Source organism: Panulirus ornatus, chromosome 29 (assembly GCF_036320965.1).
Source record: "Panulirus ornatus isolate Po-2019 chromosome 29, ASM3632096v1, whole genome shotgun sequence".
Lineage (NCBI taxonomy): Eukaryota > Metazoa > Arthropoda > Malacostraca > Decapoda > Palinuridae > Panulirus > Panulirus ornatus.
This window is the reverse complement of record NC_092252.1, coordinates 8,646,489-8,768,384: the sequence shown is the minus strand read 5'-3', so window position 1 is coordinate 8,768,384 and position 121,896 is coordinate 8,646,489. Positions and strand designations below refer to the sequence as shown.

The 121,896-nt window shown below is 37.3% G+C and overlaps 4 protein-coding genes across 12 annotated transcripts in view; 2 read left to right on the top strand and 2 right to left on the bottom strand.

Annotated features, from left to right (window-relative positions):
* The first annotated feature begins 207 nt into the window (after window positions 1-207).
* On the top strand, window positions 208-69,967 carry ema (C-type lectin domain containing ema). Of its 7 annotated transcripts, none has more exons than XM_071679135.1 (20): window positions 208-381; window positions 1,715-1,843; window positions 3,528-3,661; window positions 6,564-6,712; window positions 9,799-10,028; window positions 11,914-12,091; window positions 14,706-14,858; window positions 16,595-16,820; window positions 19,294-19,417; window positions 20,383-20,528; window positions 31,217-31,339; window positions 34,616-34,788; window positions 36,468-36,629; window positions 37,275-37,413; window positions 40,518-40,669; window positions 43,152-43,312; window positions 45,282-45,418; window positions 54,664-54,804; window positions 58,219-58,421; window positions 69,743-69,967. In XM_071679135.1, the coding sequence occupies exons 1-20, from the start codon at window positions 308-310 to the stop codon at window positions 69,824-69,826; spliced, it is 3,018 nt and encodes a 1,005-aa protein (XP_071535236.1). In that variant the 5' UTR covers window positions 208-307; the 3' UTR covers window positions 69,827-69,967. The 7 variants fall into 7 exon arrangements, 6 of the variants coding, with proteins under 6 accessions (XP_071535236.1, XP_071535235.1, XP_071535234.1 ...); XM_071679134.1 differs by lacking the exon at window positions 69,743-69,967 and adding an exon at window positions 63,440-64,153 and having other exon boundaries at window positions 58,243-58,421; XM_071679133.1 differs by lacking the exon at window positions 69,743-69,967 and adding an exon at window positions 63,440-64,153 and having other exon boundaries at window positions 58,222-58,421.
* Window positions 69,968-79,804: 9,837 nt separating this feature from the next.
* Window positions 79,805-94,250, top strand: LOC139758063 (uncharacterized). Its single transcript, XM_071679129.1, has 6 exons — window positions 79,805-80,095; window positions 87,208-87,589; window positions 87,830-88,003; window positions 88,723-88,933; window positions 91,055-91,173; window positions 94,036-94,250. The coding sequence occupies exons 1-6, from the start codon at window positions 79,978-79,980 to the stop codon at window positions 94,220-94,222; spliced, it is 1,191 nt and encodes a 396-aa protein (XP_071535230.1). The 5' UTR covers window positions 79,805-79,977; the 3' UTR covers window positions 94,223-94,250.
* Window positions 94,251-99,170: 4,920 nt separating this feature from the next.
* On the bottom strand, window positions 99,171-118,731 carry P32 (complement C1q binding protein P32). Its single transcript, XM_071679130.1, has 5 exons — window positions 118,381-118,731; window positions 108,533-108,680; window positions 106,785-106,984; window positions 101,846-101,931; window positions 99,171-99,696 (listed from the first exon to the last, which is right to left on the bottom strand). Exons 1-5 carry the CDS (start codon window positions 118,580-118,582, stop codon window positions 99,547-99,549), a joined length of 786 nt encoding a protein of 261 aa, XP_071535231.1. The 5' UTR covers window positions 118,583-118,731; the 3' UTR covers window positions 99,171-99,546.
* Window positions 118,732-119,574: 843 nt separating this feature from the next.
* The window catches only part of LOC139758061 (protein O-linked-mannose beta-1,2-N-acetylglucosaminyltransferase 1-like), a 72,421-nt gene continuing 70,099 nt past the window's right edge, over window positions 119,575-121,896 (bottom strand). For 2 of the 3 annotated variants that reach the window (XM_071679127.1, XM_071679128.1), the window contains exon 17: window positions 119,575-121,896. This exon is cut by the window's right edge and continues 545 nt beyond it. The gene's annotated coding sequence lies outside the window, so the exon portion shown is untranslated. The other variant, XR_011714757.1, reaches the window with a different exon arrangement.

Genomic DNA, 121,896 nt, shown 5'->3' with positions numbered 1-121,896 from the left:
TACTCATCCCAAAGAACAGTAAGTCTCATTATCCAATTGATTAATAAATTCTCCATCAATTGCATGATTGAGGAGACTTGCTCTTATATGTGAAAATGAGTATAGTCATCTCCAGGTGTATGACCACATTTCTCTTTTGAAAGTCGCGCCATAAGTCAGCCAATCAGCTGCCAGCTACTTCGTCTCAATCAGCTGATATCATTGGTGTTCTTGTGTGTATTGTTGTTGACAATGGTCTGAGTGGTCGACCCACTCCACACTATTCCTTTTCTCTCGTCGAGGTATGGCTGTTCTGTGAGCGAGAAAGATGCTGAAGGGAAGAGGATGGTTTGGAGGAGGGCTATGGAAGAATAAGAACCCTCATTCTTTGGAACATCTCAGGTAGGAGGTCGGCTATTGATGTGCATGTCTACCTTCCCTAGGTATATTTTGGCATGGCTTCACCTGCTTGGTGATATAATTGCTTATAGCTGGGGAAGGTGTCGTTATTAAATGATTTTGCATTAGAAGCGTTTGATGACCGCAAATTTTGATGATTCTGTTTTAAGGTAGTTCAATTGTCACCGATAAGTTGTGGTCAAAGTCCGTCGAAAAAGTGAAAACCAACTTCGTTTTGCTGCTATATGTAGATAAATCTTTCACTACCTACACTCAGAATGTCTTCATATCAATACCGAAATCATTTTCATGATCTCATCTCGACTTTGTAATCCTTATATGCTTACCAGTCAGTTTGATGTGTGTTTAGCATATTGATGAGGGGGTGCAGCAGTGAGTGGCAAGATGAATTGCAGGCTTGAAAAAAAAATCTGTCATGTATGGTTAAAAAAACTTAAGTTTCCAACTAATAGGTACAAATGAGTATGTGTTGATATGGTGGAGATATACAAGATATTAACAGGAAATATGCAGTATCTCTGAACTCTAAATATCACTAAAAATCAAGAAAATTGCTATATATTCAACGAAATGCACCTCTGATACTGTAAAAACTAATCAACATAAGAAATTTATGTGTTGATTTTCTATATGTACTTTTATGAATATATTTTGTTTTCTCCATAATGCGATGGAGTGCTGCCTGGTCTCAGAAAAGTGGCTTTATTTTTTAGTAACGTAGGAAACATTTTCTCTTGTGGAATTCAAGAACTTTATTTAAGAAATATAAAACAGCCAGGAAACAAGTTCTTGACTTGGGGAGAATTAACAAACTTCAAGTGAGACCACATTACAGTACTTTATAAAATGTTGTTATTTGGGACTTCGATGTATTCAGGTTCAGAGGAAAAGTTTAAGATTAGAGTTATTGGAATGTGTTCTTTGAATTGTATGATTTGCGTTAGGCAAGATATAATTGGTAGGACAGAATTTTGATTTATGTTTGTTTGCTTGCTTCTAGTCATTAGTTTTGAGATTTTGCAACATGGGGAATTATCAATATAAGTGTGTGAAAATGAACTGAAAGGCTCGCAAGGTAGCAAAGGAATTAGGCATGCGTACCTTTTGCGAACCCATTGAGTAAGGTTTGATACCCCAAGATTGCAAATTTAATGGTTCTTTCAGGAGGCACATGCCTATTCTCTTGTAATTCATCCCATATAAATGGGTTTGAAAATAGTTATAATAATTCTGTAAGTGATTACAATTTAAGTTGTATTTCATCATATAGGTCATGGAATAGAAATATTAATCTCATCAAGATTTGTTGTCTTAGGTACCTGTACAATGTGCTCAGTAAAAACCAGGTTGTGCAGGAGAGTAACCGTGGCCTTCTGGTGGAAACCCTCCGCTCCATTGCAGAAATACTCATCTGGGGTGACCAGAATGATTCCTCTGTCTTTGAGTAAGTAGGGTCATGTTTTCTCTTCAATTGAATTGCCCCAGATTTTTTCAGGTGATATTTTCTTTTTGATTTTTAGATATTTGAAAATTTTTAAAAGTAGTGTAGTATTTCAGTAAGTATTTCATTTTGAGGTGACTTGCAGCTGAGAGTAGGGAAGTCATTATAAATTAATACTATACTTTTACTCCTTCACTAGGGAGTGTTGCATATGCTTGTATTCCCTTTGATGAAAATTTAATGAAAACTACATTGTGATTTACATAGTAATTTGAATCAACTGAACAATAAAGGTAATAGTTTTAAAAACTGTGTGTCTATAGGAAAATATTTTAGCTATGTGAATGTGAAGATAGTGATGATTAACTGGGAATGTATGGAAATGTATTTTGTGGTTCTGATCAGGATTTGAACCCAGAGTGTGAGCTATATAACTCCAGTGACTATGTAATTAAGAAAGACTTCATGGCCTTACTGACTAAGGCTGCAGATAGCCATATGATTACCATTGTCTGTTGGTGCAATTGCACTATACAGATTGGGTCTGAGTGCTGCTTAGAAAGTTGTATGGTCATTAGAATTCCAGTTGATGATTGATTTGTATTTAAAAAGCTGACAGGAGTGTTGCATTTGCTGACAGATTTTAATTGCCAAAACATATCATGCATAACAACCATTTATTGGAAATTCAATACTACTTTATAAAAGAAAATGTCATTTTGACATGCCACTATACTGAATTTGGAAAACCATCTTGAACTTAGATCAAGCTGTCTTTATTTAGAAATTTAGTTATTGGCTTCTTTATTCAAAACTCAGAAGTATCTCATAGTTAATATGAGATAAGTGTCTTGGGATAATTTTGTCTTTAATGATAAACAGTAACTTATGACAGTACCATAACAGATAGTAATGATAGACAGTAATTTATCATGTCTGTAACAAATGATGATGATAAGTAATAACTTTTTATGATAGAAACATGATGTTTAACAATAAATTGATAGGAACGGATGATTATAGTATGTAACAAATGATGATGATAGGTAATAACTTTTCATGATAGAAACAGATGATTTTTAACAATAACTTGATAGGAACGGATGATTATAGTAAGTGATAATTTTATGTATTGATATTAGTGCTAATGGTAGATGTAAAACTGACTTTAGTTTTTCTGTTTTATGCCTGATTGCCTTTTCTTCCTTGGAGGGTAGTGTCGGACATGGATGAATGGACTTGTTTGCCTCCATCCGTTTTCTATTTGTCATGTACAGTATGATTTACTGAAACTGGAGTCTACTATCCACAGCCAAGCCCCACAGACCACTTCATAGATTAATTTGACTGCATCATATGCCCTGATTCGGCCCATTAATGTCACTTCCCCTCCTCCCATATACCTCATCACTCCATTTCTTTGAATTCAGAATGCTTCTCATCCTACCTTGTACATTACAGCTGGAGACTGGATATATGTGAATGAGGTCATTATTCATTTGTTCCTTATGACATCTTGCAAAAGCAGGAAAGAGACAAGATATAAAGTAAAAAAGTGCTGAATTTCAGGAATTATCTGATTTACCATTTTAGAAGTTTTCTTGCTGGACTTTTTTAATTTGGATATGAAAGAAGGTTTCACAGTATTAGTTCTTAACCATTTACTTGCAAATTTTCTTCTTAACAGCTTCTTCTTGGAGAAGAACATGCTTTCTTTCTTTCTTCGTATTATGAAGCAAAAATGTGGAAGCTATGTGTGTGTTCAGCTTCTTCAGACACTGAATATCCTCTTTGAAAACATAAAAAATGAAACTTCGCTGTGTAAGTAGAATTCAGTTTTATGGTTAGAATGCACCTGTTCACTGTGTATATATATATATATATATATATATATATATATATATATATATATATATATATATATATTTTCCCTGGGGATAGGGGAGAAAGAATACTTCCCACGTATATCCTGCGTGTCGTATAAGGCGACTAAAAGGGGAGGGAGCGGGGGGGCTGGAAATATATATATATACATATATATATATATATATATATATATATATATATATATATATATATATATATATATATATATATATATCTTTTTCTTTCTTTTAAACTGTTCGCCATTTCCCGCATTAGCGAGGTAGCGTTAAGAACAGAGGACTGGGCCTTTTTTGGAATATCCTCACCTGGCCCCCCTCTGCTCCTTCTTTTGGAAAATTAAAAAAAAAAAAACGAGAGGGAAGTAATTCCAGCCCCCCGCTCCCTCCCCTTTTAGTCGCCTTCTACGACACGCAGGGAATACGTGGGAAGTATTCTTAATCCCCTATCCCCTATCCTTGCGCTACCTCGCAAACGTGGGAGACAGCGACAAAGCAAAAAAAAAATATATATATATATATATATATATATATATATATATATATATATATATATATATATATATTTTTTTTTTTTTTTTTTTTTTTTGCTTTGTCGCTGTCTCCCGCGTTTGCGAGGTAGCGCAAGGAAACAGACGAAAGAAATGGCCCAACCCACCCCCATACACATGTATATACATACGTCCACACACGCAAATATACATACCTACACAGCTTTCCATGGTTTACCCCAGACGCTTCACATGCCCCGATTCAATCCACTGACAGCACGTCAACCCCGGTATACCACATCACTCCAATTCACTCTATTCCTTGCCCTCCTTTCACCCTCCTGCATGTTCAGGCCCCGATCACAAAATCTTTTTCACTCCATCTTTCCACCTCCAATTTGGTCTCCCTCTTCTCCTCGTTCCCTCCACCTCCGACACATATATCCTCTTGGTCAATCTTTCCTCACTCATTCTCTCCATGTGCCCGAACCATTTCAAAACACCCTCTTCTGCTCTCTCAACCACGCTCTTTTTATTTCCACACATCTCTCTTACCCTTACGTTACTTACTCGATCAAACCACCTCACACCACACATTGTCCTCAACCAATATATATGTATATATATATATATATATATATATATATATATATATATATATATATATATATAGTGTCTGTCATTTCTGATATTTATTAATCATTTGTAAACTCATGTTTTTAAATTTAACTGTTTTCATCAGACTTTGATATTAGATTTTATAGATTAATATGATTATATACCAGTGATCGAGCCATATATAAGATTCTCCATAGGACTGATCAGGCACAATCAATATTAATGTGTCATCAGTTACATGTGCTTTAACCCATAAATTACACAGTCCATGAGATTACTTTCCTTTATTGCAGAAAAAAATTAGCTTTTTTTTTCTTACAAAATGTAAGTACATTATCCTTAAGTAAAGAGAAGCCCAGAAGAAGTAGTATACTTTCTTTTACATTAGTCTCATAGGGTGTTAGATAGACTGTATTAACATAGGCAGCCAGTTTATGATGACATTTTTTCCTGGAGTGATTTCTTAGTGAATGCCAGAGCACATTGTGGTATATACTTTATAGTTTCTTTCCAGTTGTGATTTCACACCATACATTAAGCATGCTACATGTATGTTATTAACAATATATGAACACAGGCAGAACTTTATTTACATGAGTGAATGAGCAAATTATTTTCTTATTACCAAAATATGTAAGGATGATTATTACAGCAATTGCTGATCTATTATAAATCTGTTTCAGTTTTCATTTCTTTGCATTTTACTTGGTGGTGGGAATGGGCACTTGAAAGTATCGCATTGTGAAATGTCATTTTGTGATTCCTTCATGATAACTTCAGAGCATGGAATGATTGCTGTCAAATTGGGTTCACAATTACATGCTTTATTTGACTGTAATGGAATCTTTGAAGGCCAGTGTAAAGCTATAAACATCAACAATACTTGTAATATATCTGTTCTCATTTTCTATTGCAAAAAAAAATGCTCAGAAATGTTCTAGTTCTTCTCTAGTTGTGGCTCTGTTGTACAAACACACATAACTCTTACCATTCCACTTGATTGAAAAAGTATAGTGTACCTAGGTCTTCTTGTTTGCTTATTATCATTTGCAGTGTATAGTTTTGGTTTTACAATCATAGGTGCTTATATGTGGCAATGCAATGAGTCAAAGTAGTTGCTCCTTTCAGGATGATCCAGGAGCAATTATGGTGAGTGATATTTTTCGTGATACGGTGGACAAATGCTAGTGATATGTATGGATGATCAGTGGAATTGAACATCATTTAGGGAATTCAGCTGTTGGCAGTAACCATCAGTAACACATTTGATGCTTAAAACAGTTTTGATTCCTCACATGAGTACTGGAGTAGTGAAAGACTTTATAGGCAGTGGAGTATCAGTACATTTAGGAAAACTTACTTTGTGGAATACTTGAACATCAAATAGCAGGTTATGTATTTTGTCATTTCCATTGATAGAAGTAAAGGAGCTATCTTTTTTCTAATTCATGTTTTTAATAGAAGGTTAATGATAAATATAATGAAATTGAATTAAGAAATAAAAGGATAAGGGGAAGTAGTTGTGTTAGTTATGGGGAGGGAAGAAATAAACGTTGAAAGAGTAGTTTGGTGAAAGTTTACCAAAGGTAAAGAAGGACAGAGTTCTAACTGGAAATGGTATAATATGAAATATAAGCCTGAAAGGAGCTTTATATGCCATTTAAATAGGTGCTTACTGCCTTTTCTGAGCATTCATGTACTTTATATTGCAACTGTATGTACTCTGAACAGATTACCTGCTTTCCAATAACCACGTCAACTCAATTATCGTCCACAAGTTTGACTTCAGTGATGAAGAGGTCATGGCATACTACATATCCTTCCTGAAGACCCTGTCTTTCAAGCTCAATGTCCATACAATTCACTTCTTTTATAATGAGGTAGAGTCATATGTGTAGCATAGTGTTCTTTGTAGTAATGATTAGTCATCTTTTATAATGAAGTACTCTATTGTCAAAGTGAACAGTATACCTGCAATGAACTATAATATTCTTTGAATAGGATTGGTGATAGACAGGTTGGTAATTATTCTCCAGGGTTTAATGGTAGACAGATAGTTGGATAGTTGGTGAAAATTATTTTGTGAAATCAAGAATTTTTTTTTGATATTACAGTGAAGGTTAAAGAATCTGATAAGTAATGATGCATGATGAGTGATTCATGATGAATAAATTACAATTTTTGATAAAGTCAGTTTAAAGTGAAGCATGTACTTTCAAGCTACTTTCAGATTCAGATTGTGATATATGGTATTTAAGATTAGGTGACTCCTGTTATTTTTTTAAAATTATAATAAGCTTGCTCCTCATTATGAGCTTTAGTTTTTTCTGATAATCTAGTGTAAGCATCCTTTAGCTTGTTTCTCATTTTGGATTAATATTAATATTCCATTATGAAAATTAGAGTTTTCCCATGCTTTTAAGAATGAGTTCAAGGGTACTTAATGAATTTTTCACCACTGAACTGAAGTTCACTGTGATGCTACCACTGTCTCTTCATGGGTTAATAATACAATATTTGTTACTTTCATCCAGCTTTTATGGTCTTTTTGATGTTATGATATAGTTTCATTGTAGCATTTCATTCTTACTCATGAGAAACCATTGTAGTCAGACCTAAGTGTGTGTAGAAAACATAGGAGGCGCTTCATGAGAGGACTAGACAATTGACAAAGTGGCCGGAATGTATTTATGATACCATTATAACCATCTGTTTCTTTAATAGAATACAAGGACATCTAGTTATGGCTTAAACAATATGGCTGATTTTTCCAACAAGGGAGGTCACTTTAGTTCTGGATGAGATGTAGACACCTTCAATCCCCACACACAGACAGGTTTCCCGATCACGGCATGCAGCGCAACACACAAAACACTTCTTGGCTATTCATTTCCCGTGAGACATTCGTAGACAACCAGTCACATTGGGGCATTCCATCTCACTCATTCCTTGCAATATTCCTTGAGGCACAGGCTTCCAATATTGGTGGCCTTGGTGGTGTAGCCAAACATCAGTTCTCATTTCCCCTGATATCTCAACCATTTTTGTTAACACAACAGTACAGTGCTTTTGGGTTCTTGAGTTAGGTTAGATGTTTCTAAAGAAGACTTTACAAAAATTAATGCTAGATAAAAAAATATTACATTATATAATTTGACAAGAACAAGATAATGATTGATGAACTCACATGTTAACAGTTTATATAGATGTTTAAATATAAGCAATGATTTTGTTTTTTCAATGTGATTATTGCCCACATTATTAGATTTTGAGTATGGCAAGATGTTTTTTAAGGGGACTTTATAAGAATTAGGGTATTTCATATGTTGACAAGTATAAGATAATGAATGGTAAAGGCACAGGTTAAACAGCATTTATATGGTGTCATCATAAGCACTAATTACATATTTTTTGTGGTCATTTCTCACATTATTTGTTAGTGAGTTAGATAAAACATTTCAGAAAGAAACTGTTGAAAAATTAGTGTAAAATGACGAGTTTTCTACATTTTGATGAGTATAAGTGTTTATCCATAGGGATATGGGAGAAAGAATACTTCCCACGTATTTCTTGCATGTCATAGAATGTGACTTGGGGGGGACTGGAAATCCTCCCCTCCAATTTTTACTTTTCCGAAAGAAGAAACAGAGAAGTTGGCCAAGTTAGGATTTTCCCTCTAAAGCTCAGTCCTCTGTTCTTGATGCTACCTCACTAATGCAGAAAATGGCAGATATGTTTAATTAAACATTTTTAAGTGGGTAGATTGAACAGTATTTATACAGTGTGGTTACAAGTGATGATTACATATTTGTGTTTATTTCCCACATTTAGTTAATGAGGTAGGTTATGAAGGGAACAATATAAAGTTCATTGTGTTGTAAAATTAAAAAGTGCTCAGTACTTCAATGAGTTTTAAGATAATGAGTGGTTTTCCAAAAGAAGAAACAGAGAAGGTGGCTAAGAGGATTTTCCTTCTTAAGGTCAGTCCACTGTTATTGACGCTTCCTTGGTAATAATGGGAAATGGCAAATATGTGTGGAGAAAAATTTTTAATGCATAGGTTGAACAGTACTTATACAGAGTGTGGTTATAAGTGATGATTATATTTTTGTGTTTATTTCCCATGTTTAGTTAATGAGGTAGGTTATGAAGGGAACAATATAGGATTCATTGTATTGTAAAACTAAAAAGTGCTCAGTACTTTGATGAGTTTAAGATAATGAGTGGTAAGCATTTAAATGAAAAAAACGTTTATATTCTATGCGGTTAGTAACAGCAATTATACATTTTGATTTTTTCGCACATTGTTGTGTGAATTAGACGTGATGTTTCTGAAGAGAACTGTATAAAATGACAGTAATAACCTGATAAACCACCTTTTGGCCACCTATTTTCCACTTGACACCTCTGGTGTATTTAGTTCCCAAAAGTGTTGTTTTTTATTCAAAATTTATGAATACATATCATTTTCTAGTTTGTATGATTATAACTGTTATGTCCTTTTAGCACATTTTCTCCTGCATACTTTATGCAGTAAAAGATAATAGTTATTGAATTTATATTTTTTTTTTGCCATAGTTTAGAGGCCATAAGCTAAGATTAAGAATATTTAAGTAAATGCTATTAGTAGCTCAAGAGATGTACTTATTTCAAAATTGGTAAACTGCTACATTGTTTTCTGATGTTTCATACTTCTGTCACTTTGTAGTTCTCACTTGGAGTGCCTCAAATCATCAGGTCACAGTGGTGTGTGGTGAATCATGGCATGTCTAAATCTAATTTTTACAGTAGGGTATTCTAATTCTCTATTTTAAATTTTATTGTTTGTCTTGGTGTTTATCACATGATTTTGTGATACTGTCAATAGTCTTTATGAATTTATTTTATCTTATGAAGTAGGTCTTGTGGGGCATCCATTATGTGCTCCTTATCATTAGAAGATTTTGAGGAATTTATCTCATTGCAGCACACAAATGACTTCCCATTGTATACGGAGGCTATCAAGTTTTTTAATCATCCAGAGAGTATGGTGCGGATAGCTGTCCGGACACTGACTCTTAATGTGTATCGGGTCAATGACCAGTCAATGCTTCAGTTTATACGTGATCGGACTGCTGCCCCATATTTCTCCAACCTTGTTTGGTTCATAGGCAACCACATACTAGAACTGGAAAACTGTGTACGGAGTGATGTTGAGTAAGTAGAATCTTTTTGTATTTAACTGTGTATTTTCTCGTTTAACATTTCTATACCTATTTGCTTCTCATGTCTAAGTAAGGTAGCATTAGAATCAAAGAAAGAGTGGTCTCATTTGCATACATCCACTCCCTGAGTGTCATGCGTAATGCGCTGAAGCCAAACTTATCATCCTCAGCCAAGACCCACTCTGACTGCTTTTTGTGCTCTGGATCAGTGTATAGAACATCAACCCCCTCTCATACTATATATGTCACTTAAATTTTGCCATTTTTTTGTCTTCTCATTGCTCTTGGCCATGATTGTGATGCCGCATTGAAGAGTGCTGCTCTAAGTTACAATTGTGGTTTTTGTAAATTGCAACTCATTTAGAATTCCAGGCTGTTGTAGGATTCCATAACTTATCGATACATTGCACTTTCACCTAACAACACATATCACAGTCACTCATAAATTGTGAAAGAATGTGGAACCATGTCATCATTGCATGAGGGCAAATTTATGATGCGACAGATGTAAGTAATTCTACATTAAGATAAACAAAATTTTGGGGGGGGTTTTGTTGGTATTTTTTATAAAATTAAGGTTAATTTTCATTGCTTCATATAAATGATGTTTTGCGTGTGTAAATGATATGTAGATATGTAAACAGTGCATTTAGAATATAAAGAATATGTAAAATATATGCAATAATTTGTAAGTGATATGCATGGAATGTGTGAAATCATTCCTGGTCAGTAACTATTTAGTGTGTAAAGTGTTAGGCAAATGAGGAACAGAATCACACATAGGAGAAACATACCTACCTTATACTTATGTGAATAGAGAGGATCTGTAATGCCATCCAGGGTTCCCACACTCATGATCCTCCCACACCAACATAGAGGAAATGTGTTGCTTTTTTGTGTACTTTCTTTAGTAATGTATGATACAAGGTTAATCTTGCGCTAGTGCATCTAAATTCAGAAAAGACTTTCTTTTACATATAAGTTTGTTTGCATGTTTGTACTTTTGAAAGGATATAAGGGTTAAGAACAGGATAATTTAGGAGGTTATTGCATGAACACAGTATTCATGTTTGATATTTTAATGATTATGAAGAATTTTTATCGACATGTATTTTGCATCTATGGTATGTTTCAAGAGCTAGAACATGAGTGCAAGTGGTTCTGTATGGAACAGTTTGCTTTAACCCTTTCAGTCCTAAGTCTTGTCAATTTTTGCATTCCCCAGCCTAAGATTTTCTAAATAATTTGAAAAACTAAAAAAAGGGATTGGTTTGTAGATTTTTCTCATTGTGTTAAAAATCACAAAACACCAAAAAAGAGAAGAGAGACCTGTGTTAGTGGCTGTAATCCCTTAAGTTGCCTTATCAGTACAATACCATTGATTGTGATTCTGTTTCTGCACTTAATCCCATCATGGGGCTCAGATGAAACATCATAGCAATCGTCATTATCACATTCCTCAAATTTACTATTTTCCATCAAAATTTCTCTGTAATTTTTCACTTGATGCTGCATGTTTATATTTGTGGTAGCCAAATGCATGGGTTTCACTCTTTCAGCAGCCAAATACATGCTTCAATAAGAGTCCTTCCACTATGATGTTTGTAGGATATCTAACTGCTATGAAAGTTCTATGGGTTAATTATTTCTGCTAGTGATATATGGTAAGTATATGTGACACATGGTTGCTCCAGAAGATTTTGAATAGTATGGAAAACATGTGTAGGACTGAAAGTGTTATGTTTAGGAGTTGTCTTTTGATATAGATCATTTGGACTTAGATTTTATTTTAAGTGTAACAGTTAACAGTTTTATCACCATTGTGGAAAATAAGTAGTTAAGAACTCAGCTGATTAATCATTCCATTTTTGTTGCAGTCACAACAGTCGGGGTCGTCTGTCCCATTTAGTGGCGGAACACTTGGACCATCTTCACTATCTGAATGACATCCTGAAATTAGAAATAACAACTCTTAATGCTGTGTTAGCTGACCATTTGTTGAATCGCTTGCTGGTTCCTCTGCTTGTTTATTCTCTAAGCCCTCATCAAGATAAGGTGAGTTTTACATACAGTATATAATATTTGGATAGTCGAAGATTTTGTTCAAATATAAAAGCTGCTCTTCAGGCTGTTTACTAAAACTGGTAATGGGAGTCTTTCAATAGACAAGTATTAGAACCTTTTTATTTTGTTTTTACAAGTTAGAGGAACATCACCTGTGTCCATACCTTGGTTATATTTTAGGTCCAAGCATATCTCAACCACTATTTGATGTACAGTTTAGTAACTTTATATGCTGATACACATTGATGATTGCTTCAGCATCCTATCAAGAGTAGGTTTTCTTGACATACATTTCTTGCATCAGTGACTTCGATTAAGTTTTATGTCTGATTTAAGCCATAGTTTAGATAGATTTTAGATACAATTCTACATCAGGCACTAATTGATGTATGAGCATGCTGCCTCAGAGTTGCATGCTAACCCTTTCCATAAATATAACAAGCATCCTAACAATGCAGGTGGTAATAAATCTCATGCATCACAGTTACTCAGAAATTGTCAAAGAAATGTAACTGTGTCATATTTGTCAGAAACCACAATTATCGTGAGACCGTCATAGTTGATTCTCTTTCAATATTGTTCATACTTTGTGTGAAAACAAGGTTATTTATCTTTTAGTTTCATAATGCTTATTTTGTAAATGAAATGTAAACATCTAAATAATGCTAATGATATATAGGAGATATATACGATATGTAAGAATGATTAAATGACATGCATGGGATGTGTGAAATCAATATCACAATAAAAACCTTTTGTGTAAACTAATTAGGTACATGCAGAATCAAATCACATTAAGAAAAATATGCATAAGCATCATATACTTAAATAGATTATGAGCCAGCTATGGTTCACCACCACCTTAGATCTAAGGGTGGATGAATAGCTGGGTTGACTGTGGACCAACTGCCACTACCGGGATTTGAACCTGTGGGCTCCCCTCCCCCTGTGTGTGCGTTAGGTAGTGCTAGGAAAGGACAACAAAGGCCACATTCGTCCACACTCAGACTTTAGCTGTCATGTGCAATGCACCAAAAGCACAGCTCCCTTTCCACATTCAGGCCCCACAAAACTTTCCATGGTTTACCCCAGACACTTCACATGCCCTGGTTCAATCCATTGACAGCATGCTGACCCCAGTATACCACATCGTTCCAGTTCACTCTATTCCTTGCATGCCTTTCACCCTCCTTTATGTTCAGGCCCTGATCACTCAAAATCTTTTTCACTCCATCCTTCCACCTCCAGTTTGGTCTCCCACTTCCCCTCGTTCCCTCCACCTCTTGACACATATATCTCTCAACCACACTCTTTTTATTACCACACATCTCTCTTACCCTTTCATTACTTATTTGATCAAACACCTCACACCACATATTGTCCTCAAACATCTCATTTCCAACACATCCACCCTCCTCTGCACAACCCTATCTATCGCCCATGCCTCACAATCATATAACATTGTTGGAACCACTATTCTTTCAAACATGCCCATTTTTGCTTTCTGAGATAATGTTCTTGCTTTCCACACATTCTTCAATGCTCCCAGGACTTTTGCCCCCTCCCCCACCTTGTAACTCACTTCTGCTTCCATGGTTCCATCCGCTGCCAAATCCACTCCCAGATATTTAAAACATTCCTCTTCCTCCATTTTTTTCCATTCAAACTTACCTCCCAATTTATTTGTCCCTCAACCCTACTGTACATAATAACCTTGCTCTTATTCACATATACTCTCAGCTTTCTTCTTTCTCACACTTTACCACACTTAGTCACCAGCTTCTGCAGTTTCTCACCCGAATCAGCCACCAGCGTTGTATCATCAGCGAACAACAACTAACTCGCTTCCCAAGCCCTCTCATCCCCAACAGACTGAATACTTGCCCCTCTCTCCAAAACTCTTGCATTCACCTCCCTAACAGCCTTGATATATAACCATAATATATAACCATATATTATATTTCTTGTTTCAAGCTAGCAAGGGAATATTCCCCCAAAAGCAAAACGTTCTGAAATTTGGGAACCTGGACTTGATGGGATCATATACCTCTATCACTACTTTTTTGCTTGCCTCTGGCACAACTGTAGCCATCCCTTTTGCCACTGTCTCTGTCATTTTCTCTGCCATCACTGCAACCACCACCTTCTCCACCATCTATGCCTCTCCCTTTGCTACCACCCAAGTTCAGTCCTTGCATACTATGTGGTGCATGTTGATGTTAGTATATGTGTTGATGGACAGTGATGAGCAGTTTAGCATCCCATCTGAAATAGGTGATTCTGACTTGCATTTCTTGCCATATGGGTGAATTTGTAATTAAAGATTACCTGTGTATTTGAATTAGTAACAAACTTTGGCTTGATGAGACACCTATGAACTCTGCCTGGCCTTTAAGCTTAAATGTGGTGGCATTATGACAGGGTATATGCTTTTATTATAATTTGATAGTTTTATGTATGTGTCAGTCAGTTTTTGTCACTATAGATAAGCTAATGAGAACAGGATTCTTGAATCTGATGAAAATTATATGAAAATGTTAGGGCTTGAAAAACAGTTTCATGTATTTTGTAGTATGTATGTTTTCAATGCTTTTTCTTTAATCAGGATGACAGACCAAGAATAAGCAGTGTAGTATCACTGTTCTTGTTGGCACAAGTATTTCTCATAGTGTCACATGCCCCACTGGTGAGAGCGCTTGCAAAAATTATCTTCCATGGTGACAACTCTATATTTTCTGAGGATACTGTGATACTGCAGGTAATTTTCTTATTGGTTAATCTAGTAAAAAGATGTGAATGATTTAGGTCTCCCTTAACATTTGTGGTAAATGGATTATGTAACTTGAGTAGGGAATACAGGGGTAGCTGAGTATGGAAGACAGTAATAAAGCAGATTAAGAACAGTACAGATGATTACATGATCAGATTAAACTGTAAGCAAGTACAAAAAAAAATATTCCTGAAGTAGAAGAGAATTCTGCTTCTGAAATATGGAACAGGAGCCATGAGGGAGTGCTCATCCTCCTCGAAGGCTTAGGCTGGGGTGTCCAAATGTATGTGGATGTAATCAAGATGAGAAAGGAGGGATAGGTAGTTTTTATGGAAAGAAACTTGGATGTTTTGGCTCTGAGTGAAACAAAGGTCAAGGCTAAAGGGTAAGATTGGTTTGGAAATGTCTTATGAGTAAAGTCAGGGGTTGGTGAGAGGACAAGAGCCGAGGATGGAGTAGCACTACTGGTGAAGCAGGGGTTATGAGAGTGTTTGAAAGAGTATAAAGTAGTGAGCTCAAAACTGATGTGGGTAAGAATGAAAGTGGATTGCTTATGCACATGACTATTAGAAGAAAGATCATGAGAGGCAAGTGTTTTGGGAATAGCTGAGTGAGTGTGTCAGCAATTTTGATGCAAGAGACCGGGCATTACTGATGGGTGATATAAATACAAAGGTGAGTAATGTAGCAGGTGTGGGTATAATTAAAGGGCATGGGGTATTCAGTAATGTGAATAGAAATGGTAAACAGCTTGTGGAGTTGTATGTTGAAAAAGGACGGGTGATTGGGAATACCTTGTTTAAAAAGAGGGATTCTATCTGTCTGTCTATCTATATCTCTGACACCTGTTCCCTTCTGAAACTCTTTTTAAGGGAATGGCCGCAGCAGTAGAGTCTCCAAAGATAGTAACTTCAGTGCTGCTTCATAACCTTTAATGCTTCGCCCTTAACAGGACACCAGCAGAGGGCCAGTCTAGTGCTGTGTTTGCAGAGGCTCCTGCCTAATGTTCCTTCTGACTACTTCTACCTAATAGTCCTACCTAAATGTACTTCTCTCTATTGGTCCTACCATTTTGCCAAAAGGCAGGGCCAACACATAGTGCTCACCACTATAGTTACAAAGAATGAGCTGTGTGAGTTAAGTTTTGTGGTGGTGTGTATGACAGGAAGAGGGATTTTATGTTTGTGGACAGAATGCCAGCAGTCCGCATGTAGGTGAGGCAGAAAGAAAAGACAGCTACCCAGGTCAGAGGAGTGCAACTTGACAGCCAATGAAGTGCTGGCTCAGTATGCAACTATCATTAACCCTCCGTATCCCCAGGTGGATAGTATTGGTAATATACCTCCCTGGTTGTTGGCTACATACACAGTTATGTATATGTGAGTAGGATATTTGTCATTGAGCATTACTGGATTACACATTGATTGATAGGTGTGTAAAAGAGACTTTTGGATGTGCATGAGAGGAACAGCAGATGTGATTTCTGATCGCTGCCGTGTGGAGGCAAGGATGAAGATTTGTAGAGGTTTTCAGAAGAGGGGAAACATTATCTTTGAAAGTAAGTGAGCTTGGAAGAGACTTGTGTGAAGAAGAGCTAGAAGATATTGAGTTTATAATGTATATGTTTGTGTGTGTGTGTGTGTGTGTGTGTGTGTGTGTGTGTTTATTAGCATGAGTATTAAAAGTTTAAGGATTAAATCAACAAAAATCCTTATATCAACCAGGGACAACGCTTGGTACGGAGAGGATTTGTTGCTCCAGAGGAACCTTTAGAGAAGTCTCTTCAAGCAAAGACATCAAGTGGGTCAGGCAGTAATTCCTCGCACAGTCCAGGGGGTAGTTTACCAAGAGAGGGGGCTGGTGGTAGTGAGGGAGCCATAGCTGAAAGCACCCAGGCTTCTGGTGGATTGTCCATAGACCAGGAGGCTGAGGAGGCTGCTCTCTGTAGAGGTAAGTTAGGGAATCAGTATTATGTGATGAAAAAAAAGTATTTTTAAAGTGCTAACATTCTAGATATGATTGTAAAAACTATTATTACACCTTTGTATTGTCCTTTTGTATGCCAGACAGCTCATTTTTGGTTAGGTACGATGATAGGGATGTCAAGGAATTTGGATAATCTACTTTGTGAAAAATTACACTTGCCAAATAGTGTCATTGACAATTATTTATGAAATATATATTGGAGCGTAAGAAGTTTGAAGTGTGTGTTTGTATACATCATTATTTCTATTCTTATTATTATCATTATTATTAATATTATTATGTCGCCTCAGAGCCTCTTTTTATGTGTCTGTTGTACCTTCAAGGCTACAGGGAACTGATGGATTTCATTAGAGCAAAAGGGTGAAAATGAGATTCTACCCCTTTCCTTCCATCTGTTGGTGATACAGCCTTGAGAATTCCCTTGCTGCTGCACAGTTGTTAGTCTGTTCTGCATATTCAGTTACTCAGAGCTTGAACTTTGCTCTGAACTTGTTTCTTCTTGAATCCGTGCTGAAGAGAATATGGGTCAAGCATGTCACTATAACAAGACATAATTTGAAATAGTCATTACATATAGGTCACTAGTGATGATGTGAGTCAGGTCATCTACATAGTTGCCAGTTTCTAGATTTTCCATTTAAGATTTTAAGTTACAGAGTATTTTTTCCCAAATTGTTTTACAGTGCTCAGTGTAAAACAATTTACTATAGCAGGAAATATTATGCAAACCCCACAGAAAAATATGAGGCACAAGAACGTAAAAAAGAAGGCTTTAAACACTGTTGGTAGGGAAAGTTGGTTCTGATGGCATCCTGCCAGTAATCAGATTTATAACTGTCTCTAACCTCAGTTACTGTAGTTTATCTGATGTAGGCAATACGAAGTAGAAAATACCAGTAGATGTGAGAAATTGGAAGAGAATAAACAAGAAAGATGCTATTGGGTGTTTGTTTGGTGTCTTGTGTATTATTAAAAACGAATACTTGTAAATTAAAAGTACCATAACATTGTATTATATACAAACTTGTCACATTTCTATTATATACAAACTTGTCACATTTCTGGAAAACACAAAGCAAGACAGTAAGAGTTTAAACAGTTTCATCATATAGTAATATTTAAAGCTGCTTAGGAAAAGCCAATGCAAAGGCAAAGCCTCTGCGACCAGGGCTCTGCTGTATCAGCTTGACAGTACTCGTTTTTCAAATCATTGTCAGTTAAAAAACTTTTACATCACAAGTATATTTTGCCCTAACTGTACCTGAATGAATATATTCTCAAAAATGAATAGTAGTTTTGCTGAAATGTGATGTATTATAATGTAGAATAGGATGATATACATGACGAAAACGGAAGACTGTACCTAACTTTCTGATGTGTTACTCGTTTTCTAATAGTTGAACATTTTTTCAAGAGGTCTATGTAGTATATCTGCACACAATGAAAGCTCAAATTGTGAAATTTCATGAGGACCATGAACCTGTATGGACCAAGGATACTTAAGTATCCTGTTTTTTGTTTTTTTACTTCATTGTTTTCTAAAAACGTGTGTGTAATTACCTTTCTGAAATTACAGATTTATAAAGTATGGTGATGGAATTTTATGCATGTGGAGCCCCATCTGTTGAGTATTCTCTGCTAACACATCTTCTTAGATTTATGTATGTTTTGTTCATTAACCATGTCCTCAGTTGTTGTATTTCATTCATCCATTACTCGTTTACTGTAAAAGTACATCTTTACATCATTTTTACGAGATTCTTTCTTAAGTTCATGCTTTCCCTTGGTTGTTCTATCCCTACATCTTTCGAAAAACTGTTCACTCTTTGTCATCAGTCTGTTTGGAAAATTTAAGGTTGACATCAGGCCACCCTTCACTCTTTTCTCGCCCAAGGTGAGCAAATTTAAGGCTTCAAGCCTTTTTCTGTAACTTGGCTCTTGATTCTGGTTCATCTTTGTTGCCTTTTTCTGGACCTTCTCTATTAGTAACTCTATGTTTTTTAAGTGTGGTGACCATACTTGAGAAGCATGTTTCTGGTAATTTATGTAGGATGTAGGATGAACAGCTTGGTAATATGTCCATATCCATGTACTTGAAAAGTATTCTTCTATTTGACAGCAGACAGTTGTCTTCCTTACTGTTCTTCTGATTTGGGACTCCAGAATGTGTGTTTGTGTTTGCGTGCATCTTTTATATGTACATGAAACTTTGTTTATTAATGTTAGTCTGGAACAAGGGATGAAAATCATTTGTTGTAATTATAGTATATGAATGATTGTTTATTTGCTTTTATGTAACAGAATGGAACTTTTTCCTTTTTTTTTTTTTTTCTTTTAGCCTGATAACCTCTTAAAATTTTGAGTTATACAGACATATAGTTTGGATAGATTACTTGAAAGGAATAGCTCTTATAGTACATGTTTTGTTGTGTCACAGAATTACGGATATCAACTCCTGCTGCAGATATAATGGCTAGCATTGGTATTTCTGATTTGGAAGCCACACATGTCAATATCACAGATGAGGAGAAGGAGCAGCTCAGAGCTTCAGATCAGGCAGGGTAAGATATGTTTTGGGTTTTAATATGTTTGGAGCAGGAGTGATTTTGGGATAAGCAGAATATGAAGAAAGAAATATAGTGTGTGTATGTTGGATCAAGAATGTGCAAAACGTTATGCACCAAGAGAGCAGTTGAAGATGTATGGATATAGATTATATATCATTAACTAAGAAGAGGAAGAGTGAGCAGCATGAAAGTAGATTTGTAACTTGTCAAAAGTAAATCAACAGGATGGTCAACAATAGTAAAAGCAAGGAGTATTATAAACCTGAGAAAAAATGGATGCTTTAACATAGGAGAAAGGAGTTGAGGATGAGAACCAGTGTGTCTCCAGAAAAAGATATTATCTGTATCAGTAGTAAATAGTATATGATGGTGATTTTTCATTAACAATGAAAGTAAGAACATTCTAGTTTGTCGTACTTGCAGGTAAAGATGTATGTTGCTTGAAAGTGCTATCTTATCAGTATGTTCATAAATTCAAATTTTCACTTATAATTCTAGAATCTTTGCTGTTTACTTTTCATTGCTATTTCTTTTCTTGTAGGGTTTTTGTATGTAGGTGTTGAAATATTGTTAGTTACCCATTGACTTGTTCAAATTTCTCTTCATGAAATTCCATAAAGTTTTCATTTGTCTGTTTTTGAAAATTAGCATTGAGAGTAATTGCTAGCTATTGCATACAGTTTTTGGAACTATTTTTTCATAAATTTCTTTATTGTGATATGTTTTTCATGGAATACTTACATACAGAATATCCTATATTGTTAAAATGTAAATTGGGGATTAGCTGTAATTGTATGATCACAATATTTCTGTAAGTTATTCTTTTGTCTGTAAGTTTATTATGGAAGAGGCATAATATGACCTAATATTATATTTTATCAGATGTCAAATTGTGACCTTGTATAGCACTTATAGCATGCATGCTTTCATCAGCGATAAGAAATGTTCATTTTTTGCAGAGGTATTGTGGATGTTGGGTTAACAGAACGATCACTTACCTTTCGGCCATTTCTTCAGTCTACAATTGTCTCTTTGGAATGCTCAGATGATGATTATGCATCACTCTTTGCACTCTGCCTCCTGTATGCACTTGGTCATAATCCAGGTAAGTAGATTATTTTAATTTATCATACCTGGATATATGAAAGTTTTGACTAAGGTAACATTATTATTTGTTGACTGAACACTGTTATATAGTCTTGCTGTTTCAGGTTAGTTTATTTTTCTTTTCTTCATTCCATACATATGTTTTCCTCTGTAGGAAGGAACCAGTTTTGCTTTGTTTCATTTTATTACTTTTCCTCTCCCTGCTTCTCTTTCCTCCCTTAACCCTGGATTAGTGAAAATGACTTTTGACTTGACCCATAAGACTGTAGTTAAAATGAAGAAAGTGGACTTCAATCTGACCCATGAGGGTCAGGTCAAAAAGCTTTGAGGTGAATTTAGGTTTATCAGGTGAGTATGAAAATGATTTTTCTGGTGTCATCTTCAGATGTCTGACAAACTTACTGAATAATGTATACCTGGAGTTGATTTTTGTATAGATTAATTTTTTGATGTCGATACTGTTTATTTAGTTGCTGTTTTACCAGAGCTAATGTTGAACTAATCAGTTTATCATGAATAATATGAAACTTTAATTTCAAAGAATTAATAAACTTACATCATAGTGAAAATTGAATCATCCTTGTGAGATTAGCAACAAGATTGAAAGGTTTAGGTTTATCAAAGGGGCCATCATATTGTAGACATCCTTCCCTCCAAGATCCTTGCATATACTTCTCTCACCACCCCATCTGTAAATAGATTACAGTGTTATAGCAACATCACGTGCCATCGACACAGACCCACCACCACCTGCAACCTTTTAAGCTCCTCCCTTCTTACTAGCACCCATGCCTAACTCTCCCAATGAAAACTTTTTACTGCATTTAGTAGCTTTCATACCACACCATATAGTAATAGCGCATTCTGCATGGCCTTTCCCATCAATCTTGTCATACTTTCTTCACATGCATAAGTTCTACATACAAAGCCATCTCTTTCTCCTGCTTATTTGTAACACATGCTCACCATGACAGACACCTTTTCCACACTTTGTCTACCTCTCCTAAAGCCAAGCTGCTCCTCCCCATTCAGATTTTATGTGCCTGCCAGCACCCTTGCTGCCACCCATCTCCCATCAACCTTTTCAGGTATACTCAACAGACATACCTCTTTAACGTGAGCATTCATTTTTGTTCCCTTGCCATTATATAGAGGCACTATATACACAATATGATAACTGCTTTCTGACGATCCATAGGGATCTTTCCTCGGATTATACATTGAATATTAATATCATGTTTGTATTTGGCTGACCAGTCAACAACATTGTCACCTCCCCTCCTGAAAAAGTCAACTGAAGTCCTATCCACTTTTGTTGCTTTGCCAAACCTCATGTAGGGCATTCAGTAATTCCTCTGCTTTCACCAAATTAGTTGCTAGGTCTGTGTCACTCTCCGTCCCTGATATACCTCAGCTATCACCATACCATCTAGCATATGTATATATCAGCTTGCTGTTTCCTAGAGTGGCAAGGTAGCACCTGCGCCAGAAAAATGAGCCTTGGATAAGAAAATCCTCCCTTAACTCCTTCTTTTCCTCCTTTTAAAGAGTAATGATAAATAAAGTGAGCATTACCGATCCCCTGCTTCTACATGTCTTAGTTGCCTTCTACTATGTGGAGAAATTCAAGGGTATTATTCTATGTTCCCTGTCCCCAGGGAGAAGCGCTTAGGTATGTATAAGAAATAGTTATTGTTAGGTGTACCTTGCTGTTGTTACTGGTATTACTTCATGTATCTATTTTGTATTCATATTGATTTATTATTTAATTGATTATTAGCTTTTCTAACTGTTATTTGATTTCAACTAATTTATTTTATCAAATGTTCTTTCTGCTAGAGTGATGAGGGACATATTGTGTGCATAAGCAGTTTCTGGGATTTGATCTGTTTGGCTCAGCTTTAGGATGAATTACATTTTCATTGACATGGTGTAGAATGAAACCTTTCAAGCTCATCTAGTCAGTAATCTGTCAGCTACTATGTTGTCACAATGGAGATATATTTTTTGTTCCAGTTTTTCCATTCTTTGAGTGGGTGTTATGTCTGGTGTTCAGTACCTTTTGGCTGAAGGATGCTGCATAAGAGTTCATGCTGATTCTACTTTAGTTTACATCCTTACTGTTTCCTTGGTAACCTTTGGTTTTCATGAGTACATGATAAGGTACTGATGGCTGAGCTATTAAGACTAGAATCTTGAACTAATAACATATGGCTTGTATTAATGATATTTAAGGAACAGGATTGCTCTGTATTTTGTGCATTCATCTGCAGTGCAAAAGACTATTGTGATTAAATGATATGATTTTGCAGGATGGAATTTTCACACTACAGAAACTCATTCAAAGAACTTTAGTAATCGCATGGTAGGGATATGAATGAATTTTGTAACATGGATTATATTTTTACTAATATTTTGATTAATAAGTGAATTTACATATGAATTGGAAATGTGTTCTGTATATATTTAAGATTTGGGGTTATACTAATCCTGGTGCTTCCCCTCATGCCACTGCTTTACCATGTGATCTCCAAAGATGGTAGGGAGATATTTGGCTTTATTTGTATTTTCTGATTGTCATATTTTAGTTAATTTATTTCTGCTTTTTCTCTTGTATTTGTTCACGGATAAGGGAAATAGTAGTATACCAATATTAATGTTTTGGTTGACTACTCTGCTTTTCTCTGTATTATTTGTTTACTTGTAAGAGGAATAGTAGCACAAAGTTTTTTAAGCAGCACTTAGTGTCATATATATTGCTTATGACAAAAACTGTTGACAGTGAATGCTCTCATTTGCAGTGATTAAATGCCCTTATGTTTGTCTGGTTAGTAATTACCCGTCTTAATCAAGTTTGACAGGAAACGTGGGCATATGTTATGAACAAATACCCTCTAGATTTTTACTGTTTATTATGCACATTAATGAGGATTGTATATAATATACAATAGGAAGTAATGTTTTATCTGTCCATCTTATCAGTTGTTCATATATTCATAATAGTATCCTTTCAGTATCTTTTTCCTGCTATGCAGGTATATTTGAATGAATATGGTTTTATCATCAAGTAAGTGAAGCAGTAGCCAGTTGATTGTTGTAAAGGAAGGTAGGTGCATGGAAATGAAATGAATAAGAAATGGAAAACTGCAGATTAGGAAGACCATTGTAATATTTAGTAATTATATCCATGTTGTTCATTGATTTTTTATCATTGCGGTCAGAGGATATTTTGGGATAATTCAACTCTTTCCTTCAGACTAGCAGTATTTGGAATACATTATTGAATATATATATTCAGTTGTGGCTTGAGAATTAGGTTTGACACTTAACCCTTTCATTGGTTGATAATTCAGGGTGTGCCACACTTCTCAGACTACCTTGTAATGACAGCTCATCCACACAGATAGAACCCCTTGTGCAATGCACAGCCAGAAATGTTTACATAACTTGTTTTCTTTTTCCTACAACACTCATAAGATTATTTTGTATATGTACACCTTGTCAAATAGTGAGCACTATGTGCTAACCGTGCCTTTTGGCAAAATGGTAGGAGCAGTGGATAGAAGTAGTTGGTAGGAACATTAAGGCAGGAGCATTAGGTAGAAGTAGTAGCTAGGAGCATTAGATAGAAGTAGTCATTTGGAACATTAGGTAGGAGCCTCTGCAAACACTGCACTAGACTTTTTCTCTGCACCAAAGGTTAAGAACCAGCACTGGAGTTCTTTATTTATGGAGTCTGTTGCCCTGACCACCCGTTTCAAGGAGTTCCAATAGGAACAGGTGTCACAGGTAGATAGATAGATAGATTGTCAAATAGTTTATCAACTTTCCTTAAAGAATGAACCCATGAAATTATAATTTTCTATCAGTGGATGAAAAGTAAAGGAAATTTTACCTCACTTTGTATGGAATGTTTTTCCATCATTATTGTAGATATCTTAATTCCTGATGCTACCTCACTGATGCGGGAATGGCGAACGTTTGAAAATTATTAAATATAAAACATAGCAATTGCAGCCTTTATGGATTTCGAAAGGTTGTATGATAGGATGAAAGAAAGGAATGAAGGTGATTCTCTTTTGTTGTCACACATGTAAGACAATGTAGGTTTGCTAACAGTTTTTCAATTGTAATTAGTTCTTCTATGAGAGTGAGTAATGGTATAACTTAGTGGTTTGAAATAAATGTAGAGTATGTCAAGGTTTATTGATAACTTTATTCTTCATTCTTTGTATGGACTGAGTACATCATGAAATGAAAGACTAACTGAATAAGGGTTGTAGCTCAGCCATGGTCAAACAGATTGGATGAGAATTACAAAGATTATCAAGGTAAGCATATGTTCATGGATAAAATGGACTGGTATATAATATGACCCATAGTTTTTTTCATTTAACTGAGATCATGGGAAAAGTTTAATGGCTGGTATTATCAGACTCATCCTGCCTAAAGTTATACAGTGAGAGAAAAGTCACTTCGGTGAGACTGTATCATTGTCTGTTGATGAAAGAGACTAGTCTTGTCAAAGAACTATTCACTTTAGAGTGGTCCATCATATTCCTGCTACTGGAAGTAGTGCAGCATTGGAGCTGCAGGAGATCCTGGAAAACAATTCCTAGGGCAAATATGAACAAATGGATCACTATCTGTTGACTTGTATTGTGAATGTGGTGATGCTTGAAACATTTTTGGTAATACTGTAATTTGGTTCATCAGTGAAAGTAACTTCTCAGTCTGAACCATACTAGTGAGCAGTGTGAGTTTATGAAAAAGATGAGTATTTTCTATTTATTTCTCTTTCAATATTTATCATCTAGACTATGTTAGCCTTGACTTTGTAGAATTAAGAGGGTGATTGCTAACTAATCCCTTTTAGATATAGTTTGTACTATTCTTTATTTATTCTTTATTTATTTATTATTTGTTGCCTATGAGATACCAGCAGTTTAGATGTTTTTGGATTATATATGGTGACATTAAGCAGCTGTGAAAATACTTTGCGCATGTTCACATAGCATTGTGGGATGACACTGATAGCATTAGCTTCAGCCAGATGTGTGTTATTGTGATTGTATAATTTCAAACGTTGAATGAATTTAGAAAAACATTCAAGTTGTGCCTCCTAACTATTATTTAAGGTTGAGTTCGTGTAATTGTCAAAACCAGCTGTCATTTATGGAAATTTACTATTTTTTTTTTTCATAGAATGATTAATGTGTTTTGAACTTTGAATTTAGAGAAAGAATTCTCTGGTCACTTTTGCTAGGCAGATATTGGTACAGCTTTTATGTTCATATATATACATTTTGATTAGGTGATTGTTAAAAACTAGTAATGAATTGAATTCTGCTTGAAAACTCATGTTCCAGGTTGTTGTAAAAGAAGGAATATTAGGTGAATTACTGGAGTTAGATTGGTTATATGGATAATGCCTTATCCTTTGTGTTGTCATTTTGCATGGCATTTAGCTTGGAATTTAAAGCATAGGCATGTCCCAAAAGCTTATTTCTACTGCAGTAGTGAAACAACTATCATTTTCTTGTATGATGATGCAATGTATATATATCGCGTATTAAAAAGATATATAGGCTTTGAAAACAGAAAAAACTTTTCTCTCTGAGGCGGTGTTCCTTGGAAGCCTTCAATCTAAGACCTAAAATTGGCTCATCTATACCATTTAGGGCTGCCCAGCTTTATGCTTTTTGGATAGCTGTATGTCTAAGGAGGTAAGATAGCACAGGCAGACTGTTCAGTGTAGTAACTTAGTGCTAGATTCTGCATTTCTGCTTGGGTACCCTAAAAGATGCAAATACATCAAGAAAAATTGAATAATACTGCCTAACTTAAAATAAGTTTCACCTGCTTCAAACCACAGAAACAAGGTAATTGTACACTCAGATATATTTTTATGGTAGAAATAAACTTTTAATAGTATGATAACAAATAATATCATCGGGGAGAAATAATACTTCCCACATATTCCCTGCGAACCGTAGAAGGTGACTAAAAGGGGTAGGAGTGGTGCTGGAAATCCTTCTCTCCATTTTTTACTCTCCCAAAAGAAGGAACAGAGTAGTGGGCCAAATGAGGATATTTTTCTTCTAAGACTTAGTGCTATGTTCTTGACAAAACCCCACTTACACAGGAAATGGCGAATAAGTATATAAAAAAATCAGTAACGTAATGGTTTGTCTTCACCCTCATTTGTTTGTTGTGTTAGACATATCACACGTCCATTATAACTGCTGGTTGCAAGTCACTTAGTTATATGAAATGCTGTGAGAACTTTAGCTGTAATTAAGTAATACCATCATCATCAAAAAGTTAGCCACACACTAACCATTATACAACTTGGGAGCATCTTCATTTTTCATCTGAGCTGTCTTTGACTTGAGGGTTGTTTTCATCATCCTTTCTCCACTAGTCACATGCTTGAAGTTTGCACTTTACTGTGCAGCTGAGTTCATTTGTACACTAACATTCAGGCACCTGGCATACTCTGGTGCATTTCCATGGCATAAATTTAAGAACAAAATCTCTAGCTAAAGATCTTTTGATCCACTTGATGACAAATTGCCAGTTCTCATCCAGTTTCTAGTAATGGTTCTGGGGGATGGGAATGACTGGGTATTGATGGAGACGGCCTAGGCAAGGTGGAAGCTGTTCTGATTCCATGTCACCTGACTTAGCATGGAAGAGTTACTACCACATCTCATTCAATTGAATGACTGGTGATTTGGTAGCATGCATATGGCAAGCGAACTCCTCCAGTATCTGGAACATGCCTGCTGGCAACATCCATTGGACTCTGAGATCTGCCAATTATTTATAGTATTTGACTTCACTGTGACATTTTCAGTGCTCATGGCTTCCCACATCCCCGAGATGCACTCACCAAGTCACAGACCTTGAAAGCACCTAAACCTAAAAAAGCAACACATACATCATGACCCAGTGTTGTGGATAACTTCCTTACATCAGTGTATATGAGTCAGATCTTTGTGCCACACCATATGTAAACTTATCCCTCATTTTTGTGCTGAATGCGAAATTTTAAATCAGAACATATATATCTTCTAACTTGGTGGCTTCTGATTTTGCTGAAATATGATTGGCATGGAGAAGCATGTGTGTATCAGCCTCTTCCAGTGAAGTCTGTTGGTCTGCTACTTAACGAGTGCCATCATAGGTAAGCTGGAAGCATTTATTTTTGCATGTAGCATACAGCTACCTATCTGCACACTTTTCAGGGGAGTATAGCTATGTCCAATTCTCCAAAAGGAGCTTAACAAGTGCTACCTTACTTACAGAGCGGATCAGCAGATGCCTCAATGCTGGATCTTGTGACTAGGTGAAATATTGGTTATTATAACCTTAGTATTTGACCCTCTATTGTGCTTATCAGTTGTGATTGACATGTCAGTATATCTATCAAACACCGCCTCTATGTAATTTCATCCTGCTTGGGGCTAGTGAGCTGACATCATTAATGATAATTTTTTAGTCATATTGGTCTACTTTCTGCTGTATATTACATTAAAATATCGTAAAGCAGGCAAGGAATAGAAGCAACTGGTAATTGAACCTTAATACAATGCTAATACATTGATTGTCAACAATTTAGTTTCACACACATCTTATGGTTCATGTACTGAGTTTAGAGGAAATGCACGTTTCAGATATAAAATACTCATATACCCTTGAATTATATCTTAATGTGGTTAATTTTCATGATAAAAACATTATAAAAAAAAATTATATTATTTCATCTATGTGAATTTCTTCTTGCTGTTGCCACACATTCTAGATTTGGTTCAAATGCAGTTCATCTATATTGACTACTACTGTTAAAAGCCTAAATTAGTAGTATTTGATATTGGAAGAATTGGAAAATATCTAATGAATAACTTCAGCTGCTACTTTGGAAAGTCTTCCCATCACTTTCATTTATTGATGAGGTATGCAAACAAAGAGGTGATAGCAGACTTTGGTGCCCCTGAACAGTACTAACCACCTATCTGGCTCCTGGACTTCAAGCATGCTTGAAGTATGTTCCCTAAGAATATTGTATGAAGGAAAAAACCCTTGCAGCCCCCATGATTGTGGTTAGGAGGCACCAACGTTTGTTCATGCCAAGCAAGCCACCCCTAGGGTGATTGCAGCCGCTTACTTGTTATTTAGGCCCACCCTCAGCCAGTAAGTGACCATCACTGGGCTGAGTTCTTCAGCTCTCATCAGCCATTCAGAGCTCATGATTCACAAATCACAGATACAATTCCAAAGTGATCATGCAAGGCATAGAGAAATGTTTTTGTGAAGAAATGAGAAGGAAAGGGAAGGTAAGAAAACCAGTAAAAATTCCTCAGAGGACACTGTCTTAGAGAAAAATGTTTTTTCAGTTATCAAAATGTACATTTTTCTTTTCTGTAGTCTGTCTTGCGAACATTAAAGCATATCCCGTAATCATAATGAAAGAAGCACAAAGAGCTAGAGGAAGGCAGTAAAGATGGTAACAGAATTGATAGAGCTGAGTTTCTGGGAAAGCCTAGAAGCCTTTAGCTTGCACACCATGGAAAGAGAAGAGTTAGGAATGACCTGATCACATCCTTTAAGATTAAAACCAGAATGATGATGTATGTAGTAAATAGTTCTTCAAAAGATGTAAGGGCAAGATGACCAGAGGAATTAACATGAAATTAAGCAAGGAGCTAGTTAAACTAGAAGTAAATAAGTACATTTGTAGTACAAAAGTAATGGATGGATGGAGTAAATTGAAAGAGGATATGGTAGGTATGAAAGGCATACAAGAGTTTAAAAGTTTGTATAATAGCAGAGAATGTTTAAGAAAAGGGGCTTCATGAGTGTAAAACTCTCTTCCTGTACAAATAGGAAATTACATGAAGGACAAGAATTAAGAGAAAAGTCACATAAAACTAAACCTCAGGTAAAAATCAATACTTTCAGTGGTGAATCAGAGGAATATTGGAGTCAGACAATCCTGAGTCAAATCCCCAGAGTCAAAGAAGGTAGATCCACAGTGTGTAAAGTAAGGTACTTTCTGATGAAGGTGTAATAAGAGTGCCAAAAACCCTTCTTTTACTTTCCTCCAGCAAATGGTTTCTGGGGAAAGCCATGTTGAGGCTGTTTGACTCGCATCACATGTTTATTGTAAAGATTAGGTTGACCAATAAAATGTTTCTTTATCCTTGAGATATTTCTCACTGAGAGGGGTTTCAAGAACTACATTGAATGAATAAAGGGGCCTCCAGTAATATCTAGCTCAGTCCAAAAGGTCTCAAAGAGCTTTAGCTGGGCATGAAGCATGACAATCTTCCAGGAGTGGATGACAACAGGGATACAGCTGAATTTGATGATTTCCTTCTTAGCCAAAAATCTGGGGTATGTTTTTGATTGTGTCTGGACATAGCATATAATTCACTAACTCATTACCCAGAGCCCAAGGCTATAAGGACTAAGTTTTCATAATAACAGGACCTTGTGAGTTAAACTGCCTAAAAAACTTTGAGATTTTAAGAGGTCCATGACTTTCAAAACCCTCCATTTGTGTTATGCAAGAGTGGCAACTGGTTTCAAAAGAAAGGCTAGAGAAGTATATTTTGAATTGAGCTGGTCAAAATCCTGTAATATCAAAAACCAGAGACATTGGTTCCTGAAGAGCAGTCTTGTAAAAGGCAAATTATCTTATTGTAAGTACTCACTTACATGGTATGATGAAATGGAATGAAGAAAGTAAGGAGGGGGTGTATGAGAGATTTAGGAATACAAAGGGAATTAATTGTGGAGTTGTAAAGAGGGTAAAACAATACTTTGAGGTGGTTTGGACATGTGGAAATAATGCAAGATGAGGAGCTTACAAGGAGAGTGTACGATAATACGATTAAAGGGATTATTGCTGGAAGAAGACCCCCTTTGACTTTGGGAAAGGAGTGGAAATGTACTGAAAGGAGATTAATGAGGGGAAGAATGCATGGAATAGTGTGTGTGAAGAAGGCTTGGAAGGACGGAAAAGTGGAGACTTTTGCTATAGCTACCCCTTTGTTAGGAGTTCCTTGAGGGAATGGGCATCAGAGACGGGGGCTTACTGTCATGGGGTCCCATCACTTGAAGATTCTTTACTATCCCACAGCTTCTTAAATTTTTTTGTATACTTTCTGCATTAACCATGTCCTCAGTCATTTTATTTAATTTACCCACTAATATTATAAAGTACTTCTTTTCTTATTTTTTGAATGTGCTTCTTGCTTAATTTCATTTTATGTCTTCTGGTTGCTTTAGCCCTAAATCTCTAAGGAACTGCTCACTGTCTAGGTCACAGATTTGTTTTGGAAAATTAAAGGTAGTGATCAGGTCCCCACTGACTCTTCTTGCTTCCAAGGTGGGCAAATTTAAAGTATCATTTGAACTATTAGGATTAGAAGGATTCTGATCCATATTTTGTAGTAGCAGGGAATGTATCTCATGTTCACATGACGTACTGCAGAGGTTGAAAACTTTTTTGGAATAAAAAATAAAAAAGATTTTTTGTTTGATCTATAAGAATATTAACAAACAAACTTAGGAGACAGGATTGAAACCCAAAAGCACATTTGATCTTGTATTTTATTAATGTACGTTTCTTAAATATTTATTGATGATTCAGTAAGTTTTTATCTTTACTTTATGTAGGTATCAACCAGGATCTCTTGGATATGGCAGTAGCAGGTGGTAGCACAATGGATACCCGGTCACTGTACAACACACTTCTTGTGGATAAGATGCTGGAAATCATCACTCTGAGTTGCCAGTATAGTAAGTCGCTGGTTTATCACTTGCATATTACTGATTAGATTTATGATTTTTTTTCAGATTCCTCCTTGGATTATTTGGAAGATAAGGGCAGAAATCATTTGTTTATATGAGTTATTTGATTTCTAGTTATTTATTGATTATCCTCCCATCCAGTTCTTGGTTCATTTTCATAAGTTCCATAATTCAAGTTTGAAAATCAGGCTAAACTGCACATCTGTATGGATAGTCGACAACGTGAAGGATTGCTACACTTGCCGTGCCATACATTTTGAATGCAGGATGAAGAATTTTGATGCATTTTCGTGGGAGTTATCATTATTGGTAGCCTGGTATTTTTTCTTTCTTTTTAACACTAGAAATATAGGAAACATTTGATGGGTGAAGGAATTTCCCTGAATGGTATTACCGGATACTTGTATATTTCTATTGTCTTTTGTCTTTAATTGAAAACTTTCTTGTTTCCTTGTAAAATATACTTACTAACAAAATAATAGATTTTCTAACAATGTTAGTCAGTGCTTCAATTTTCTTATTTTCCTTTATGACAATAAAATATTGGCAAATTGCAACTCACCCCTTTGTCTTTCTAAAATGCAGTCCTATTTAAGATGTATCGCAAAATTTGTTCTTATTTTATTTTGCTTTGTCACTGTCTCCCGCGTTAGCGAGGTAACACAAGGAAACAGACGAAAGAATGGCCCAACCCACCCACATACACATGTATATACAAACACGTCCACACACGCAAATAATCATACCTATACATCTCAACGTATACATATATATACACACACAAAATAATGTCATGAATAATGCTTATATCAGTAAACAAATATTTTTTTGATGTTATATCAGAGATGTAAGTCAAAAAATATGTTGAGACATTTTACAAATTATAAGAGTTTGGTAAAGTGTGTGAAAGAAGAAAGTTAAGAGTAAATGTGAATAAGAGCAAGGTTATTAGGTACAGTAGGGTTGAGGGTCAAGTCATTTGGGAGGTAAGTTTGAATGGAGCAAAACTGGAGGAAGTAAAGTGTTGTAGATATCTGGGAGTGGATCTGGCAGTGGATGGAACCATGGAAGCGGAAGTGGATCATAGGGTGGGGGAGGGGGCGAAAATCCTGGGAGCCTTGAAGAATGTGTGGAAGTCGAGAACATTATCTCGGAAAGCAAAAATGGGTATGTTTGAAGGAATAGTGGTTCCAACAATGTTGTATGGTTGCGAGGCGTGGGCTGTGGATAGAGTTGTGCGCAGGAGGATGGATGTGCTGGAAATGAGATGTTTGAGGGCAATGTGTGGTGTGAGGTGGTTTGATCGAGTGAGTAACGTAAGGGTAAGAGAGATGTGTGGAAATAAAAAGAGCGTGGTTGAGAGAGCAGAAGAGGGTGTTTTGAATTGGTTTGGGCACATGGAGAGAATGAGTGAGGAAAGATTGACCAAGAGGATATATGTGTCGGAGATGGAGGGAACAAGGAGAAGTGGGAGACCAAATTGGAGGTGGAAAGATGGAGTGAAAAAGATTTTGTGTGATCGGGGCCTGAACATGCAGGAGTTTGAAAGGAGGGCAAGGAATAGAGTGAATTGGATCGATGTGGTATACCGGGGTTGACGTGCTTTCAGTGGATTGAATCAGGGCATGTGAAGCGTCTGGGGTAAACCATGGAAAGCTGTGTAGGTATGTATATTTGCATGTGTGGACGTATGTATATACATGTGTATGGGGGTGGGTTGGGCCATTTCTTTTCGTCTGTTTCCTTGTGCTACCTCGCAAACGCGGGAGACCGGAAAAAAAAAAAAAGAAATATAAAAAAATTATTAAGAATACCAGCCATAACAAAACACCAGGACTTGCAGGGCTTGCTTTGAATGCTATTGAACTCAAGGGTAGCACATTTTTTCTTTGCTGATTGTACATTGCATATGTGTACTTGTATTCTTTATATTATTACTTTCTGACAACATTCTTTGTCAGATCACATCTTTTGTGTAAGATCCTTAATTCTGACCTGAGCATCATGCTGAATTACACATATGTATGTACACTGTAATCTATACTTGTATTCAGTATATTACTTTCCAACATTATGCTTAGTTATATAATTTTTTGATAGGATGCAATTCATGCTTGAAGATCAGAAGGTGAAGCTGTGAAGTACTTCTGTATGTATGGTAAAAAAAAAAGTATCTCTAAACTTGCCATGTTTTACATTTTGAAACCCAGGACAAAGATTAGATATACTGTATTTTCTTGATTTTCATCACATTTTGATATGTTTGTTAATTAGCAGTTCTGTTGGAGGGTTAAAGAAACATTCCTACGTGGATTTGCTAGATATATTTATATACCTATCTGTTACCTGTTATATTGAAAACTTTCTTGTGTTAGCAAAATATACATAACAAATGGATTGACTGCAACAGCCTTATACATCTTCAACCCTGATTCACTTATGCATATCATATTTGGATTCATATATTTTGAACATGTTTGGCCATCCATCCCCCAAATCTTGTAATGAAAGTAAAGCTATCATGCACTGGGTTGATGATTACCTCATGAGCAAAATAATGCCTGAAAGTAACTAATTTTTGTGTACCTGATCAAATATTTTCCAGAGCAAAATTGTGTAATTTTTTGTGATATTTAATTCTTTTGCTCATATAATTTTCTTTTATAACCAAATAATATTTAGTCAATGAAGATTTACCTCTTTAGTGTTCTAAAGTTCATACTATTAGTGTGGTGGAAATACTTCTTCAGATGAGTAACATCTGAGTAGTGAATTACACTAGTCATATTGCATTAAGCAAATGATTTTTATATATGATTTCAAAAATTTAAGTCAAAGAATATGACATAATGAAGGGATTTTTTTATTTATCAGTAAGATATGCCACTGCTAATTACAATTATTAATGTAGCTGAAACAACTGGGGTAACATTTGCTTATTTCAGATTCCAATGAATCCATGGGTATTGATACCTTTTTTTTTTTACTGTACCCTGATGCAATCTGGATGTTACATTTTGTCTGAAGTGTTTGACTGTTTTGCTAAAGTGTGTGAGAATAATAATTTCATCAGTTGCTACCTAATGTGTCTAGGAAGGCATGGTTGTTGAATATTGGATTAGGTCACGTAAATGGATAATGAAGCAGGAAATTTGCAGAAGCTTGAAAATGAGTGTAATTGATAGATGAGGAAGTATTGTAGAATAACGTGAATGAATTGAATGATGTAAGAGATGAGACATGTATGTGAAAAACTATCTACAGATTCACGTGTCCGGGTTGCCACACTGGAGATGGCTATCTTGGTGTTAAAGCAGCTGATTGGTGTAGGATCCAGCAGTCGCAGAAAAAACACCAGCTGTCTCCGAGATCACCATTTGGCAGCACTAGAAGGTGCCCGGGAAGAGGCTACGCTTATGCTTAGAAACTTTTACAAAGTAAGTTTATTAGAGAGAAAGATTTCTGCATTAATTTTTATTGTATTTACCTTTTGCTTTGAATTTTGGTGATTTACGTAGAATCTTCACCATCCATCTTGATTTTGATTCTTATCTGTTCTTGACGCTACCTTAATCATGCAGGAAATAGTGAACATATATATAGTGAAAAATGTATATTTACTCTCACCTTTTGCCATTCTACACTCAATCTCGCCTGGTACTTCCTCACACAAATCTCCTTTCCAAACTCCCTTAATCTCACCTTTCTATTCTCCCCAACATTTTCTCTTCTTTTTAAAGAGAGGGGCAAGTATGCGGTCTGTTGTGGATGAGAGGGACTGAGAAGTGAGTCAGTTGTTGTTTGCTGATGACTGCTGTAGTGGATGATCCAGGTAAAAAAATTGCAGAGGGTGGTGACTGAGTTTGGAAAAGTGTGCGAAAGGAGAAAGTTGAGAGTAAATAAGAGCAAGGTTATCAGGTTCAGTAGGGTTGAGGGACAAGTTAATTGGGATGTAAGTTTGAATGGAGAAAAATTGGAGGAAGTGAAGTATTTTAGATATCTGGGAGTGGACTTAGCAGCGACTAGAACCATGGAAGTGGAAGTGAGTCACAGGGTTAGGGAGGGGGTGAAGGTTCTGGAAGCGATGAAGAATGTGTGGAAGGAGAGAACGTTGTCTTGGAGAGCAAAAATGGGTATGTTTGAAGGTATAGTAGTTGCAACAATGTTACATGGTTGCAAGGCATGGGCTATAGATAGGGTTGTACAGAGGAGGATGGATGTGTTGGAAATGAAATGTTTGAGGACAATATGTGGTGTGAGGTGGTTTGATCGAGTAAGTAATGAAAAGGGTAAGAGAGATGTGTGTAAATAAAAAGAGTTTGGTTGAGAGAGCAGAAGAGGATGTGTTGAAATGATTTGGACATATGGAGAGAATGATTGAGGAAAGATTGACAAAGGAGATATATGTGTCAGAGGTAAAGGGAAGAAGAAGAAGAAGCGGGAGACCAAATTGGAGGTGGAAGGATGGAGTGAAAAAGATTTTGAGTGATCTGGGCTTGAACATACAGGATGGTGAGAGGTGTGTAAGGAATAGAGTGAATTGGAACAATGTGGTATACTGGGGTCGACGTGCTTATATTTTTTGAAGCATTAACCTTATACAGTGATACTTTCACTCCATCCATTCAGTCTTTTGCCTGCTCTTAAACCAGATTAGTTTTTTATACCTTCCACTGTATAACACAGTTTATATATTTCTCTACTTCTTTCCACCATTATATCCATCAGTCTCAGTTTTAGGACCAACTAATGTACATAATATTTACTTGCAGGGTGAGATATTTGAACCAATGTTTACTGATATTTACTGTTGTATTCTTTATGTGTTGGTTAATAGTTTCCACTGTAATTTAAGAAATATGTTTCTGAGATAAGAAACATATGTATTTATGAATTTCTGTAGAATGTGGAATTAGTGTTTTTGACAATTTTCTCCTAGGAGTTTTCACATATTTTCCTTTTATCACTGCATTTCTTATTCAAGTAATGGTGACTTGTGGTAAGATTTAGTTTATCTCATAGTCAGGGAAGTTGGATTTAGAAAAATTGCATTTGACAGAGTATCATGATAGCCTTGATACAAATATATATTTAAATCTGATGTAATTTTATCCAGAGTGAGGAGATATTCTTGGACATGTTTGAAGATGAGTGGCATGAGATGCACCGGAAACCCTTGAATGTGGAGTTCCTTCTTCAGGATGCCTCTGTGTTACTGCCGCCTGCAGGCACACCACTTACAGGGATAGACTTCAATAAGAGGTTACCCTGCGGAGAGGTAGAGCAAAAGTGCCAGTATTTTATATCACTGACATGATTTTGATAAAGACTTGTTTTGGTTGTTCATGAAGCATTTATGTAGGAGAAATGTTCTTCAGTGTGGTGCATGTCCTCTGTAGCTACCCTCACATTATATTTGATTGTTGGCACATCTTCGAACTGTGCAATATACAGAAACTGCATTAATCTAATTGCTTTTATAGATCTTTACTTCTATCTTTGGCCTTTTTTTGAAGCCTCATTCCCACTGTCTGCTTTCCTTATCATGTACTTTTGCAGAATGACTGTTTACATTATTTTACATTCTTATATCTTTGTGTAAGTGCTATTTCATATATTTGATTACATAACCAACATGTAGAATTCTTTTGCAGATTTAATTGTTGTTGGATTTTCAGCACTTGAAATATAGAGGTTGTTCATTGTCAGAAGATGTAGGAAAGATTTCTTAATGCTAAAGCATGTCCTGAAAGCAGAAAATATTATATATCAAGACAAGTTATTTTGTGCTAAATTCAAATTATATTGTTCAAGATTAAGATAAAAAGGAAGTAAGCAACATAAGCATAGGTATGTTTAGAAATACCAGAGTCTGTAGCTTTATGATGAAAAAGAAAATTGAAACAAAGTTCTTTTATTTAAGGTTGAACGTGCAAGGCGTGCCATGCGAGTGTTCTTTTTGGTACGAGAGATCAGTTTAGCTGTTCGTGATGAGCCAGATACGCACTTGCCCCTCACAAACCCTGCTGCCTGTGTCCAAGTTGCAGATGTTCTTGATCTCAGTAAGTGGGCTGCTTTTTTTATGAGAAGTGCTTCAGTATAAAAAGCTTGCCCAAGCATATTGAAATGTTTGGTCTGTTAGTGTATACATATTTATCAAAAAGTGCTACTGAAATTCATTGAAGCAAAGGTTTTGAATAATTAATGGTATAAAGTATTCATTTGAAAGGAAAAAGGGACAAATTAAGTAGTAATAAATGTATGGAGATGATGTCAGTAGTTTGCCTCAGCCCACATTGTTTAGTTTGTTTAGTTTTGTTTGAGTTTAAATGAAAAAGAATTACTCTAATTTTTGCTTCTTTTGGTGTCTTTATGATATGCTTCTATTTTAAGGATTTTTTGCAGTCCTAAGGTGATTTAGATTTAGTCTTCCTCATAGATATATGTATTTATAATTACCCCATGACAGTTTTCTGTGAAAAAATCCTTGTGTTACCAAGGACCTTTCTAAAGGTTCCTGCAACTTCCAGTTGTAGAGAAATTTTTGACTCATTTGGAGTGAGGTGTTCTTTAACGAGACTATATTGCCAAAGATGCAATCTCTCGGTGTAATATCAAGCACACAGTCTGGCAACACCCCTCATAGATATATGAAAGGGCAAAAGAAATTAGGTAGCTTTTTTGACTCTTCATATCAGTGAAGTGTGCCACAGTAAGGAAATTGACTGCGACTGGTGAGACATCATAAGCAACAAATGCTTGTGAAATGGAGAGGGACATGATATAAGATTACAGTATCACTCTTGACATGAGATTGAAAAGAATTTGAAATGCAATGAGAGAAGAAATTTTTTGGGTGTTCACGTATTGGATTAAGTGTAAAGTTTTTCAAGCAAGAAACATTGTCGAGACTTTTAATCTCTTTAAGACACTGAGAGATTGGGCTATAGATAAGCCTGATATATTTACTACAAGTGATTCCATGGATAGACACCAACATGTAATTCTGCAAAAGATAGATTAAAGAGAATCAGAATTATCCTAGAACTAAAGAACAAAACATACTTGAAAATATTTATAAGAAACTTAGCCAAAAATGCTGTATATTTGTCATCCATGCCTGCACCAACAACATTCTCAAGGTTAGATCTGCAGAATTATTGTGCGGACATAAAGAGCTTTCCAAAAGTTAAAAGATTATAATGGAGGAATAGTAACATATGGGATATTAAAAGGATATGACACCAACAAATGTACTGCCAGAAAGATATGCTCTTGGTAGGAAATTACTCTCTTTGTTTTTCACTTGAAAGAACATGTTAGGGCTGAAGTGCATATGAATGTGATTAGTGCAGCCATTCTAGGCATAATACTCTCTATTTACACTGAAATATATAACTTGAACATATGTGATTTGGACAGTCGAACTTGACTCTGATGCAATTACTTCCATATAAAGAGACTTTAAAGAATTAAGGAAGTGTGAGCTTCTAACAGTAACAAAAGTTTAGGAAGGTACCTGACTACAGATGACGAAGATAACATTTTCAGAAAGTTATGAAACTGAAACAGTGGATAGGGGTTACATTATGATAAGATATTTCATGAATTTTTTATCTACTCATTTTATACCACTTATTGTCTTCAAAAATTTCATTTCCAACACATTCACACTCTTCTTTATGTTCCTGTGTAAGTCCCATTCCACACATCCATACAGTACTGATGGGACCCCTGTATGAAGACATTAGGCTAGGGAGTTGTAGATGAGTTTTACAGTATGAATGTATGGTAACATGCCTCTTAAGATGTTAGACTTTAAATTATGAATTGACATTAGAAATGATAGGAAGCTAGTGTAGTTTTTTGTGTGTAGTAATAGTTGTTTATTATACAGATTGGACAGAGAGAAAGTAAAAGTTAGTAGTGAAAGTACTCATAATCAGACTTTGCCATTAAATTTAAGTCAGTGGGCTCTCTATTTACACAATCCTTTCTGCACTCAGAACCTTATTCCCCTCACCCACCCTGTGGTTCACTTCAATTCTCATAGTTCCATCTGCTGCCACGTCTACCCTCAGGTATCTAAATCACTCCACTTCCTCCAAGTTTTCTCCATTTAAACTTCCACTCCAAATAACCTGTCTTTGTTCACTGCTTAACCTAATGATTTAGCTTTTATTCACATTCACTCTCAACTTTCTCCTTTCACCTTTTCTCCTAAACACAGACAAATCTCGCTCGAATCTGCCACCAGCGCCAAGTCATCAGCAAACAGCAAATTAACCTCCTAAGTCCCCACATCCCCAGTGCAATACCAACTCCTCTCTCCAATACCATTGCATTTACTTGCCTCACCACCCCATCAATGAACATATTAAATGGCCATGATGACATCACACACCCATGGCTCAGAGCTATCCTCACATGGAGACACATACCATCCTCTTATCTTACTTCTTTGCTTGCCTTGCTGTCTTTATAAAAACTCTTCTATTCTTCTAGTAGCTTTATATCTAACCATTTCTTCGCAACACTCTCTGGTCACAGCATCTCTATCAACCTTATCCTTTGTGTCCTCAAGAACCATACATACAAGACCCTCTCATTAAGTATTTTTCACTCAAGTTCTTCAGAGCAAACACGTGATCCACACATACTCCACCATTCCTGAAGCCACAGTATTCCTCCCCATTCTGAAACTGTGCTTGCCACCTCCCTCTCAATCACCACTCTCTCATATTACTTACAAAGATGCACTTAAGAAACTAATACCTCTGTTGCTTGAACATTCACTTTTGTCTGCCTTGCCTTTATACAGTAGCACTGTACAGGTATTCTGCCAATCCTCATGTAGCTCACCATGAGTCATACACATAGGAATCCTAGCTAACCATTCAACAACACAATCAACCTTTTTAAGAAATTCAGTTACAATCCCATCCACCCCCGCTGCTTAGCTCTACTTCATCTTACACAAGGTATTTTCCCTTGGATAAGAAATCACTTGTAGCAAAGCTATATTAAAATTGATTAGTGGGAAGAGTGTAGTGTCATAGTGGACCTAATCACGTTAGAGTCCATTATTTACGACATATTTTATGATTGACAGAAAGCTTATCTTCGTATGCTGTAACTTATTATTTGATTGCGTGTTTTATTGCAGATAACAGTGACCTGATAGCCTGTGTGGTGATTCCTCGGGATGGACAGCGTACGAAACGCTTCTTAGTTATTGATGTTATCCAGTTGATCCTTGTAGAACCAGACTTGAAGAGGTTAGGCTGGGGAGTTGCAAAATTTGTTGGATTTTTACAGGTGAGTTTTGCTGTATGAATTTGTGGTAACATTTCTCTAAAGTGTTAGAATTTAAATATGAATAGAAAATAGAAATAACAAGGAGCTTAGTGTTGTCCTATATATGTAGTAGTAGTAGTTGTCTGTTGTATAAATTGGAGAGAGAAAATAAAAGTTGGCAGTGATAGTACTCATGATCAGACTGGAAGTTTGAGAATTATTTGGAGGTAAATCATAATGGATGTGTGTGTGTGTGTGTGTGATTACTGCATATGATTGCTGTATTTATGTTACAGAGAGAGTTTTCTACTTGTGTTGCCCCATCTCATCCCATAGAAGAACCATGTGTTTGTGTATGCAATTACCTGTTTGTTATCACCTATTTGTACTATGCTGGGAGGGAGTTTTACTCTCATTGGGGCCTCATCTCTTGACTTTTCTCCTCTATCATATAACTTTTTAAATGTTTGTTTGCTATCTGCATTAACCATGTCTTGATTCAATTTTCCATTCATCCTTCACTCATACTATGAAAGTACTTCACATCTTTTTTACATTTTTCATGCTCTGTTTCATAATTTGTTTTGTGGTTGTGGTGTTCCATTCATGTTTTGAAGAAGTGTTCACACTGTGTGTCATCAGCCTGTTTTAAAAACTTGTGGTTGTAATCGGATCACTCCTCACTCTTCTGTCTTCCATGTTGAGCAAATTTAAGGCTTCTAGCTTTTCCCTGTAACCCAGGTTTCTAATTCTAGTACCATCTTTGCTGCTCAACTCTGGACCTTTTGTATTAGCTGTTTGTCTCTATTCAGGTGCAGTGACCGAACATTTTAGAAGCATTTCTTAACTTTCTAAAATGGGAAGTTTTGGCCTTATGTTTGATATATACAGTCACTTGAATATTTTCTTCATTCTGAACTTGACCATGATTTTGAATGTATGCTTACAAACATTTGGTGTCCATAAGTATTCTTCTTGGTTGGGAGTCTAGCAACAGGTTAGGGACAGTGTCTTTTCCCAAATTTTTCTTTCATACCCTGATTCCTGCAGTTTATTTCATGCTGGATGATGTTCTTATCAAGGCCTTGTTTCACTGTGACTCATCCTCATTGCTTTACTTTTTTCAGAGAGAACTTAATCAACCATAGATTAGACCAGCTTTGGAGTTTGTCAAGGTACCCTTTTAACTTTCCCTCATAACCTATTCAGATAGGTGTTCATACCAATTGGCAAGTGGTTTACAGAAGTCAGGAAAAGTAACAGTCGTAGAACCTGCAGAACTCCACTAGTGGCCCTAACTAGTTTTTAGAAGGCTCATCTGACATGTATCGTTTGTTCCCCAACTCTAATGTTATCATACATCCCCGGAAGGAGTCTTCCCCTTATTCCTGGCATGATCCAGTTTTTAAAATCAGCCACCTGTGCAGTAGTGTCAGATGCTTTTTGGCACTCCAAATACAAACAATCCACCCAGCCTCCTCTTCTGTCCAATACTGTGCACATTTTCTTGTACATGTCTTAGAGATTCATTTCATTTGACTTCTTTTCCATGAAACCATGTTGTTTCTCACTAAGGTAATTTCTCCTCTGTAGAAAGTCATCCATTTGATTTTTTTTTTTACAGCACCTTACAGACCACGCTCATCAGGAAGATTGGTTTGTAGTTCTACTCCTCTTCCTGGTTTCCTTTCTTAAAGACAGGTATGACATTTGCCTTTTCCACTTCCTTGGCTGTGTGCCTTTCTCCAGCGATGTCTTGAACAATATTTTGAAAGGTTTGTCAAATGCATATGGTGAAATATGAGCTATGTATGGTTGAAGATTCTTTAGCATTAATGTCCTTTCTAGATATCTCAGTTCTTTCTAAGAAGTCCTCATCATTCCATTCTGGTGTATGATCTTCATATAATCTGAAAATGATTGAAGATTTATGCTTGGCAACCTCTTGGTTTACTAATCACTAAGTCCATTACTTTTCATTCATCAACCTCTGTTTCTGGCTTTCTCTGTGATCTTTCTTTTTGCTAACAAGCTCTGATACATTGCTCTACCCTTATCCAAACATTTTTTTCTAACAAGACATGAATTTTCCTGATTCTTCTATCCACAGATCCATTCAATCTCCTGGGTACCTCTGTTATAATGTCCACAGGCTCCTGCCCTACTGCATCACCCTGCATGTTCTGAGTCTGTGCATGTGGATAATTACCTGTTTACTGTATGGGTGGGGTGTCTTATACTCTTGGGGCCCCATCTCTTGAATATTCATTACCATCACACAGCTTTTTAGATTTTATGTGCTATCTGTAGTAACTATGTCTTCATTCATTTTATATCGTTCATCTACCACTAACTATGATGAAGTAAATGCCATTGCAAAATATAGGAAGCAAGTTCTTGTAATTTTACCTAACTGATTTCTAGCAATAATGATAATGACAACACAATCATTGATAAGATGTTGAGATATGTTAAAAAAAAAAATTCTTCTTTCATATTTTAGGATTTAGAAGTGACTGGAGACAAGGATGATTCACGAGTACTCCATCTAACAATTCACCGACCATCTGCATCCTCAGGAGCTACTGGTAGACCCACCACGCCTCTTTTGTCTGCTAAATTCATATTTGATGACCATATACGGTGTATGGCTGCAAAACAGAGGTTTGTAAGCTGTCCAGCATTTGTTTGGTGTGTGATGATGTGATATATTGAACATGTTACTGGCTCTGCTTGCTTGTGCTTACGCTGCAAGTGAAAAATCACGTGTAATGAGGCTGTGTCATTGGGAGTACAGTCTTGTTAAGGAACTTCGTACTCCAAAAGATTCTACATTTTCCTGCTGCTAGACTTAGTGTAGCTTTGGGCTACTGGAGCCCCTTGAAAGGTTCTGGGTAATACCAGGACTATTTCATAGAATTGATCCAGGGGTAGTTATAGGTAAAATAATTATTGTTATCTCATACAGTTATCAGTTTTTAATGAGGAAAAAAATTGATTTTTTCATGCAAAGCTGACTTGATCACATTATATCCTGTATGTTTAATCAGGCTCATCAGCTGACAGTATCCCACTGAGTAACCCATGAAAAGGAATACTGAAGTCATGCACAGATGAAGAGATAATGTCAACATTTGTGCATATGCCTTCATGCCATTTGGTTCCAGCAGGATTCCATTCTTCAGATTTTCTAGTCTACTAGCTCCTTTCAACCTCATGAAATTCAGCAAATATGGCTGTTATCATCTACATAAACAAAAATGTACTCTAAAAAGACTGTATATTAGTATCTCACAGTCAGTATCCTAAACCTAAAATGTCTGTTGAGTAATGTATACTTAGAATTACAGTAATGCAAAAGTTGAGTATTCAGTAGATACATGTAATGGGTTAACTGTTTAATATGTCATCTGTGATCGCATAAGCTTGACATCAGAATGTTGATATTACTAGAGCTACACATTATATCACTTTGATACTTCTGTTTACAGTATGCTACGATCTCTACATACCTTCGTCTTCCTTGTATATCAGGAGTTCTTGAATTAGGTATTTTATGATTATTTTATCTATTTGCCTCTCCTACCTTGGTAGGGTAGCAATAGGAGAAAACAACTCTCATATGCACACATCCACTCTCTAGCTGTCATGGATAATGTAGACATGTGATGTATTAGTAGATATAGGAATATGTTAGTTTTTTTGCCATAACTTTCCCAAAATTCAGTGAGACATTTAACATAGCCAGAAACTTTAAATCTTGAATAAATTGTTGCTTAATAAGAGAAGGAGGAGACCAAATTGGCCAGAAACTTTAGATTTTGAATAAATTGTTGCTTAATAGGAGAAGGGGGAGACCAAATTGGAGATGGAAGGTTAGAGTGGAAAAACATTTTGAGTGGTCGGAGCCTGAACACATGGAAGGATGAATAGTTTGTAGGGGATAGAATGAAGTTGAACAATGTTGCATACAGGGGGCAACATGCTGTCACTAGAGTGAAATGGGTCATAGGAAGCTGCCAAAGAAAACTGGGAAGGTCTATGGGACCTGGATGTGGATAGAGGGCTAAGCTTTCAGTACATTGCACATGACAGCTAGGGAATAGATGTGGTCAAATGTAGCCTGGCTTAATGTATTCTTAGTGCTACCTTGCTGATGCAGGAAATGTTGTACAGGCATGGAAAAAGTAAGAAGACTTTTGTTTATCCACTGTTATTACATAAGGTGGATTGACAGTCACAAGTTACAACATGGCCTGCTTTGTTGGTTATTTTCTTTGGTGGAAAATATGTTATGAATATAGTCTTCATCAGTGAAGATTGTGCATGGAGGATAATGAAAACTGACAGTTTCATTGATATGGGTAAGGGATGGGGGGAGGGGGGGAAAGAATGCTGCCCATGTATTTTTTTGTTTTATAGATAGCAGAAAGTGGGGCATAAGTGGGCACTGGAAATCCTCCCCACCTTTATTGCTTTCTATTAGAAGGAACAGAAAAAGGAGTGACCAGGTAAGGATTTTCTTTTCTCTCTCTAAAGCTGTCATCTGTTCATTCCATTATCTTGCTCATGTAGGAAATAGTGAAGACATATGAAAGAAATACTTAATACTGCTTATGAAATTTATTTTCAGACTAATGAAAGGGAGGATGAAAGCTAGACAAAGAAAATTGCACCAGATTGCTCGATTGTTAGAGCTACCAGGACATTTGCAACCATGTCCATCACCACCAGCACATGCCCTTCACACTATGCGGCAAGAAGCCCACAGTAAGTTATACAATTAGTAATTAATGCCCACTCTTCCAACTGGGAATGTAGTGATGGTGATGGGTAGATTGATAGATAAATAGAGAAAGATGTAGTCAGATTAATAAGAGTTTAATTGTGGTTGACTTCATGAGCCCTATGTAAATCCCATCGATGGAAACCCCCAGGGCAGGAAGAGGTACAGGAAGGTTTTCCTATCACAACCATCACTAGAGACATGTACTTTTTTATCTTGCTCCTTTTCTGATTCAGTCAACATAATAGTATTACTGCACACAAAAATTGTTGTAGCTTCCATTTGTTCTTTAAATGTTTCAACTGTACATTGTAAGCAACTTACCTTACTCTTTTCTTACATAAGTTCCTTCTGTAAAGCATTACCACTTTTGCACATTAGCAGGTGAGCCCTTCTATTGGGGCACTTCACTCAGCCACATTTGAATGTTTTGATAATTATAAATTTGTGTTGCTGTTTTTTATCTTGTTTTTAGTTACATGAATAGAGAAAAAAATTATTGTTCTGTAATGCTATATACCTGATATAGTATGTTTTATACCAACATTATGATTACAGTGAGTTTGTTGAGATTTGTACTAATGCTGGTAAGTGTTTATTGTAATTCTAAATTTGTGACATTGTATTTGATCAGACATATGTTACATGCATATTTTCATAAATGATTACTCTTGATTTTTTATATATCACATAATGAATATTTTTTTTTTTTTTTTTTTTTTTTTTTTTTTTTTTTTTTTTTTTTATACTTTGTCGCTGTCTCCCGCGTTTGCGAGGTAGCGCAAGGAAACAGACGAAAGAAATGCCCCCCCCCCCATACACATGTACATACACACGTCCACACACGCAAATATACATACCTACACAGCTTTCCATGGTTTACTTCAGACGCTTCACATGCCTTGCTTCAATCCACTGACAGCACGTCAACCCCTGTATACCACATGACTCCAATTCACTCTATTTCTTGCCCTCCTTTCACCCTCCTGCATGTTCAGGCCCCGATCACACAAAATCTTTTTCACTCCATCTTTCCACCTCCAATTTGGTCTCCCTCTTCTCCTCGTTCCCTCCACCTCCGACACATATATCCTCTTGGTCAATCTCTCCTCACTCATTCTCTCCATGTGCCCAAACCATTTCAAAACACCCTCTTCTGCTCTCTCAACCACGCTCTTTTTATTTCCACACATCTCTCTTACCCTTACGTTACTTACTCGATCAAACCACCTCACACCACACATTGTCCTCAAACATCTCATTTCCAGCACATCCATCCTCCTGCGCACATCTCTATCCATAGCCCACGCCTCGCAACCATACAACATTGTTGGAACCACTATTCCCTCAAACATACCCATTTTTGCTTTCCGAGATAGTGTTCTCGACTTCCACACATTTTTCAAGGCTCCCAAAATTTTCGCCCCCTCCCCCACCCTATGATCCACTTCCGCTTCCATGGTTCCATCCGCTGACAGATCCACTCCCAGATATCTAAAACACTTCACTTCCTCCAGTTTTTCTCCATTCAAACTCACCTCCCAATTGACTTGACCCTCACCCCTACTGTACCTAATAACCTTGCTCTTATTCACATTTACTCTCAACTTTCTTCTTCCACACACTTTACCAAACTCAGTCACCAGCTTCTGCAGTTTCTCACATGAATCAGCCACCAGCGCTGTATCATCAGCGAACAACAACTGACTCACTTCCCAAGCTCTCTCATCCCCAACAGACTTCATACTTGCCCCTCTTTCCAGGACTCTTGCATTTACCTCCCTTACAACCCCATCCATAAACAAATTAAACAACCATGGAGACATCACACACCCCTGCCGCAAACCTACATTCACTGAGAACCAATCACTTTCCTCTCTTCCTACACGTACACATGCCTTACATCCTCGATAAAAACTTTTCACTGCTTCTAACAACTTGCCTCCCACACCATATATTCTTAATACCTTCCACAGAGCATCTCTATCAACTCTATCATATGCCTTCTCCAGATCCATAAATGCTACATACAAATCCATTTGCTTTTCTAAGTATTTCTCACATACATTCTTCAAAGCAAACACCTGATCCACACATCCTCTACCACTTCTGAAACCGCACTGCTCTTCCCCAATCTGATGCTCTGTACATGCCTTCACCCTCTCAATCAATACCCTCCCATATAATTTACCAGGAATACTCAACAAACTTATACCTCTGTAATTTGAGCACTCACTCTTATCCCCTTTGCCTTTGTACAATGGCACTATGCACGCATTCCGCCAATCCTCAGGCACCTCACCATGAGTCATACATACATTAAATAACCTTACCAACCAGTCAACAATACAGTCACCCCCTTTCTTAATAAATTCCACTGCAATACCATCCAAACCTGCTGCCTTGCCGGCTTTCATCTTCCGCAAAGCTTTTACTACCTCTTCTCTGTTTACCAAATCATTTTCCCTAACCCTCTCACTTTGCACACCACCTCGACCAAAACACCCTATATCTGCCACTCTGTCATCAGACACATTCAACAAACCTTCAAAATACTCATTCCATCTCCTTCTCACATCACCGCTACTTGTTATCACCTCCCCATTTACGCCCTTCACTGAAGTTCCCATTTGCTCCCTTGTCTTACGCACCCTATTTACCTCCTTCCAGAACATCTTTTTATTTTCCCTAAAATTTACTGATAGTCTCTCACCCCAACTCTCATTTGCCCTTTTTTTCACCTCTTGCACCTTTCTCTTGACCTCCTGTCTCTTTCTTTTATACTTCTCCCACTCAATTGCATTTTTTCCCTGCAAAAATCGTCCAAATGCCTCTCTCTTCTCTTTCACTAATACTCTTACTTCTTCATCCCACCACTCACTACCCTTTCTAAACAGCCCACCTCCCACTCTTCTCATGCCACAAGCATCTTTTGCGCAATCCATCACTGATTCCCTAAATACATCCCATTCCTCCCCCACTCCCCTTACTTCCATTGTTCTCACCTTTTTCCATTCTGTACACAGTCTCTCCTGGTACTTCCCCACACAGGTCTCCTTCCCAAGCTCACTCACTCTCACCACCTTCTTCACCCCAACATTCACTCCTCTTTTCTGAAAACCCATACTAATCTTCACCTTAGCCTCCACAAGATAATGATCAGACATCCCTCCAGTTGCACCTCTCAGCACATTAACATCCAAAAGTCTCTCTTTCGCACGCCTGTCAATTAACACGTAATCCAATAACGCTCTCTGGCCATCTCTCCTACTTACATAAGTATACTTATGTATATCTCGCTTTTTAAACCAGGTATTCCCAATCATCAGTCCTTTTTCAGCACATAAATCTACAAGCTCTTCACCATTTCCATTTACAACACTGAACACCCCATGCATACCAATTATTCCCTCAACTGCCACATTACTCACCTTTGCATTCAAATCACCCATCACTATAACCCGGTCTCGTGCATCAAAACCGCTAACACACTCATTTAGCTGCTCCCAAAACACTTGCCTCTCATGATCTTTCTTCTCATGCCCAGGTGCATATGCACCAATAATCACCCACCTCTCTCCATCAACTTTCAGTTTTACCCATATCAATCGAGAATTTACTTTCTTACATTCTATCACATACTCCCACAACTCCTGTTTCAGGAGTATTGCTACTCCTTCCCTTGCTCTTGTCCTCTCACTAACCCCTGACTTCACTCCCCAGACATTTCCAAACCACTCTTCCCCTTTACCCTTGAGCTTCGTTTCACTCAGAGCCAAAACATCCAGGTTCCTTTCCTCAAACATACTACCTATCTCTCCTTTTTTCACATCTTGGTTACATCCACACACATTTAGGCACCCCACTCTGAGCCTTCGAGGAGGATGATCACTCCCCGCGTGACTCCTTCTTCTGTTTCCCATTTTAGAAAGTTAATACAAGGAGGGGAGGATTTCCGGCCCCCCGCTCCCGTCCCCTCTAGTCGCTTTCTACGACACGCGAGGAATACGTGGGAAGTATTCTTTCACCCCTATCCCCAGGGATAATATACATATATATATACATATACACACACACACACACACACACACACATGCACATACACACACACACACACACATACATATATATACATATGAAAAATGTAAGAAACAATTTAGAAAAACAAACTTTTAGCTTGAAATGAATGAAAAAAATGAATGTCACATAATGAATATGTTTGGACAATATCTGGTGTGAGGTGGTTTGATCGAGTAAGTAATGAAAGGGTAAGAGAGATGTGTGAAAGTAAAAAGAGTGTGGTTGAGAGAGCACAAGAGGGTGTGTTAAAATGGTTTGGACATCTGGAAGAATGAGTGAGGAAGGATTGACAAAGGATATCTGTGGCTGAGGTGAAGAGAACAAGGAGAAGCGGGAGACCAAATTGGAGGTGGAATGATAGAGTTAAAAAGATTTTGAGTGATTGGGGCCTGAACATACAGGAGGGTGAGGCATGCAAGGAATAGAGTGAATCGGAACAGTGTGGTATACTGGGGTCGACTTGCTGTTAGTGGACTGAACCATGGCATGTGAAACATCTGGGGTAAACCGTGGAAAAGTCTGAAGGGCATGGATGTTGATAGGGAGCTGTGGTTTTGATGCATTACACATGACAGCTAGAGACTGAGTGTGAATGAATGTAGCCTTTTTTGTCTGTTTTCCTGGCACTACCTAACTGAACAAGAAGTAGAGATGCTGTTTCCAGTGGGACAGGGTAGCACCAAGAATGGACGAAAGCAAGCAAGTATGAATATGTACATGTTTATATATGTATGAGTTGATATATATAAGGATGTATATGTGTGTGTGTGTGTATGGGTGTTTATGTATATGCATATATATATGAATGGATGGGCCATTCTTTGTCTGTTTCCTGATGCAGGAAATGGCGATCAAGTACGATATAGATAATAATAAATATTATACCAACATCATCATCATGAAGTGAGTTTGTTGCTATGTATACTACTGTTCATGTGTAATTGTTTACAGTAATTATTAGTTTGTAATGCTGTTCTTGGTTTTATATTTTCTTATGTGCATTTGTTTGTAATTGATTGCACTGACACATGGCAAATATTAAATCTTATATGAACATTACAATTATGAAACAAATTTACTGATGCTGCCATAGATATTAATCATGAGTGAAGTTGGGGGAAGCCCTGCTGAGCTCAGCAGGATGCATGATATGACTAGGTGATTCCCAGGAAAGGTTGGTATGCACTTAAATTTGGAACATCTGTATGTAGACCCAGAATTGGTATTGTTCTCCCAAAAATGGATTTTAGATAAATTTTTAAAGCTTTAAATGCATGAGGCCTCCAATGTATGTCAGCATAACTATTCTGGATGATGCATGTTGAGACATCTGGTCACCAGTATTAAACAGTCATGGTGACATGATGCATCAGACCACTCTTTCAGTCCATTTATTTTCTCATGATCACTATCTCTATTATGAAATAGTGCAATTGGAAGTCTTCCATGCACTCCATTGTGAGAGAGCTTCAAGTCCTTACTTTTCTAGATGCATAAGATTTCACTTTTTTTTCTATAAGCTTTTTTTCTATCCAATTCAGATGAAGAAAATATGGTTTTGCCCATCCTCTTTTTCTCCACAAATACATCATATCCTTCAGCAGTTAGAGGCTCATTCTTCATGATAAATTATCCATAATCTTACTTTACACCTTTCCAGCTGTGATGATAAGACTTATTGCTCTGTGACTATTGTAAATTTTTACTACCTTTTGCTTTTTATGGTCCTGTTATCAGGCACAGCACATAAGATTTTTCTGTGCTTCCATACATACTTTTCAGATCTGTTCAAGAGCAAGTTCATTTCCACACTTCACCTCATTCATGTTTCCATCTACACCCACTTCTTATCAGTTTTTCATTTATGTTTCTACTCATTTCTCTTTGCACTTTTGCCGCTCCTTTGTGCCAGGCCTGCTCTATTATGTATTACATCTTTTAATTGATGCATTTTTTTTCTAAATTACTTTATTCTTGTCCTACAAACTCCATCCTTAATGACAAGCAGACTTCCAGACATGCTTCACATGCATACTCATCTTTTACACTTGCACCCTTCCAGATTAGATTTTTAGTCCCCACAAGGTTTTCATATATAAATCCTTCTTCCAGCATTGCCTTTTGCTTTCCTTTTATTCATATGTAGCTACCTCACTAAAGTAGGGGTAGCGATGCTGTTTCCTGTGGGGCAGGGTAGCTTCAGGATTGGATGAAGGTAAGCATGTATATGTACATGTGTATATATCTATATATCTGTGTATGTGTGTGTATGTATGTTGATATGTATATGTATGTATATGTGTAAGTATGGGCATTTATGTGTATATGAGTGGATGGGCCAATCTTCCTTTCTTTCCTGGTGCTGCCTCATTGATGCAGGAAACGGCGATCAAGAATAATGAATATTGATAGTATCTTTTTAACTTTTTTTATACCTTACACTGTATCCTATACTTGCTGCCCTCCTTTAACCAATTGTTGTCATGATTCAGCTTTTACCAAACTCTTTTCTCATTAATTGACTTCCTTAGATATTATTTGTGCCATACACTCGATCTTCAGTCTTTGATTATTGTTCCACATACTCTTTTGTCTGCCTCAATTAATGCACTCAGTTATCTGTACATCACCACAATCTCACACTGTACCATATTATTCATGTCTCCCTGCTGTCTGTTTAACCTTAGAATTAAGCATTATTCTTTCATTCTTTAACTTTTATCCTTGCTTCCTCAGTCACATTTGTAGTCTAACCATTTGATGTGATAGGCAGTTATGAATATTACTATCACATAGCATGATAAGTTCACACATTACCCTTTCCAGGACCTCAAATTATGCCTGCTTGTTATACTCTTTCTTGCTAAAGAATTATATTAGTCATACTCTTGTCTGCCATCACTCTTTTGTTCGTATATCATGCTTTGTTAGTCCATTTTTTCTTAACTATAAGATGAAATTTCTATTATCATATGTAAAGTAGGGTAACATCCAAAATCTCTAGCAAAACTAATAAGTATCATTCATCATGCTACATTTGTGTTTACTTTCACCTTTGCATTTAATTCATTGCCTTTCCATCCCAGTTTAATATTTCATCATTTTGCTTACATTTATACCATGTCAACATTGCATCTTTTACATTGCCAATCTTTTAAGGATTATTCATCATTGGTATACTTCTCCTTTTCATTCTTATTCCATAAGCTTTCCTTGGTCATCCATTTCATTACCTCTCATTCAAAATCCACATCTCACTGTCAAACATTATTTTATGTTCATGTTTCACCATTCGATCCACTTTCTTTCTTTGCAGTTGCAGCCTTGCACCTTTTCTTATAACTACTTCTATCACTGCTTAAGCAGTTAGCCTTAGCTTCAGCAGTCTTGCATGTTGCACCTACTGTTTTAGCATTTCTGATGAATGTGTCACTTACTTGTAAAAGGTGTTAATCCTATCTTCTTTTTTTTCCTGTTCATCGAAATATGTCATTATGAAAATAGTGTAAAAGCAGATGAACTGTATAATAACAGTTTAAGGAGCTGTACTATTGGGTCACTTTTAGAGTTATTATATTTGAATTAAAAAGCATCCGTTGTATTATGCAAATTATCACATTTTTCAGTTTCTTATTTCCATTGGTTTTTATGAAAATTTATGTTTTCCATGGTGGATTTTCACACATTTAAAGAGTACACACTGGATTTTCATAAATGTAAAAAGTATACACTGAACATTTGTGTGGGGAAATTTACAGGGAAGGTGCGACGGCACTCAAAAAAGTGACAGAATTCTTCTCATCTGTTGGAGGCAGGGAACTGGGTCAAGGACGAGGAGGGCAAGTGTCATTTGGTTTGTGTGTGTTTATATGCTTATTCATTATTTCAGCATATTGGTTTTAGGGGTGAAGGGTATTTGATAATGGGTAAAGGTGATTAGTTTGTAGCTTTTGTCTGATGAAAGTGCTGGATGAAGGTTTCCATCAAAATACAATTACACTATAACATTTCTGAAAATATTTCCTTTTATTATCTGTAGAAGGTATGATATGGCTTTAACTATAGGTTTGTTTGTGTTATGTAATATATTTAGCATGGTTTGTGTATAAAGTCTGCACAGATGTATTGAGTGCACAGAGGAAAGCACATTTTAATGTAGTTTAAAGACAGATCACTGCTGTTTCCAGTGGTTGTCATACTTCATTAATCTTACCTACCCATTCCATTCTTTCATTCCATTATCTGTTGTACTGTAGTTGTGTTGTTGCTTTTAATGAGTGAAAGTAAATCTTCGTAGTGGCATTTTGCTTTGTGGTGGTTTTCTTTAGGTCAGGAGCATTGCTGGTTTTATAGTAAGAAACATATAGACACCATCCCATTCTTTCTAATTGGGAAGTGTGTCTCATGTGAAAATAGCTTTCTCCGTATCATCATAGTGTTATTCATGTAAAGGTCCTCCTCATGTTTTGACTGAAAAGTGTTTTGTTTTTCTTATACTGTACTTAAGAATATAGAATAGTGCAGATTTTGATTGAAAGTTGTTGCATAAGGATGCTGTTGAAGATATGATTAACAAATGAAAAATGGAAGAGGAAGATGGTAAAGTTTGAGCAGGACAAATTCTCCCTCTCAGAAACAAAATTATTTGCAGGCATGTTGTGGGTAGGAAACATCTTATTTGAAAGAAACAGATGCATAAATTCAGATATTGTGTCTGGAAGTGGAAGAGATATTCATGGATGTGATTGTTTTAGGAAGTATATAAGATATAATTGTGCACATATTTGCACATGTAGAATTTCCTGCCTTTACTGTACAAATAGGTAATTAAGCCCCCTCCCTTTTTTTTCAGGTTGCTTGATAGTTAGATTGTTGGTCCTTATTATTTTCAAGCACATGATTTTCACAGTTTTTCTTTTTGATACAGATTATATAAGTTGTAAAATTTTCAAGGCTGAATGAATAACAAAAGGAGATAATGAAAAGTATGTATTTGACTTGTCAAGATTAGCAGTATTTGTATACATTCTAAGGTATTGATTATTAATGAAGAAAGGAGAACAACCCTCTTTACCTTGAAAGATACATAGCATTAAATTCTGGGCCTTGGTATTCATGGGATTAAGTGTATGAAATATTTTTCTTGAAGGACGTGGACTAAGCCGTGTAGGGGTTGCTGATGGACGTAGTCGTAGTCAGTCTCACCGCCCAATGTTTAATGTAACTCGTGTGCCAGGGTTTGCTCTGAAACGAGAAGGTGTGTTGGGTCAACAAACTACTTCAGATACAGGTATGTAGATGTTTATTGCTAAAGAAAGTTTATGATCAGAATTTTATGCTTCCCTTTACTCATTCAAGTCTAACCTCATATGCTAGGTTAGTACAGCATGCACAAGCAGAGGAAAAGGTGAGTTGGAAAGTAGTAAAACATTTTGGTTTATCTATTTAAAGCTGCAGGCATGGATATACATCCTCTTCAAGGCCAGGCCTTAAGTGGAAATGAGAAAAAGGAAAATAAATTATTAGAATATAATGGAAAACTTGCTTTTGTAAGAGATGCAAGTTATAGCTGTTAGGTAAACATATTCCTCATAATGAGAAAATGGATAGCATAAGAGTATGAACATGGGAACAAGAATGATATGGATAGGTATGAATGATGCAGTTTAGATGATGATGAAAAGTTAATATTAGCCCTTTAGCATTGTTTTGATGAGACATGGAGCGTGCAAGAGTGTCCAGGCACTTCTAAGTCAAGATAATGTTACTTTATAGGATGGCTACTATCTATAACATAGACAGACCCCAGACTTACCCCTTTATCATTCCCATACCATTTTATGCCTTCTCTGTCAAATTTGTGTCATTTAGAACTATATTTATTTATTTATTATACTATGTCGCTGTCTCCCACGTTAGCGAGGTAGCGCAGGGAGACAGACGAAAGAATGGCCCAACCCACCCACATACACATGTATATACATACATGTCCACACACACGCATATACGTACCTATACATCTCAACATATACATATATATACACACACAGACATATACATATATACACATGTACATAATTCATACTGTCTGCCCTTATTCATTCCTGTCGCCACCCCACCACACATAAAATGACAACCCCCTCCCCCTGCATGTGTGCAAGGTAGCGCTAGGAAAAGACAACAAAGGCAACATTCGTTCACGCTCAGTCTCTAGCTGTCATGTATAATGCACCGAAACCACAGCTCCCTGTCCACATCCAGGCCCCACAAAACTTTCCATGATTTACCTCAGACGCTTCACATGCCCTGGTTCAATCCATTGACAGCACGTCGACCCCGGTATACCACATTGTTCTAATTCACTCTATTCCTTGCACGCCTTCCACCCTCCTGCATGTTCAGGCCCCAATCACTCAAAATCTTTTTCACTCCATCTTTCCTCCTCCAATTTGGTCTCCCACTTCTCCTCGTTCCCTCCACCTCTGACACATATATCCTCTTTGTCAATCTTTCCTCACTCATTCTCTCCATATGACTAAACCATTTCAAAACACCCTCTTTTGCTCTCTCAACCACACTCTTTTTATTACCACACATCCCTTTCATTACTTACTCGATCAAACCACCTCACACCACATATTGTCCTCAAACATCTCATTTCCAGCACATCCACCCTCCTCTGCACAACTCTATCCGTAGCCCATGCCTCACAACCATATAACATTGTTGGAACAATTATTCCTTCAAACATACCCATTTTTGCTTTCTGAGATAATGTTCTCGACTTCCACACATTCTTCAACTCTCCCAGAACTTTCACCCCCTCCCCCGCCCTATGATTTACTTCCGCTTCCATTGTTCCATCCGCTGCCAAATCCACTCCCAGATATCTAAAACACTTCACTTCCTCCAGTTTTTCTCCATTCAAACTTACCTCCCAATTGACTTGTCCCTCAACCTTACTGTGCCTAATAACCTTGTGCTTATTCACATTTACTCTCAGCTTTCTTCTTTCACACACTTTACCAAAGTCAGTCACCTGCTTCAGCAGTTTCTCACATGAATCAGCCACCAGTGCTGTATCATCAGCGAACAACAACTGACTCACTTCCCAAGCTCTCTTTATCCGCAACAGACTTCATACTTGCCCCTCTCTCCAAAACTCTTGAATTCATCTCCCTAACAACCCCATCCATAAACAAATATATTTATATTTATTTTATATTTATTTTGCTTTGTTGCTGTCTCCCGTGTTAGCGAGGTAGCGCAAGGAAACAGACAAAAGAATGGCCCAACCCACCCACATACGCATGTATATACATACACGTCCACACACGCAAATATACATATCTATACATCTCAATGTACACATATATATACACACACAGACATATACATATATACACATGTACATAATTCATACTATCTGCCTTTATTCATTCCCATCGCCATCTCGCCACACATGGAATAAAAACCCCCTCATGTGTGCGAGGTAGCGCAAGGAAAAGACAACAAAGGCCCCATTCGTTCACATTCAGTCTCTAGCTGTCATGTAATAATGCACCGAAACCACAGCTCCCTTTCCACATCCAGGCCCCACAGAACTTTCCATGGTTTACCCCAGACGCTTCACATGCCCTGCTTCAATCCATTGACAGCACGTCGACCCCGGTATACCACATCGTTCCAATTCACTCTATTCCTTGCACGCCTTTCACCCTCCTGCATGTTCAGGCCTCGATCACTCAAAATCTTTTTCACTCCATCTTTCCACCTCCAATTTGGTCTCCCACTTCTCTTCGTTCCCTCCACCTCTGATATATATATATATATATATATATATATATCTTTCATACTATTCGCCATTTACCGCGATAGTGAGGTAGCATTAAGAACAGAGGACTGGGCCTTTGAGGGAATATCCTCACCTGGCCCCCTTCTCTGTTCCCTCTTTTGGAAAATTAAAAAAAAACGAGAGGGGAGGATTTCCAGCCCCCCGCTCCATGAAGAAACCAAAGGTAATTTTGACAGCAAAACAGAAACTTAAAGTCACCACATGACCCAGAGTGGCAAGCACCTTCACACCCTTGCACAGTGACTTCCTAATAACATTATCCCCTACCACACATGGGGTTAGTTGTGACCTGAAACAGACAAGCCATCCTGTACTTTTTTCTTTGGATAGATTTTTCCGCAACCACTCTTTATTAAAATCAGTTGCATTTTCACATAAAACCAGGAAGAAAAAATATTTTTGACTGTGAAGTTTTGCTCTTTAGTTTTCAGTACAGCTAATTCTTGTTTTCACCACCTAAAAATCTAAGCTTAACATAAGTGAAAAAAACAGAAAAATTGGATATGAGTAACACCAGGGCTGATAAATTGAAGAAAACAAATGTTAAGGTCATCCTGTCTCATTCACTTCATCACTCCTTACCCCTGACATTTGTTATCAAACATTTCCTTGCATTTAGCAGACTTATTTTTGTCATGCATATCCAAAACATTTCTAGAAAACCCTTCATGTTACAAGTGAGCATCTTGACTGTACATTAAGTTTTTGAAGAATATATGAACATCAAAGTTTCAGATAGGCTTTCTGAATTATTTCGGTAATTTTTGGGGGTTATATGCCATTGATTTCTTATGAATTTTTTTTATAAGATACTCAGTGTGCCACAACCTCTTATTATTTTCCATTCAGAAGAACATCCTACCAATTGTACAGGACGGTCTGAATCCCAGAGCCCAAGTCGTAGCAGTCGTCAGAGCAGCAGACAGCCCTCAGCCTCTCATGAAAGGGTTTCTCGCTCCAGTTCTCGTCCTCGACCTCGCAGTGAAGAAATTCCCATGGAAGACATGATGACCCCTGGGGGTGTACCACAAGTTTCACCACCTATGTCTAAGGTTTGTGTTTCTGTTTTATCATCTCCTTATATGGAATTTTAACTGAAAGCATAGTGTAAGCCAAGATATTGTTAATATTAAATGATTTACAATGCTGTAGCTTGATGTAACTCAAAAGCAGAATGTGAGTTATGATTTTGTAATTATGATATAGTAGACCTTTTGAAATACAGTACTGATTGAGGTTCACGTATGTTAGAAAAACATTGTAGCATTTGGTAATTAGTATCATTTGTGAAATATTCAGAATCATGCTCTGTAACTAAATGTGGGATTGTTGCCCTGTATATTATATCATGCAGTTCAGTTATCAGATAACTTAGTGGTTAGATTCCTTGTACTGTGCAAGAACATCCCTGCAGCTATACAATAGGTACTCTGAAGTACTCTTGAGAGTGATAGGGATCTCTACAAAAGTAGTCATTCACTTCAGGTTTCATGTTAAGAAAAATTCAATGCTACAGTCTAAGCCAGATGTAATAAAGCACCTAGTTTTATGTAATGTTGGAAGGATCACTTTCACTACTACTTGTTATTAATGATATGTATGAACCATTTCTTATGGAATAGTTGGCATAGATGTAGGAAGAAACATGTGAGTGGTTTTGCCTCATGTGAAGCCTTATTGAAGCATATTACTCCATACTGACTCACCCCCAGTAGTAAAGATATTAATAATTAGAATATTTTGCTTGTCAGATGATTAGTACTCTTAAGATTTTTGTGAATTCAGAATTAGGCAAAATAATGATGTCTGGTCCCTCTTTTTGTCTCTCCATAATCTGTACCGTCTTTCATTATATTACTTAAATTTTTCACATTTATCCTTATTCCTCCTTCAGGATATCTATCTGACACTAATGCTTTCTAGTTTTATCCTCCAGTTTACCTTTAGTCTTCCTCTATTTTCTTTCATTCACCTAAATTGGACACACCACTCTCTTGTATGCTGACTCACTCTGCCTTTCTACCTTAGCTTTCGTCATCCTTTTTATATACAACTCATTTAGGTATGCTCTTATGCCCTACATTACTCTATTTCCTCATCATATCTTTATCAGCCACTGTCTTCATAATGGCTCATCTCCCTCCGATTTCTCTGTACCTGTCAACTCCCAAACTCCTCATCAACTTTCTTGAAAGCTCATCAGAACTGCTTGTACCATGTGAGTCATTATTTTTAAGTTGCACATCCCACTAGCATGAGTAATTTAAGTTGCGCAGCTCCAATCAAACTTTATTTTTGAAAATGGCCTTCATTTTGTTTTTTCTTACCATACTCTTCTTGAAGCTTTAGCACTGTGCTTGTCTCTCAGCACTCAGCCTGATAATTTTTTTATAATCAGCTGTGCTGAAAATTTTGCTTAGATATTTGAAATGCATTTTGTCTGGCTAGCCTTTCAGGATGTCCTTGATTGATATTGTTAGTGTGATCATGGCAAATGCAACATTGATCAGAATTGGTTGCCTATAGATGTAGCATTATAAATTGGGTTTCCATTCTCATATAACAGATGAGAAAAAAAATGGACAAATAGGCTGAGAACCTTTCCAGGTGATAAGGAAGATGGTATCAACACTACAATAAAACAAATTTGTCCCCAAATAAACTTTTGATTATTTCATCATTATAAACTGGCCATGTGCTATAATTGACATTGTCCACCAAATGATGAGTTCTCGGTAGATACCAAATATTTTCCAGATTGTTCCATTTTTCAGTATTCACACTAATGATTTACGCAGATAAAATTTTTCTACTGTACAAAGTAGAAGGAAAGCAGAAGCGAGTTCAGAAACCACAGTGGAATAAGTCACCTTTGCATAGTTGATGTGGTGTATGATAGGAGAGTAATTGAATATGTTAAAAGGATTAGTGAACCCCACCTTATGATGGTGAAGACAGTGTGGATATAGGAAGGAGAGTGAGTGTATTGATCAGATTATTGCAGGTGTAGAGAAAGAGATGTATGCAGTGTTTATGGATTAGAAAAGGCTTATGAAAAAGTTAGATGGAAAGTTCTATGGATAGTTTTCAGTGTCTTAGGAGGGCATTGATGACTTTTAATTGCCATTAAGATCCTTATGATGGAACTTGCACATATGGGAAAATAAACAGGGTTATAACTGAGTGGTTTGACATAGGCATGTGAGTGCTTCAAGGTTTGATGATGTCACTTTGGTTATTCATTGTCTTTATGGATAGAGCAACACATGAAATGACAGCAAGGAAGAGTGATTTTTGTGTTATACTTTTTTAGCCATTGAGAAACCGAAAAGAATTTGGCACAGTTGTTATGGGCAAATGATGCTTTGTTGTTGTTAGCCAAATCTGAGTGGTGGACCAGTTTGATTATGCATTGATAGAAGAAAATGCTGAAAGTACATGTACTTAAAAGTGAAATGCAAGTTTTTCAAAAAGTATAAAATCAGTCTGCATGGTGAAGAACTGGAAGTTGTGGATAAGTTTAAGTACTTGAAAATAAAGTTTAGAAAGGATGGTAGTGGAAAAGCAGGAGTTGAAAATATTGTCTCACAAGGGAGATAAACAGAAATCTAGTGAAATGAAAAAATTTGAGCATAGAATGTGCAAGAAGTTTTCATGATGGATTACTTGTCTCTACACTGATGATTGTATGTAAAACCCAATTGTATATCAATCAAGATAGGTCAAAACTAAGAGCAGCAGGAATAGATAACTTGCACAGCATAGTTAGAATTAAGTGTAGGTAGAATGAAGAATGAAAATGTGGGATGGTTGTGGGTGTGAAAATGTCATCAAAAAGACATGGATGAAAGTCTTTTTGGGTATGATGGGGATGTAAAGTGTAAAGCAGGTGATAGATGGTTTAGAACAACTTACAGCAGTATAGTAGAAGGTTCAAGGAGAAGATGGTGGAAGTAGATAACTGTAGTGAGGGAATTGATAGGGGGTTAGGGATAATTCAGATGAAGGTATTAGATGAGTGGTAAGGGATTTGATGTAATGGAAGCTTTTTGTGTATCTAGATGGTATAAATGGAGATCTTGGTCTCACATGACAAAAAGTGAAAAGTAGAAGTTCTTTTTATGTGCATGGAAGTTCTTGCTGCCGCTGGGCAATTAGTTAGCAATATCCTCCTCAAAATGCTCTCTACAAACATGCACAGACATATCAGTCCTTGATGTTTTCATATTGGAATCCATGGATGTAATGACCTGTGGCAGATTACATGATGTTATACCATGGAATTGAAGCTGCTGTATGTACTGTTATCAGAAAAATCTTACTCTCACAAAAGCATAACATTGGATTTGTTAGTGAACTTCTTTTATTTGACAAGACTATGAACTAGTTGTGAATTACTTAACTTCAGAATTTAATTATTTCTACTTTAAAAAAGAACTTTCTCTCCTACTTCAAAATTTTATGATCCTCAGACACATGGTTGCCACCCCAACCAACTCTGTTGTCTTTTCTTTGCCTTCCAAAGTAATTATGTATAAATGAAGGTCTGGTCTCAGAAAAGATATGTGTAAGTGAAGGTCTGGTTTGATTGTTACATGCTCCCACCATGAGGGATAATTGTTGTTTGGATAAGATGGAAACTGTATGGATTGGAAGATTCAAGTTGTTTCCCAGTTATTAAGTTCTCATTGTCAGGTATATATGTAGACAACTACAACAATAGGCATATCAAATCTTGAATGTTTTTTGATAGATTTACATGCTGCTTATCTCTTAAGATACATCATAGACATATGTTTGTAGATGTCTCAAGCTCAGAATATTATAGCTTTTTATTCACGCATTTCTTATGCACAAAATATCTAGCTTTTACTTTCCTGTTTTCCGTAGTTGCCTCTCTTACTTTGGCAAGGTAGCATCAGGAACAAGTATGCTTTTACTTTTATTTTATTTAATTTCACTTTTCTGCACATCTTTATTACTTGTAACTTTTTTGGCATTGCTTACACTAATCATTGTGTCATTGCAAATAGAAGAATCCCTTCTGACTCCTTTTGATTCTGCAATATACCCCATTTTATTAAAAGCCATAAATTGTAGATATTCCCTTAAAACCAAGGATAATAACATGATTTACTGTTCTCTGTTTGATTTAGAAATTAAACTTGTACACGTAGTCTTCTTTTCCTTCAAGTGCATGTTACCTTTTTCATTATAGAAGCCCTTTTGTACCTCATAACTTTATATCCTTGCTGTGATCTCTTAAAGTATTCTATAACAGGCCCATATCCAGAGATGATAAGGGGATGTGACACCTCATTAGAAAAGGATAAATTTTTATTAAAGATATAGTAAAAATAGTGTCAGTTCTGACTAGAATACACAAAAGATTTCTAGAAAATAGGTGATTTTTCCCCTTAGCTTTCAAGGTCACATAACTGCAATAATTAAGACTACAATACTTAAAATCCCAGTATGAAAATCTGGCTGCAGGCCTGCAATGATAGATTTTCTGAGTACATTTTCACATAAACGTAGAGACCCATAGGTATAGATAGCTGTAACAGCCTAAAAGCACTATTTTATTTCATGATTATAGTTTTTAAAAGATGGTTGAAAAGTGGAATTTTTTTTTGTAGACCAATAGGCACTTGAGTGTATAAATATGTTTGTATGTATGAATGTATATGATTATATATATGTAGTAACCTATTTTCATATTCTAGGAGAATATTTATATTTGCTGTCACCCACCTCAATCTAAAAACTGGAAGCAATTTTTATGTAATCATTACAGTTGTGTATATTAATCAGTACTGTGTTGTAAGAGTATATGATTGAAAATACTTAGTATGAAAAAGTTTACTTATTGAATTGTAGATCATTTTGTGATATTCATTGCTCTTCATTGAATGTGTATTGTAATAATTTATAAAGTTTGATTCTGTAGAATAATTGCCTTTTCTTAAATATTTTTCAAGTCATGATTTAATCTGAAATATTAATTATTGTTATATTATACATAAGGTACAGCATTATTGATGATGATATATTTTGATCCATTGGGTAGGTGAATATAGACAGTACTAGCTCCCCTCAGGGCAGCAACAGCAGTAGCAGCTCTAGCACTGCAGAAGAGATGCATACAACAGAAAGAGGCATTTCTGAAAATATTGAGTCACCATCAAGGCCAAACAACATTGGTCTTGGAACAGATGAGGGAGTATGGCCCTGTGCATCGCTTGTGGGAAATCCTGAATTGTCTCCTGGCCCCACTCGCCTCCTTCCGCCTCTAAGCCACATTCCTCCACCACTTCTCTTGCCAGCTGTTAGTGATTCGCATGTCTTCCCTACAGAAAGTGATGGCCACAGCTTGATTACATCAACATCACATGTGAATGCCACTCCTCATATAATGGCACATTTACCTCAAATGGATGAGACAGAAACTTCCTTTACTGCCAAACCGCCCCTCACAAGAACTAATGTTGGTTATGATGTTTTTGAACCCAATACAAACAGCAGCATGGCAGAAAATGAAAGACAGAAGCAAGATGGTCCAAGGAACAGTGTTGGCTCCTCTGACTTTAGCCCTATACGAAGAAATAGAGTTAAAGGCAATGTTGAAACTGTTTAATGTGCAATTTATAGTATTATTTTTAGATTGTTTACCTTATTATTGCTACTATTTCTTATAAAATCTCATTTGTTGGAGTTTCCTCTTTATCGCTATTCCTGTCTTTATGATTAAGTGAAAGATAGAATTCTTAGAGGAGAAAACATGTTCATGCATGTGTTTAATGTTAATTCTTTACAGATCTAAATGAATTTAGTAAAATGTGTTTGTTAACTTGTAAGTATGTTGATTTTAACTCAAAGTTTAGTATTAGGATATGCATTTATTACAAGTTAAAACTAATTTTTACCCTAACAAAAGTTAGCCTCAGATATATATATATATATATATATATATATATATATATATATATATATATATATATATATATATATATATATTCCCCAAAGGAAGGAACACAGAAGGGGGCCGGGTGAGGATGTTCCCTCAGAGGCCCAGTCCTCTGTTCTTAACGCTACATCGTTATCGCGGGAAATGGCGAATAGTACGAAAGAAAGAAATATATATATATATATATATATATATATATATATATATATATATATATATATATATATATATATATATATTTTCATACTATTCGCCATTTCCCACGATAGCGAGTTAGCATTAAGAACAGAGTACTGGGCCTTTGAGGGAATATCCTCACCTGGCCCCCTTCTCTGTTCCTTCTTTTGGAAAATTGAAAAAAACAAGAGGGGAGGATTTCCAGTTATATATATAACTGAAATAAGATATTTGCTCTTTGCTATGTTGATAAACCTTTTACATGAATAATTTTTCCTCTTACATTTTCATGGGAATTTATTGCTTTTTTTGATTGAAACAGACTCAGGTCTCTTGGATTCCTTTTATTTAAGGTAGATTCAGCTTGTGGTATTATTTCAGATTTTGGTGTATTAGATTTATCATATAGTAGAAAAGTTATATTATTTGAATGGTCTGGTGTATTATATTGTCTCATGGTGACTTGAGCATTATCTATACATATTGTCATGAGCAATGGTTAATTAGATACAAGTTACTTAAATAGAAAATATGATAATGATTCTTCTAGTAGAGTTAGAGATTCCTCCTCCCAGATCTTGGTGATACCTCAGGCAGTGTGTATATATTTTTATCATCCACTGAATAAGCCAAATGGGTTAGAGATACTTTTAATGCATCTTGTGATATGAAGATTCAGTTTGATAATCACAGCTATCTTAGTCATATCTGTATTAGGTTATGAAATCATAGTTCTTAAATAAGTGGGAGTGAGATCTCATTTTGTTACAACAGTATTTTTTTTCTGTTGAATTGTATTGATATTCATGCAAAACCTACCTGCTTACCCATTTAGTAGTGAATTTAGTGAGGTAGCACCAGGAACATACTAAGATGTGGCCTCATTCACTCACACCTATTTTCTAGCTGTCAGTTATAATGCACCAGAACCACAGCTCCCAATCCACAGGCAGACCCCACAGACTTTTCTCTGTTTCTCCATAGCTGCTTTGTATGCTTTAGTTCAGTCCATTGACAGCACATTGCCTCTGAATACCACATCACTTCAATTCTCTCTGTCCCTTGCATGCCTTATACTCTCCTGTATGTTCAGGTCCCAAGCACTCAAAACCTTATTCATGCCATCCATACATCTCCAGTTCAGTCTATTGTCAACCTTCTCCTCACTCATTCTTTCCATATGTCAAAACCATTTTAGCACACCTTTGAAAGTACTCTCAACAAACTAATTTCATTAACATACCTCTCTTTTACCATCATTTCTTACTTGATCAGTCCTCCTCCCATGACATATAGCCCTTGAATATTTCATTTCCAACGCATTCACTTACTCTTCTGTACTTTTTATCTATAACACATGTTTTACATTCATACAGCCCCATTGAGACTTATACATTTAAATGTGTCTATTTTTGTCTTACAAGATACTGATCTCTCTTTGCACACATTCCTCAACATGAAACACAACTAACATGTCTGCCTCTAGACATTTACTCTCTGCTTTCTCCTTTCGCACATGCTCCCAAATTCAGTCACCACTTTTAGCAGTTCTACCTGGATTTTACCACCTGTGCTGTATTATCTGCAGGCAACAACTGACTCACCTCCCTGGATCCACCCCTCACCTTTTAACAATTTGCATACCTGCTCCTTTCCAAAACCCATGTATATAAGCTGGACTCTGCCTGACTGTGGTTACAATTTGAGCTAGAAATCACCTTCAGCAAGGCTGTACCATTGTTTTTTCACAAAAGGGAGTACATTATCTCATAAAACTTCTCATTTAAATATAGTCCATCATTTCCTTGCTACTAGAAGTAATAGGCCTTAAGCTGCTGGATCTCATGGAAAAGGGGTCTTGGAGTAACATCAGAATCCTTCCAGGAAATGGGTCCTGAGGTGATTATTATATATATATCCACATCCAGGCCCCACAGACCTTTCCATGGTTTACTTCGAATGTTTCACAAGCCCTGGTTCAGTCCATTGGCAGCATGTCAGCCCTAGTATACCACTTTGTTCCAGCTCTTTCTATTCTGTGTGCACCCTTCACCCTCCTGCATGTTCAGGCCCCAATCACTCAAAATCTTTTTCGCTCCCTCCTTCCACCTCTAATTGGGTCTCCCAGCACTCTTTGTTCCCTCCACTTCTGACACATGTATCATCTTTGTCAATCTGTCAATCTTTCCTCACTCATTCTCTCCATATGTCCAGACTATTTCAACACACCCTCTTCTGATCTGTCAACCACACTCTTTTTATTATCCTGTCACTCTTTTATTGATTTATTTGATCAAACCCTCTCGCACCACAGATTGTCCTCAAACATTTCATGTCCAACACATCCACCCTTCTCCGCACAACCCTATCTATAGCCCACGCCTCGCAACCATATAACATCTTTGCTCTCTGAGATAATGTTCTCGCCTTCCACACATTTTTCACTGCTCCCAGAACCTTCACCCCATCCCCCACCCTGTGACTCACTTCTGCTTCCGTGGTTCCATCCACTGCTAAATCCATTCCCAGATGTCTAAAACACTTCACTTCCTCCAGTTTTTCTCCATTCAAACTTACTTCCTAATTAACTTGTCCCTCAACCCTTCTGAGCCTAATAACCTTGCTCTTATTCACATTTACTCTCAGCATTCTTCTTTCTCACACTTTACCATACTCAGTCTTCAACTTCTGCAATTTCTCACCCAAATCAGCCACCAGTGCTGTATCATCAGCGAACAACATCTGACTCTCTTCTCAAGCCCCTTTCATCCACAACAGACTGCATACTTGCGCCCCCCCCCCCCCTCTCTCTCTCTCTCTCTCTCTCTCTCTCTCTCTCTCTCTCTCTCTTTCTTCCCCCCCCCAAAAAAAAAACTTGCATTCACCTCCCTAACCACCCAACGATAAACAAATTAAACAATCATGGAGACATCACGCACCCCTGCCACAAACAAACATTCACTGGGAACCAATCACTTTCCTCTCTTCCTATTCTTACACATGCCTTACATCCTTGGTAAAAACTTTTCACTGCTTCTAGCAACTTACCTCCCACACCACATACTCTTAATACCTTCCGAAAAGCATCTCCATCAACCCTATCATATGTCTTCTCCAGATTCATAAATGCTACATACAAGTCCAGGTCAGGGAGAATGGTTGGGTAAACAGAGAAGAGGTAGTGAAAGCTTTTTTGAAGATGAAAGCCAGCAAGGTGGTGGGTTTGGATGGTATTGCAGTGGAATTTATTAAAAAAGGGGATGACTGTGTTGTTGACTGGTTGGTAAGGATGTTCAATGTATGTATGTATGGTTCATGGTGAAGTGCCTGAGGATTGGCAGAATGCATGCATAGTACCATTGTACAAAGGTAAAGGGGATAAAAGGTGAGTGTTCAAATTACAGAGGTACAAGTTTGATGAGTATTCATGGGAAATTATATGGGAGGTATTGATTGAGAGGGTAAAGGCATGTACAGATCATCAGATTGGGGAAGAGCAGTGTGGTTTCAGAAGTGGTAGAGGATGTGAGAAATGCTTAGAAAATATACATATATTTTTTTTATTAATACATTGTCATTGACTCCTGCATTGGCGAGGTAGTGCAAAGAAACAGACGAAAGAATGGCCCAACCCACCCACCCACATACACATGTATATACATACATGCCCAGACATGTGCATATACATACCTATACATTTCAACATGTACATACATTTACATACACAGACATATACATATATACACATGTACATATTCATACTTGCTGCCTTCATCCATTCCTGTCACCACCCCGCCACACATGAAATGGCACCCCCTTCCCCCCGTGCGCATGTGAATTAGAGCTAGGAAAAGACAACAGAGGCGACATTTGTTCACACTCTGTCTGTAGCTGTCATGTGCATCAGAGGTAGTGCCAGGAGACAGATGAAAAAAAGCCACATCCTCTCACATCTGCACTCAAGCTGTTGTGTGTAATGCACCGAAAAAACATGTATATACACATGCGCCCACACACATACAGGAAAAATCAGGGAAAACTATGGAAAGATTTTGGTGCAGTGCACATGACGGCTCGAGAATGAACGAGTGAATGTGGCCTTTTTTGTCTGATCCAGGCACTACCTCGCTAATGCAAGAAATGTATAAAGAATACATACATACATACTTACGTAGAAGAAACCACTGAAAGGTCTGTGGGTCTGGTTGTGGAGAGGTGCTGTGGTTTTAGTGCATTGCATTGCACATGACAGCTAGAGAATGGATGTGAGCAAATGAGGCCTTTTCTTCATCTTTTCTTGGCACTACCTCACTAAGGTGAGAAATAGCAAGCAAATATGAAGGAAGATATTTTTTTTTTCATATTCACAGTTTCCCCTCGTTACTGAGATAGTTCCAGGAATGTGAAGAAATGGTCTCATTTGCTTACGTTCATTTCCTTGCTGGTATGTATAATGCACTGAAACCATAGGCTGCAGTCCACAACCAGGCCCCATAGACCTTTTCATGGTTTCTCCTAACTCCTTCATATACCCTGGTTCAGCTCATTGACAGTATTTCATGCCATGTATACCACATCAATCCAGTTCGCTCTGTTCCTTGCATGCCTCGTACCCGTCAGCATATTCAGGCTCTTAACCTTCATAACATTTTTCACTCCGTCCTTCCACCTCTTTCCTTGTTTCTCCCTTTCCATTATTCCCTCCACTTCTGACCCTCTTAGTCATCCTTCCCAAAAGTCCAAAGCATATCACTACTCCCTCTTCAACTCTTTCATAAATAGCCTCATACCACCACACCTTTCTTCTTATCATTTTTACTAAATCAGTGCTCCTCACACCACATATTGTCCTCTGAAATTTCACTTTTGGTACATTCACCCTATTCTTTACATTTTTTAAGGCATTTACCTCACATCCATACAGCACTGACAGGAATACTCTACCAGCAAACACATTTAGTTCCTTATGATTATTGCAGGACCCCACTATAAGAGAGGGTTCTTATTTTACCTAGAACCTCTTTTCTGGAGACTCCTACAGTCCATGGTTGTGCTACACTTATTGTATGGTTACATTTATGTTTAATTTGTTTAAAGCCATGATTTGGTAAATTTGTACAGTTTCAGATTTTAAATTTGTTATATCAGGAAATCACAATGTGCCAAAAATGATTAAAACTGTTGGCATTGGTACAATAGATGTACTTATATGTGCCATTTATTTTACAGATGTATGCTGAGTTCTCGTACAGTGTAAGCACCATTGGTGTTCGTAAGAAAAGAGGGAAATTTTTTAATGGTTATCAACCCTGAATTATTTGTTGAATTTTATCATAATGAATATTGATAATATGGTTAACAGGATTATGTAGCACCATTGTTAATAGCATTGTTAGCTTTGCTTGAATGTTTTCAGGCATAGAAAGGTAATTTTTCTGTTAGTATTTATCTTGTTAACATTTTGTGCATATAGATCAGAATGGCATATGATTGTCATTCCAAAGGATTTCTGATACCTACACTTGCTGCAGCTTCAGATACCAAAGAACCAAAAGCATTCTCTGAACAGTTGTTGAAGAATTCTTTATGTCAGTTTTACCATCAAATTAGTGACAGATGGCAATTATTCACAAGGATAAATAGGCTTTTTGAAAACGACATGTTTTATCTCACTGGGTATACACAAGGGTAAACCTAGAAATAGTAAAAGAGAAAGAAAGAAAGCTAAAAGGAAAGGGAATGAGTAAAAGTCAGAGAAACAGTTTTATGGAAAGTTTGAGTATCTATACCAGCACTCCATTCAATGCAGTGAGAATTTTGGAGGATTGAGGCCATCATATCTAGTCTTAATTTTTAAGATGACATTAGCAGCATTTTGAACTTATGAAAGATGCTTTATTTTCAGTGTAACTTGTTCCTTATTCATTTTTGGATTAGAAATTTTTCAGGGATGTCATATACATCAGGATTTAGGACCTCCAGAAAAACATTTTTGTTTGCAAAATTGATATGAACTTTAGATATGTAAGATAATTTAGACATTTTGTTCAGAAGCTGTAGTATTTATGCCATTGTAATAAGATTTGTACACAAATAAAGGTAAGTAAAGTGAAATAATGGGAAGTATATATTGAATTTAATTGTTAGAAAAATAAAATAGTAAAATGAATATAAAGCGAATGCTCTGGAAGAAATTTTTGACATGTAGATTGAATGGATTACGATTTTAGTGATAATTAAAAGGGTTTATTCTTTTTTGTAGCTTTACAATTACTTTGAAAGGAAGAATCAGAGGATAAGGGATAGATACTGCTTCAACAGAAATGGGGAAAACTGGAGATTTTGTGGTTTTTACTGCCATATTGCTGGGTAGAGAATCGGATATTTGATTACAGGCATAGTTACCTTATAAAAAGAAATTTGTCGAACCTGTGTTTTTGATATTTTGAGAAATGTCAATATGTGGATTGAGATTGAACATACTTTTTAAATATCATAAGACCCATGTACAATTCTTCTACCTGCCCTTTTATAGGGACGAGCAAAAAGGTTAGACATACACCTTGAGTGTGGATGTAACATTGTTAATAAGGCTGGTAAAGTAAATATTACCTTATATTAACTCTTACCTATGTTTCACATGTATATGGTAAGAAAGAAAAAATGAAGAAATGTGTAAAATATTGGTTACTGAAAGAACGTGAGAGCACATAAGTAGTCCTAATAAGTGAAAATGAATATGAGGAAGAATAATTAGTTTTGAGCTCTTTGAAGAAGTTTTGAATATGGCTAGATATGTTAAATGTTTAAATGTTGATATAGATGTATAGACAGTTTAACCGGAATGTATGATAAAGTATCATTAAACTATTTATATGAGAAAAGGGAGAGAAGAGAAGATTTAAGATGAGTGGTTAGAATCATGTTGAGATTTTGATAAGGGTGAGTTGAAAAAATGGAAACTGTCCAGTCCAAGGACTGCTCGAAAATACTTTCTGAGGCATGAGATACTGGATGCTTAGACTGTTGTGTAGACCCAAATCTTCAATGATTTTTATGTACAGATAATTCTGCTTGTGGCAAAACCATATTGATATTATTCTTGACTATTTGCCCACCACCAGCCTTCCTTGATGGTAGGCATTATGTAATATGACTTTAAGATTGAAAAGTGCATATGCCTCGTTATGACTGATGAACTCTGCATATTCCTCTTTATGGTTGATAAACTGTGCATATGCCTGTTTATGATTGATTATTTGTGTATATTCTAAAGTTTTTCCTAATTTTGAATTATAATTGTATAAAATATAGTTTCTCAGGTTGTGATTGTACTGTACTTCCTATTGAATATGGTATATTATATGGCTGATGCAGTCAAGATGAATTATTGTAATAGAGTTATAAGGAGATGTAGCAGTCTTGCTTTAAAAAACAACCAGAATTGCCCAGAGAGAAATATGTGTGATTTGATAAATTTTCCATTGTGATTCATACAGCACAATGCATAGAATCTGAACAAAGGCCTTTAAACTGCTAGAAACATTTTGCATCAGCAGTTTTCCTGTAAATGCCCACCATTTGATGGCTGATTTTTATGTTGCATACTAAAGGTATTTTGTGACTGGTTGATACATAATTATAGTATTTAGTAAGTTGTAATGATGATGCATTCCTCTTCTAAGTGGGATGATGAATTATTTCTGATATTTTCTCAGGCAGATATAAGAAGTAAAGAATTGGGCATGGATGATGATTTGGTTTGAGAAAATTGTACATTTTGAAAAATGTTTGTGAATGTCATCGTAACATCAAGAGATAGAATTTTGGTATTGGTGTAAGTTTACCCAGAATTTCTTCATTGTGTGTGCTCAATCTATGGTTCATCCTAGTTTGTCACATTTTATTAGGTCTCAACCAAAGACTTAACAAAATACATTTGGGTGCCATACATACTTTGTGTACAGTTTTTCCTTGCAGAAAAATGCTGAATATAATCATTATTTTGATAGAATTAGTAACATTACAAAGATATGAATATTTTTCCATTAATTTTTACTCTGTTATTACCTGTCTATATCATAATGTTGTAAACTTTGAAAAATCTGCCACGTTACCAAAGAATGGACTATTAGAAGTATATTAAACTTTTCCCTCTAGGTGAAGATAGTGAAAAGATTTGATTGTCAGAATAAAAATGATTAAAAGAAAAAGTGTTAATGCCATGTTGCTTCTTACATAACTGATGCTTAGACCTTATCACCATCTGTGGCTCACATTTCTACAGTTTGCAAAGTATGTTGTCTTTGCTTTTAATTTTCTCAACTTTCAAATTTTCATATGACATTTAATGTTTTTCTGAATCCCTAATACATTTTCATATCCTCCTATCAAGTCTTTTGATTAAAATTTAGCATTAAAGGATTTTTGTACTTGCAGCAACCATATTTGTTTTCTAGGTAGATTGGTTATTCCAAATATCCAGTGTATGATTACCTTGAGCCATGTAGGATTCTTAAGATTTATTTTCATCATTTCCGTCAATTACACAAATTGTTCATCCCTCTTTGATGAACAGCAAGCATATTTTTCATGTATTTATGTTCATTTACATAAAACATCAAACACTAACATTTTTAAGATACAACTACAAATTGCAGTTAAGAATTTAATTCAGATTTCATCATATTTAGAGATACCAATGGAAAGCAAATTACTCTAAAAATAAATTCAACCTTTTTTTTGGGAGAATCTTTCACTTAATTATATCGATTAGTACTCAGATGATAAGAATACTGTGAATGGTACTGTACCTATAGGATTAAAGTTTGGTGTTGAGTTGCTGAATTTTGGTTTCAGCCATCACATTTGATTTTGGAGTGTTTTTTTTTTGTTTGAAGATAATTTGATTTAGCCTTTTAATGTTTAGGGAAATGCTCTGTGTTCCCTACGAAACTGATATATAAATCCTTTAAATTCTAAAGGTGTAGATGAAAATAATATCACAATTTACCTAAATATTTCATACTGTGCATTAAATTTAGTTCCCAGCATTTTGTAAATAAACCATTCAATATCATGTTCATTACATGTACTTGAGTCAAGCAATAAACTTAATCCAGTGCTACCAGTAGAAATGGCTGCTTCAGAATAATACTTTTTCTTCAGATTCAGAATTTGTTGATTGTCGGCAGGAAAGTGTATACAAGAGGAGATTCGATTAGAGTAGATTTTACAGTACACCAAGCTGTTGTGCTATCATAAGAAGTATGTGACATTCTTGTATGTGGGACATCAATTAGTTTGGATGACCTGAGCTCTGCCTAATACATCAATATTTGATATGCAAAGGAGTCTGTCATACTTCTCTTCAACTTGTGGAATAAGTAGTCACTGTGATTGGTAAGAGGATCTTGCTTCATTGATTGCTAAGTTATATGGAATGTTTTTCAATTAATCCCTCAGCTTTGTGAGGTGGCTTCATATCTGATAGTTATTCTTGTAAATGGCGAATTCTTCATTGGTCATGGAAGCTTGCATAATAAGTAATATTTCTGGTTTTTCAAAACACTTGATTGGAATCCTCTTGTAGTACTGTTTATAAGTATGGTGCTTGACTATAGTCCCCCATAAATACGGCCATTAATGTACAATTTCATACAATATGTAAATTATTTTGTAAATTAAACTTTAATGTGTAGATAATTCATAAATTTTTTTATGAGATTAAATCTAAACATTTTGTAGTATTACAGACATTTCCAGATTTGGGTGATGTAAAAATATATATGTAATTAATCATCTCATGTACATTAATAATTGATAAGAGTGACTGAATTTACAAAGTGTGTGTGTGTGTGCGTGTGCAGGACTCATATTTTATATACTGTATACAGTTGCTACAGATGTAAAACCCAGATATGAATATATTGTAGATAAACCATTTCTTATAAGTGAGTTTGTTCTTCACCCTTGCTTTAATTCATATAGGTGATATTACTAACTATAATTACTTCTGTATCAGTAATGTGACTGCATTTTCTTTACTTTTAGAATAGGATGATGCTCACCATTGTAAGCAAAAACTATTATTGAAACAGTATGTCAATTGTAGCTTCTAATTTTATTTATTGGTAACTTATGATTACAGAGGAATGGTTCCGTTTAAGAGGAATGGTTCAGTTTAGGCTATAACCTGACTGTTACTGATTTTAGAATATTCATGGAATTCACAACACTTGGTTTAGTCACCAAAACCTAAACTTTGATAATACTGTTCTGGGGACAGTTTCTCACAGCATTTGGTGTTGAACAGTAAGAGCCATCCTGTGCAAAGAACCCATCCCAAACAACAGTGTATTGGATTTGACATGCAGTTTTGCTATTCATGATCAGAACTTCTTAAATAGTCATTTCGATCATTACAGTTTTTGATACGTTAAGATGCAGTGTGTTATGGTGGTGAGCAGAGTAATGGCCACCACTAAGAGTGATAATTATGTATGCACTATATTAAGCTGAATTCCCTGGAAGTCACTGAATATCAAGAACAAGAAATTGATGATGACCATGAGAGATATGGCAACATTAGAATGGCTAGATATCAAAATGAGTTGTTCTCTGGTCTACTTTTGATGCCCACATTATATTGAACCCACCATTTGTAAGAGCTATTGCTCTGGTGTGTAGGGGTTTAACACTCGTGCATAATCCCATGGCATCATAATAGATTCCTAACATTATCTCGTATTGCCAAAATTCGATGTGTCAGTATTATGTCAGCTTTGGTATAGATGGTGTGGGGCTCCTACATCACTTTGGTGGTTGGAACTTCCCTTAGTTTTATGCCAACCTCTATTATGTTACCATAAATATATCATTGATACTTGCAAAATTGTATGGAAAATTTCCTCATTTATGTATTTTTTCTGCACAGTTCTCTTTATTATGTAGAAATACTCTGTGGAAACATTAGGTAGAGGCCTCTAGAATCACTGCACAAGTGTTGCCCTGTGCTGGCGGCCTGTTAAGGGTGAAGCACTAGACTAAAAAGCAGCACCAGTTATGGGCACTTTTGCTGTGACCATCCCCTTGAGGAAATTCCTGGAGAGAACAAAGATTGCTGAACAGCCTTAGAAGCCCCAGTGCTTGGCTTATAAGCCTGAATTTTATAATCCAATCCAATCCCAGAGAGAATGTGCATCATGTAAATATTAAAATGAATGGAGAAAATGGGCAAGGGAATTGAACTGAGTCAGCATGGCTGCCAACTGCTGCTGCTCAAACATAGATATTTCACTTTCACTTGAAATATTGTGGAAACTATTATTATAATACTTTTTTCCACAGTTGTCTTCTTAAGCTGTTATTTAACTTGTGAATGATCAGTCATTTGCATGTTAAAAAAAAAAAAAAAAGAGAGAGAATACACAGAAGTGCAGTAAGGCAATACAGCTGCTAACCAGCTTAAGAGGCCCATGCATAAGATATGTATGAAGGAAAAGTTAACATTCACTCATGAATGTTTTAATATGTTTCCTTCAAAATGCTAATGTTGGCACTCACTGGATGCAATATACTTCCAAGTCTTGGATATAATATGCATTGGAATAGTGGTCATGATGGTTGGGAGCAAAAGTTGGTTGATTGATTGCTAAGGAAAAAAAATGGCCTTAACTATGTTTCGATCATCCATGTTAGAGGAATGGTGTACACTGAAATCACCTGCCTAGAGAATTACAGCAGGTGGATGTGGAGAGACAAATGCTTCATGGTAGGTAGTCAAACAGTTGACTTGTACATAAAGGAATTAGTATAAAATATACAAAATATACCAACAAAGTTGTAGAAGGCACAGAAATTTTAATCTAGATACCTACAAAGTTAGGAGACTCAAGATACACATGCAAGCAATGGGATTTTTTTGTATTACAGTAGGTGCAAATGCTACCATTAAGAGTAGAAAAAATGGTCTAGATATAAGATTGAGATCTGATATTGTAGAAGGGAGACAGCTTTGGACATATGGGCTTGAGAGAGATCAGGGGAAGAATTGGAAAGATATTGCTATATAGAGCAAAGGTTAAAGACCATAAATGTTGCAGAAATTGATAGAGAAAGAGCCAGGTGTGGGAGCTGTGTCTGGAAGAGTGGAGCAGGTCCCAGCTGCATGATGTCATTTAAGGAACCCCAGGGAACCATCTAGCACTTCTCAACTGGCAGTACTATTTCATTTTGGCACCACAGACAATAAAAGATTTACTTTTATGATTTTTTTTTTGTGTGTTGTCAAGAGTTATGTTAAAGATGGAGAGAGGGCAAGTTTGGATTGAATGCCAGCAAATCACATGTGTGATTCAGAAATAGCTAAAAAAAAAAGAAAAAAGCAACAAGGATGAGGTATGTGACAAAAGGTACAGTGTTGCTGTTACCAGTATTTTAGATTACCAGGTGACTATGAATGTGGATGGTGTATGCCTGTCACCTACTGCTAGGTGCCAACTACTACTTGCATTCCAAGTAATGGAGTCTTGATTAGTGTTGCTTAAGATTCCATCTTTAGATGTCATAGATTTATGGTTATGCTTGGATAAAATTGTTTGTGATGGTTTGTGTAATAACCCATTTTTTGACAACCTACTGGAGTAAATTATGCAAACACCGCAAGAAAAATTCTTAAGATGCAGCTTTTATTTTTTTTTCTTGTTACTGTTGATATTTCTCTGTTACAGAAATGTCAAATTTTTTACCATTTTTTTACTAGTACTTTATACCTATTAATTTGTTAACATTTTGGTTATTCATACATTCCTTTTCTACCCACCTCCTTTCCCTTTCCTCTCTCCTCCCATTCCCTCACCATCTTTATTCTTCACCTATACTGTCTCTATTCCTCATCTCAACCCTCCTCCTCCAAATGTTTAATCCCACCTATCTCAGCTCTTCTTTTCCATTTCATAAACTTCTCCATCTTTACTCTTCTTCACTTTCCAGCCCACTTGATGCTCTTTCTCCTCCTTCACAACCTTGTCTTCCCATCATTATTATTTACCTTGCCTTTCTTTAACCTCTCTCCTTGCTATCTATATTTGTTTCCAATCCCAATCATCATCATCTCCGTCCACTACTTCATTCTTCATTTATCATGTCCTGTTTCCTCAGTATTTCATTTTCCATGTTCTTTACTGTATCGTCTTATTCTCTACCCCTCCATCACACTTTTATCCTTTTTATCTCCTCCTCATTACCTTAATGCACTCTCTGTATGGACCTTCCGTCATCCTCGCCCTCACCCTTCATCATTCTCTGTCAGATAATGCTATGTATCCCACTCTTCATTGTCCCACTTTCCATGTTCATCCCTCCCACTTTCAGCACGGTGAGCAATACGGGATAGTTTCGCCGTATGCTGAACCTTCCTAGAGTTACGTTCGCCCTATATATCATTCACCTTCATCTTACTCCCTTATCTATCTTCATCCTAATTTTTGTTTATTGTCATTTTCTACCCGTTCAATCTCCACCTTCCCTTCCTTCAATTTGCATATATTCCTCCACCTTCATGACTTCGCTTTACTCTCTCCTGAGAGTTCCCTTGCTTTTCACCAACCTTTCACTTTCTCACGCACAGCACTCTTTCTCTACTTTATCTCTCTCAGCTTCGGCCATATGTCACATACATGACATTTATAATAAGAAACAGGGTTAATAACAGATGAAGGAAAAGTCTCAGCCAAATAGGAGGAAAAGAGAGCTGTAGGATGAAAGTGGGCAAGTGACCGACGTGTTAGAATACCGCCGCCGGCCTTCCATCAGAATTGTAGTATATTATGCACTTTCATAAGTTGCAAACTATGTTTTTAAGTTAAAATACTCTTTCCTTTATTAATAATAAGCGACACACAACTAATGTTGGTAATGTGCTTAAAATACTTCTGTCTTATTAAAGCATCATTGCAATGGGAATGCAAATCATTTTTTTCTTTAATACAAAGTACGTCTACCTTGTCGAAAGAGAAAATTTTATATTCACAATTGCTTTTACATATGAAAATAAATACAAAAAAAAGAATAGCTGCAGGGACTACCAATAACTTGTAAACAGTTATGCAGATGTGTTGGTGTCTCTCAGAAGCATCAGTGTCGCGGGCCGAAACGTAAGGTGTGTGGGCAGCCGTTCCTAAATCCCAGTTTTTTTTTTTTCCTTTGAGCTCGTGTTGAGGGCAAAACCTGTTATTTGGCTGTCAATTGACCATGTTTATGTGTGTTGCCTCAATGCATGTGGTGTGGTAATCTGACTTTTTGTGATGGTTATTGTGCCGTGTTTATTCTTGAGTCTGGTAATGTATTCGATGCGGTAATGTATTTGTGAGGACGTAATTTTACTTGGTATGAGTTAGTGTTTTATCGTTTACAGCCTTTATGAAATAGTAATACTATGCATATTGTATTGATATTTATCAACATTTCATTGTGCTTTGTGTATTATTTTTTCCCCTCTTTCCTCGTTCGCGAAACTTTGTCGTGTCGTATTTCGTTTTGGTATTTGGTATTTATCGGCTATGTGTTTTAGATGCCATTTATAGTGTTATTGTTGTTATCTTTAAAATGAGATAAGTGCAACGTGCTATGGATGATTGTGGTTTGTGTGATATTTACTGGGTGAATTTAATAATGCGTTCTTTTTGTTGGCTTTTTCATGCATAGATATTTGAATGTGCAATTTGTGTTGCTGTGTAAGTTATTGATGTATACATGTGTTAATGTCTGTACTGATGCTTATTGTCTGCATCAGTACTCTTTTTATTTTGTCTCATCGGTTTTGTGCTTCTTCTCCTTTCCTCCTTTTGGAAAAGCAAAAAACTGAAGGGGAGGTTTTCCAGTTACCCTCTCCCTTTCATTGTAGTCGCCTTCTACGACACGCTGGGAATACGTGGGAAGTTCTCTTTCCCCTATCTATGTATATATATATATATATATATATATATATATATATATATATATATATATATATGTATATATGTATATATATGTTCAGTGTACACAGGATTTTAAAAAACGATCTTACTATAACCACTGAGATATAATAATGGGTGGGAAGCATTATTATTTAAACAAGTCGGTGTGTTGAATATGATGGTTAGTTTGAAGATGTGATACATTCAGGTTTCGCATTTCGAGTAGATTTAAGAAAAAAAATCCCCAAGAGAAGACGGACCATATCCTGAATACCGTGAGGTACCATATCCTGAAAACCGTGAGGTACCTTGAGGACTGAGCCATGGCAGTGTTTGTTTACCTTTGGTGATGAATATGGCGGTGCTGACGGTGTTCAAATTTAATAACTTCCCCTTTCCGGGGAGAACTGTTTTCGAATTTAATACTAATCTTTTTTGGAAAGAACTTTCTTCCGTGAGGTGAACAATGGTGATAATGAAGATATTTGTTGATGTATTTCTGGCCAGATGGTGATGTTTAGATGGCTTCGTCTTGTAGAACCAGGAAAGGTGGTGTGGACAGCGGTCATGGTGACCCTCCTTCACATGTGCATTTTCTGGTTGTCACCTGGCAAGCTTATTGAAGGTATGTTATTTCCAGTCTCTTGAACATCATTCTTACCTATCAGAAAAATAAGAGTGACTGTGAATTAGAATAGGTAATTGGGTACATGTTTGTCTAGTTCATTAGTAGATGAGAAAGTTTGTCTCAGTCACAGAAGTTATTAAGATTTGGTGTACAGAAACATAGAAGAATGAATTTATATTTAAAATGTAAGACAAAAAAAGTTAGGGGAAGAATGGATGCAATAGCACTAGGCTCCTCATGGTTATTTGTTTATCTCTGTAACAGTGATATTGGTGGAGCAAGCATGTATTTTTATTATTGCATAATACAGGTAATTTTGATTATTGCATAATACATAGATTGGTGTTCTCGTGTGCCGTATTACATGGGCATACATACACGTTTATACATGTCTAAACACGTGCACACATTCTCACACAAAAATGTATATATTTCATCCTCTCTCTCGCTCCTTCAGTCATTGCTCATCTTCATAGGCATAACTTGACCCTAGGTCTACCCATTTTAGACATCTAGAATACTACCCAAGTAACTCAATGGCTTCGTTTGTGCATTAGAGTTTAAGGGCTTTTTCTATACTTAAGTGTAGAATCAGCATATTCTGTAATCAGTGGGATGACCACTGAGAAAAATTTACTTGTGAGCCAGATAAGTGCCAGAGTTATGAAACGATTTTTTTTACAAACATTACTGTAAATGCTTTGAGTGTAAGTAAAATAAAGGGATGTAAGTGATAAGGTTTTGAATGGTAATACATGGTTCATAAACTTAGGATATGCAAAGGAAGAACATTTTTTTAGCAGTCTAGAGGTAAGAGTTAGGGTTACATAAGATTCCACCTTAGTCAGTATCAAAATAAAGATCTTAAGACTTTTTAAGAATTTATGAGAAGAGTTTTTGACAACTAAAATGGAAGGGGAATATGATTCCATGATGAAATATAAACGTTCATGGTTCTTTGAGATATATGATTGATATCTTTTTTCATTGAATCTGACTTCCATGGTGTTATGGTTAGCCTTCCTTACTGTGATGCATTCACTGGCCACTCAAGTTTGAGTGCATAGGTTTAAAATTAGGTTGTGGCGGCTGTTCTTTCACCGCTTGGGGTTGGTCGATAAAATAGGTACCTTGCTAAGGTTAGGTTTATATATATATATATATATATATATATATATATATATATATATATATATATATATATATATATATATATATATATATATATATAAGTAGTGGTGATGTGAGAAGGAGATGGAGTGAGTATTTTGAAGGTTTGTTGAATGTGTTTCATGATGGGTGGCAGATATAGGGTGTTTTGGTCGAGGTGGTGTGCAAAGTGAGAGGGTTAGGGGAAATGGTTTGGTAAACAGAGAAGAGGTAGTAAAAGCTTTGCGGAAGATGAAAGTCGGCAAGGCATTGGGTTTGGATGGTATTGCAGTGGAATTTATTAAAAAAGGGGGTGACTGTATTGTTGACTGTATGGTGAGGTGCCTGAGGAGTGGCGGAATGCTTGCATAGTGCCATTGTACAAAGGCAAAGGGGATAACAGTGAGTACTCAAATTACAGAGGTATAAGTATGTTGAGTATTCCTGGTAAATTATATGGGAGGGTATTGATTGAGAGGGTGAAGGCATGTACAGAGCATCAGATTGGGGAAGAGCAGTGTGGTTTCAGAAGTGGTAGAGGATGTGTGGATCAGGTGTTTGCTTAGAAGAATGTATGTGAGCAATACTTAGAAAAGCAAATGGATTTGTATGTAGTATTTATGGATCTGGAGAAGGCATATGATAGAGTTGAAATGCTCTGTGGAAGGTATTAAGGATATATGGTGTGGGAGGCAAGTTGTTAGAAGCAGTGAAAAGTTTTTATCGAGGATGTAAGGCATGTGTACGTGTAGGAAGAGAGGAAAGTGATTGGTTCTCAGTGAATGTAGGTTTGCAGCAGGGGTGTGTGATGTCTCCATGGTTGTTTAATTTGTTTATGGATGGGGTTATTAGGGAGGTGAATACAAGAGTTTTGGAAAGAGGGACAAGTGTGCAGTCTGTTGTGGATGAGAGAGCTTGGGAAGTGAGTCAGTTGTTGTTCGCTGATGATACAGCGCTGGTGGCTGATTCATGTGAGAAACTGCAGAAGTTGGTGACTGAGTTTGGTAAAGTGTGTGACAGAAGAAAGTTGAGAGTAAATGTGAATAAGAGTAAGGTTATTAGGTACAGTAGGGTTGAGGGTCAAGTAAATTGGGAGGTAAGTTTGAATTAAATGGATTGGTTCAGGGCATGTGAAGCGTCTGGGGTAAACCATGGAAAGCTCTGTGGGGCCTGGATGTGGAAAGGGAGCTGTGGTTTCGGGCATTATTACATGACAGCTAGAGACTGAGTGTGAACGAATGGGGCCTTTGTTGTCTTTTCCTAGCGCTACCTCGCACACATGAGGGGGGGAGGGGGATGTTATTCCATGTGTGGCGAGGTGGCGATGGGAGTAAATAAAGGCAGACAGTATGAATTATGTACATGTGTATATATGTATATGTGTGTGTGTGTGTATATATATATGTGTACATTGAGATGTATAGGTATGTATATTTGCGTGTGTGGACGTGTATGTATATACATGTATATGGGGGTGGGTTGGGCCATTTCTTTCATCTGTTTCCTTGCGCTACCTCGCAAATGTGGGAGACAGCGACAAAGCAAAATATATGAAAATAATGAATAAGTTTGAATGGAGAAAAACTGGAGGAAGTGAAGTGTTTTAGATATCTGGGAGTGGATTTGGCAGCACATGGAACCATGGAAGCGGAAGTGAATCATAGGGTGGGGGAGGGGGTGAAAATTCTGGGAGCCTTGAAGAATGTGTGGAAGTTGAAATCATTACCTCGGAAAGCAAAAATGGGTACGTTTGAAGGAATAGTGGTTCCAACAATGTTGTATGGTTGCGAGGCGTGGGCTATGGATAGAGTTGTGCGCAGGAGGGTGGATGTGCTGGAAATGAGATGTTTGAGGACAATATGTGGCGTAAGGTGGTTTGATCGAGTAAGTAATAATAGGGTAAGAGAGATGTGTGGTAATAAAAAGAGTCTGGTTGAGAGAGCAGAAGATTGTGTTTTGAAATGGTTTGGTCACATGGAGGGAATGAGTGAGGAAAGATTGACCAAGAGGATATATGTGTCAGAGGTGGAGGGAACGAGGAGAAGTGGGAGACCAAATTGGAGGAGGAAAGATGGAGTGAAAAAGATCTTGAGTGATCGGGGCCTGAACACGCAGGAGGGTGAAAGGCATGCAAGGAATGGAGTGAATTGGAATGATGTGGTATACTGGGGTCGACGTGCTGTCAATGGATTGAAGCAGGGCATGTGAAGCGTCTGGGGTAAACCATGGAAAGTTCTGTGGGGCCTGGATGTGGAAAGGGAGCTGTGGTTTCGGTGCATTATTACATGACAGCTAGAGACTGAGTGTGAACGAATGTGGCCTTTGTTGTTTTTTCCTAGCGCTACCTCGCTCACATGAGGGGGGAGGGGGTTGTTATTCCATGTGTGGCAAGGTGGCGATGGGAATGAATAAAGGCAGACAGTATGAATTATGTCATGTGTATATATGTATATGTCTGTGTGTGTATATATATGTATACATTGAGATGTATAGGTATGTATATATGCGTGTGTGGACGTGTATGTATATACATGTGTATGGGGGTGGGTTGGGCCATTCTTTCGTCTGTTTCCTTGCGCTGCCTCACTAACGTGGGAGACAGCGACAAAGCAAAATAAATAGATAAATATATGTTTGTGTACCGGGGTCGACGTGCTGTCAGTGGATTGAACCAAGGCATGTGAAGCATCTGGGGTAAACCATGGAAAGTTCTGTGGGGCCTGGATGTGGAAAGGGAGCTGTGGTTTGACAGCTAGAGACTGAGTGTGAACGAATGGGGCCTTTGTTGTCTTTTCCTAGCGCTACCTCGCACACATGAGGGGGGGGGGAGGTTGTTATTTCATGTGGGCGAGGTGGCGATGGGAATGAATAAAGGCAGACAGTATGAATTATGTACATGTGCATATATGTATATGTCTGTGTGTGTATATATATGTATATGTTGAGATGTATAGGTATGTATATTTGTGTGTGTGGACGTGTATGTATATACATGTGTATGTGGATGGGTTGGGCCATTCTTTCGTCTGTTTCCTTGCGCTACCTCACTAACGCGGGAGACAGCGACAAAGCAATATAAATAAATGATAAATAAATAATGTTTGTGTGTGTGTGTGTGTGAGAAGAGGGAGTGAGTATTTTGAAGGTTTGTTGAACGTGTTAGATGATAGAGTGTCAGATACAGGGTGTTTTGGTCGAGTTGGTGTGGGAAGTGAGAGGGTCAGGGAGAATGGTTTGGTAAACAGAGAGGAGGTAGTGAAAGCTTTGTGGGCGAAAGATGAAAGCCGGCAAGGCGGCGGGTTTGGATGGTATTGCAGTGGAATGTATCAAGAAAGTGGGTGTCTGTGTTGTTGACTGGTTGGTAAGGATATTTGATGTATGTATGGCTCATGGTGAAGTACCTGAGGATTGGCGGATTGCATGCATAGTGCCATTGTACAAAGCCAAAGAGGATAAAGGTGAGTATTCAAATTACAGAGGTATAAGTTTGTCAAGTATTCCTGGGAAATTATATGGGAGGGTATTGATTGAGAGGGTGAAGGCATGTACAGAGCATCAGACTGGGGAAGAGCAGTGTGGTTTCAGAAGTGGTATAGGATGTGTGGATCAGGTGTTTGCTATGAAGAATGTATGTGAGAAATACTTAGAAAAGCAAATGGATTTGTATGTAGCATTTATGGATCTGGAGAAGGCATATGATAGAGTTGGTAGAGATGCTCTGTGAAAGGTATTAAGAGTATATGATGTGGGAGGCAAGTTTCTAGAAGCAGTGAAAAGTTTTTATTGAGAGGGGCAAGTATGCAGTCTCTATTGTGGATGAGAGGGCTTTGGAAGTGAGTCATTTGTTGTTCATTGATGATACAGCACTGGTGGCTGATTCGGGTGAGAAACTGCAGAAGCTGGTGACTGAGTTTGGTAAAGTGTGTGGAAGAAGAAAGCTGAAAGTAAATGTGAATAAGAGCAAGGTTATTAGGCACAGTAGGGTTGAGGGACAAGTCAGTTGGGAGGTAAGTTTGAATGGATAAAAACTGGAGGAAGTGAAGTGTTTTAGATATCTGGGAGTGGATTTAACAGCGGATGGTACCATGGAACCGGAAGTGAGTCACAGAGTGGGGGAGGGGGCGAAGATTCTGGGAGCATTGAAAAATGTGTGGAAGGCGAGAACATTATTTTGGAAAGCAAAAATGGGTATGTTTGAAGGATTAATGGTTCCAACAATGTTATATGGTTGCGAGGCGTGGGCTGTAGATAGTGTTGTGCAGAGGAGGGTGGATGTGTTGGAAATGAGATGTTTGAGGACAATATGTAGTGTGAGGTGGTTTGATCGAGTAAGTAATGAAAGGGTAAGAGAGATGTGTGGAAATAAAAAGAGCATGGTTGAGAGAGCAGAAGAGGGTGTTTTGAAATGGTTTGGGCACATGGAGAGAATGAGTGAGGAAAGATTGACAAAGAGGATATACGTGTCAGAGGTGGAGGGAACGAGGAGAAGTAGGAGACCAAATTGGAGATGGAAGGATGGAGTGAATAAGATTTTGAGCCCTGAACATGCAGGAGGGTGAAAGGCGTGCAAGGAATAGAGTGCATTGGAACGATGTGGTATACTGGGGTCGACGTGCTGTCAGTGGATTGAACCAGGGCATGTGAAGTGTCTGGGGGTAAACCATGGAAAGTTTTGTGGGGCCCAGATGTGGAAAGGGAGGTGTGGTTTTGGTGCATTGCACATGACGGCTAGAGACTGAGTGTGAACAAATGTGGCCTTTGTTGTCTTTTCCTAGCACTACCTCGTGCATGTTGGGGGGAGGGGGGTGCCATTTCATGTGTGGCGGGGTTTTGACGGGAATGGCTGAGGGCAGCAAGTATGAATATGTACATGTGTATATATGTATTTGTCTGTGTATGTATTTGTATGTGTACATTAAAATGCATATGTGTGTGTGTGGGCGTGTATGTATATACATGTGTATGTGGGTGGGTTGGGCCATTCTTTCGTTTGTTTCCTTGTGCTACCTTGCTAAAGTGGGAGACAGTGACAAAGTATAATAAATAGAATAAAAAAGATATATAAATATCTATCGTTTATTTTGTTATACTTTGTCGCTGTCTCCCGCGTTAGCAAGGTAGCGCAAGGAAATAGACGAAAGAATGGCCCAACCCACCCACATACACATGTGTATATAAATACACGCTCACACACTCACATATACATACCTATGAGAAACCAACATATTTACTATATTTATCCTTGGGAATCATCAGTCTCAATTGTAGTGTAAAAGAAACAATCTTGAAAGAGAAAAACTAATGCAATAGATCACTAAGCAGAATTTTACAGGACCTGAAGCTTATCTGCTAAGGATGGACTGCATCTCAATAAAGTTTAGAAATATTGCTCTAGGAATTGGGTTATTGAACACTGGAAACAACTGTCTGCTAATTTCACATATGTCAAGATATACTTAAATTTGTTCAAAAAGATCCGAAATGTACAGTTACTATTTCCATTTTGTTATTTATCATTAAGTAGAAATAAAGTGAGATACTAATATTTCCAGTAGAGAACCACAGTACAAGTCAGTATATGTCTTTTTGCTTTTCTTTTCTTTCTGAATTTGTTATTCTTTCTATCCTTGATTTTGTATCCCTTTCTTTCCCTACCTCTTCTCCCTGCTATCCTCCTTGTCACTATTATTACTTATTACTCTAAACATTGCATACTTCCTTTTTTCCTCCTCTCTTGTCTATGCACTTCATTCCCTCTTTTCCCCTTTCATTTTATTTATTTATTTATCTATTTACTTTTTTTTTTTTTTTTACACCATGCCTTCCCTTCATGACATCCCATCCTCTTTTTGTTTAGATTTCTTATCATTTACAACGAAAGGGATTTTTTTTTATATATTTCCATTGAGTTGCATATCGTATGAAAAATGTAGCAACAAAATTCTTGATTTTCTTCACAGTGTCCCCCACTACACTCAGCTACCACCTCATTCCTCTTGGATCTATGTCATTCTTTGCGGAAGAACTACAGCCCATGATAATTGCAAGAAATGACACTGGGGATAAATTGAGTCTTTATTCTGCCCCAGTAGATATTGTTCAGTCAAAAAAGATAGCCAACCTCTTTATGAACAAGAGCCCACACAGAATGCATAATTTCCAGGGTAAACAGGCAGGTGGTTTATACACATACTTTCATAACTCATACCACAGAAGCGAAGAAGTACAGTTAAGAGAAACTTTGGAGGAACTCTTGGATATGCTATCAGTGCCAACTTACCACTGCAAGAAGTTACTCAGGATGGGAGGATTCTATTGTAATCATAAACCAGATGGAGAAAAGTGAGTGAGGCTCTTGTTTCAAGTGATTATTGTAGAGGTAACCTTATACATGATGTTGAAGTGTTACTTGAGACATTATGTTTTCTGAATATGATATTGTCATAGTCTTTTTTTCCACTGCATTTATTTTGGGTTTGATATAGTTTGATATTACAAATTAATTTGAATTATTTTCTCTGTGGGTAATGGGTTAGCCCTCATCTTCAGTGCTAGGAATGCTAATCATTGAAATTACTGCAGGCATGTGTGTCACGATCCAAACCTATACCCTGATAATGATTACTGTATGGTGTACTCGTTTGGTGTGGGTCACGATTTCACATTTGACATGCAGATTGACAAGTTTGGTTGTCAAGTATTTGCCTTTGACAGTGACCTCTACCATTCTCACTACCCTACTTACATCACAGAGAGGTGAGACTGCTTTTATGTTAATAAGCACAGATATCCATTATGTTTATCCTTATGTGTACAAATTTTTATGATAATTGCACGTAAAGGCTGTACAAGGCACTGATATACGATGTAAGATTTATATAATGAACATGAATATAGCTATCCTCCATATGATGATTGGGTTACATTCCACCAAAACCTGTTGTTGCAGGAAATGCTGTGTAATGAGTAAATTTAGACCCATCTTTTGATGAAGGTTACGTTCCTGAGTGCTAATTGTGCCTAACTTTTAAACTTTGGAATACACATGCAATGGCTTAGCATAAAAAATAGTACTGCCATACATCTGTTAATTCAAATGTTATGATAGGGGGTTAAGGTGATTGGTGGAGTAATGGTGTTTGAGGGAGAGAGAGGAGCAATAGGGTTGTCTTTTTCCCCCCTATATTATCTGATCCACCAGTTGTTTTAACTGGAGGTGGAGGAGGAAAATTTTGCCATGGCCTTTTGGAAAATATATAGTCATCTGTGTGGCATGCCTCTTTTTTTATCTTTATAAGGTCCCTATAACAATCTGAAGCATATGTAAGCACTCAATGGAACATTATAATCATCATCATCATCATCATCATCTTTCAGTGTTAGTTTCTCGTTAATGAGGTAGCTCTCATTAAAAGAAATTATGAAATTACATGAAAAAATCTTCCCTAGATGATTTTTTTCAAACTTTTCTTCAGATTAACTTTCTACAAGGTGCGAGTGGGAACATACTTCTTGAAAGCAACTCAGTACCAGTTACATGACATGGCAGCTGGACCATTTGTTGTTGAATACTGGCCCATTCCTGCCATAATGGCTAAACTAGGCCACACTCACCACCAGCTTCACTATCTGAAACTGGACATTGAGGGTGATGAGTGGACAGTGCTTGAGAAGTCATTGTTTCAGGTGAGAAATTAGGAATACAAGAGTGTAAGAAAATAAATTCTAGATTGATGTAGGTAAAACTGAAAGTGGATGGAGAGAGAGGGGTGATTATTGGTACCTATGTACCTTTTCAGGAAAAGAAAGATCATGAGAGACAAGTGTTTTGGGAGCAGCTGAGTGAGTGTGTCAACGGCTGTGATGCATGAGTCCTGGTTTTAGCGATGGGGGATTTAAATGCGAAGGTGAGTAATGTGGCAGTTGAGGGTATGGTTGGTGTTCATGGGGATTTCAGTGTTGTAAATGGAAATGGTTAAGTGCTTGTGGATTTGTGTGCTGAGAAAAGGATGTGATTGGAAATACCTAGTTTAAAAAGAGAGATACTCATAAATATATGTATGTGAGTGAGAGAGATGGTCAAAGGGAATTATTGGATTACATGTTAATTGATAGGCATGCAAAAGAGAGACTTTTGGATGTGAATATGCTGAGAGGGTCAGCTGGAGGGATGTCTGATCACTATCTGGTGGAGGTGAAGGTGGTGATTTGTAGAGGTTTTCATAAAAGGAAAGAGAATGTTGGGTAGAAGAGAGTAGTGTGAGGAAATACCTTGAGAGATTGAGTGTAGAATGGCAAAAAGTGACAGCAAATGATGTGAAGGGAGTGGGTGAGGAATAGGATATATTTATGGAAGCAGTGATGGCTTGCACAAAAGATGCATATAGCATTGAGAAAGGTGGGAGTTGGGCAGATTGGAAAAGGTAGTGAGTGGTAGGATGAAGAAGTAAAGCTGTTAGTGAAAGAGAGAAGAGAGGCTTTTGGACAATACTTGGAGGGAAGTAGTGCAAATGACTGGTAGATGTATAAAGAAAGCAGTTGGAGGTCAAGAGAAAGGTGCAAGGGTTGAAAAAGAGGGCAAATGAAAGTAGGGGTGAGAGAGTATCATTAAATTTTAGGGAGGATAAAAATATGTTTTGGAAGTAGGTAAATAACATATGTAAGACAAGAGAACAAATGGGAAAATCATTGAAGCGGGCAGTAGGGTAAGTAATAACAGGTAGTGATGAAGTGAGAAGGATGTGGAGTGAGTATATTGAAGGTTTGTTGAATATGTTTGATGATAGAGTGGCAGATATAGGGTGTTTTGGTTGGGGTGGTGTGTGAAGTGAGAGGGTCAGGGAGAGGCATGGCTATAGATAAGGTAGTAAGGTTGTGCGGAGGAGGGTAGATATGTTGGAAATGAAATGTTTGAGGATATTATGTGATGTGAGGTGGTTTGATCGAGTAAGTAATGAAATGGTGAGAGAGATGTATGGAAATAAAAAGAGTGTGGTTGAGAGAGCAGAAGAGGGTGTGTTTAAATGGTTTGGACATATGATGAGAATGAGTGAGGAAAGATTGACAAAGAGGATATATGTGTCATAGGTGAAGGGAACAAGGAGAAGCGGGAGACCAAATTGGAGATGGAAGGATGGAGTGAAAAAGATTTTGAGCGATTGGGGCCTGAACATACAGGAGGGTGTGAGGTGTGCAAGGAATAGAGTGAATTTGAACGATGTGGTATACCAGAGTCGACTTTCTGTCAGTGGACTGAACCTGGGCATTTGAAGTGTCTGGGGTAAACCATGGAAAGGTGTGTGGGGCCTGGATGTGGATAGGGAGCTGTGGTTTTGGTGCATTACACATGACAACTAGAGACTGAGTGTAAATGAATGTGGCCTTTTTTGTCTGTTTCCTGGTGCTACCTCGCTGAAGCGGGGGGTGTTGATGCCATGTCCTGTGGGGCGGGGTAGTGACAGGTATGAATGAAGGCGAACAGATATGAATATGTACATTTGTATATATGTGTGTCTGTGTTACTTTTGTGACCAATTCTTCACAGAATTTATACTTAAGTACTAATTAAGTAGAAAAGACCTGTGTAACACCTCATCACACAGCATTTAGCTTCAAAGAGTGAAGTGAAATTAAACTTAAGCAGTGCAATTAATGGTTTTGACAGACAGTGCATTATTTTCTTCCTCTGCACTTTTTTGTTTTCCAAGATTTGATATGGACTGATAATATCCGTAAGCCTATGATCGAACAACACTGGTGTAAAGCACAGATCATAGATTTCATCACTGACCCTTCACATGTTTGCAGACTGATATTTTGGAAGGAACACAACAGCTGGCCCTTGAGGTGCACCTTGATGATCTTCGTCATGGAGGTGGATATCTTAGCTTGCACTCCCTGCTTACTTGTGTTGCTAGGTACCTTAGGTGAGTTTTTATAATTAATTTTTGGATCAGTCTTTGGCATAAAGCTTTGTAAACAATCTATTACTTTTTACTACATCTTGTTCAAAGTGATGATCTGGGAAACAAAACCAAATGTGTAAACACAAATGAAAGGACAGTAGCCTATATGACTCAAACTGTATAAAGGGTGTGGAAACAGCTCTGTAACATGGATATGTACCTCAAAATGACATTTTTCTAAGTGGACATACAGTATTTAGTTTTAACCTTTTTGACAGTATAAGCTTTGTAGATGGCTGTAGTTCATTTGCAAGCCAGTTGCACTATCTTTACAACATCCTTCCTAAATCACTTGAGCATTTGTTGGTAACAATGTTAGTGACATCTTTGCTGGCTTGATATGAAATAGTAAAAAAGCCCTTGCATTGTTTTCAAATAGATATATTTTTTGTCTCCAATATAATTCAATGTTTTTTTATTTTCATCCGTCTGCTTATATCTCTGATACCCATTCCCTTTGGGAACCCTCTCAAGAGGATGGCCATGGCAAAAAAATTCTCCAATAACTATTGAACTCTAGTGTCACTTCTCAGCCTTTAATGCCTCACCTTTGACAGGCCATAGGCAAAGGGCAACTTTGTCGCAGTGTTTTCAGTGACCTATTTCTACCTAATGACCCTGCCAAATGTTCCAACATTGTACCTAATGCTCCCAGCTAATGTTCCTACCCACCACTTCTACCTAATGTTTGTACCTAATGCTCTGCTCCTCTCTAATATTCTTACCTACTCCTGTTTATTGCTCCTACTCTTTTGCCAAAAGGATGGATTAGTACATAGTGCTTACTGCAGGAAAATCTAGAGTTACTAAGAATGAGTTGTGTGAGTTAAGTGTTGTCAAGCATTTTGTGTGACAAGGAGAGATTATATCTTTGTAAACATTATGTCACCATCCCACATATGGGTGAGACAGGAAAAAAAAAGTTACCTGGGTATCCAGGTGGGTAGTATGTTTAATATACTTATCTGGTTGGTGGCTGCCTTTCAATTATAACTTACAAATTCATTTATAGTGAAGTAACAAAGTGGTTGCTTTGATCAGAGACAACTCATTCTTTGATCACTCTGGTGATTCAGAAAACTGTAGGTTGTAACTCTGTTACTGAATTCAAAGGAATCTGAAATGTGTTGAAAATGAAAAACATTCATTGCATTTATAATAGCAAACCATTTTCACTATTGTAAAGTATTGTCCATGATAGGATTTCTGGCTTGTTGTTTAAGAGCATTACTAGTGCATGGTTTGATGATGCTATCCATGCCTGTATCTATTAATGGAACCAATATATTTCAAACATTTTGTGTCATGACACAGTTGAAAAAATTACTTATCCCTGCAACACTCCATAAAAATATAGATTGATTAGCCTGTTCACCAAATTAAGTTAAATTGTGTGAACCTGTTAATTTCATGTCATAATTAGAGTATTAGATTGAACTTTAATGACTTACCTGCAATGAGTTGGCCTGCGAGCTATTCAGTTCTCATTTCAGTCTTGATCATAAGATGAAATTACTACACTTATTAGCCGATATGTTGAATCTGTTCCTTTCTCTCATTTTTAACTTTGTCCAAGTAAGCTGTTTTATATAGTAGCTTCAACTAAATGCAGACCTTACTTAACAGTAGATATTTTTTGAAAACACTGAACCAAAATGTCGACAAATTTGATTACTTGTCATTTATTTTTCATTGTGTTGCAGGTAAGCTGCTGCAACACATTTTCATTTTCAAACATTATGTATACCTTCAACATACATTCAGAATTTTCAAAAATAAGAGGATCTTCTGACGTGTTTTTTTTGATATTCTCAAAAGTCTTATTCTATAGAAAGCAATGAAAACTGTGAGAGTGTGTCAACCTTGGGACCTGGCCATTGCTGGACCTCAGAAAATGCCAGAAAACAGAAATTGACTACAAAGTGATAAACATATGAGGACCCGATCTCATAGTACCTACACAAAGTCATTATAGAAGTTCCTATATCTAATTTTTTTAGTAACTCCGCCTTGTTAAGCACAGATGATGATTTATGCTTATTAGGTCTAGCACCATGTTGGGTGACTTCTTGAAGGGCTAAAATACAGCTTAATATAAGAAATGAACAGGACTGTTTATTAGCTTGGCCTTCAAAATACTTTGCTTCAAGTCCACAGCTGACATTAATTACACCTCGATGGTTATAAATAATATTTACAGGTATTTCTTTTTGAATTATCTGTTTGCTTTTCTACTGTTGCCACACTAATCACTAGGTTTCTGATCTCTTTCACTCTCACAGACAACCATGAAAGTTAGCGTTTGTATGTCTTTGTACTTTTTTCATATAGTCTTTGTAAATATGAATAAGAACTAGATTCTTGTTTTTAAAAGAGATGGGCATTGCAATGTAATGTCAGTGATAAAGGGGTAAAGTTCTAGTTTTATTTAGATACTTAGGAATGATGGAAGGTAAGGATGCCATGGGCAATACAAAAGCAATGTTGGAAGTAGTTATGTTAGGGAAAAGAACAAGATGCATGTTAAGAACTCTAGGAAGTGGTAACGATTAGTATGTAGTATACAAGAAGCTTCCACAGTAAAGTTTCTTTTTGTTTTTATCCCACCTCTTAATGTATGGGTGTGAAAACATGGATTTCATAAGACTAGATGTCAATAATATATGAATTGTAAAGATGGTTAACTTGCGCGTTTCTTCTATAACTAGAGTTAGGAAAATAACTTTAGAATGAGGATGTTGGAACAATATGTAATAGGGAGAAATTATTGGGATGATTTCTTGTGGCACTTTCCCTCAACACCACTCTTGTTTCTCTCCCCAGGATACTACATGGTCTTAACTCTCGTGGGTTCCTTTTGGCTCATTGGGAGCCAAACTATAAAGGATCAGAACTGACCACTCTTGCTGGCCTAACCTTCCATGTTTTCTCTGAAACACTCTGGGTCAATCCAGGGTACCAGCGACGCAGGAATAATCCTACAAAAGGACAACCACCTCCACAGCTGTGACGAAATTTTTCTGTATCGTCTTGTTAAGGTGAGAGTCAAATAATTGATTACACATAAGGTATACCAGTCAGACAGGAAAATAGGATGAAGTAATGATATGAACTAGAGACCAGTCAAATAGGAAAATGGTATGAAGTAATGATATGAACTAGAGAGTGAATTATGTCTCCGCAGTTACTGAGTGACTTTATCAGAGTATGCAGTATAGGAGCAAGAGGAAGAGTAAAGATGGTAATTCAGAATATGCCATACTGTGTTAACAGTATCAGGATTATTCACATATGGTTAGATGGGCAGAAAACTGGATGTATCTAAGCCCCACCTCCAAGGTTTCATTTAAGGATAAAAGCCCTAACTAACCATAAGCCTTAAATGAAACAATAAAATGGCACAGGTAACAAAGAAAAAGGTTAGAGAATACTCTAAGTTTTTTAGAGGAAGTGGAATTGTATTTCAGAGACACAAAGTGGGGAGAAAGAAGCATTTCAGTGACCCACATTTGACAGTGGCTATACAGTATTGATGTGTTGCAGTGGTTGAGTTTTAACTGATCCTGGAGATGGCAGAAGTAAACAAGTAGCCATATGTTGAGAAGAAACCAAGGTTATATTTGTTGAAGAGAAAGCCAACCATTTGGTTTTGGGACAATGGTTCGAGTCAAGATTTGAGGTCAGATTAAGAGTTTTGTTTGATTGCAACAGATTTGATGCTGTTGAGTATATAGATCTAGCTAGAGCAACCTTAGATATGAAAGCAGTAGTACATACAAGGAGAAAGCTGTCATCTATAAAACTGGAGTAACTGCTCAGAAGAGAAGCATCTTCTTCACTAGAACACAAATCTTTGATATTTAGAGGAAGACGTAGCTATTTGTGTAATGTAGGATTTTCAAGATAGATCATATATTAGTAAAAAGTACTAAATATCTTAATCATCCTTTTTAAAGTTACCTTTTCATTACAGAAAAACATCACTTCAATGGGCCTCAATTCAGCGGACTTTGGGAATGACAGACGCTGTCCACTAATCCTGAGAAAGTCATCAGTTTTGAAATGGGACTCGTTCCATTTTGTGCGTGAGCCAACTGACAGCGTCCTTCTCAAACCTCTTGACATCAACATTGTCAATACTGCATATGTTTTGCTTTCATATCAGTGTTTGTTTTTGTATTATGAGCATATGAAGTGAACAAAATTAAGCAGCCATGGCCCCTAAAGATAATGGTGTGAAAAGAGAATCTGAGTGCTGTGCAATAACTAAAGTTAATTGAGAAGCTAAAGTCTGTTGTATCAGTTGCATTTGTGTGCAAGTAAGGAATATGGGATGAAGAAACGTTGTCATAATTTTAAGGAAAAGGAAAAGACTTAAAGCATTTCATTAAAATTTAGTGTTGATGCTTCAACCATTGGTTCATCAGTTAGTTGCAGAAAGCATATGAAAGTTGCTTTGGAAAACAACAAGAGTAAGCTGTATGCAAATGATCTGTACAGCAACATTCTAGTGGACTAAACATTCATGGTATTGAACTTTACTCCGCTGTTAATATGTAGCGAAGCGTATGAAAATTAACTTCAAGGCTTTGGGTCTGGTATTTCCATAAATGCCATGGTGTAGTGAATAAAAAGACATGACAAAGCTTTAATTGCACTGCCAGAAGATTCGAGCATATTGAAATATATTTCAATGTGGTCATTAGGAAAGAAGAGCTGACTTTGACAAATTTGCAATTGTGTTGAGACACTGTTTTGGTCTTCAAACCCTAGAAAACACTGGTCTATTGAGATGAACAATTGGTATCAGGAATTTAGATAAGCAAGGCCAGGATATCAGTGCTACTCTGTGTTCGTGTAGATTGCATTGATTGAAAGCTTGTGCTGTTGGCAAAATCAAGTGTGATGCTTTAAGGATATTGTTGCAAAGCTTCCTGTGATTTACTACATGAGATCTTTTCTTTTTATTCATTTCATTCAGTTCACCGGTTCTAGATAGGGGTCTTTAAAGATCGCTCATGTGAATGCCAAGGCCATCCTTATTTTTGGAAATGTTCTCAAGCATCCTAGTACAGAGAAGCTGTGTAGCAGCGATGGCAATATTTAATGTTTGACCCTACCTTCTAATAGCACCTCACCTACGGACCAGGGAATTATTCTTGCCTGCAAGAGATTATACTGATGGAGGATGAAGATGATGCAAGAGGACAGCAAGTATTGCAGAACCTCTTTTTGAAGTCTGCAATCTTCAACTTGGTGCTACCTGGAAGGATGTAAAGACAGTAACTTTATCTAGTGGCTGGAAGGAGCTATTACTTGATGTTGACATTCAGGGCTTTGAGGCCAGCAATTACCATTGTATGGTTCTGAAGGCTGAAAAAAAAAGATGCAACTGATAATGTTCCATAGTGGTTAAAAGTTGATGAAGCTGATCCTGGATACCATATTTAGTCGAAAGATAAAATTGCTAAAGGTGTTCTTGCTGGCAAAACACAAGAAGAGGACAGTGGAGAAGAGGAACAAGTGCCTGTTATCAATCCAAAATTCCCTGTTGTATGAGATCACATGAATTTTATTGGCATAAAAACTGACCATAGAGTGCCAGCCTAATATGAACATCATACATTTAGGGAAATTATAATGAAGCATTACCAGATTATAATTCTAAATTAAAGTTCATCTCCTTCAAGGCTGTTGCTGCTGCTGATTCTCCCGCAGCACAAACCTCTACCAGTTTGAGAACATGGGAGCATCACTGCTACTTGGAATGAATTTTATTCTACGTCACCACTATTGATCAGGTATTTGCTAGCAGACAGTATATATGTAACTGTTCTCTTAATATGGGACTCTTGCGACAGATAGTGGAGATGGTGACTTTCAAGTCCTTTTTACACACAGTCCTGAAACATTTCCTGTAGACTTCTGCTTTATCTCATCCTTGTTACATTTTAGATCAACTTTGTAGTCTCTTTAGGTCCCCATGTGAGCTAGTCGCAGTCCTCACTTTTCACGTCCCTCATATTCAAGGTAGGATTCCATCCATGTCTTCAGGTAAGTCATTGATAAAGATGAAGAAGTAATAACTGCACTGTGCTGTTCACCTCAACCCATTAGGAAAAGGCTTCTCTATTATGCTTTCTTTGTTTCCTGGTGATTCAGCTTCTTGATCAGCCTCCCATGCAGGACAGTCAGATGCTTTACGGCTGTCAAGTTGGTGACAGCCCACCCAGTCTTCCTTTTGTCCGGGATTGAGCTCACTCTCTTTTAAAACTCTAGGAGATTACCTGCTTGCCCTAAAACTGTGCAGTTTCTCACTTAAAGAAATTTCTCCTCCCCAGAAAATTACCCATTCTCAAAATATCTCCCAGAACCTCACACACCATATTTGTTACAGGCCAGTAGTTCAGCTCCTGGTCTTGGTTTCCTTTCTTATAAATATGGGTATAAATTTTGCCCATTTTCCCTTCCCTTGGCAATTTGCCTGTCTGCAAATGTAGTGTGTATGTACACACCTTTGGCAAATACAGTAAAATTTCATCAGTACCATTAGCTTTGTATGAGTCAAATTCTTTTGCTTTCCAAAACTTCCACATTTCATATAGTCTTCTGATTTGAAAACACTTTTGAACTTGGTAGTCAGTTCCTAACATAACATCATCCTTCATAATCTTCCCCTCTCAATCTCTCAGCGTGATTAGTTCCCTAACCAGCAATTAACTCCATGATGAATTTATGGAAGTTTTGAATTTTACCTCTCTTTTCTAGAAGTCTTTCATATTCTTCTACGTTTGTTGTGCTCTGTTATACCTTGCAGATGCTGGTGGTAGGTTGAAAAGTTCTCTATATCTTCACCATTGTATGTCTTGAAACTCCATTGCTTAATGACATCTTTTATTAAACTATATTTCCTTTTTCTTACTGATTCATAAGGTAATTGTCTCTGTTCTGTTGTAAGTTTCACAGAACTTCTTCCCGCAGAGCTCTAAATTACTACAGACATTGTAGGGGTTTTGTGTAGTTTCCACAATTATATCTCCTCTTTACATCTTTTCTAACTTCACTGTCCTCAGTATCAGTGCAATAGTGGAATTGAGTTCACACTTAATTTAATATGTTAAATACATGTGATAATGGCAAACCCCATATGAAAATTATGGATGAGTTATCATTACCTGTAAGTCTATGATTACTTGAATAAATGTTAACACAGTTACCCTTAGGGGGGAAAGCCTTTTTCTAGCTCTGAGAAAGTTTAATATAAATCAGATGATCACTTTTTTTTTTTTTCATACTATTCGCCATTTCCTGCATTAGCGAGGTAGTGTCAAGAACAGAGGACTGAGCCTTTGAGGGAATATCCTCACTTGCCCCCTTCTCTGTTCCTTCAAAAGAAGGAACAGAGAAGGGGGCCAGGTGAGGATATTCCCTCAAAGGTACAGTCCTCTGTTCTTAATGCTACCTTGCTAACGCGGGAAATGGCGAATAGTATGAAAGAAAAGGAAAAGAAGGATGGTTGGGCTTTACGCCCATTGACTACCAGGGTCTAATCATTAAGGCCTTTAATGTGAGTTCCATCCACCAACCTAAAAAAAAGTTTTAGTTTGGACTTTTGGCCTATCAACTGATCATAATGCCATCAGCATAAGTTATACCCACTAATCGAAAAAATTTTAAGGTTAGTTTGTACTTTTGGCCTGTCAAATTTCTCCTCCCCAGAAAATTTTTTAAGGGTTATTTTTTTTAGGGATATCAAATGCCAGGATCATTAAGGCAGTCACCATGTCAAATCAAACAAAATTTTTTTTTACTGCATTTGGGCCATGATAGGTACCCATATTATTATTAAATTACTAATTGTGGAAATTGCTGTTTTCATGGGTAACCATATTGTTAAAATAGCTTCTTGTGTGAACATATATATTCAGTATTTTTCAATTGTGGAAGGATTCTTAAAATTATTTTACTAGGAAATACACATTTTAATCATTCTCTGTACATATAATGAATTGTCAAGTTTGTTTGAACATAGTAACTGAGGAAGTCAGTCAATAGCAAATCCTCATTTCCCCTTTTCTGCAACAAATATACAAAATTATTACTGGACAGCTAAACTATATTTTTACAAAACTGCCATGCAATTCATTATGGCCTTTTGTGATTTAATTTAAAATGATTCTTGTTTCAACCGAAATTTCTTAACCTCTAAACAAACAATACTATCTTAACAGTATGTAAAAAGCATCCTTCAGTTTAATACAATCTTCCCTACTTCAAACATGGTTTCACAAATAAAAAAAAAAAAATATTGATATCCAGTGTCAATCTTCATATTTACTTCCTTTTGACAAAGTCTTGAACTTGTTGGAGTAATGATGTATATAGTGTATGTTCATAATCAGAGCAAATATTGCTTAACTTTTCAGCAAATTCACTTGTGATTCCACGCTCCTCCAGCATATTCATTAAAAGGTCATACATCATCTGCAAGATAGAAAAAATTCAGAGCATTAAATCACATAATAAACACTAGATCATAGGTAAAATATCCCATATAAAAAGAAAATACATTCTTGGGAACATATCTGCAGTTATAACAGGAACAGTATGTAAACATGCCTACTATGGTGTCCAATCAAAACATAAGAACCCTGTCACTAGCCCACTTAAACCAACATAGTACCACTGCTACCATGAAACTTTTTTTTTTATGCCAATCATGACAGACATACAAAACCTGTTATGATGCCAGCAAAAAGTCCACCACCTTTTTTTATCCAGCTCTTACACCTTAGCACTCTGTCATCTCTCCTTTGGCCTTGGTTCCCAGATGTGTGGGCTTAGAATTGTTAAGGTTCCTGAAATATTCTAGGCCCAAGTTTTTGTCAACAGGGTCTTGATCTGAGACAAGGCACTGATGAGAAGTTGCATGAACCAGCTGCCTAATCATGCACTGTGAGGACCCATTGTGCCAAGAAATCTCGAGCATACCCACATTTTCTTGCTCCTAGCCACGCATCCAGGTTTTCTCCTTACAAAGGTAAGAACTTACCATCTTGAAGTGCAAGTAGAAGAAATACAACCAGCCTTGAAGCACAAGAGGAAGAAATACAATGCCTAGGAGTGAAATTCCCTCTTCCCTCAAAACCGCCCAAGGAACACTGTAGCAGGTTGCTGGTGCTCACCCAACAAGAAACACGTCTCGGCAATCAGATGTATGATGATACCACCTTGAAAACATCATAAGCTTGTTCCCAGAATAAACCTCAGCCATTTATTGCCTTTGAAAATATGCCCATGTGTGTTGGTGGACACGCACCAGTAATCAAAACTTGCCCACATTATCATGAATCTAAACTGAGTGAGTAGGAACAGGCATGTGTCCTTCAGGCTCCATATAATGCTGAAAAAATAAAAATACATTTGAATACAATAACTTGTGTAACACTTTTTGGGAGTATATGGAACTCTAAGATATATCAGTCCAACCTCCTGATGGAGAGGATTCAATATTTTTGGTGGATCAAGCCTAAATGAATACAGTCAACAACATTCAATGTTACAGTTAAATAAGTCAAAACTCAAATAATAGTCTATGAAACCAGTGCCCACCAATTTTTTACATATGAAGTTTCCCATATGATCTCCAATGTATTTTGTATTACTCATTTCTATGAAAGATTTGAATGAAATACATATACTTTCTTGTTCTACTTGTTGATTATACCTCAGAATCAAGCAATCTGTTTACCTTCACTCTGTCCATTCTCATAACGTGGCATTTCATCAAAGATATCCACTTCAACTGCCTCACTCTACTGTAGTCCACATATCAGGTGAGATAGAGAGAAAAGACAGCTACCTGGGTCAGAGGTATGCAGTTTGACAACCATCTAAGTGTTGGCCCACTACGCATCCACCACAAACCTCCCGATACCCAGGCACGCAGGCATATGGTTGGCATATCTCCTTGGTGTTTATGTGAAGCATAATATTTACAGTAAATATTATGCTTCACATAAACACCAAGGAGATATGCCAACCATATGCCTGCGTATCAGGAGGTTTGTGATGGATGCGTAGTGGGCCAACACTTAGGTGGTTCTCAAACTGCACACCTCTGCCCCAGGTAGCTGTCTTTTCTTTCTACCTCACCCGATATGTGGACTGCTGGCATTCTGACAAACATAAAACTTGACAACACTTAGCCGACACAACTCATTCTTCATAACTAGATTTTCCTGCAATGAACATCATGCACCAGCCATGCCTTTAGGCAGCAGCATGAAGGAGAAAAATTAGGCAGAGGTAGTCGACAAGAGCATTACGAAGTAGCCTCTGAAAACACTGCACTAATGTTGCTCTCTGCCAGTGGCCTGTTTAGGGTGAAGCACTAAAGGAAACAAAGTGGCACACTTCACCAGTTATATGAGACAGAAACATTTGTTTGTTGTTAAAGGTGCTTTCAAACTAAATTTTCAAGCAAATTATTACAAATCCTAGCTCTTTTTCTGTGAAGTTAAAGAAAAAACTATTTAAATCAAAACCTTGAGAAATGTTCACCAAGTTTTGAATGCCCTCTATAAACAATGCTAAAAGTTTTATGAAATACTTTTACATATCAGGCGCTTACCCCATCAAGGATGTCTCCTGAAACACAGTAAGTATCCTCAGTCCATTCTCCCTCATACATCGTCAGCTCGTTTATGCCAAACACATCTGCCAGGAAAGGAAACCAATTACTTGGAAGTTACATAATACAGCAAGTTCTTAAGTAATTTACTGAAGAAAAATTAAGGAATGATGAGAACACTAGTAGCATACACACAGTAGCCAATAGGATGGCTCTAGTTATCAGAACACTAATCGTGTAATACCCCCTTCCTGGCTCCTCTTAACTATTACATAAGCTGGCTTTTTATCCCTAGGTGATGCAGTAACAGTTATTCAGTCTTGAGGAAAAATTTCTGCTTCTATTTCTCACATAAAATTCCCAATGCACATCAAATCAGAGGTTTATTACAAATCTGAACTATACTCATTTTAGGATTACTACTTTCCCCATTTTTCTAACATGTTCCCTGACTTACACTTTTCCTCAAACTTACACAGCAACAGAAAAACCTTTAACATGTCTGAAGGAAAATATTAAGAATATATGGTGTGGGAGGCAAGTTGTTAGCAGTGAAAAGTTTTTATCGATGATGTATGTGTACGAGTAGGAAGAAAGAAAAGTGATTGGTTCTCAGTGAATGTCAGTTTGCGGCAGGGGTGGATGATTTCTCCATGGTTGTTTAACTTGTTTATGGATGGGGTTGTTAGGGAGGTGAATGCAAGAGTTTTGGAAAGGGGGGCAAGTATGCAGTCTGTTGTGGATGAGAGAGCTTGGGAAGTTAGTTGTTGTTCACTGATGATACAGCGCTGGTCGCTGATTCGGCTGAGAAACTGCAGAAGCTGGTGACAGTTTCGTAAAATGTGTGAATGAAGAAAGTTGAGAGTAAATGTGAATAAGAGCAAGGTTATTAATTAAGTACAGTGGGGTTGAGGGACAAGTCAACTGGGAGGTAAGTCTGAATGGAGAAAAACTGGAGGAAGTTCTAGGGGCATTGAAAAATGTGTGGAAGGCGAAAACATTATCTCGGAAAGCAAAAATGGGTATGTTTGAAGGAATAGTGGTTCCAACAATGTTATATGGTTGCGAGGCGTGGGCTATAGATATAGTTGTGTGAAGGAGGGTGGATGTGCTGGAAATGAGATGTTTTAGGACAATATGTGGTGTGAGGTGGTTTGATTGAGTGTCATAATAGGGTAAGAGAGATGTGTGGTAATAAAAAGAGTGTGGTTGAGAGAGCAGAAGAGGGTGTTTTGAAATGGTTTGGTAACATGGAGAGAATGAGTGAGGAAAGATTGACAAAGAGGATATATGTGTCAGAGGTGGAGGGAATAAAGAGAAGCGGGAGACCAAATTGGAGGTGGAAAGATGGAGTGAAAAAGATTTTGAGTAATCGGGGCCTGAACATGCAGGAGGGTGAAAGGCGTGCAAGGAATAGAGTGAATTGGAACGATGTAGTATACCGTGGTCGATGTGCTGTCAATGGATTGAACCAGGGCATGTGAAGTGTCTGGGGTAAACCATGGAAAGTTTTGTGGGGCTTGGATGTGGAGAGGGGGCTGTGGTTTCAGTGAATATACATGACAGCTAGAGACTGAGTGTGAACGAATGGGGCCTTTGTTGTCTTTTCCTAGCGCTACCTCACTCACATGAGGGGGGAGGGGGTTGTTATTCCATGTGTGGCGAGGTGGCGATGGGAATGAATAAGGGCAGACAGTATGAATTATGTACATGTGTATATATGTATATGTCTGTGTGTGTATATATATGTATACATTGAGTTGTGTGAGGTGGTTTGATCGAGTAAGTAACGTAAGGGTAAGAGAGATGTGTGGAAATAAAAAGAGCGTAGTTGAGAGAGCAGAAGAGGGTGTTTTGAAATGGTTTGGGCACATGGAGAGAATGAGTGAGGAGAGATTGACCAAGAGGATATATGTGTCGGAGGTGGAGGGAACGAGGAGAAGAGGGAGACCAAATTGGAGGTGGAAAGATGGAGTGAAAAAGATTTTGTGTGATCGGGGCCTGAACATGCAGGAGGGTGAAAGGAGGGCAAGAGATAGAGTGAATTGGAGTCATGTGGTGTACAGGGGTTGACGTGCTGTCAGTGGATTGAAGCAGGGCATGTGAAGCGTCTGGGGTAAACCATGGAAAGCTGTGTAGGTATGTATATTTGCGTGTGTGGACGTGTGTATGTACATGTGTATGGGGGGGGGGGTTGGGCCATTTCTTTCGTCTGTTTCCTTGCGCTACCTCGCAAACGCGGGAGACAGCGACAAAGTATATAAAAAAAAAAAAAAAAAAAAAAAAAAAAAAAAAAAAAATTGAGTTGTATAGGTATGTATATAGGTGTGTGTGGACGTGTATGTATATACATTGTGTGGGTGGGTTGGGCCATTCTTTCGTCTGTTTCCTTGCGCTACCTCGCTAACATGGGAGACAGCGACAAAGCAAATAATAATAATATATGTATACATTAAGATGTATACGTATGTATATGTGCATGTGTGGACATGTATGTATATACATACATGTGTATGTGGGTGGGTTGGGGCATCCTTTCGTATGTTTCCTTGCACTACCTTGCTAACGCGGGAGACAGCGACAAAGTATAATAAAAAAAATATAATAAAATAATGTCTGAAGGAAGCTCATGTATTATATTCACATAATGTATTCACATGAGATTTACTGGTGTATGAATCAGTATAACCTTATAATATAAACAAAACAACTGAAAGGATCACTTGTAACTAGAGATTTCTGCCTTGTTTAGGGGGATCATGCAGCTCTAAGGCTGCAGTACATTTAGTACCAGGAAATAATGGACTTCTAGGAGAAAAATTTAACGAAACTACTCTTTTCCATCCACTAAAAATGACACAACCTTGCCAAAGTTGACTTCTAACTTTCAATGTAAACTAATGCAGGCAAATGTCCAGCAACATTTAACAACAGGGAACACAAGAAAAACTAGAGATGGGGCACGCAAGATCATTACCACTTATCTAAAGGTTATCAGTACACTGGGTTTTTATTCAATCATTGGTATGTTTATTGTGGTAGGTGAGGTGGGGGCATATTTTTCATTTGATTTTTGCCTTTGATCAGTCCGTTCCTTTACAAATGAACAAGCTGCTATGATTAGCAACAATGCCCCCTCACGTTATCTTATCACCGAGTCAAGATGAATTTTACAAAACTTCTTCATGAATCTTACACTTAGTATAAATGGTTCAGTAGAATCAATTAATTTTGTTCTGTATATTGGGTAATCAAGAGTACTGACGAACTAGAATGAATCTTCAAAGGGGTTGTTTTGGAGTTTATGTCAATCTTCTTTGATAATGATTTAAACAGCAATTTACAACTCATCAGTGAAAGGTAAGTAAATTTATATTATGTCAAATCAACAAATACGTAATTACTTGTATATACAGTGTCAGCAAAAAATCTTCTCTGCCTCTCCATACATATTCAAAGGCAGTGTCACATTTGCATTTTATTACTGTCATCTCTCCTTTGGCCTTGAAAATCATCTACAGATGTCTGGATAAGGAACTGGCAAGGTTCCTGAAATATTCTAGGTCCGTGTTTTGGGTCCATAAGGTCTCCATCTCCGGAATAAGGCAAAGCACTGATGAGGTGTTGCAGGAAGCAGCCACCTGATCATGCACACTGAGTGCACCCACATTTTCTTGCTTCCATGCAAGATTTGGGTTTTTTCCACTTAGAAAGGTAAAGAGCCAACCATCTGAAGCACAAGTGGAAGAAATACAGTGCCCAAAACTGAAATTCTCAAAATGAAAGCAGCCTGGAAGGATATTGATCATTTCCCCTCAAGACAGTCTGAAGTACAATGAAGTGTGTTGCTGGTGCTCACATCTTTTGAAACACTAGTCTCAGTGTGATCTGAGAGCATTATATGCATTATATTGCCTGTGAAAATATATGGGGGGGCTGACAAGATTCTAGTAGACACAGTCATAACAGCTACACACTGATTTTGGAACACCAATCAGATGAATCCATGTTTTCCTGGATTCTTCATAATGGTGTTATTAGGGGAAAAAAAAAAAAAAAAAAAAAAATTGGTCAGGTGGGTCTATTTTTTATGTTCTTGAGTCTGTTCAGCCAGAAGAAAGAACTAAAAAACATATAATCTACTATCAATAGTGACCATGAAGACATAGAAAGACCAACAGCTGCAGAGTTTTAAGCTTGTTAGCTAAAAAGGAGATTTTTGAGTCAGACACACAAAGGTTGACAGTTCAACTCTAAAGGATCTACCTTAAACATGGATGGCACCAAAAGAAGATATTAGTAAAGCAGGAGGTTCTTTATCTACCAGATGCAGTAAAAGGATGAGAATTTTGTACAACCCAATCATCTTTTTGAAGTTTTCTTTAAAGTTAATAGAAAACAATAATCTATTTAACAGTGAGACCATCAGTCTTATTCTTTTGAATCCTTGTTAGGTTGTCTGGTAAAAGCTAACAAACAATACAGGGTACACGTTTTTGGCTCAAATAATATACACAAATGTTTCATACTTAAGGTACAGTAATTTGACAAAATAATGTAGATATAAACATTTTTTTAGAAAGAAAACCTGCACTTAATAATGAATGAATTACTGACGTTTTCACTCCAAAAAACATTGTCTGCAACAACTGTCAATATTCAAACTTTCCTCAGAAAATGCCTATTACACTGTAAGTTTTGAATATATCTATATAATCTTTAACTTGTTTACGCTAGAGTATATGAAACACTGTAATTTACGTTAACTTCATTAAAATGCGATATGTATCAGTTACCATGGGTAACATACACACACTGCTGATGATTTATCAACTCCCCATAGCATCTAATGAATGCATTTCAGAATGCTTGAAGAGCTGGTTAAAACTGATTTAAGGTGAAATACCACTTAGACAATTTAAAGCTTTCACTAGCTTACCTTCTATATGATCCTGTCCTTCTACCACATCACCAGGTGTTGTGTAAGAGCAGGTGAAGGACATTACTTTTGGGCCAACTTGTATGTCTACTTCAAAGCTGGGACGACTCTTGAGGACTGCTTCGTCAGGTTGGTCCACAGTTACTTCTGCTGTTTCATCAGAGTCCACAGTGTGATTCACATTCAAGGTAACTGTAATTCTAAGAAAGATCCCCTTGTAATATATTAAAATTAAAGTTAAATGTTTATGCTTCACCCATCTAAGAAAATAGGGTGTAACAAGCACAATAGTTCCCCAATTCTTCAGACACTGACCACACTTAATTAACAAACAAATATCAAACATATATTGGTGAAAGATGAAGAATTCTGCAAATCATCTGCACTACAAAACAAATAAGCATATGCATCAGCATGTATAAAATAAAGATAAGAAACAAGTTTTACTCTTTTTCTTTGCTCACTGAAATAAATCCATCAAGTAATGATATCTATGCAGCATTTTATTTAAGAAATTTAAAGCATTTTCTGCACACGATTTACTGGCCTAATTTTTCTGCAAACAACAGAAATTAATCTTCTTACTTTCTAATTGCTACAAGTACATTAGCAGAATTATCTTCTAAAGGAAATGTTTAAAATTCATCTCCATTTGAATCTTTGAACAAAGGTATAAATCAACTTGAAAATTTAGTTCTTTTGTCTTACCAGGAAAAATATCTAAAAAATAAAACCAACATAAACATCCTATTTAACTTCTTCCATCAAACATTCTATTTAACTTCTTCCATTGACTGAGTTGTGCATGTTTAGTGATATATCTATTTTAACACTTGGAATTTTCAAAAACAAAGAATCACTTATTAAACTTCCAAACTCACTTTCCAAATACAAAGAATCACTTCCTAAACTTTCACACACACAAGTCTTTTAGTCTTTTTCATTTCTCTTTTGAGAGACAAATTACACAATTATTATGACATTAATTTGTCTTCTGTGCTCTTAACTTTTGGTCTAAATTGGAATGATATGGTATACTGGGGTCAACAATGCTGTCAATGGACTGAACCAGGAAATATATGAAGCATTAGGAAAACATGGAAAAGTCTGTGGGGCCTGGTTTGAATAGAGGGGCTGCAGTTTCATTGCATCACATATAACAGCTAAAGAATGGATGTGAGTGAATGCAGCCTTTCTCTGTCTGTTCCTGGTACTCAGGAACTTGCTAATGTGGGAAACTGATCAAGTAAAGAAAAAAAATCTTTTTTATGTATGATACATTAAGTGCTTCCTTTTCAATGTCGAGGACAGGGTACCTTCAGCAGAACCAAAGCTTAACAAGACCATAGTATTCAAATCCTTTTACTGAGACAGTCCCCCTGCTCATGTTTCTAGTTCTTGTCAAAAAGAGAAACACGAGCAAGAGCAGTCTCAAGGAATGGATTTGGATATCTAGGTCTTGTAAGTTTTGGTTCAGCTTAAGGTATCCTACTCTCAACATGGAAATGGTACCAGGAATTCTAAGTATCTGAAAGGCAGATGTATTATACATTAAAAAGAACAGGAAGGATAATATAAAACAAGTAATGAAATACAGAGTCGATGCAATGATGATATTTGTACTTGCTTCACTTGATAATTTTTCTTCCTGCAAGAGCAACAGAATCTTTCTGTTTTTTCTAGACATATCATTAGGAGCTCTGATATCACTGTCATGCAACTAAAACCCACTGTGGATTGGTACTTACTTTTCATCGTGGAAATTCTTTGTGAGAATTACTTCTGCTTCTCTGACCTTGATGGAGAAATCATCAAGATGTGAAGGAATATTGTCTTTCTGATTTTTCTTCTCTGCAACTATTTCCTCCTGCAGAAATTCCACCAGCTCACGGTCTCCTGTACAGAGGGGCAAAGATCATCACCATCAATAGTTATATTCATGAGTGCAATCTGAGAGAAACCACGTGTGTGTGTATGACTCAACATCTACATTGCCTAATTTCCTTACAAAAGGAGAGGAAAAAATAAAAAAAATTTGTATGCCATGATACTTTGTTTTTACTTAATATTCACAGCAGGGGTCAGCAACTCTCATTTTATTTCACATATGTAGCTAAGATTTTCATACATGTAGCTGAGAGAATAACACAATAACACAAAATATATAGTGTGCAGCTGGCAAGCTTGAGAAAGCAACCACATCTGATTTCAATGATTGCATTTTTGGTACACAATAAACATGATTGAAAGAGGCACAAGTCTCGGGAGAAGGGTGAATGATTTTTAGATTCTTTTTTATGCTACTAGGACAAACATGTCCAGCTTTTCTTAGCCTTTATCAATTATATGTTATTCAGTACTGGAAAAGGACCTTCAGGGTGCCTTTTTAAACACCCATATATTGCACTAGTTCAATGTTTGTTATGGTTATCAAAATGTATGATATATTTCTAAAATTCTAGTTACTCAAGTTCTGATCACTTAAGGTAGTTTTTGACATTACATTACACACTAACCATGGGAGGCAGTGGCTACTAATCAATGACTACAACTAGGAAAGCAGCTGACTACATCATGAAAACTGCAATCCTGAATGTATATATTATACTATTTATGATAATTAATCGCTGTCTCCTGCGTTAGCAAGGTAGGGCAAGGAGACAGACGAAAGAATGGCCCAACACACTCACATAGACAAGTATATACATGCACGCCCACACATGCACATATACATACCCATACATTTCAACGTATACATACACATACATATATACGCATGTATATATCCACACTTGCTGCCTTCATCCACCTCCCGTCGCCACCCCACCACACATGAAATGGCACCCTCCCTCCCTCCCACGTGCGCATTAGGTAGCGCTAAGAAAAGATAAAAAAGGCCACATTTGTTCACACTCAGTCTCTAACTGTCATGTGTAATGCACTGAAACCACAGCTCCCTTTCCACATCCAGGCCCCACAAAACTTTCCATGGTTTACCCCAGATGCTTAACATGCCGTGGTTAAATCCATTGATAGCACGTCGACCCCGGTATACCACATTGTTCCAATTCACACTATTTCTTGCACGCCTTTAACCCTCCTGCATGTTCATGCCCCGATCGCTCAATATCTTTTCCACTCCATCCTTCCACCTCCAATTTGGTCTCCCACTTCTCCTCCTTCCCTCCACCTCTGACACATATATCCTCTTTGTCAATCTTTCCTCACTCACTATTTCAATACTCTGTCCTCTGCTCTCTCAACCACACTCTTTTTATTACCATACATCTCTCTTACCCTTTCATTACCTACTCGATCAAACCACCTCACACCACATATTGTCCTCAAACATCTCATTTCCAGCAAACCCACCCTCCTGCGCACAACTCTATCCATAGCCCATGCCTTGCAACCATATAACGTTGTTGGAACCACTATTCCTTCAAACATACCCATTTTTGCTTTCCGAGATAATGTTCTCAACTTCCACACATTCTTTAAGGCTCCCAGAATTTTCGCCCCCTTCCCCACCCTATTATTCACTTCCGCTTCCATGGTTCCATCTGCTGCCAAATCCACTCCCAGATATCTAAAACACTTCACTTCCTCCAGTTTTTCTCCATTCAAACTTACCTCTCAATTGACTTGAGCCTCAACCCTACTGTACCTAATAACCTTGCTCTTATTCACATTTACTCTCAACTTTCTTCTTTCACACACTTTACCAAACTCAGTCACCAGCTTCTCACATGAATTAGCCACCAGTGCTGTATCATCAGCGAACAACAACTGACTCACTTCCCAAGCTCTCTCATCCTCAACAGACTGCATACTTGCCTCTCTTTCCAAAACTCTTGCATTCACCTCCCTAACAACCCCATCCATAAACAAGTTAAACAACCATGGAGAAATCACCCACCCCTGCCACAAACAGACATTCACTGAGAGCCATTCACTTTTCTCTCTTCCTACTCGTACACATACATTATATCATCGATAAAAACTTTTCACTGCTTCTAACAACTTAACTCCCACACCACAGATTCTCAATACCTCAAATAATATATATATATATATATATATATATATATTATTTATATTTATCATACTTAATCAATGTCTCCCACTTCAGCGAGGTTGCTCAAAAAGAAACATACGAGGAATGACTCAACCCATCCACATACACACGTATATACATAAACGCCCATATACATACGTGTGTATTCATACTTGCTGACCTTTTGGAAAGATGGGCAAGTATGCAGTCTCTTGTGGATGAGAGAGCTTGGGAAGTGAGTCAGTTGCTGTTCGCTGATGATACAGCGCTGGTGGCTGATTCATGTGAGAAGCTGGTGACTGAGTTTGGTAAAGTGTGTGAAAGAAGAAACCTGAGAGTAAATGTGAATAACAGCAAGGTTATTAGGTACAGTAGGGTTGAGGGACAAGTCAATTGGTAGGTAAGTTTGAATGGAGAAAAACTGGAGGAAAGGAAGTGTTTTAGACATCTGGGAGTGGATTTGGCAGCGGAAGGAACCATGGAAAAGGAAGTGAATCATAGGGTGGGGGAGGGGGCGAAAGTTCTGGGAGCATTGAAGAATGTGTCGAAGTCGAGAACATTATCTCAGAAAGCAAAAATGGGTATGTTTGAAGGAACAGTGGTTCCAACAATGTTATATGGTTGTGAGGCGTGGGCTATGGATAGAGTTGTGCGCAGAAGGGTGGATGTGCTGGAAATGAGATGTTTGAGGACAACAGGTGGTGTAGGGTGGTTTGATCGAGTAAGTAATAATAGGGTAAGAGAGATGTGTGGTATTAAAGAGAGTGGTTGAGAGACCAGAAGAGGGTGTTTTGAAATGGTTTGGTCACATGGAAAGAATGAGTGAGGAAAGATTGACCAAGAGGATATATGTGTCAAAGGTGGAGGGAACGAGAAGTGGTAGACCAAATTGGAGGTGGAAAGATGGAGTGAAAAAGATTTTGAGAGATCGGGGCCTGAACATGCAGGAGGGTGAAAGGCGCGCAAGGAATAGAGTGAATTGGAACGATGTGGTATACCGGGGTCGACGTGCTGTCAATGGATTGAACCAGGGCATGTGAAGTGTCTGGAGTAAACCTTGGAAAGTTCTGTGGGGCCTGGATGTGGAAAGGGAGCTGTGGTTTCAGTGCATTATACATGACAGCTAGAGACAGTGTGAACGAATGTGGTCTTTGTTGTCTTTTCCTAGCACTACCTCACGCACATGTGGGGGAGGGGGTTGTTATTTCATGTGTGGCAGGGTGGCGATGGGAATGAATAAAGGCAGACAGTATGAATTATGTACATGAGTATATAATATGTATATGTCTGAGTATATATATGTATATGTTGAGATGTATCGGTATGTATATTTGCGTGTGTGGACGTGTATGTATATACATGTGTATGTGGGTGGGTTGGGCCATTCTTTCGTCTGTTTCCCTGTGCTACCTCGCTAACACGGAAGACAGCGACAAGCAATATATATAAATATATATATATATATATATATTTACTATTTATTTTGCTTTGTCACTGTCTCCTGCATTAGTGAGGTAGTGCAAGGAAGCAGACGAAAGAATGGCCCAACCCACCCACATATGCTTGTATATACATACACATCCACACATGCAAATATACATACCTATACATCTCAACATATACATATATATACACACAGAAATATACATATATACACATGTACATAATTCATACTGTCTGCCTTTATTCATTCCTATTGCCACCCTGCCACACATGAAAATAACAACACCCTCCCCCCGCATGTGCGCGATGTAACGCTAGGAAAAGACAACAAAGGCCACATTCATTCACACTCAGTCTCTAGCTGTCATGTATAATGTACTGAAACCACAGCTCCCTTTCCACATCCAGGCCCCACAAAACTTTCCATGGTTTACCCAGATGCTTAACATGCCGTGGTTAAATCCATTGATAGCACGTCGACCCCGGTATATACCACATCGTTCCAATTCACACTATTTCTTGCACGCCTTTAACCCTCCTGCATGTTCATGCCCCGATCGCTCAATATCTTTTCCACTCCATCCTTCCACCTCCAATTTGGTCTCCCACTTCTCCTCCTTCCCTCCACCTCTGACACATATATCCTCTTTGTCAATCTTTCCTCACTCACTATTTCAATACTCTGTCCTCTGCTCTCTCAACCACACTCTTTTTATTACCATACATCTCTCTTACCCTTTCATTACCTACTCGATCAAACCACCTCACACCACATATTGTCCTCAAACATCTCATTTCCAGCAAACCCACCCTCCTGCGCACAACTCTATCCATAGCCCATGCCTTGCAACCATATAACATTGTTGGAACCACTATTCCTTCAAACATACCCATTTTTGCTTTCCGAGATAATGTTCTCAACTTCCACACATTCTTTAAGGCTCCCAGAATTTTCGCCCCCTTCCCCACCCTATTATTCACTTCCGCTTCCATGGTTCCATCTGCTGCCAAATCCACTCCCAGATATCTAAAACACTTCACTTCCTCCAGTTTTTCTCCATTCAAACTTACCTCTCAATTGACTTGAGCCTCAACCCTACTGTACCTAATAACCTTGCTCTTATTCACATTTACTCTCAACTTTCTTCTTTCACACACTTTACCAAACTCAGTCACCAGCTTCTCACATGAATTAGCCACCAGTGCTGTATCATCAGCGAACAACAACTGACTCACTTCCCAAGCTCTCTCATCCACAACAGACTGCATACTTGCCTCTCTTTCCAAAACTCTTGCATTCACCTCCCTAACAACCCCATCCATAAACAAGTTAAACAACCATGGAGAAATCACCCACCCCTGCCACAAACAGACATTCACTGAGAGCCATTCACTTTTCTCTCTTCCTACATACATTATATCATCGATAAAAACTTTTCACTGCTTCTAACAACTTAACTCCCACACCACAGATTCTCAATACCTCAAATAATATATATATATATATATATTATTTATATTTATCATACTTAATCAATGTCTCCCACTTCAGCGAGGTTGCTCAAAAAGAAACATACGAGGAATGACTCAACCCATCCACATACACACGTATATACATAAACGCCCATATACATACGTGTGTATTCATACTTGCTGACCTTTTGGAAAGATGGGCAAGTATGCAGTCTCTTGTGGATGAGAGAGCTTGGGAAGTGAGTCAGTTGCTGTTCGCTGATGATACAGCGCTGGTGGCTGATTCATGTGAGAAGCTGGTGACTGAGTTTGGTAAAGTGTGTGAAAGAAGAAACCTGAGAGTAAATGTGAATAACAGCAAGGTTATTAGGTACAGTAGGGTTGAGGGACAAGTCAATTGGTAGGTAAGTTTGAATGGAGAAAAACTGGAGGAAAGGAAGTGTTTTAGACATCTGGGAGTGGATTTGGCAGCGGAAGGAACCATGGAAAAGGAAGTGAATCATAGGGTGGGGGAGGGGGCGAAAGTTCTGGGAGCATTGAAGAATGTGTCGAAGTCGAGAACATTATCTCAGAAAGCAAAAATGGGTATGTTTGAAGGAACAGTGGTTCCAACAATGTTATATGGTTGTGAGGCGTGGGCTATGGATAGAGTTGTGCGCAGAAGGGTGGATGTGCTGGAAATGAGATGTTTGAGGACAACAGGTGGTGTAGGGTGGTTTGATCGAGTAAGTAATAATAGGGTAAGAGAGATGTGTGGTATTAAAGAGAGTGGTTGAGAGACCAGAAGAGGGTGTTTTGAAATGGTTTGGTCACATGGAAAGAATGAGTGAGGAAAGATTGACCAAGAGGATATATGTGTCAAAGGTGGAGGGAACGAGAAGTGGTAGACCAAATTGGAGGTGGAAAGATGGAGTGAAAAAGATTTTGAGAGATCGGGGCCTGAACATGCAGGAGGGTGAAAGGCGCGCAAGGAATAGAGTGAATTGGAACGATGTGGTATACCGGGGTCGACGTGCTGTCAATGGATTGAACCAGGGCATGTGAAGTGTCTGGAGTAAACCTTGGAAAGTTCTGTGGGGCCTGGATGTGGAAAGGGAGCTGTGGTTTCAGTGCATTATACATGACAGCTAGAGACAGTGTGAACGAATGTGGTCTTTGTTGTCTTTTCCTAGCACTACCTCACGCACATGTGGGGGAGGGGGTTGTTATTTCATGTGTGGCAGGGTGGCGATGGGAATGAATAAAGGCAGACAGTATGAATTATGTACATGAGTATATAATATGTATATGTCTGAGTATATATATGTATATGTTGAGATGTATCGGTATGTATATTTGCGTGTGTGGACGTGTATGTATATACATGTGTATGTGGGTGGGTTGGGCCATTCTTTCGTCTGTTTCCCTGTGCTACCTCGCTAACACGGAAGACAGCGACAAGCAATATATATAAATATATATATATATATATATATATATTTACTATTTATTTTGCTTTGTCACTGTCTCCTGCATTAGTGAGGTAGTGCAAGGAAGCAGACGAAAGAATGGCCCAACCCACCCACATATGCTTGTATATACATACACATCCACACATGCAAATATACATACCTATACATCTCAACATATACATATATATACACACAGAAATATACATATATACACATGTACATAATTCATACTGTCTGCCTTTATTCATTCCTATTGCCACCCTGCCACACATGAAAATAACAACACCCTCCCCCCGCATGTGCGCGATGTAACGCTAGGAAAAGACAACAAAGGCCACATTCATTCACACTCAGTCTCTAGCTGTCATGTATAATGTACTGAAACCACAGCTCCCTTTCCACATCCAGGCCCCACAGAACTTTCCATGGTTTACCCCAAACACTTCACACGCCCTGGTTCAATCCATTGACAGCACGTTGACCCCGGTATACTACATCGTTCCAATTCACTCTATTCCTTGCATGCCTTTCACCCTCCTCAATGTTCAGGCCCCGATGACTCAACATCTTTTTCACTCCAACTTTCCACCTCCAATTTGGTCTCCCACTTCTCCTCATTCCCTCGGCCTCTGACACATATATCCTCTTAGTCAATCTTTCCTCACCCATTCCTTCCATGTGACCAAACCATTTCAAAACACCCTCTTCTGCTCTCTCAAACACTCTTTTTATTACCACACGTCTCTTACTTACTCGATCAAACAACCTCACACGACATATTGTCCTCAAACATTTCATTTCCAAAACATCCACCCTCCTTTGCATAACCCTATCTGTAGCTCATGCCTCTCAATCATATAACATTGTTGGAACCACTATTCCTTGAAACATACCCATTTTTGTTCTACAAGATAACATTCTTGCCTTCCACACATTCTTCAATGCTCCCAGAACCTTCATTCCCTCCCCAACTCTGTGATTCACTTCCACTTCAATGGTTCCATCCGCTGCCAAGTCCACTCCCAGATATCAAAACATTTAACTTTCACTTCCTCCAGTTTTTCTCCATTCAAACTTACCTCCCAATTTGCTTGTCCCTCAACCCTACTGAACCTAATAACCTTGCTTTTATTCACATTTACTCTCAACTTTCTTCTTCCACACACTTTACCATACTCAGTCACCAACTTCGGCAGTTTCTCACACAAATCATCCACCAGCAATGTATCATCATTGAACAACTGACTCACTTCCCAGTCCCTCTCATCTACAACAGACTGCATGCTTGCCCCTCTCTCCAAAACTCTTGCATTCACCTCCCAAACCACCCCACCCATAAACAAATTAAACAATCATGGAGACATCACACACCCTTGCCGCAAACCGAAATCCACTGGGAACCAAGCGCTTTCCTCTCTTCCTGGTTCCGAACCATTGTTCACATGCCTTTCATCCTTGATAAAAACTTTTCACTGCTTCTAGCAACTTACCTCCCACACCATATATTTTTAAAACCTTCCAGAAAGCATCTCTATCCACCCTATCATATGCTTTCTCCAGATCCATAAATGCTACATACAAATCCATCTGTTTTATAAGTATTTCTCACAAACATTTTTCACAGCAAACACCTGATCCACAAATCCTCTCCCACTCCTGAAGCCACACTGCTCTTCCCCAATCTGATGCTCTGTACATGCCTTCACCCTCTCAATCAATACCCTCCCATATAATTTCCCAGAAATACTCAACAAACTTATGCCTCTGTAATTTAAACAGTCACCTTTATCCCCTTTGCCTTTGTACAATGGCACTATGCATGCATTCTGCCAATCCTCAAGCACTTCACCATGATCCATACATACACTGAATATCTTACCAACTAATCAACAACAAAGTCAACCCCCTTTTTTTTTTATAAATTCCACTGCAATACCATCCAAACCCGCCACCTTGCTGGCTTTCATCTTCCACAAAGCTTTCATTACCTCTTCTCTGTTCACCAAACCATTCTTCCTGACCCTCTCACTTCACACACCACCCCGACCAAAATACCCTATATAAGCCACTCTATCATTAAACACATTCAACAGAGCTTCAAAATATTCACATCTCACTTCATCAATACTTGTTATTACCTCCCCATTTACCCCCTTCACTGATGTTCCCATTTGTCTTTTCGTCTAACAAACCTTATTTACCTCCTTCCAAACCATCTTTTTAGTCTCCCTAAAATTTAATGATACCCTCTCACTCCAACTCCAAGCTAGGTTCCCATTTCATCGACTAGCCCCTTCATAATCCTCCTAGCCATCAGGTCCCTTCATAATCCTCCTTGCCATCAGGTTATCTAAATTTAAAAGAGAAAATAATTACCCAAATGAAAAACTCAAGCTGTTTGTTCCTTCTTTCAATACCAAATGATAAATCCATAAATGGAGAATAAAGAAAACAAACCTGTAGCACATAACCTCATTCTGTTTATATTTCACAAGTGTATTACTCAGATCTACATTAATGAACACCCTGTTTTCCCTGATCTATGTGATCCCCACTACTATCATCTCATGTCAGTAAATAAAACATAATGCTCCAAATGAATTTCTGCTACTATAGTTGTACTATAAAAACATTAAACAAGCAATGCAGAACAATATCAATGGATATTCAAGGACACTAGCAATGTGGAACTAAACTGGTAAAACATCTTGTGCAGCAACTGTTACCAAGCATTCTTCACCAGATGGCAGCGATGACATCAGTCACTTATGTCAGTCATACAAATGTGCTTTTGGTTGAGCAGAAACATCAGAGCCATATGGGCAACTATCATTTTTCATTTATAATCCCATGACCCTGCACAGTCCTTATGCAAAGGCAGGTGAAGTATTCATCAGCTGTTTATTTCTACAACTGTTTCACCTCATCTCTAATAACCCTACATTTTCCCTTATATTCATAGCCCTCCCTACTACCATATCTTTAAGGTCAAGCGTAAAGAATAAGGCCAAAATCCCACTCCGTTCCTCTAAATTACATAAACTAAACCTCATTAATACAATGATATGCTTTTTCCTTTCACATTCATATATCTCGGGGAACTTTCAACGACATATCTACCCGTAATACCCAACTACGGATCTCCTTTATTACTGAGGTAAATAAAGCCTACCTCTAGTGTGCATGCCATGGATGCCGCAGCCACAGGAACAGAGAGTAGAGCTGGGAACATTGCGTTCATTACGGTTGGAAGACAAAACAACCAGACTACGTGTAATGGCTCTGGAAGGAGTCAGGGTTCCATTCACCCTCAGACCTGACAAACTACGTGGCTGGAGGCGGCACAGAGCACGGCTGAAGATATTCATACTCATGATAAAGTGCACACAGCTGTTGACCAAGAAGTTTGTGAATTAGATGCGAGATATGAACATAAGGTCTTTGTATAATATCACTTTTAAGGCAGCCGTGGGGCCATGTAACACGTGAAATTCGTCAACAGCAGACGATGCCGGTTCTTGAGGGGGCGTAGGGATAATACCTTTATCATTATACAATATAATTATACATATACACATCTAAATATAAAAACTTTAAATGATTTTGTATATATACATATGAAATCAAAATCTTAAAATCCTTTTTTCATATACTAAGGTTACCAATTAAATTGTGGATTTTTTTTTTTTTCCGCTGTTAGAGGATGCCGTTACATTTCAGGCGGGTGAGTTAAAATTAGTTTCAAAGTAACCATAGAAAAAGATATATCTAAGGTCTGTTACTTAAAGCCTTAACCCGTTTCTATTGAAAAAATCATCCGGATTAAATCTTATAAATATCTATATCTAATCTGATTTTTCTTACTGTTCCATTACTGTTGTCATAAAATCAATGTAGTTAAAAATATCAAATGAACTATCATAATTGTTATACTGTAACCTTACCATAAAGCATTATGAATAAAGGGTCAGCAGCCAACCGCAACATATTTAAGCTTTTTCAGTCCCCATTGGCACTAGCTCATTGCTAATATCCTGTCAATATAAGTGTTTTGAATGAGAATTTCATTAATACTTAAAACAAACAAAACTTCTTTGAAAAATTATGCCAAAGTCAAGTTAAAACGCAACCCACCCCTGTATTCAAGGAAGGCAAAAGATAGGTGTCTCTCTCTCTCTCTCTCTGAAACATTGCTCTTGAGACACACTCATTCCAACCAGAGCGACAGTGCTTGAGGCAAACTAATCCCTTTATGCAGAAGGGGCTCAATGACTTTGGGGACCCTTGGGAAGAACCTCGCGCGGGCCTAAAAAAAAATAAATGGTGTATTCAATATAAGATTTACCCAAAATCATTAAACGTAATGGAATTTATTTCAATTTATTTTCGGTTGATGAAAGTATGATCTCATGCATATTAAAGTTAACAGAAAGGTACAACTAGTAGATATTCACGTAGTAATCGGACTAAATCTAAATGCTTAAGCGATTATCTTAGTTCTAATAAACAAATAGGAAATGGTATGGATTACAAGAAAATACATAATACAGGTTGGCTCCATCATGTAGCGATAGGTGCTGCCTCCGTAACATGAATTTATATTATCAGCAGCTTAATCTAAAAAGGGATATACCTATTCTGGACACGAAGTGATTTATGCTTAAGTGGTGTAGGTTCTTTTCTCCATCTATTGTTATGTCCCATCATTGTACAAGGAACAAGAAGCTGGCTTACATAGCAGGGCTCTAATAAAAGGTAGTTAATTATAAATTGTGACGAAGACAACGTAAACTACGAATAGGAAAATATACTATACATATCAAAGTTCATTTAGGCATAGATTAAACACAACCTATAGTAAGCTAGTTTATAAGGTTACTCACAGACGCACCTCATACACATAGGTACATGAAGGCATATACATTCAAAAAATGCAAATGTTCACAAAGATACACCTCCATATCATGTATTTACTATCGTGTCCATGCATGCTCGTTTCATATATTCATAATCATCCCATGAACAATTTTTATGAAAGAGTCCTGGGGTTAACCCACGATATTTTTCTAAATGCTCCTGAAATCCAAGGCTGCGCTCCTTCCAGTAGCAGGGTAATGTAGACTCCTTTGGAGTGAGAAGTTCTTAGACGAGACTGGGCCCCCAGTGATACAGCTGACGGAAGGTGACTTTTCATTCTCGGTGTAACTCTTGTACGCTTGGACACAAAACAGACATTACTAGCGGACAGAAACCTTGGGCAAACGTTAATAATAATAATAATAATAATAATAATAATAATAATAATAATAATAAATATAATGATAATAATTATTATTAGTATTATCATCATAATTTGGTAAGGTAATGAAAGGAATAATTACATAATAAATAACGTACTTTGGAAAGTTATTAAAAGGTAACACTAACAGATGACCACAAGGTGGGCAACTTAATAATGGGCAAGAATTTCATGACATATTTATTCATCTATTTTGCTACAACATTCTCTGTGAACGAGACGTAGCCTCTTCACCTGGGTTACGTTTGGTTTCAATGTTCCATTATCCGCTGTGTGATGTTAGCCTCCTCGAAGCTGGACTTGTGAGTCTAGGCTCTTACTGTCACACGAACCTTGTGGTAATACCGATAGTGTTTTAACCTTGGTCATAATTCAATATGCTTTTAAAGAGCTATTGAAATCATAACTTTCGTTAAATTCTGAACGTTTGCTCAAGCCTTCCATAAAACAATGAACAACATGTAAATGATAATATTCACCTGGGAATATCTCATTCTTATCTTTCGCCCAACACTACCTACAACGTTTGCGGTGTGTCGTGCATATCTCTCACTATGGATTTTAACGTTCTACGTTTCCAATGACTATCTAACAAGAAAACGGTATATGAATATGAAGAAAATTTTGATAATTTGTTAGAAAGACAAAAAAGAGTGAAAATGTGCTAAATAAAAACATGTAAGGCTCACAAGCGTAGCAGCGCGAACGTTGCGTGAAGCTGACGGGAAGATGGCGCAGGTGGGAGGTGGCAGTGGGATACCCCGGCGTTATGTGGCGCTGTTCTCCCAAATGCTTGGTATGCGTGTGCGCCTCCAGTCTTGAACCCTACTTGAGGTCTGCGTGCGAAATTCGCCTCACGGAATATTTGTGCGGAGTTGTGAGTGATGGGGTAGCGGCATGGAAACCTGAGGCGGGCTGGCAAGACAGTGAAGGTTGGCAAAGATGTATAGAGTGGATGCGCGGCTTAGCGGCGTCTTGAGCGACGCTGAGGAAGGAACGTATTTCAACCACAAAATTCAGGTAATCGGTGTTTTACGAATGTTGGAATGCTTCTTTACCGACACAAATGCCCGAGTGACTGCGATCTTCCTCAGGAAAAACACTTTTTTCTTGTAAAGTTTTGACAGTCGGTGTGAATATCGCTGCGGCTCAAGGATTCGCTCCATTTATCAAAGGAAATTTAAGTAACTACACAGATTTGCAGTTGGCGATATGAAGGAAGGCAAGACTACCTAGTCCAAAGAATTAAGGAAAACTGAGATTAACAACGAGGATAAACAAACAGTTTACGCCATCGAAAACCAGTGGGGTCTACGGACCTAGGCTTAGAGTTTGTCGACTCCAATCAGCTTAGAATATGATAAACACATATGCATCATTCCTTGTATA

What these genes read in the sequence shown, in the direction of transcription:
- ema (XM_071679132.1), top strand. Translation starts at nt 308, where the DNA reads ATGCTGAAGGGAAGAGGATGGTTTGGAGGAGGGCTATGGAAGAATAAG. An exon ending in TTCACTTCTTTTATAATGAG is followed by an intron (nt 6,713 to 9,798) that starts GTAGAGTCATAT and finishes ATCTCATTGCAG; the next exon opens with CACACAAATGACTTCCCATT. An exon ending in AATTTGTTGGATTTTTACAG is followed by an intron (nt 40,670 to 43,151) that starts GTGAGTTTTGCT and finishes TTCATATTTTAG; the next exon opens with GATTTAGAAGTGACTGGAGA.
- LOC139758063 (XM_071679129.1), top strand. Translation starts at nt 79,978, where the DNA reads ATGGTGATGTTTAGATGGCTTCGTCTTGTAGAACCAGGAAAGGTGGTG. An exon ending in ACCTGGCAAGCTTATTGAAG is followed by an intron (nt 80,096 to 87,207) that starts GTATGTTATTTC and finishes TTTTCTTCACAG; the next exon opens with TGTCCCCCACTACACTCAGC. An exon ending in TGTGTTGCTAGGTACCTTAG is followed by an intron (nt 91,174 to 94,035) that starts GTGAGTTTTTAT and finishes TTCTCTCCCCAG; the next exon opens with GATACTACATGGTCTTAACT.
- P32 (XM_071679130.1), bottom strand. Translation starts at nt 118,582, where the DNA reads ATGAGTATGAATATCTTCAGCCGTGCTCTGTGCCGCCTCCAGCCACGT. An exon ending in CCATGGCATGCACACTAGAG is followed by an intron (nt 108,681 to 118,380) that starts GTAGGCTTTATT and finishes CCCTCTGTACAG; the next exon opens with GAGACCGTGAGCTGGTGGAA. An exon ending in AAGAATTTCCACGATGAAAA is followed by an intron (nt 106,985 to 108,532) that starts GTAAGTACCAAT and finishes GATCTTTCTTAG; the next exon opens with AATTACAGTTACCTTGAATG.